The following is a 144179-nucleotide window of genomic DNA, read 5'->3' as shown; positions in this document are numbered from 1 at the left end:
TGTTCAGTCTGGTACAAATGTTATCTTAGTACAAAATGCCAACAAAAATAGCCCCCCCAAAATAGTTTCTGGTGTCATTCCAAGGGGTTCCAGTATCTGCCTTGGTCAACTTAGTTGACTTCTTCAAATCAGTCACCAAAGCCATGGACAAGGGAAGACAGTGCACATTGCCTACCTTGACCTAGCCAAAGCCTTTGACACTATTCCCCACTCAGGCATAATAAATAAACTCTTCCAGCTAGGCATCAACCCATATGTAACCAGATGGGTAGCTAACTGGCTCACTGATAGAACCCATTCAGTCAAAATAGGGGAAGCCACCTCTAGTAGTAGACCCATAATGAGCAGCGTACCCCAAGGATCGGTCTTGGGACCTCTACTGTTTGAGATATACTTTTTCTGAGGTGCAAGACGAAACCAGTGGCCTGTAGCTGACCAAGTTTGCAGATGACTGCAAGCTGGGTACTGTCTTAAATTCCCCTAGTGATGTGGACATCCTCCAAGAGGGCTTTACCCAAACTAACGACTGGTACCAAAAGCATGGCCTCAAACTGAATGCCAATAAATATATCATTATCCCCTTTGGGAAAAATGACATCTCCACTAATTATCACATTAATAACAATGTACTAAGCACACAATCAGTTGTGAGGGACCTGAGCACCAAGGTTGATAGCAAACTAACTTTTGACCACCACATTTCCTCCATTATATGGAAGGCTTTCTACACAGCCCACCTTATAAGTCAGGGTATTTCATCCAGGAACAAGGAGATCATAACATCCCTGTACTCCTCCCTTATCAGACCTATTATCGAGTACAATGCCCCCTTCAGCATGTACCTTTCCCAGCAGCTGGAGAGACCACAGAGGTTCTAGATCAGGAAAATCCAGGGTCTCAAACATCTATCCTATACAGATAGGCTAAAAGTCCTGTCCCTCTACTCAATCTCATAAGACTGCTCTGAGGTCACATTTGTCTGGCATACAAGGCCATCTCAGACTCAGCCTTGATGGAGTTCCTGCATATCCATAAGTCAAGCTCCATTCACGCAACCCACACGCAAGGCCTCAACCTGGTCTGTGACATTAATACAACTTGTTGGAGGGATAGATTTGTGTCCCAAAGACTACCCCATCTGTGGAATAGACTCCCTGTCCATGTCAACTAGGCCTTTTTAAGAGGAACCTGGACAACTGGATGGGAAACAGAAAATACACCCCTGGGATCCCACCTGTGTCCCTGCTGGACAGGGGAAACAGGTACTGACTTTGTGAGAACATGGGAAAAATTCTTGGCTAGCCTTATAAAGGCCTCCGGGCCAATAGCCTAGTATTGTCCTATGAACCTATGAACCTGTCTGCCTGGGATGACATGGCTGGCAGGCCCCGATGCAATACCAGAGATGGCCTCCAACTGTCATCACTAGGATTCATATCCTGGCCAAGGCTCTCACCTCTCCCCTTATTCCTTTTTTAGGAAATGTCCCAAAGGCAAATCTTCCAACATAAAAGATCTGTCAAAAAGCTTAATGCTATCAGCCTTAACCTGAAATGCACTTACTGGAGGCTCTCCTTGCACTGGAAGATGCTGATGTCTGTGTTATCATGGAAGCTTGGTTCAGGGCTGCAGAGTACATCCCTGCCTTACCAGGCTACACCTCATTCCACACATTCTGACCCCAAAATGAGATCAGGAAGACTAAGGGTGGTGGAGTCTCTATCTTCATTAAGGACAAGCACACCTCCATACTGGTTTGCCATTATGACGCACTGGAACTACTTCAGGTGCAACTGCCAACTGCAAGACACCCATCCAAGTTATAGCCCACTATAGATCTCACTCCATGACTCAGGACACCCACTCCTCTTACCTGGATTGACTTGACTCCATCAAGGTACCCCCTACACCCTGATCATTGGTGACTTTAACTACCCCACCATAGATGGGTCTATATTACCTAATCAAAACGTTATGTCATTGAATACTATAACATCGACACATAAACTGTGAACTGTCTAAATCTTGAAATACCTTTACAGTGAAAACTGCCATATCAAAGTGTCATAGTTGGCCAAATCTCACCATCTACAGCGTCTGAGGTCACTGCGTTTATTAGATATACGGTAGTGATATGGAAATGTAAGTACATACATCTGACATAATATTAAAATAAAGGCTGAAAGCTCATTCACAGAAACAAAGACATTACAAAATTTGTTCTTTTTTATTGGTGTTTGCAGGTAGTGTTGGGGAAAAAAGCTGAATACACTTTGCAGGACTTCATCTCTGCTGTAGCTATGTTATTAAAAATGTAGCGATATTCCTTTAAAATGTCTTATGCATCAAACACAACCGAGATGATTAGTTTGGGTTTCTGTCACTTTATGGGTTGATGTTATAGTATTTGATGATATAATGTTTTGAATAGGTAATATAGATCCCCATAGACTGGGTGAACTATTCCTGCAATAATGCACTCACTCAACAATTCCTTGACTTCATAATTTCTAATGCACTAGACCACCTCGTCTTATCCCCTACAAGGGGAGATAACATTCTGGACTTCACTCTCACCAACATGTGCGACTGTTGCACCATGTACTTCCCTGGTGAGATCATTTCATCGGACTGTCTCGTTCAAAGTTTCTCTCCCATCCAAACCCCCCCCCCCCCACCAGCCATAATCAAGCTAAAAGAACTTCTCAAAATCTGACTACAACCTCCTAAGGGAGAGTATCTGTAGCTTCACACCACAGCCCCCCTCAGAGGATGCAGACAACTATGCTGAACAGTATATCAATGCATTATACAAGCACCTGTACAACTGCATGGATTCAGCCATACCTAACAGAACTAAAACCTGCTCCTCAAGGAAACACAAACCTGTTTGGTGGACATCCTCTATCAACAGTCTATACAGCAAAAGAAAGAAACAGTTGTCCAAGGGTAAAAAGGAATAAATTCCAAATTGGAAAAACTCCTTCCTTAGCCTCATCAAGCAAATTAGATCACTAGTGAAAACCTCCAAAGCCAATTATGAATTGAAGCTATCCTCAGAAAAAAAAAAAGGAAATCACAAAGCCTTCTTCAGTTATGTCAGGAACCTCCATGGCAAAGCCCAGGTTTGTTCTGAATTAGTATTTAACAGAATGACTTACACTGATCCTGTTGACTTAGACAACCTGCTAGAAGGTAGGTTCAGCCCAAACTTCAGCACCTGTCCCCTTCCAAAGGCCCTTTCAACATCCCTGATACTTGTCTCTCATCTCATATCTCCATAGAACAAGTGTTAAAGGCTCTGTTCAAGGCAAAGAACACAGCTTCCATGGGACCTTATAGTATCCCAGGCTGTATTCTGCACCATCTCCAGCAAGAACTGGGTTCACTGTTGAGCACCCTATTCAACCATAGCCTAAGTACAGGCTTCATTCCAGCAGAGTGGAGAACTGCCATTGTCATCCCCTTGCACAAAGGTGGTGCCACTACTGACCCTGGAAACTATCGTCTGGTTATCTTGACAAGTCTGTAAAGCCATGGAGTGTATTATTATGGATCTCATAAACAAGGACATAGGCAAGCTCCAAGCACTTGAACCCACCCAGTTTGGATTCATCAAAGGCAGATTTTTCCTTGGTTGATTTTATTGAGACTGACACCAAGGCCCTGGATGAGGGAAAGTCAGAACATACAGCTTACCTTGACTTGGCCAAGGCCTTTGACACAATCCCCCACTTGGGCCTCATCAAAAAACTAACACAACTTGGAGTAAATCCCTATCTCATCAGGTGGGTAACCAACTGTCTCATTGACGGGACCTTCAAGATCAAAATAGGTGCCTTCACCTCTAATAGCAGACCTGTCATTAGTGGAGTTCCACAGGGATCTGCCCTGGGACCCCTACTGTTTGGCATCTACTTCTCAAAGGTCCAGGTAAAGACAAAAGGCCTGTGACTGACCAAGTTTGGAGATGACTGTAAATCGGGTGCTGTCATTGACTCCCTAAATGATGTTAACATACTGCAGGAGGGTCTCACAGCAACTAATGACTAGTGCCAAAGTCATGGCCTCAAGCTAAATGCAAAAAAGTGTATCATACCATTCAGCAAAAACTCAGCTCCTACTGATTGCCATATCAACAGCAACCCCCTAAACACACAACCTGTGGCGAGAGACGTGGATACTCAGGTTGATAACAATCTCATATTCACCCATCATGTAGCGGCAGTGGTCAGAAAAGCTTTTTACTTGGTTTACCTCATAAGTAAAGGGATTGCATCCAGAAAAAAGGAGGTATTACCTCTCTGTACTCCTCCCTCATTAGACCAATAATTGAGTATAACACCCCATTTGGTATGTACCTATCCAAACATCTGCACCAACTGGAAAGGCTGCAGAAATACCTCACAAAGAGAATCTATGGCCTTCAACACCTGTCCTATGTGGACAGGCTCAGTATTGTACAGATTGCTCAGAGGTGATCTATGTCTGACCTACAAGGCAATTTTGGACCCTGCCCCACTAGAAATGCTCCATATCTGTAAGTCTGACTCCTTGCACATTACCCGCTCGTAAGGCCTGAATCTAATATGCTACATCAACAAAACCTGCTAGAGAGACAGGTTTGTCTTCCAGAGGCTGCCCCATCTCTGGAATAGACTTCCCATACATGTCAAACAGAGTACCTCGCTGACCTTCTTCAGGCACAATCTTGATGAGTGGATGGGTAACCACAAATTTGTCCCAGGGGTTCCACCTGTGTCCCTCATTGATAGGGGTGACAGGTACTGACTGAGGTTTCTTTTTGAGGATAAACTCTTGGCTAGACTTGTAAAAGCCCCAGGGCCATTAGCCTAGTAACCTCCTATGACCCTATGATCCTATGAGTAAGTCACTTAATCCAATGAATCTTCTTTCAAAGCCTTGATCTTTGACCTCTAGGCTTACTCTTGACATTTTATTATCAGTCTTCTGGGAAAATTAAACAGTTGCATTATACCCATACCTCTCATTTGTCACTGATTTTGTAGAATGCCCCCTGAATTTACCTCATATGTCTGTCCTGACCATTCTAAAAGGTTTGCTTTTTCTAGTAAATTGCTGAGGGCTAGAGTCTCTGAATAAGGTTAGACATCAGAGCTTCATACTTTATTTTTCAGAGTATGCATGTTGATGCAAAACATATTGTTCTATTAACTTTTTATAGTGAATTAGAGTAGCATTTAAAAAAATATATGTGAGTTTCAGCCTTTGTCCACCCACACCCACCTATACCATTATTGTTGGCTTTGTTCTGAATTCTTGAGAAAATAAGTTGACTGTTAGCTTGCATTTCAGTCATGGAGGTACCTCCGATCACTTAAGAAATGTACTGGCAGTGATTTTGTGTGGAAAACAGTGACCAGGAAGTTTAGCACTTGGGAGCTGTACTTGTCCACAAGGAGGTGTGTCCACTTTATGGCCAATGAAGTATAGATAAGCCCTTTGTAGACATTTTTTTCATAAGCAATTGTTATTGTCACTGGACCATGTTCTCATTTGTTGAAGTGTTTAGACAGAGACTGCTCAGAAGAACACCTTGGGCTTTCTTCTTTGGACAGTAAGGTGAGGCAACCAAAGGTTGGCTTGTACAAAATGCTTATCTCATTCTTTTATTTTACTGGGGGCATTCACTTACAGTTTTTTCTTTCATTGTGCAGTTTTTATTGTGGCATTAAAACTGGTTCTGTCCACATTTTCATCTTTGTGTCTGTAGAACACGTGATTCACTGCCTTCTTTTACACACATATGTTCATCAGCTTTGTTAGTTTTCCTCTCTAAATAAATGTGTTCAAATTTCCTCTACAGCTCTTACTACCTAAATATTCTTTCATATAAAACATGATTGCATTTCTGATAAAACAAGTTGACACTATACACACTTCTGAGGTTATATTCTGGTCTTCTGTGATCATTTAGTTCAAATCTATAAATATTTTCATTAATTCATTCCTACTACATGAAGCACAATAATACCTGCTGTCCCCAACTAACACTTTTAATTACTGTCCTAGCTGATGCTGGTGGGTGCCTGGTGTTTTTCTCCTATGGTGTTACCCACTCCCTTTACTGATGCTGGTGCAGGTCTGTTATTACTCTTCTATAAATTTACCTTGTCCCATAGTAAATGACAATGCATGCTTGGTATTGTTCTCCAGAGGTTTTATATGTTCACTCAGCTGACAATAACACGTCAGGCATTGCACTGCAGTGATTTTAGCAATTTTCTTAGCTGATGCACATGCATTTCTGCATTGTTCTACAGTAGTTTTAACTGCCTCTTCAGCTGATACCTGTGCAGGCCTGATATTCCTTGCTGATGGTGGTGTAGGTCTGGTATTCCTATCCTTTGGAGTTAACTGCTGCCTTAGTTAATGCTGGAGCATGCATGGTATTTACCTCATGTAGTATGGTGGTGCTGCGGTAGCGTTGTTGCCTCACAGTAAGACGTTCTCCTGTTCGATTCTCAGCTAGAGCGTCTTCTGTGTGGAGACATGCGTGAATCGGCGTACCTTCATTGAAGGTTGTGCATCAGGGCTGGCAACTTGGCACGTAAAAATCTACTGCCAATCATTAGCGGACTGGAGTTCCACTGTGGCAACCCCTAACTGGGAAAAGCCAAAAGACACAAGTTTTAAATGATCCCTAAGCTGATGCTGATGCACACCTGGTATTTCTCTCCTGTACTTTTAACTGGTCCCTTAGATGATCCCAGTGCATGCCTGCTAGTCTTATCTTAAACTTTTAATTGATCCCTTAGCTGATCCCAGTGCATACCTAGTGTTCTTCTCTTGTAATTTAATTGCTCCCTTAGCTGATGTGAACTCATGTTGGTTATTTCTCTACTGTAGTTTCAACTGCTTCCTTAGCTAATACCAATATATTCCTATGACGCCACTCCATCAAATGTCTACTTTCAATGAGTCAATCCTCTGTCACTTTTTTCTCTTCTGTCTTTTAGTCATGCTTGTAAACACTTGGCAAAGGAATGGCCAGGTAACATAGTGCTATCATTGGTTCCATCCAGCCTGTAAAGAAAAACTAGAAGAGTTATAAAAATGTGATTGTAGACAGGACTGGTGTGATTCAAAACTTGGATTGGTTAAGTTTTTAATATTTTCTACAGACATCCTCAATCAATTAAAATGCAATGCTGCTCCTTTAGAAAAGGAATGCATGGTTTATTTCTTTAATTTGTGGCTTGGTGCCTCTACTGCCTTTCATAATATCATTATAAACTGCTGCACTGTGACAGGTGCTCCTTGATTGTAACGGAAAAAAAAATGACTTTAGTTTTTTTCTTTTTCCCTCCTCACATCATTCCCCATTAGTTTACATGAGGGCATACCCATTAATAACATGCCTCTTGGTCTGTTTTAGGCTCTACCAAATGCTGCAGACTCCATTCTTTATTCTAATATTTGTTCATGATGGTTCAGAAAGGTTTTCTTTCACTTATTACATGCAATAAATCTTACTCTAAAAGCTTCACAGAAGGCATTCATGACATGTGGATACATTTAACCCAACCAACTGATATATCAGAAGAAGAAAGCATGGCCAAAAAGCAAAATTGCATTGCATGCTAGGGACTGCTCTCCTTATACACCTATATAACATAAACAGCTCTGACATCATTCCAGTTCTGGGAAAAAAAGATTAAAATAACTCAATAGTTTTAGCAGTTGGGCATAATTGCTGGCCTATATGTAAGTTGTTAAATCACACTTCTTCGACTATGCCATTTCCCATAGAAATCTTTTAAAATGCATACCCTGACTAATATGATTTCATAGTTACCTTGGTAAATGTCTCCCTGCTGTCCTTAAATACTTGTGAGCTGATTGGTCAGCTAGCATCCATCTTCTCGTTCTCTGATTCTCTCTTCCCCTTCATGGAGCCTTTTTAAAAAAATATAATCCTTTATGCCATAATTTGTTGACATCAGCTTAGAAAAACATTATATGTCATTGCTTTTTCTCTATAATGAATGTTTTAGGTGGTTACAGAATATAGATTATCAACTGTCCTTATCGAAGAAGACAGAGTCTACCTCACCTTGTGACTTTTTGACTGTAACAAAATACTGTACCCTTGCTCTGTTTAATAACCTTAAATAATATGATACATAATCAAACATCAAATGAAACTATTAAGATTGGATGGGCACCCCAATTATTCACCACAGGTTTGATTGGCCTAGCCATCCAGGAGAAAGGAGGTACATCCTGTGGTTGGTTACTGGAAATCAGAAATGGTCACAGGACTCATATTGCTTTGAAACTCCTATAAAAGTACAATTATGTAGGTAATTTTCCATAATGATAGATGCTCATAAAGATCACTGTTGCAGTATTCTTAACATTCAGTCTTTTTCTGCAAAAGTCCCATCTATCCAGACAACCTTCTAAAGTTCAGGATCCTTCATCAGTGAGCCATATATCTGCCCTAGGCATGTCCCATCATGCTGGTATAAGAAGCATGTATTTCTATGCCATTTTCAGAACTTTCTTGACATGTTTGCAGACATCCATCAGAACTACGAACAGTTTCTCCATTCCATCACTTATTGTCTATGAAGTTTAAGCAGATGGCACCACTCTTAGGGATTATTTCTTCCTATAGTTTATCATTTGAAATTTTATGTCTTCTGTCAGGTTCAACAAAAGGAATATAACTTTTTTAGAAAGTCACGTTATCAAGACTATCACACTAGCTATTCATTTTGTCTTGGGGCAGAAGTCCTTTAAGGTTTATCAGGGTTTTGCTTCTAAAGCTCTTATTAGTCAGGTTAGGACTTGGTCAGTATCTGGAAAATGAGAAATTATCATTGCTGGTGAGTGTGGCTATATTGTCCAATTAACTACCAAGGGTATATCCTTCAGTTCTATCAATGTCATAATCCAACCATAGCTCTCACCCTTCTATTGTCTAAATGTGGAACACTACCTCTCATAATGTGGAACAAATGGGCAAAATGTGGAACAATTTGGAAAAATGTGGACCAAATAGGCAAAATGTGGAGCACTTACTAACAGCTTACTAACAGCTTCAACTAGGAAGCTCATAGAGTGGTTAAAATGTAATATGTCTACTTGCAGAATAGTTCTTTTAATGAATTACTATGATTTAGTTCTATTTACCATGGGCGTCAGTAAAACATGTGTGACAGAACTTTCAGTGAAGTATTTTGAGGAACATGAACTTTTTAAGACACCAAATGAGGAATGTTCCTCGTAAAGAGGTACACTTGGGAGGTATGATATCCAACCTCTGTTCTTCCCTCATCATGACAATCATAGAAAGCAGTACACCATTTTGTAATGTACTGCTCCAATCACATTGCCAACTCAAAAGACCACAACACTTTCTAACTAAAAACCTCAAAAAACAAAGGTCTATTAGCTACACAGAGAGAAACTAAAACCCCTCTTGCATTTCTCTGTTTTGTATTGAGCCATACATAGTGGTTTATACTTTGCCAGCAGGACTATGAATGATCCTGTCCTACTAGACTTCCTGTACTAGAGATATACTGGTAATGCTAAAAACACTTACTCCAAAGATGTTAGCCTTCATTTCAACATAACCACCTAGTGAGTCCTGACATTTCAAATGGCAACCAGAATATTTGCTTAAGTAGTGCTTAATACCGTGATAAGCTAATAAATGTCACTTCTCATTCCAAACCCTCCATTCTCTTTGTTGTTGCAAAATCCTATTTTCCTGACATATACAATGTTTGCCATACATATGTTTTGTATGGTTTAACCCTGTTGTTTCCAAAATTTTAGAAGAAGGACTGTTCAGGATAACTGCATTACAATAACTGCATATTTAATGTCTATGGTAATCCCAGACTTGAAAAGATCTAATAAGCAGGTATTTCTTGTGATAGAAAGTTCATATCTAATATAAGTTCAATCACACCATGAATCATTTATCACATCTCTTGTAGTTTACTGCATGACCAAAGCATACAGTCATAATCTACCCTCAATAGTTCTGATTCTGGGCAACAAATAGTAGCTAGAGCATGTATCTTGTTAATTACTTGAGAGTGACTTTCAGTCACACAGATTTCAAGTATGGTACATAAGTTGCCATTCAGCCAAAATAATGTTGAGCTACTTTATTCACTATCAGGTCAGTGAGTGAATTTATTCACTTTATGTGGGTAGTCACTGTGATAAACTTCAACCAAAAAAACCATGAGCCCTTACTTAAACCAGTACATTTTCTTTCTGTATACAAACGTGTTAATTTGACCATTTTCTTTTTTGACTAGATGTTAAAATCCTGTCTCAGCTAAGTGAGAGAACTGAAGATAATTGCTTCCCTTAAATCTAACAAGGATTTCACTTCAGCCAGTCCCAGTAATTTAGCAATAGCACTTAAGTCATATATTTTATATCTCAGTGATTTAAAAACAAAGAAGTTCCTGGAATGTAAGCAAACTTATCCCCCTGGTCTGCCACCTACTCCTCATGTAGCAGAGACATCCTATACATTCTTGACCACCCATGCCCAGGCCTAAGTATACCTCTTAAAATAACACTACAGCATCAAAACTTGTCAGATGCTTTTGGGAAGCATGTCTGGGCTTAAATGGTTCCCTGGGGCCATTAGCCTAGTAATCGCCTACAAATCTATGAACTTAAAATATGCGATGGCAATAAGTTCTTGTTCTGTATCAGCCATTGGAGCAAAGTCCAAGAGGTTACACAGACAATGACAAACTCAAATAAGATTCAGAATGGGGAATGATTTCAGCTATATCGTAACTGGTGTATGATATAGAAGATAGCTTCCATATTAATGGTATGCTGAGATAAAACAAATTACTCAATTTTTGATTAGGTGGGACCTGGAAGCATCATTATTAGCAAATCATAAATAAATAAATAAATAAATAAATAAATAAATAAAATACGATAGTACCTAAGAGGGAGACTACACAGGTAACACAGTAGCACTGATAAAAAAAATCTCAAAACCGGGAGCACAAACACCACTTCCTAAAACTGGATGACATGCCTTTCATGTTTATATACTAAGCAGGGTGAAATGTTCATTTTCAAAACATTGATCCTTTCCATTAATGATAGTGGAAGATTATGCTATCTGTCCTAGTATAAGATCATCTTAGGTCTATGGTGATTTAAAACTTCACTTTTCAAAAATGTTAGAATTTGGACTCAGACTCCTAAGTGTTTAAGGATAATCAGGTTCTAACAAATTTGTAGATGTGAAATACAGTTTATAGTTATCTGCATATGTAAAGGTATTACATACAGTTTTTCCACTATTTTACTTACAAATACTACTATAAGTATGAAAGTAAGCACGGTGTTATCTGTGTAAGGTAAATATTTTATACAGGCACCTCCTTTAGTTAAAGGTATGATTGCAGAACTATTCTTAAATCTCTTTACTAAAGGTACAGTTAGTTTTAAGCAGGTTGTAGTTATGATTGCTTGCATCCATCCCTACAAGGCTTTTGTTTATTGGCTAAACCCTTATCCAAACCCTAGTGGCTTTTTTAAGCAATGCCAGTCTCCTAAAGCTCCCACATAGCAAAAGCAAATGTGGGCAACATAAAGGTATCACTGTTCAATGCTTGAAGTATAAACAACAAAAAAAAAAAAACAACACTCCCTACAAGTATTCTTTACCCTGGAAAACATTGTTATATACACATCATGGAGATCTGATTGAAGACCAATGACAACATTCTATCAGTGAGGATTTCAATGCATACCACACATTCAGACCCACCACATTAAATGAAGGCACTAAAGGAGGAAGTGACTCCATGTTCTTAAAAAAAAATCAGCTTTAGACTCATTAGACAAGACAATGGCCTGGAACTCCTCCTTGTCTAACTTACTATCAACAAAAACCCTTTATCATACCATAGCTAAGTACTGGATCCCCTTTTTGTACCCCCATAGCCCATAGCTCCTACCTAAGTAGTATGGCATCCTTATACATTGTCAAGCACCATTCTCCTAAGTGACTTCAATTACCCCTCCTTTGAGAGATGTATATGTCCTCAAATATGTACACCCAGAAATTATCAAACTTCATTTATACAAACTTTCTGGACAAGACAGTCTGCACCCCGACCATGGGTGATAAAATCCTGGACGTTCCAATATGGGAGAGCTATAAATTCAAAATCCCCTTTGTGATGATGCCACTGCTTAAGTGGAATCCTTTACTGACAAATTCTATGCACACATAAATAGCTGCATAAGTGTAGCTATTTCCCTTTGAAGTAAATACTATGCCAAATTTAGCAATAAACTCCTATGGTGAAATGCAAATATAAATAAAATCTATTGTAAGAGAAAGAAAAAAAATAATTGCATGCAAAATATGTTTAACTCTCATGACTTCAAAAACAGTCTTGCTAAACTTAACAAGGAATTCTTGAGGGAAGTAAATACTGTGGGAAGAAATAGCCAGGGAATTGTTATGGCTAGGCTTGTATAGGCCTTAGGGCCGATAGTCTTGTACCAACCTATGAACCTATGAACCTGTGACCCTGCTCAAACCAACCAAAGCCAGATATGAGGTAAAAATATCCACCCATGTGAAGGATAACCACAAAGCTTTCTTTAACTATGGTAGAAACATCAGAAACAATGCCCAGCAACGTGCAGCACAAATAATAAATTATATCACATACTTAGACCCAGATGACATAGCCAATCTACTGCAGACAAACTTAACTCAAACCTTACCACATTCCTGTCCTTCTATATTGCCAGATCACATACCTATATCTACACACATCCAACTCAAATCTCCCAAGAACAAGTCATCATGGGACTGTCCAAGGCCAAGCACACTACTTCTATGGGACTAAATAACATATCAGGCTGCTTACTGGCCAGCCTGAAACAACACTTGCAAGACCCCCTACAGAGGCTATTTAATACCAACCTCTAAATAGACTTCTTGACAAATAAATAGAGGACAGCAAAAAGCATTCCATTGCACAAAGGTGGGGTGTCAATGGACCCAGCTAATTATAGACCCATAAGTCTGACCAGCCTTATCTGTAAGGCTATGGAAAGGATCATTGTGGAATTAATAGATAAGGACTTATGCAACCTAAAAACTCCCAAGCCAACTCAGATTCATCAAGGGCAAGTTCTGCCTATTTAACCTGATTGACTTTTTTGTGAAGATTAATGAAGCAATGGGTGAGGGCAAATCCATACATGCCATGTATCTATCTAGACTTCACAAAGGCATTTAATGTTATCCCACACTCAAGTGTTATGAACAAACTGTCCCAGCTAAATATAAACCCCTATGTAATTTATTGGATAGTTAATTGGGGTGGGTAACTCTACATCCTCCAAAAGACCTACCACTCACAATGTACTCTGGGGTTTATTCTTTGGCCCATTCCTCTTTGGCATTTACTTCTTGAACGTCAAAGTAAATGTTAAGAGTTTATAGTTGGCTAAGTTTGCAGACGACTGTAAGCTTGGCGCTATCATTAACTCACCAGAGGATTGTCAGATCCTCCAAGAAGGCTTTCCCAAACAAAAAACTGGTGTAAAAATTATGAGCCAAAAATAAATGTCAAGAAATGTATAATAGTATCCCTTGGTAAGCATGACATTGCAACTATCAAATTGACAACACCTATGTGAAAACTGATCCTATAGTCAGGAATTTGGAAACCTCTGAAGACAATGGACTGTCCACTGATTTCTATGTTTCCGCTATTATGAGGAAGTCCTTTTTCATTGCGCAGCTTATATTTAAAGGTACAGTGTCCAGGTCCAGGGATGTAATCATTCCACTGTACTTAGCTCTCATTAATCTGATCATTGAATATACTGCCCCTTTCAGTATGTACCTGTCTACACAGTTGTCACTACTTGAAATAATCACTACTTGAAATAACTGTAATGCTTTCTTACTAAAGAATTATGTGTTTAAATTATAAAAGCTATGCAGACCATCTCAAAGCCTTGTCCCTCTTCTCACTATCATACGAGATGGCATCTGCCATCCATATACAGCCTCAGTAGACCCTATCTTTTCTGACCTATTACACATTCACTAGTGTAGTGATAGCAGTAACATCCTCATAAGGGATCTCAATCTCATTTACAACATAAATAGTACATATCAGAGGGAAAGGTATGTATCATAGAGAATATTGCTTCTATAGAACAGAGCTCCATGCCACTTAAAGCAAAGTACTTCTCTAACTCTGTTCAAACATAATTTGGATGAATGGAAGACAAACTGCAAATGCATCCCTGGTTTAGCACCCATGATAGGGGTAACAAGTAAATGTCCCAGCATATCCTTATTCTGTTCAACTCTTACACAAAATGCAAGGACCAAAATCTACCATGGGAATGTATGGCTAGGCTTCTTAAGATCCATAAAGATCAATAGCCTCGTAATTACCAGGAATTCTAGTCATGACCGGGGTTACCAACATGTGGGGTCATACTTTCCCCCCAGCTTCCCAAACACACTTATCAGTTGAAAATTGAAGCTAGTGCCATCTCACATGAAGGAGATAAGTGACCTTAGTTCATGGCAAAAAGAAAAGAGTGCAATAAAGCCAGGACGGGGAGAACACAGAAATGTCTCCATCTCCAGTATTCCTCTAGTGCTGTGGAATATGTGAATCTTTCCAGGTACCCATTTTGGCAATTGAAAATAAACCTAACCTAGGGGAGCAAAGTTTCTCATTTAGACCCTAAATTATAGAACATCAACAATGTGTGGTCTACAGCAGTTAAATATAAACAAGTAGTGATATAAAATTACATAAACACATTATAATTTGAACAGTTGCAAAAACTGAACAGAAGAAAGTCCATGTGTGGCTTAAATAGAATGAAGTAAATTTGCCTGTCTGAGACGAATAACATCAGTATAAATTACATCTAATATCCTATAAGTATAAGAAACTCTCTTCATTAAGAAGATATAATTCAAAATGGTTCCAGTTCCTTTGTGAATTTCACATAAACAAAGCATTTAAGATAGCTGTCTACACCGTGTTGGAGGATGGAGGGGCATAATTTACAAAGAGAGCAGATTCAGAGGTCCATCACATCCACATTGAAGATTCTGGAATATATGTCTGTTGACCAGTAAGGATATTTAATCAGCATTAAGATTGTTTTATAAGGTGCAGTAGGTGGAGATATCTAAACTGTGAAAATGATTCAAGTTGAAAAGAAGGAAACACAGTCAATTGACCTAACCTGCCTTCAGACAGTTAATGAACAGTCAAAGGAAAATAACAACTGACAGTAGCAGTTATCCATTTCTAAGCATATTTGATGTAGCTCTAATGATGAAACAACAGTGAATTCACATTGTAGCTTTTAATGCTATAAAGTTCATTCTACCTGATACAGAGAGAACATTTGAGAAGGCCAACCCACTTAGGAAATTAGCAAGTCTTTCCCATAGATCTGCTAGTTCTCTCCTCTCCTGCACTTTTGCTAGCTTATTAGTTTAGCACTCTACCAGACTTCTTGTAACAATTATTATAGCACACAAAAATGCTACCAGCACTAAACAGTCTACAAGAAAACAGCTCCAGCACTTATTATTAATGCCCACCCCTCCAGGCATGTCTAAAGGCCAGTACCCTGTGCATTCTCCTATTAACCTGGTGAACGTGGGCATCCTGAGGCAATGTATCAACTGCCTCATGTAAAGTCTCAACCCTCTCCTCTTACCTCCCAACACTCAGACTTGTGAGAGATGCACTTATATATCCAAACTGGAAGCCATGCACTCTCCAGCCAAGACCGGAATAGCTGGTGAAGAGGAGAAGGTCAACACTTGCACCACACCACATGGAACACATTGCCCTCCAGAACATACACCAGCCTGTCTTCACATATAAACACAAACCACACACCAACCTTCGCTGAGGCTCTCATTAAAAATCTACCCAAACAGCAGAGACCTGCAAGGCAGAAATGCACTTTACCACCACAACACAACACCAATCACGAGACATATAACTCTCCTAAACAGTGTGCCACTCAACCAAAGCCCCTAAGGCAAAACAGCATGTCCAACACACTAGTCATAGGTGACTCGATAGTGAGGCATACTGATGTCCCACTCACTAGGTTGAATAAGGACAAAGTAACAGTCAGCTGCCTATCAGGCGCCAGGATCTGCCACATAAAGCATGCACTCAGGTCGCTCAACAACAGGTACAAATATGACTCTGTCATTGTACATGTGGGTGTGAATAACCTAAGATGTACCTCCCTGGACTGCATGAAAAGAAACATGGAAGAGCTCTCGGATTGTGTAGCCCAGGCAGGTATGACCCTAGCCTTGAGCAGCATCCTACCATCACCCAGAATGATACCACAGTACAAGCAGAAACTGATTGATTTCAACAATTGGCTAAGTTTCTGGTGTCATTCTAAGGGGGTATCTGTCTGCCTGGGATGACATGACAGACAGACCTCGATGCTTTGCTAGAGGTGGCCTGCATCTGTCACCCCTGGGCTTCTTGATACTGGCCAAAGCTCTTGTCACTCCTATAGTGCCTTTTTAGACATTGTTCCAAAGACCAAATTACCACTGTAACAGCTACAAACAATTGCAATCCGAGGGTCATGCTGTTCAATGCTAGAAGTCTAAATCTCAAAATGCACTCCCTCCAAGTACTCCTTAAAATGAAGAACATCGACATTTGTGCTGTAAGAGAGACCTGGTTCAAGGCAGCAGAAAGCACCCCTGCACTACCAGGCTATAACTCATTCCACACCTTTTGGCCCCATAACATGGACCGAAGCTCCAAAGGTGGTGGTGTTTCCATATTCATAAAGGATGCGCACACCTCCAGACTGGTAGCCCAACATAATGCATCTGAGATACTTCAGGTGCAGCTAACACTGGGTAAAACAGAGATTCAGGTCGTAGCCTCCTATAGGTCCCCAACCATGTCCCAAGACTCACATTCCATGTTTCTAAGCACCCTGGAGAATATTAGTGGCAAACCTAACACTCTCATACTAGGCGACTTCAACTACCCCTCCATTAACTGGGAAAACTACTCATGTACCAATACACTTGCCCAATGCTTTCTAACTGGTCATTACTAACATGGGCGACCATTGCTCTACACCAATAATCAACTCCTCCCTGGTTAGATCCAACCACAATCTAATCATCTTGGAAATCCACATCCCTCCCACCCCTCCCCTCCCCCCCACAAAGGTAACCACCATGAAAAACTTCTCCAAAGCTAACTTTGGGCTGCTAAAAACCGAGGTGACTAACTTCACAGCACCCATGCAAATGGAGAATAATTGCATGACCACCGAATCATACACCAATGCACTGTATGAACACGTACACAAATGCATGGATCTTGCCATACTCAATGGAATCAAGACACTCTCCTCAAAAAAAAAAGGAAGCCAATCTGGTGGCCCCCTGCCATAAACAAACTGTACAACAGAAGGAGGAAACTGATGCAGAATAAGGTGAAGTTCCAAGACTGGAAAAACTCCTGTATCAGCTTCAACAAAAGGTTGAGATCCCTCATCAAATCCTGTAAAGCTAGCTATGAAAACAGAATTGCAGCAGATAGTAAACAACCACAAGGACTTCTATAGTTATGTAAAGAATCTCCACAGCAATACCCAGATTTGCTCTGAGCTACTGCACAATGGTACCACCTATACCGAGCCAACAGATATTGCCAATATACTGGCTGACAAATTCACTGCCAGCTTTACCCCTCTTGCCCCCCCAAAGGATCAATCACAATTCCAGTAGATTGCCAGGCACCCAGTATTACTGCTGCACAGGTTAAAACAGCACTGTCCAAGGTCAAGAATACAGCTTCTATGGGACCTGACAATGTCCCCAGCTGTGTTCTACATGAATTACAGAGTGAACTGGCACCTCACCTTTGTGCCCTGTTCAATCACAGTCTCACCTCAGGCTTTGTCCCTGCCAAATGGCACACTGCTACTGTCATCCCTTTCCACAAGGGAGGAGCGACTACAGACCCCAGGAACTATCGCCCCATTAGCCTGACGCATCTGATATGTAAAGCTATGGAACACATCACCATGGACCTAATAAACAAGGATATAGGGACTCTCCAAACTCTGGATCCTGCACAGTTTGCTTTTGTGAAGGGTAGATCATGCCTGCTCAACTTGGTTGACTTTTATGAGTCAGTCACCAGAGCTGTGGATGAAGGCAAGGTGGTTCATACAGCCTACCTTGATCTGGACAAGGCCTTTGATACTATTCCCCACTCAGGAATCATAGAAAAACTCACTAAGCTAGGCATCAACCCCTATATCACTAGGTGGGTTGCAAACTGGCTCACAGATAGAACCCACAGTGTGAAAGTAGCTGACTCCAAGTCAGACTGTCATCCAATCATGAGTGGAGTCCCACAGGGTTTGGTCCTGGGTCCTGTCCTATTTGGTATCTACTTCTCTGAAGTCCAGGGCAACACAAAGGGACTCTGTCTGACAAAGTTCACAGACAATTGCAAGTTGGGAGCTGTTATTAACAAACCAAGTGATGATGATCTCCTACAGAAAGGGCTCAATGAGACCAATGACTAGTGTCAGAACCATGGCTTTAAGCTCAATGCCAAAAAATGTGTCATCATCCCCCTTGGGAAAAACCTGGTTCCCTTGAATTACCACATCAATGGTAGTCCAGTGAACACAGAAAGCATTATAAGAGATCTAGGAACACAGGTTGACAGCAACCTCTTTTTTGACCACCACATTGCCACTGTGGTCAGAAAGTCCTTCTATGTGGCATATCTCATTAGTAAGGGTTTTGCATCCAGGAAGAAAGAGGTCATTGTCTCCCTCTACTCTTCCCTCATTAGGCCAATCATCAAGTTTAATGCCTCATTTGGCATGCACCTCACTAGACACCTGCAACAACTGGAGAGGTCACAAAAGTACCTCACAAAGAGGATCCTAGGACTTAAACACTTGTTCTGTATGGACAGACACAAAAAAATCCAGCTATTCTCTGTCTCATATCGCCTACTTAGAGGCGATCTCTGCTTGACTTACAAAGCCATGTCTGACCCAGCTCTGTTAGAAATGCTACATTTAAAGAAATCCCAATCCCTCTGCACCACATGCTCCAGAGACCTCGGCCTCATTACCACATTCAACAGAACATGCTGGAGGGACAGGTTCATAACCCAGGGACGGCCCATGTTATGGAATAGACTTCCCATACATGCCAAGCAGAGCACCTCAATGGCTCTCTTCAAGAGAAATCTTGATGAGTGGATGGGAAATAGAAAATTCACCCCAGGGATCACTCAAGTGGCTCTACTCGACAGAGGCACTAGGAAATAAGGTCAGGTGGCACAATGCCAGGGTAATCCTATGGGCTAGGCTTGTAAAGGCTCCAGGGCCATTAGACTAGTACACACCTATGAACCTATGAAAGTCAGCTGACAAAACTAAAGCACTCGAAATACACAAGGATTTTCTAGTGTGAGTGCAACTGGCTTGAGCTAGTGCTACTATTCAGAAACAGCATTGCTGAATGTAAGTGTAATATAGTCCTCAAGTATTCAGAACCAGCTAATTGTTGTTAGGTGGAAATAGAAAAACTGGTGCATGGTCATTAACTGGTCAACATGGTGCAGTGGTTAGCATTGTCACCTTACAACGAGAGGTCCTCCAGTTTGATTCTCGGCTGGGTGCCTTCTGTGTGGAGTCTGCATGTCTTCCCTGTGGTTGTGTGGGTTTCCTCTGGGTGCTCCAGTTTCCTCCCACATTCCAAAGACATGCAGTATGTGGATTGGACAATCTAAATTGGCCATCGGTAAGAGTGTGTGTGTGTAAATGAGTGGTATGGATGAACTACCAGGGCAGGGCTAGCCACCCGGTGGTGTAAACCTTAGCTCTAGATGATTGTCACCATTGAAGTGACACCCTGACCCCATATGCAAAATGGGAAAAGGGGTTGAACATGGATGGATGGATGTCTGATGAAACTATATGAATAAAAATAACAAATGAAGGTATGTGACATGTTACAAACCCAAAAGCCACATATTACAATGTAAGATGCTGCCTTCCCCACAAATGTAGAACCACGTCCTTAAGGAGCATTCTCCAGACTCCACAAGTAAATGGAAAAAAGCTACATGGAAAAAGTGATAAACTAGGCTGATCAAACATAAAGCATTCCCCACAATTAAATGACTGAAAATGGCGATGCCATTAAAGAGTCATTTCTATAAACCTCCACTGGATGTCACTAAAAATTTTGTCTGCTAGATAAAATGGTGTGCATTTAAGGAAACAGCTAGTCTACATTGAGATATTATAGTGTTACTATCATTCAGTGTTACATTTATGACTTAAAAATGGTAATAACATGAGAGAGAGAGAGAGAGAGAGAGAGAGAGAGAGAAATACTGAATACTGTGTCAGCAAATGGAACAAATACTCTAATATGAAATGAATAGGTACAAGTTGGTAAAGTTTCTATTAGACCTCATCTTCATTAGTGAGGGAAAAGCATTCATCTTGGGTCTTGGAAAAGCAGTTTGTACTTTTATTGTCTTTAATTTAACATAAAGGGGAAAATAAATTATTGTGGAGCACTAGGAGAGGAGTTGATGCACTCTGATCTTATTGTGCAAAGCCTGGTGAGAGATTTAACATTTAAAGGTTGAGATGAAGTGAATGAGCTGTTCGGCTGGGTTATAATTTTATGGACCAAGGTTGTCTTTTGATTAAGTAAGTAAGAAGTTGTTGAGAGGGTCCAAAATGTGTGCAGGCATTATAAGATTCATAGATTTATAGATATTCCAAGGCTACTAAGTCTTACGATCATGCACGTCTTGCCAATCCCCTGCATCAGGTTACACTTCCTTTCTCCAGTATGGCCATACTGGTCATTCCTGGAGTAAATTTCTGGATACAAATTCATTAATCTAGTTCATGTTAAAAGGAAGATAGTGATGGTCCTTGGTTAACATGCAGAAGAAGTTTATACTCGAGGTCTGTGAGGTGGTGGGTTATAAACTGGTGCCTCGACTGTGTTCTGTTTATCTGTTGGTGAAGGTTTAAGTCTCTGATTCTCATATCTGCAGAGATATTGCAGATACTGGACATGCAGAGAAACAGGAGGTCCATGACAACTGAATCTGTAATGTTGCAGTAATGAGACAAAGAGCTCCTCTTTCTAAGGTCTGTAAGGTACTGAATAAATGGATATAGCTTTCAGCCTCTCTTGGTAGCTCAGGGAATTTATGCCTGTGATCTTTTTGCTTAGGAATCTTTGGGGTCTTATTATTTGATATGTTTAGTGAGACACATACCGAATGGGGTGTTGTACTCGATAACTGGTCTGATCAATGTTGAGTATTAGGGGGTGATTACCACTTTAGGCCTTGATGATATTCATATACTTGACTGGGCTATATAAGTGGATTTCCTAACAATCATTGTCACACAATGGTGAAAACAGAGGCAGCTATCAATCAAATACCTAGGTTGTTGACTAGATTTCTTTATTTGTTGGGTGTGTCATTTTACACAGTATAATGAGTGGAGGGGCTGCCTATCAAAAGGGCAGATACTACATTTAGTTTGGGACCATTTTTAGTACGACCAGAACTTACTAGAGTGACTTAATTCTGGAAGATTTAGGTGTCACAGGGTGACTTAATAAGAATCTCCAGTTTGCAGTCATCTATGAAATATGTTAGCTAGAGCTCTTTCCTGTCTGCCTGGAGACTGAGAATGAACTACTAAAAAGGAGAGATCCCAATAACAAATCTCAAGGGACACAGGTGATCACTTTCATACTTTCAAATGAGGAGCCTACAACTTGCAATGTGTGGGTTCTGTTTTTCAGACAGTTTGTTATCACTGCAACACATATGGGTTGATTTTTAAAGCATTTAGCTTTTGTTTGCTGTACTTGTTAGCATGTGGAATGGAGTTGAAAACCAAGTCCAGAGCAGGACATGCCACATGCACTGCAAGGCCACAATCTACAGTCTACGTAATCCTTATTAAGAATTTTACCAGATTATATAGACAGGATTGACACTTCATTATTTAAATACATAACAGTGACAGTGGCACAGAGACTAGCATTGTCTCACAACAAGAGGCTTTCCAGTTCAGTTTTTGGCTGGGGTGCCTTCTGTTCAGAGTCTGCATGTTCTCCCTGTGTTTGGGAGAATTTCCTCTAGGTTCTCTGGATTTCTCTCACATTCCAAAGACATGCTGCAGATGGAGTGGGCATACTAAATTGGATGGAGGTGAGAGTATGTGTGTGTGTGTGTGTGTGTGTGTGTGTGTGTGTGTGTGTGTGTGTGTGTGTGTGTGTGTGTGTGTGTGTGTGTGTGTGTGTTATGGCTGAACAACCACAGCAAGGCCACCTGGCAATGTGAACATTGGCTCTATATGATCGCCACTGTTGTTGCACCATAACCCCATGAGCAAAAATGGGAAAGAAAATGTTATGGATGGATGGATGGATGGATGGATGGATGGATGGATGGACAGATAGATGGATGGATCCATAGGTGGATGAATGGATGGATGGAATGATGGATAGATGGATTCATGGATTTGTCTGCTCTTCACAAAGCCAAATGGTCAAGGGTCAGGTCTAACTAGATTATTATGATTTACTGTCACAATGACTATCACGGTTTATGAGGTCAGTTATAAGATAAACCTTGAAAGGCTGACTGGTCTGCAATTATCCAGGTCAGTTGTAAGACCATCCTTCTGGAGAGGTATCTCCATGGCAGTATGTTACTCATCAGAGATGAAAACAGTAACTAAACTTAAGTAGAACAATTTGAGGAGTATGTCTGCAAGGGTTATGTCTCTCAAACATTGAACACTAAAAATCATAGCACTGGCACTTACCTATAGCAGTGGGATGGAAAGAGGAGCACTTTGCTATTCTTCATATTTTTTCATGTACTAGAACTCATATAATTAATGCTTCTGATTTTTTGTAGTCATAATTCAATTTTTGAATAATGTATGTATGTATTTATGACATGCTTAGTGTGTTGTAGCAAGCTGTTTATTACAGTTTTAAAGCTTTTTTTAGTCTTCAACTAGCTCTGAGAAGACTTTTAAGCTCTGGCAATGACTCTTATCAAGGCTTTTTTTAGTTTATTTTTGCTTCTTGACTGTTAATTGAAGCGGGTGTCAGATGATCTAGGTATGGTTCTGTCAGACCTATTGGGGATACTTTAAATGTCTTCCTCTGTCATTCAGCAAAACAGGTCTGATAGATTACCTGCTTGAATTTCCTTATGCAATGTCAACCTCACCACTTGTGTCATTCCTATGGTGGATTTTAAACTTGTATCTTTTATCTTTCCCATTATATGAGATGTGGAAAGCTTCTTTGAAACCTACATCTTATAAGAGAACCCTTGGTTAATTACAGAAACATGGAATTACATGCCTGATTTTTAAAGAAATAACCATTAAATGTCCATAAACTCCAAATATCCACACAAATTGAACGCCACCACGTAAATACTTTGTTCTTCACATGTTTATTAAAATAATAAAAACACTAAAAACACTAAGTGGTTTTATTATTTTAATAAACGTGTGAAGAACAAAGTATTTAAGTGTTGGCTTTGTTGTTCCAGTTCAATTTGTGCTGATTTTTAAAGAAGTTGGCTAAGGCTGTTCCTTTGTCCCTTGTACCTTTTTAAGCCATAGTAAACTAAGTTTATAATCCCCTTCCATTAGTAGAAAATGTTGGCATAGATGTTGCCAATGGGCACATCAGTGACATTGCTGGTAGAACTAACCCAAAGTTAGGAATTGGTGACAATGTCATGGCATAGAGGGGTAAAACCATGACTATGGCTCAGGGAATCTGATATATGAGTTGTGGCTCAGTTCTGAGGTGCTGGAAAGAGGAAGATGGATGTGCCCATCCTGAAAATGGCATGCACTTACATGCACCTCTCTTTCTGAGCCTGGGTATACACAAGATGGCATCTCTTCATGGAGGCAGGGCATTGGCTGAGTCACTGCAGAAGATGGACAGTATGCCTGCATGATCATTGCTTGCACATCTCATGCCTATCTATAGGCATGGCTGGTGCACAGATGGGGGGGGGGGGATTTAGGGCATAATAAAAATCCCAATCAACAATCTGAGTATCTGCCTGAGGATACCTTTATCTCCATATTGAACCCAAACCTGCTCAGGCAAAGTTCAGAGGAGACTTGTTCAACTCAATAGAGACAGTAAATGGAGAACTGTGCAGTCAATAAAGTGGCTGTAATGGCTGAGCATATCTGTGTGTATCTCTGTCTGTCTCTCTTTCTATATATACATATATATATATATATATATATATATATATATATATATATATATATATATATATATATATATATTTGTGTGCGTGTTTCTCTGTGCATGTCGAGTCTCACATAATATATAGTAATATATAGTAATATTATACATTATTTGCCTAGCAGTTAGACACTTGTTGACTATATACACCTCAAATGTTTTAGAATAGTCCTTTGAATTAAGAAATACATAAATAATATCACAATAATATATTTGAGTTGTTCCTGTTAGACGCATACAGAGCAAAACATTACAACTCTCCCATTATACAACTTACTACTACTTAATAATAACTAATAGTAATAATAATAATGTAAAATAAAATATGTCTCTAGGTGATTCAGTCATGTTGAACAATGTCACCAAAATGGGCATGGATATTTATGGTGATAAGCAGATTGAGGACCCAGATTACTCTGACCTATGCCAGGGACCCTTGCTAACTGTGGGAGGGGTCTATGTGCCTATATTGGCCAGTGTGTGCCCACCATAAAGCCCAGCAACCCTGAGTCAATAAGCTACTGTGCAGCTGGTGTCTAGTTCCCCAGCCTGGGTTACCTGGGACAGTTCTGTTGAGCAAACGAAAAGCAAAGCTACTTCTTAGGCAAAAAACCTGAACAGCTGTTTGGTCCTGGACTTATTTCTTCAGTAGTTCTGTTGAGCGAAAGCTGAATGTAAAACCAATCAACCTGCCAAACATGAACTGAGAATTGCTATGCTTAATGCATGTTCATTGACAGGACACAGCTTGGAAGTGGATGACATAATGATACGGAGGAGGATGGACATCTTATGTATTCAAGAGATGAGATGGAAGTACAGTGCAGCAAAGCCACTTGGCTTGGGATCCAGACTCTACTACTCAGGAGCGGGATAGGCTAGAAATGGTGTAGAAATTGTGGTGAGAGAGAGAGGCTTCAGAAGGCAGGGGGATATCATTAGAATTAATGACAGAATCATGGCAATCAGACTCCAGTGTAATGATAGGGCAGTGTTCATAATCTCAGCCTATGCCCCACAGCAGGGCTGTGATAGTAAGCAAAAGAGCGCATTCAGACAGCAGTTGCAGGAAACCACCATAATCTGTTCTATTTGACCTTTTCTGCTATTGGAGCTACTTTGGCTTCTGTTCTTATGTCCTCATTTCTTTGTCTATCCCACAATGTGCATCCTGCCACCCACTTCAGGCACTTCATCTCCATCACTTCTATTTTCCTCGGCTGCTCTGCCTTTACTGCCCAGGTTTCCATACCATACAGTAGTACTGGTCACACCACTGTTTTGTACACCTTACTTTTCATATTCTTTGGCATTCTTCTGTCATATATTACACCTGACACTTTGTGCCAGTTGGCTGCACCCCCCCCTCTGATTCTAGCTTTGACATCCACATTCAGGCTTCCCTTCTCCTCAACCACCCATACAAGATATTTGAAGCTGTTAACATGTTTGATTATTTTCCCTTCTATCTCAATTCTTAGCTTCTTCTGAACTCCACTATTTGATGCCATTACAACAGTCTCATCTGTACTCAGTTTCATCCCATATGCCTTCAGTTTTGCATTCCATTCCCCTATCCTTTTCTGAAGTTCTTGCTCAGAGTCTGCCTGTAATGCCACATCATCTGCACACAACAACTTTGTTGGTCTGTCCCCTCCAACCTGTTTACTAATTTAGTCCATCGCCAGTATGAATAGCAGTGGGCTCAGAGCTGAACCATGGTGCACATCCACCTCCACTGGGAACCACTTTGTGAGACATAACATTGATTGTACTTGAGTCATTGGGTCTTTGTACATAGCTTGCCATAACTCTACCAATGTTTCTGGGATTTCAAACCACTGTTGGACTGCCCAAATCAGCTACCATGTGGCCTTGTCATATGCTTTCTCCAAGTCTAAGAATGCCCAGTTGGATGCTTTCCTATTCATTAGCTTCTTCTCAACTATCTGTCTCTCTACAAACATCAGGTCAATTGTGCTGCATCCTGATCTTTATCAAAACTGTTCATCTCTCATCTTAATTTCTTCTACTCTAAGCCTCTTCCTTACCTTCATGTCATCTACTTCCAAGCTGCATCTTGTCAATGAATCTACACTGAGTGCATCAAATCTTAGTTCATGTTTGGCAGGTTGATTTTTTACATCTAGCTTTCACTCAACAGAACTATCCCAGATAACCCAAGCTTGGCAAATGGACACCAGCTAGCCAGTAGCTTATTGACCCAGGGCTTCTGGGCTTTATGGTGGGCACACACACTGGCCAATAGGAGCACATAATGTCCTCCCACCATTAGCATGGGTCCCTGACATAGGTGGAAGTAGGACGGCTCTGCAACCCACTTATCCCTGGCAAAATACCCATGCCCATTTGCCCTTTAATCAGTATGACTGAATCAGCTAGTCATATTTTACACCGAGTGGCTAGCCCTGCCATAGCAGCAGTCTATGATCTGTGTTCTCCTATCATTCTGCGATCCATTTTCTCCTATCATGAGGATACTGTGCACCACAGTAGAAACCCAAAGCAGTTGGTTTATACAAGTCTTCCCCCATAGGGCACCATGTAGAATCTGGGCTGTTACACACAGCTTTATTCTTTGGTGAATTTGAGATGGAAACACTTGTCATGTTTTTCAGAGATGGGAGGAACCCCACAGGGAGAACATGCAAACTTCAAACAGGCATTGGTCAGAGGTCAGGATCGAGCCTTGTTCCTTGTGCTTGAGAGAGAAATACCTCAATCGATATGCCAACTACTCCCCTTTACCAAATAATGAGCCAAAATAATAGACCAACGTCTTTGTTTAATGTTCTTTTGTAGCTGCAGACTTCCACTTACCAGGTTACACATCTAATGTCAGTACCTAGTCTCATGCCTAGCAACTACTACCTCACTATTTATGTCCATAACATAGCCACCTTGCTCATTGCTCCTTCATCAACTTTGAAATTCATGGCCTTGTTTTTTTTTAGTACTGGAGTAGACACTTGCAGGATCTTAACTCCTTTCTATGAATTGCTTCACTTGTCTCTGAAAACAGTTTCCTGCCAAGAATACGTCTCTTCCTTTTGATGGTAACCCACCCTGGGACCACCAATATTACTGTCACATATTCCTACCTATCAGTCTAGAACCTCCCCTTCATCTGTTCCTCTATCTTATACTTCCTAATTTGAAGGGCATCACCTAGACAACAAGTGGCGTGAGATGTCAAATCCTTAACAGATCCAATGATCTGCTGTTTACTGGCCAGCACTGTCAGCTTTTATTACCTAGCAGCAGACATGATCTTAACAATGTGCAGGACATGCTTAACAATTGTTAGGTGCCTTTCTAAGCATTGTTAAGACTGGGTCTCATGCTAGAGTAGCACTGAACAAGGACATTATTTAACTGATAGTGGAGTGTAATCATGGGAGTTCATGCACTACAAGCTTTTTATTCTTTTTCATTTTATCTCACAGTAATCACATTTTATCCATGGAAAATAATTCACTGAAAATGTTTAGCAGCAAACAAAATGCCAAATGTAGTCTGCAGACTGTCAGAAAAAAAGAAAAAAAAAATCATTCTATTTTCAGGAATCAGTGAATGTTCACAGTCACCCTACCTGACAACCTTGCTGCATCTCCCAGGGACTTAGAGATAGTTAAAAAAGTGAGATGGTTAAAAATTTGCCTCAGTTGTTTGCTTTCATCAGTATAATTAAAAAAAAACATTCTTTCTTTGTATTATTACTGTTCATAAAGCTATTTTTACAATTTAATGAAGTAATGTAAATAGTTTGCTGTTTTTGGGGGGTGTTACTAAACAATATGATGAGGAATGGGTGTATCTAAGTAATAGTTTAGCTATAAGCAATGTATTTATTCACTCCACAGTTAGCCTTTAGTCAGAACAGCTGGAGCCATTTAAAATCTCGACAAGAAAATAGTTGCATTTTTGCTTCAGTTTTCTTTCCTAACTCCATTGTCTGATCACACCTGTTTTAATCCCAGCTGGCATGAAAGTTTTTATATGTCTGCAGATGAAGCTATGCAAGTGAGAACAGTTGAAATCATTCACTGATTGGAAATACCAAGACATTGTCCCTGAGGCTGTAATGAAATAACATTTTTTGTATCAAGATAAAAGTTATTTAAAGTAATCATTATCTAGGGAACCAGCAGCTGTGTAAATGTCAAAGATACTGTGGGACAAAATTCTGAGTTAGACCACTTTTCTTCTCTTTGGTCACTAAAAATATTTTCAAACTGGTTTCAGATGAGCTATGAAGCAGCCTTGTCATCTGAAGGAGGGTGGGTCTGAAGAAAAAAATCTGCATTTCATTTCATAATGTTGAATCCTTATTTGACTTTATATTTACCACTGTTAAACATCTGCCAGATATTGTGGAGGAATGCTGTTCTGTCAGTCTGTTTTCTTCACTTCCAAGCCTACAGTTTATCATTTTGAAATCATGTCTGTTACTTTTAATTATGACATAATTTTTAGCTAATCCAGATGGTTTATGTCTAAGCACCCTTCGTATTAACCACATTGGTAAGTGAAACTATAGAAACCATGATTGTATTCTATCAGGATTTGAAGTGGTGAGTATTGTGTATGTTAGGGGTACTAGGTGCTTAACCTGAGAGGTCAATCATCTCTAATACATAGCTGATCACTAGTTTATATCTTCAGTGTGCATAATGCAAGTTAAGAAGCAAATGCAAATATGCATGTCACTGGCAGGCCTAAGTGATGTTATTAGTGGGATCACTGTGGGTTACGGTTACTAAGACCAGTAGACCAACTTTATGTATCACATGAAAGTCCACAGTGCAGAGCAACAACACTCTTGCGCAACACTCATGTTCCTCCACAAACACATATGAGTGTGTGTTTGTGTGTGTGTGTGTGTGTGTGTGTGTGTGTGTGTGTGTGTGTGTGTGTGTGTGTGTGTATTTGTGTGTATTTGTGTGTATGTGTGTGTGTACATCTGTGTGTGTCTGTGTGTGTGTATACGTGTGTACATGTGTGCGTGTGTACATTTATGTGTGTCTGTGTGTGTGTACGTGTGTGCTCACAAGTGTTAGTGTGTGTGTGTGTGTGTGTATGTGTGTGTGTGTGTGTGTGTGTGTGTGTGTGTGTGTGTGTGTGTGTGTGTGTGTGTGCACATTTGCAACTTCCTTACATTACACAAACACTAATATTAACAGTAGAGTCTAACATCTAGTCTCCATTGGAGTAGTAGGTCCAATCTGCCTTTTTACCAGTTCCTCAAATCAGTGTAAGCTACCCAAGTTGACTATGAAGACCCCTAAGTGAGGACCTGAAAGTCCAGTCTTATTCTTGACAAAGCAAGTTTGTTGTTTCACCTTTACTTTGTGATTACCATGTTCCTTTTTTCCATGACCTAGTAGAATACTATATCTATCATGGTTCACCTGATAGAGTTCATGTCTACATGCCTCTGTTGAAGTGTTGGGTAGATGAAAGTTCTCTCATCTGCTTAAAAAGGCCAGCAAACAGCTTTTAGCCATTGTAGCAGGATTTAAATCATGAAACTGATGACCAGTTCAATAAAACCAAAGCGCCAGAACTGGATGTACCAGCTAATGGATTGCTTTAACTCATGTCAGCAAACCAGAGAAAGTTCACCAAACCACCTCAAAGGTTTAATAAACCCCAATGATCTGGAAAGATAAAAGGAGAAAGCCATGACAAATGACTTTATGACACAATGAATATGCATATTCTTCGCAGCATAAACAAAATGCCTGCTTACTACTGCCAACTTGCTTTACTAATGAATACTCTGAATGATACATCACAAGCAATGTTTCTGCAAAGGTATGCACATTCCCTGAAGCATCATGTGTGGTGCTTTAACCACACAACCTTTACTTACATGTTCTAGCTACACGATCGCACAAATACTAGGAGCATAGGAAGTCCATGAACTATGTTACTTACTAACAACAATGTTCACACAGTTCATCTTGCCATAAGAGAACTCTAACACTTTGCTATAGAAGAGGCTTATTTAATGAAGAAACTGAATACCCTTTAATTTTATCATAAATATCCATTGAATATGGTTTTGGATGCAGAGTATAGTCCTTTGTATCATACTGTATCATATTGTATAAGAAAATGAGCTACAGCCTGTTTTACTCTCAGCTTAGAGTCCTTTTTCTTATAACACTAAAGGAAATCTTTGAAACATATTTCTTTTTATACATCTTGAAATAGTTATGCTATACTCCTGATTATTGACACTGTATAACATTGTATTGCTACTTAATGCCTTGTAATAATCCTGTAACATTGCTGTTTAATGCTAATTTATAATGAAAATTGTATAATATGTTGGAGCTTTTCTCTCTGGGCCTCCACTGAAAAAGGGCTCTTCAGCTCAGTCGGACAATCCCGGTCAACAAATGTAAAATAAATAAAATAAACAAATAAATGTTATGTACAAATCTGATATATATATATATATATATATATATATATATATATATAGATATATACACACATATATATATATATATATATATATATATATATATATATATACACACATATATATATAAATATATATATATATATATATATATATATATATATATATATATATATATATATATATATAAGTGCCTGTACCTCAGCCATTGTCCCTTACCAAATACCCTCTATGTTCCTGTTTAACCCAAGCAGTCCTTATGATGTTTCTATATGTATCCTGTTATCTCGACTCTTCACAGTCTTTGTTGCCCTTCACTGAACTGTTTCTGCCATATCGATATCCTTCAGATGGTGAGCTCTCTAGAACTGTACAAAATTTACCGGAGTGGGTCATACTGGATGGCTCTGTAAAGATCTAATACCTTCCTGTTTTCTGCTAGACGCATCTCTTCTCCTGCATCTGCATATTCCACTAGCTTATGCTGCTGTTTTCATACATTGCTTGCTTCCCTTCACACTACATAATATAAACAGTCCCAAGTCTCTTCTTCATGTCTTGTTGCTGTTTCTTCTCTAGTTCTCTGTTGCATTCTTGGATTTTTCATTCCCAGATACATTACTTTGAATGTGTTTTTTTGCATTCAGTTTAAACTGATGTGGGCCAGATTCATGAACACCTACACAAAGTGTTCACTAACACCATAATAATTAATGAACAATGATGTAGGCTTTGGGCAAAGCCTACATGATGTTTACATGTTAGAGCAATGAGCAGCAGCTCTAATAGCATATACATGCTACTTATCATGCTTGCATGAACACAAGCATGTTTTCATGGCCAGCAACAGTGTTGGTGGCCACAAAAATGTGCCGAGCAACACAAGCACACACAGTAAACAAACAGGCTTGTCTATGGATAGACCTGTTAAGTGTGCTCCTGTAGACAGCAGAAAGCGTTACTTAGGGCAAATAATGCAAGCTGAGTGCAATGTGTACAGAAATGAGACATATGAATACACTAATAACCAAGAGGGGAGTGTGAATGGCAAGGGCAACTAGAACAGATGGGTCATCAGGCAGGGAAAGTGCACTGAGGACAATGTGCACAGAAATCAAAGAGCTGTATATAGGAATATGAAAGAGGGGGGAGAGTAAGTGTTCAAATTGTAGTAAAATAACAACTGTGCAATATGTATGTCATAATAATTAATTATGGCCATACTTCCTGAGTAAATATAGTTAAATAAAAGCAGACATTATATCATATGATGTGACAGTTATACAAACAAACATTGTAACAGAGGGGATTACATAAGATATGAATGTCATTAACAAGCTGAGTTTAAAAAGACAGCTAACAAGGGCAGTACATACATTATGGGATATTTGCATAGATTATATTTCGTCAATATAACATTCTGAAAAATACAAATGGATCAGAAGCCACAGTGTTCTTTTGCAAGCATCTAACCCATCTCATCAATATTACCACTGATCTGTGTATTAACTGTATATGCCACAGAAATAGGCCTATCATTTCTATGAGTAGGATCACCCTTGAAGTGACTTATTAAATATTCTAATGGTTATGCATCCCATAGGTAGGTGTGAGGGGTGTTACAAATGTGGGACCAGAGTGCAACATAAGTGATACCTTTGTGTAATGCACTCCTGCCTGACGCAGTTATTGTACAGACAAATAAAAACAGATGCAAACACCACACTATGATACAATGTATTCCCCAGAGTTCTGTATTGCTGGCATCTGGCACAGGAGGTAGCAATGGGTATTGTCACAAACAACTGAAATTAATTTGTGAACTAATAAAGGATCCCTGTTAATGAATGTCATATCAGCATATCATACTGATGACAATTAATTATGTTCATCTGCACGCAAATGTGATCACTCCTATATCAATGTTCCTTGGTCAAGGAAGGTTTCTTTATATGTTCATGCACATAGCACCCAAGAACGGGAGCACACTCATATACACCACAGTACTCGATGCATACACCAAAGTAACACTCTCACCTTGACACTGGCAGAACAAATATCTACTGCCATGAAATTCAAAGCCACATTCACATGTGTTCATGCAACATATCAAGGGATAAGACTGATATGTAACGTTTTTTTTTCGCGACATCAGTACATTTACACAAAATGATTCCCTATTCTAAAATAGAACCTCAAGCTGTACAACTCCTCCAACTAGTAATATGGCTATTAATCACATTCACCACAGTGGAACTGTTATCAAAGCTATTGAACCCCACCTGAGAAGTCATTAAATCAACTGTACTTTATTTCTTCTTAATGTTAATCTGCTAAAATAGATGGGGTAGGTCTCTGTCACTCTATATATATATATATATATATATATATATATATATATATATATATATATGGATTCACTACTGAATCCCGAAAGTAAACAATCCCGAAGCCCAAAATACCAAGACTATAATCCCTAAACCCCACATTAATGAAATGTTAAAAGTGCAAAATTCAAAATCGCAGCAGTACTACATACATACAGCACACACACAAACATATACACAGCCTCTCCCCATAACCAAACAAACCACCCTACACTAAAGATAAGCAGGGGGGCTTTGCCTCCCTGCACCCCCCTCATGTGGGGGGCACAACCCCCCCTACTTTAATATTCTAACTCCAAGATTGCACAAACATACACACAAGGCAAACTCACACCCACACATTACAGCCCCTCACACACAGACACACACACACACAACAGTCACAACACACACTTACACACACTAAAGCCCCTCACAAACACACTTACACACACATACTTACCTGAACCACAACACCAGAAGTGCTAACTCAACTAACTTAACATCAGGATTTTGAATTTCGCGCTTCTGGTCTTTCGGTAATGTGGGCTTTCGGCTACATGGTCTCAAGCTTTTGAAATTTGAGATTTCAAAAGTTCGAGAATTAGTAGTGTTCCCATATATATATATATATATATATATATATATATATATATATTCACTTTGAATCATCGAATGTTCAGAACATCGACGTTCTGATCATCGAGACCAGAACATCGATGTTCAGAACATAGAAGGTTTAAAGTGGAAGGGCCAGGTAAGTGAGATTGTAGAGTGTTGGGTGTTTATGCATGGCATCAATGTGCCCTACATGTTGTGTGTGTGTCTGTGCCATCTGAGCGTTGGCATTGCAGCTAGGGTACGGGAAATCTCCCATTTAGCGCTACCGCATATAGCGGTAAATGGGAGATTTCCCTTACCCCACTGTAGTGTGATCTCGGAGTTGGAATATTAAAGTAGGGGTGGTGTGGGGGGTGCAGGGGCGTGAAGCCCCCCTGCATAACATAGTGTATGTGACTTTTTTGTTGTTTTTATGGTTCATTTTGAACCTTTGATGTTCTGAACATCGATGTTCTGGTCTTGATGATCAGAATGTCGATGTTCTGAGCATTCGATGATTCAAATTGAATCCATATATGTGTGTGTGTGTGTGTGTGTGTGTGTGTGTGCGTGTGTGCGTGTGTGTGTGTGTGTGTGTGTGTGTGTGTGTGTGTGTGTGTGTGTGTGTGTGTGTGTGTGTGTACCATACAATTGGGGGGGGGGTCTTCCCTGCAGAACAGTTAAGGACACAAATGCTTACAGTCAGTGAGTGCTGGTTTGAAATGAAACACTTCTCTAAGCATTGAGAAAATCAGCACTGCAGTGGGATCAATGAATGTGCCATGGTATAAATGCATTGTCAGTTGTCATATGTGTGATTATGTGAAAGCATTACATCACATGTATGAATCAAGGATTATGTGTCCCTGTAATTACTTACAAATAATCTTGATGTGTGTCAGACAACACTGCCCACTGCTAGGTATACCCAAACATGTTGTTACTGTGATGGCAGAACAGCAGTTATGTGCAATGTAGATACACATGCATTGGTTAGGCAGTAACATACATTACATCACCCTTCAGGCCTAAGGAGGAGTCTCACTTCAACTGGTATGGAAGGACTCTCTGTTCAAATGATACCATCAGTCATCAATATATCCTTTCAAAAGGATATTTAGAATAAACTGTTGTAAGGTGAAACAACATTTACACATGAACATAGCACAGATGAGTGACAACACTGCTAACAATGTGTATATGACTGTAGGCAGTAACATCAGGATTTGAACTGTATACCTAACATCACAAACTAGATGGTTTGCTGTAACACAAGTGCAGCTCTAGATTTTTTTTACAGTTGTGAGACTGCACATTTCAATGGATGATATCACCATTGTGTATCACCTTGATGCTTCTGCTAAAAAGTGATTCCACAGCATGAGCGCATTGCATAGATATACTTCATATTTATTTTCACCCTGTTCTGCACAGTAAGAAGAAGAAACACACACTCCACTCACAGAAGACAGTCATTCATGTATTTGAACTCCATACCTATCTACTGACACAGTCACCACTAAAGTGTGTGGCACACACCACAGATGTCTGACTGCATATGAGTCACACTGCACCTTTGTGCAAAGGAAATGTGTGTGCAAAAATGACTTCTACAACCATGTTAGATTCTAAATTTTGCCAAATCTAAGAGGTATAAGAAATTCATGCATCCCTTTACATTCACACAGGCAGGATAGTCTCACTGCTATATTTGAGCTCCCTTTATATCTACTGATGCAACGTACATGCAAGTGTATTATAGGCACTTGCCAAAAGAGAGGTCTAGCTTTAGTGGTGGGAGAGTGCATTATTGAAATGCTGACCTCATCAGTGTGCTGAAGAAGGTATATGCTTGTGGGCAGAGTGAAAAGGGAATGTGGGATTGATTTGACCATGGAAATGTTTCTCACCATTGGGAGTGAAATGAGTACAGCTGTTGAATTAATCCTCCAGTGATGCCATGGACCCACCAACACACACACACATTTGACCTATGGGAAATTAGAACCCCCTACTTATCTAGTTACACAATCTAGAGGACACAGTACTTAATGCATGTGCCTCTTCAGATGTCTGACATCTATACTATGAGAGAGCACTTTATAGGGGAAGACATCAGCGTTGTATTCACAGAAGATGATGTTGGCATAAAGGTCTGACATTGATGAGGACTCACCCTGCAATCTAATGCTTTTTCAGTGAGGCCAGAAATACATAAGGTCATATTTACATGAGCCACACATGCACAATTTGACTGCTGTGAGATTTGAACCCCCTACCTATCTAGTTACACAATGTACAGAGGACAGTACTTAACAGAAGTGCCACCAAAGAAGTCTGCCTTCAACATTTTGACAGTGCAGTGTAGATAGGATTAGTTTCTCATTCTGTATCAAAGAAGATATTGTGATGTTAAGGTTTTTTGCAATACCATATTTGCTAATATGAAGGATTAAGTGCAATCTTATGATCAATACATACTACTGACTTAGGTCAGCTAAGTAGTCATTAATGTATATTGCAGAACTGAAAATGACATGTACCTGTGTTGTGGACATGAGACATGCACACAGACTTGTGAAACACAGGATGGATAATGAATCATTCATGGATCTTCAGCGTATGATGATGATGGTATGTAAACCTTAATGAATGGTCCTGATATTAACAATGGTATGTGCTCATGCATGGGCAATGTGGACTGCCATTATCAAACAATGTTTAATGTTCCATTGCAGTAGGGCTAATTAATGTAGTATGTGTGCCGAGGCTCTTTGTGGTTGTACATCTTTGCAAATGTAAGTGCTGCATTGCAGACCTAACTGTTCAGGAGGTGGTCAATCAACAGTACTGTTCACTCGAGTACATAAAGCAATAGCCATATAATGAAGTAATACAGTCCAGTAGCAATACTTATTTTTGTTCAAAATCTCTTCCTAAAGCACAACTTTGAGAAACGTATTTGCACGGACATTGGTAAAGTGTTAGCACGTGCATGATTATACTTTGAGGTGTTGGACTTGGAATGTGAAGTAGCAGTGTTCACTGGTGTCCAGTGAAGTTCCCTGCCAACCTTTGCACAAATAAGGAGCAGGGAGAAAATGCTGTGATTGTCATTAAATGAGGAACAGATTTGTTTTATGTAAACATTTTGCATATATACATTTTGCATGTTGGAGTCTAACTTTTACAGGTTATGGCCAAAGCTTAATTAAAAATGAATTGTTGTGCTTGCCTTCCTTGTTTGTGCAAAATTAGGTGGCAAGCAAACAGGGTTTAATGCTGAAGGAAAAAAGGGAAAACTTTAATTTTATTGTCCTTCTGCAGTACAGACAGGCTTATCAGTGTGAGGCAGCTGTCAGCACTCTGGACAGTTCTGCGTGGAGAAAATAATAACACCTGCCACCTTACTTTCTCTGTGGCACAAGGTGTTAGCCCATCCAGTGAACTAAATGAAAAAGCAGAGTTTGAGTACAGTCTATATATCATTTTCCAAAAGGTGTCAGAATGTGATTATCATAATTAATTTTGATCCTGACTCTAAGACTACATAGGAATGAGAATCCTAAATATGTTGATTGCCGAAACTGTGCCAGTATGCTCAATAAATGCATGAGGTAGACAGCAGTGTTCATTACATATAACAATTGCAGCCTCTGTTACACTTACATGGTATCCAGCAGAGTGATACATATGGATGCATATAAAAGTACCACAGTTTATTACCCAAACTCTGCTTTACTATAGCGCAGTGGACATATTGTTATTTGAGCTAAGGTAACCGTGGCAATGCAGTCTAAGGCCAAAACTCACAACATTTTGCAACAACACTTGAAATGCCATTTAGATTCACATAATACACTTGCTTGTTGTCAACCTCACACAAATGCTGAGGACTACAAATTTTAAAACAGAAGAGGATTAAACAGATACAGAGGCAACACATTTACAGGAAAGAAACTTAGAATAACAGGCAGTGTTTCACCTAATAAACCAAAAGGTTCCGAACCTGCAGGTGTAAAACTCCAAAGGTTTATTAGGAAATGTAAAAGTAAAGCGCTTTTCATCTCCCTTAGTAGGAAGACGTCTTCAGACAAAGGAAAAAATCATCAAACACAATTTAAAACCCAAAAAAAGGGGTGTGTGTTACAAAATTACAAACAGCTGCCTTAATTGAACCCACTGACATACCTTCACATTTAAAGTTGTATTACATTAAAAGTATAAATAAATGTCCACTTAGTGTAGACAGGGTGTCAAACATAAAAAAGTTTTCAAAAAAGAAACATGAACTTGATAAAAGTAACCAAAAATGTCTTAGTGAAGATTCATGAACCTAATCAAGTGTAAATACTGTTTGTTTCCCTTAAAATACATTTTAGCAAACAACTTTTCATAGGGTAAAACAAAACTCATACAGAATCTTGTGATTAAAAAGAAAAGAAAATGAAGTAATGCTTGCAACTAAGTATATACAAACATAATATCCATTCCTTAACAGAAAAGGTAGTAAGGAGTACACATCTCTAATGCATAATGAAGAATCAATAATACATGAATAAATAAACAGTGCAACTGAACTAGGAGTCTGCAAAAAGCGGAATTTCAAAGGCGTTTCTAATAAAAGAAATGCTATTTCTAATGTTAAATAACTGAATATGTTTATTTCTGTGTTAAAAATCTAACACAGAAATTGCTTGTCATTTCAACGCCAACAGAATGCAACAACAGTATATGAAAAAGAATGTTTAGACCCACGGTATTTTGAAGTACTAGGTTTACCTATTGTCAATGTCATTGAACACCAACAGCTGTGGATTTACTTAGGTGTGTGTTTCTTTCTTTCTTTTGTCTTCTGCTAATCTATTTATTACCTTTTTCGCACACAGTACAAACTCATTTGCAGAGCAATGTGTCGTATTCATGGGCACGATTGTGAACTGATTTTTCATTTGTTTGGCTATCCGCCTTTTTCGCATGCTCAGTACCTGCATGGTTCTTGAATGAAGTACCGTCTTGTGAATCCAGCGGTTTGTTTGTTTTGATTTAGAAGTGTCTTCCATGCAATGCCTTGCCATATTTTTTCTGAAACAGTTGCATTTTGACTTGTTTTGGCTGCTACAACTGTGCATACTAAAGCTTAGAAAGTGTTCTCATCGCAGCTTGGTGCTTTACCCATTGCTCAAGGAACATTTAAAAAAAAAATAATTTTTCATATACTGTTGTTGCATTCTGTTGGCGTTGAAATGACAAGCAATTTCTGTGTTAGATTTTTAACACAGAAATAAACATATTCGGTTATTTAACATTAGAAATAGCATTTCTTTTATTAGAAACACCTTTGAAATTCCGCTTTTTGCAGACTCCTAGTTGAGTTGCACTGTTTATTTATTCATGTATTATTGATTCTTCATTATGCATTAGAGATGTGTACTCCTTACTACCTTTTCTGTTAAGGAATGGATATTATGTTTGTATATACTTAGTTGCAAGCATTACTTCATTTTCTTTTCTTTTTAATCACAAGATTCTGTATGAGTTTTGTTTTACCCTATGAAAAGTTGTTTGCTAAAATGTATTTTAAGGGAAACAAACAGTATTTACACTTGATTAGGTTCATGAATCTTCACTAAGACATTTTTGGTTACTTTTATCAAGTTCATGTTTCTTTTTTGAAAACTTTTTTATGTTTGACACCCTGTCTACACTAAGTGGACATTTATTTATGCTTTTAATGTAATACAACTTTAAATGTGAAGGTATGTCAGTGGGTTCAATTAAGGCAGCTGTTTGTAATTTTGTAACACCCCCCCCCTTTTTTTGGGTTTTAAATTGTGTTTGATGATTTTTTCCTTTGTCTGAAGAAGTCTTCCTACTAAGGGAGACGAAAAACGCTTTACTTTTACATTTCCTAATAAACCTTTGGAGTTTTACACCTGCTGGTTCGGAACCTTTTGGTTTGTTTTTTGACAGTTTGTTTTTCTTCAGTTTTGGAAGTGTTTCACCTAATGCTGGATTCATGCTTTTGTTAAGATGAAAAATTAAGTATAAAGACTTAATTACTATCAACATCCCACTATGGAAATCTTACTTCATGCATGTCAAAATCATGGGGTTGAAAGGACAGTGATCATCTCTTCACCCAATAGAAGATGCAGGTATTGATCTTCAGCCAAGAACCGCAAACAATTCCACTTATGCCAGTAAAAGAAACACCAGCACTGGTCTAGATTAACTAAGCGCTTACAGTCATTTAATATATCCTTGGACTTCTTCAGAGATAAAAATACATAATCAGACCTAACATTTAAAAATGGAGTCCTGACATCACATAACCCACTTGACCCACTCAAACAATCTTGTGAACAGCTTGTAAATTTAAAGAATATTGTATCTAAAAACGCACTTAATAAAGCAAGTAATGTAGCCATGCAGTGAAACTCTATGAAGCAATAAATGCGTCAAAATTATATCATTCAATGCTCTATGCATTGTTTTGTTAGAAAAAGACCATTGAACAACACAAAATCATTTCACAATTTTTGTGCTAACAGAAATAATTTTATATTAATAGAATTGTGAATCCCAGGAGGTTTATCTGCCCTTAGTCTTATTTGCCAACTGGACTCACAGCATTCTAGTAGGACATTATAGTTCCCATCAAATTCGGCCATGCTCACTGAATCCAGTACAAAGAACCATATTTTCTGAAATTCGGACAAGTGAGAGAATGCTTAGCCAGAGCAGTGCAGCTGTCCTTTTTCTTAATGCCTAAACTGTGTTCATAGACTTTCCTAGCACTTCCTCACAGTTTTTGCTACATAAAATCCAGAGCAGGAATCACAGGTGGCCGGGTAGACCCCTCCCAATCACAGGTGGTCAGGTAGACACTACCTGTGAACTACAGTTGTACCTGTCTCTAGCCAACAAATGAAGATCCAGTGCCTTAACGTATGTATTTGAACTGTTTGACATGAAGTGGCACTGCTTGCATTTTCCGCACTTGTAGGTGCCAAGAGAGTTGTGTGTGCTTGATGATCTTCTTTGCTGACCTTCTAACAAGGATTTTACATTCTGACTCCTTTTATAAGTGGAAGAGGGACCTGACCCAGAATTTGATAAATCCTCCTTACCCAAAATGATCTTTGAGTTTTCTTTTAACACATCTTGGATGAGATACATCTCACTGGTGATATGTACTGGGAAAGCTCTACTGTATCTAGTCAGTGAATTGTTTAGTGTTAGTAGACACTGTTTCCTTTTCAGAATCAATTTCAGACTGAAGTCTTCCCAAAATTGTCCGAGCTTTATTCAGCCTTAGTGAATACACTTCTGCAATGTTATTTAGCCAATCAAAACTGTAACCTTTTTGGATAAACAGTGTTTTAAAAAATGACAAAAATGACCTCTTCTTCAAAGATCATGTACTCACTGGTGAGCCTGCTAAGTCTTATATGTTGTCGTTTTACAACCCCCTTCTTCATGTGGTAGGGATGTAAACTACTTTTATGCTGATATTGGTTTACAAAAGTGTCTTTTGTAAAGATTTTCCTTGCAAACTCAGTGGTGCCTCCTTCTGATGGTAATGTGATACACAAGTAGTTGTTGGTCTTTCCATAGCTGCTCAATGTAAATTTCACAAATTAAGTACTGGAATTCATGAAGTCATATAGTTTGTTCAATTCTCTCTCAGTGCCTGCCCACACAAATAAAAGGTAAACAATGAGTATTCTACGAAAGGCTACATTCCGAAACAAAATGTGGGATTTCAGGTACACTTGCTCCAACCAAGCCATGACCAGGTTTGTAAATACTGGGGCCACTCTTGAACCCATGGCTACTCCTGAGATTTGTTTAAAGTATTTGCCCTGGAACACAAATAAGTTGTTTTCAAGTAAAACCTCTAGTAATGTGCAAATGGCGTGGATCATATGTATATGTAGACTGACCACTGCGGATTGGCCAGTCATCCCTCCATAGGCTGCAGCACTAGCACCCAGCATGTCAGAGTCCCAACCTGTCAGCTGTGCCACCACAACCCCTGCCCTACCTGCTCCATCTGCATCAGGTGGCCCTGCCCCAGTAGCTGGTGCACTAGTACCCTGCGGGAATAGTAGCAGTGAAGGTGGTGATTCTGTCACCTGGCAAGGGCTAACAGGGTTGGTGTAGGGTATCATAGAAAGGGGCCGTGGTACTCGAATCTGCTATGTAGAAAAGGTATTTCACCATAGTGCCAAGATAATGCCGCATTGAGCACTGACACAGGAGACAGTGAAGTCAGTTCTGAGGGTGAGGACTAGATTCTCACTGTTCTCAGGCTTCACATGGGTGCACCTCTGATGTCCCCTATCTATCTCCAATCATCTTGTCCCCCAACCTTTTGTGTCCATTACCATCCCTGCCACTCTTGATGTCCTGTGTGTCTGCGCCTGCTTCCTGACCTACCCTACCTACATGATCCTCACATTCCTAAATCCCTTCCCCAACATTTCTTTGAAAGTAAAAGGAAAAGTGGGCACCTGTCACACTACAAAAAAGAAAAAAACACTAACCCATACATAGCTATTCTCCTCACCTATGTGTCTTTTTGACACACCTGATTTGGTACAATTGGCTGTACATCATTATTATGTTGTTGTCACCTACCCTTGGTGTGGTGACAGTCCACATTCAGCACCTTCTGACTACATTTTATATTTATGTTATAAAGAAGTAGCTAGCTATGTTTTTCTCCTACTATCTTCCTGCAAATTCCTCTATTCTTTCCCCTGTGTCCTCCCTTCTGCTTGCCCCCACCTCACCCCAGTTCGCCACTTTCCTGAAATCACACACAACACACATTTCCAGAAATGGCCCATAAGAAAGCCTTCATTTTTTTGTCCTCAGCACTTGGGTGGATTTTGGCATCACACACCAATGCTGAGTAACTGAATAGCTGTTCATGTCCTATAGGAAAACCTAGTCAGTTGTTGCCATCACCTGCAGTACTCTGGTTATTCTAACACCAAGGTACTTAAACATGGTGCACTATCAGAATACAGAGTAAATGCAGAATAAAAGCAATAGTTTGCAACAGTTAGTCTAACAGTTCTTTGATTATTGGATGTACGAAAGTGTAACTTCCTCAAGGAACCATTGACATAAATATCTTGTCTGAAGATTGCATTTTGGCCATAGCATCAAGGGTTGAATTTCAGATGCATGTCACATTATCTTTTACTTTGATGTTAGAGTTCTATAATATATTTCATGACATACATCTTAATTTTCACACATTTACAACCCTGTAATGAACAGCTTTTGAATACTGTTGCAAAAAATGCATTTGCAAACAGATTCATTCACATAAGGAAGAATTAGTAAACCATCTTATTCTATTCATGTCATAATCACGTTTTGCCTCTCCTGCATCTTCTTGATCCTCAGAGCCATCAGTTAATGATACACAGCATGGCAGATAATATAATGAGGACACACCATAAAGATGTGCATTAAGCAAACAATAATGCCTAACAGGGTGTGTGTTAATGTGTAATTAACACCATCCCAGGAGTGTTATGAAGCCCAAATCCACAGGAGGAGGACCTCTACATCCTGAAAGGGCATTAATTACTCATCAACACACACCCTGGAGGGCATTATTGCCCTTAGAAAATGGGCAGTTTGTAAAATTGTTGTGTTTTACTTGCTTATTTTTTTAAAGTACTATATAATTTTTTTATATATTTTTAATGTAAAATAGTTCCCACACCTAATGTTTCAAACTTGCTGTAGTATAAGTTAATGGTGTTGGGAGGAAGCATTTTACATCATACATATATAAAAAATAATATAGTGCTAAAAATAATAACCAAGTAAAACACAACAATTTTACATAGAGACCATTATCTCTGTCATACACACATACACAGTCTCTTCTGCTTTCACACACATACATATACACACACAGAGTTTCCTCTGCTTTCATACACGCATTCACTTCACACAAGATCATTCTCATTCTCAATCTCTCACACACACAGGCTCCTCTGTTTTCGTGCAAGCATTCACTCACATAAGACCACTCTCACTCTCTGTCAATCTCTGTCACACATACACAGTCTCCTCTGCTTTCACTCACTCACACAAGATCGCTCTCACACTCTCTCTCTTTCTCTCGATCTCCTTCACACACACAGTCTGCTCTACTTTCATACAAACATTCAGTCACAGAAGATCACTTTCACTTTCTCTCTCACTCTGTCGATCTCTCTCTCTGTCCCACACACACACACACACACACACACACACACACACACACACACACACACACACACACACACACACTCTTTTTTTTTTTGTTTTACATTTTATGCCCACTAAACAGCAGAACCACTGCTTAGTGAGCATAAAACAATGGTGGCCGTTAGTTTCTTTTGCAGTCTGAGCTCCACAGCAGCTTGATAAGTAGTTGACTCATTTATTAGCGGTCATTACTTGTACATTAATACCCTGCTGGAGAACGTTTGTTCTCCAGTCATGGTGTTGGTGTACATTTTGCCCATTCTCTAATGACCCATAACACCACACTTTGATATGTCTCTGTCCATCTGTCTCTAACTTCACCCCTTCTCTCTCACCCCTTTCTACTGTTGGCTGTTTATTAGGCTGATGGATGTACATTTCATCCTATGGCATTTTCATACTGTCATTTCTTTGCTGAAGAAAAAACAACCAAAGTGGCATAGAATAAATAAATAAAACCACAAAACAACAAACAATTCCTCTCTATGCTGAATGGCATTTTTGTAAGCAGAAATATATGACAACAGAACATTTTTTAAACCATCTAAAATACCCCCCCTGCAATAAAATATAAGAAAAAAATACAGAGAGAAGAAGTGTGTGGGCGAGGCAAAATAGAGTGAGAATTAGATCCATGGCATGCCACATGACTGTATAATTTCACTACATACACATTTCTGCTTATTCACTCTATACACCTTTGACGCATCCAGGTATGGTGAGAAGGTCTTATTGATCATATGCACTGCTGTGATGTAATAAATACAAATATTTATTTCAGTATTGCCATATTGCATATAATTACAATAGTTATTAGGCTTACAGTAAGACCTGATGCATATGTGCCCCGTGCCTCTCTGAGGTGATTTAACCTCTCTTGGTGCACCTCCCTGTTCACTAAAATGACTTCAGTGGCTGCACAATAGAGAAGAAGAGACATGAAAGGATAATGAATACCAGTCTTGACTGTTTACTGCAGTCTGTGTAACGGAATGCTGATGGGTCAGTATACTTACACAACTGCGGGGTGTCAACAGTGCTAAACACTAAACTGTGCAGTTTCAGATCACTGAAGTGGTGTCAACAACTCTCTCCAGTGCGTGGGATGCCAGTTGCACAGGAGACAGCCTTGGCTAATCTGTTCCAAGCCTCAGTCTTATACTGAGACCCAGTATAGTCCCCTTACAGCAGCCCATAGCTGTAGCATTTCAACAGCATTGCAACACAAATCCTGGACTCCTCAACACCCAACCTCTGTGCTCTAAATTTAGCACCAGCATCTCCCTCACCAACCATGTCTACAGAAGTCAAGCAATAACTCTGTGTCAGATGCACACCCATGCCAACTGCATTTGCACAAAGGAAAGCACAGAGATCCATTGTCAAACAAAGTTTAGGGGATTTTATCAAACAGCAAAGAAGGTGAGAAATATGGCACTGAGAGTTACTGAGTGTGATGCTCAACCTATTCAAACTTTTTCCAGTGTTCAACACTGACAGACTTAATGGCGTGGCTTGTAAGCCTTAGTCTTTGTAAGGTAAAACAGGGTGACTTCGGAAATACTTTTTTGGGATTTGCACATTGTAAAACATTAGTTGGACAAGGTGGGAATCAAACCTATGGAATAAATAATGCACACTTTTTAAGCCAATTTATTATTTCACAGTGCTACAGGAGAACTTCCTTTCAACCATGGTCATTACAAATATACCACATTCAGTACAAATAGTTATATACTTCAGATAGGCCTGTATGTGTGTGACTTTAACAAGTCCTGGGAACTGCCTTCTCGTGAAAAAAGCAGTATTACATTTTGTAACTATATGACACATGGATAGAGTTTCTTTAGCTGAGTAATGCAGGTTGGAGTTTGATACATACATAACTCACAACACCCACTACCCTAAACACAGAATTAGGCTGTGTGAGGAGTCAAGATGACTTTAAAGTATTGCACCCATCATAGATATGCAAGTGCATTTTTAATTAATTAACATTATTGTCATGTCAATAATTACAGACACAATTAAATGGATTTCATAAGAAGTCATTAAATAGATATGCTGTGGTGCTGCGGTAGCATTGTCCCCTCGCAGTAAGATGCTGTCTGGTTCGATTCTCAGCTAGAGCATCTTTTGTGTGGGGACTTGCGTGAATGGGTGTACCTTCGTTGAAAGTTCTGTATCAGGGCTGGTAACTTGGCATGTAAAAATCAACTACCAATCATTAGCGGACCGGAGTTCTGCTGTGGCGACCCCTAACCGGGAAAAGCCAAAAGACACAAACAAACCTAGAAATGTGTGGGTATCAACGTGTTGTGAGAAGTAACATTCTCACAACCTTTATAAAAAAAAGTATTATCTGGATTTGAATGCTGGATCATCTGTGATCCATCTCTAAAGTCATTGCACTTTCATTTTGTACCACAGAGACAATTACACAGCAGTTGGATGTTCTCTACGCAGTAGTGTCCAGAGTGCTGAAGACTGCGCATCAACACCAAGTCTGTTTGCACTACTGAAGGCTGCACAAGTAATTTTTTCACTTTTTTTCCTTAGGCAGGTAAGCTTAATTGTGGGGAACTCAGCAGCAAGCAAGTGCAGAAGGCAATAAGCAGAACAAAAACAACATATAAAGTTGTGATGAAATTAAGTCAGAAATCTGGAGTAATTTCCACATTCCCTTCACACAGGATGTATTTCAACTCCAGAGTAACTCTGTTATGGGTCCAAAGTCACTGCATTTACAACTTGTGCCACAGACAGTGGTATACATCATGTGCACACAGGACATCGAAGGCAAATCATGCACATTGGCTACTTGGATGGATCGTAAAATTACTTTTGGGTCGGAACAAGTGACACTAACATCACCTTCGGACGAAACAGAAGGTAATAATGACACTACTAATAATATTGTAGAAAATCTAAAATTACTTGACAATTTGCTATTAAAATACAAAAAAACACAGCTTGAAATTGAATATTTTAAAGAGTGTCTGAAAAATAAAGTGATACCTAAGGGGCTACGTAGAGTCCAGTATCCAACTGGGCTCATAAAAAATTCACCATTTCATTTGGATTTAATTCAGCTTTTTGATAAGCAAGGATTTGAACTCCTTGAGCTTATGCTCAAACATTATTCACTAATGGCTGAGAATATAGCTAAATTTATTAATGAGGTGGATGCTAAAGTCCTGCATGATAGACAATTTGATCGCTACAAGTATGAATACAGTAGGACTTTTACCAGTATTAACCAACATTTGGTTAAGCTGAGTGCAAATAAAACAAATAAATTGCAACGTGACTGTAATTCATACAAGCAAGGGGCTACTTACCCACCTCCACCAGCAGCACAGATGTGGCAATTAGGTTACTCCTTTAGTGAGTTGACTACGAATGATTTACAATGGCCAGGTGACTATGTTGCACCTACACCTTTAGATTCAGTGAACAACCAGGTTGTCCAGTCAGGACAACTAGTAGACACGTATGACAACTATACTCCTGTCAACTCAACTAATTCTGGTTTACCAGATATAGATGGAGTACGTAGAAGTGAAAGATTGAAAAATGCCACACGGGTGAATTATTACCATAACAACAAGCCTCAGTATTATAAACAACAATATAATCGTTCCAATAACAACAATAACAATCACGATAGTCATCAGCAGGATTTTCAGAGGTTCAACACCTTAGGGGCCAGACCGAAGCAACAACAGAGAGGAATGAGACCAACAAGGTGATTGATGACCAGGTCATGAACGACACACTGGGGTCTGGCAATAGTGATGGGTCACCACTGTCAACTCAACATCAAGAGTTGACCTCAGCATTGACCTTAGATTCCTCCCTTTTCATTGACACAATTTCAGCTATCGGTCAAAGTGTAGAACTACTTAACGAATCAAAGCCTTCCTATCCTGCCATTATTTTCAACAAAGACAATGACTTTAGAGTGTATAATTTTTCTGATAGTTTCATTTCCTCTAACATTGTCGATGTTTTAGCAAAAGGACAGACGTATGTTCCTTGGAATAATATGGACATTGCTAAATCCATCTTAGAGTTGAAATTGTTTACTAGGAAATTGAATTTGGGTTTATTCTTTATGAATGCCCCTGACAACAGAGTCCACAATATTTTTCATATCCCCAGTACTTTTAATCCTCCCCTTCATCCGTTGGTGAAAGTATTTGAACAGGCCAATGAGCTAGATCTTTGGAATTTGTTTAAGAACAAAAAACCTAGCAGGAATCAAGAACACATGGACGAGGAAGATTCCATTAAATACATTCAATCACAAAACATCAGGGTCTGTAAACCGGATAAAGGTGGGGGATTGGTGATTTTTGACAAAGCTGACTATGTGGCCCGTATGTCATCCCTACTAGACACCAATACATATTTAGTAAGTTCAAGAACAGAAGTAAATAAGGCATACAGTCTGATAAAATCTTGCTTGTATGAACTATTTATTGAAGGGCGAATTGATCAAGAAATTTTTAACTACATCAGTTGTTTATTTCCCAAATATCCAACACTTTTTGGGATCCCTAAAATCCACAAGAATGTGGAAAATCCCCCACTGAGACCACTCATTGATGGGCGTGGGTCACCCACCTATGCATGTGCAAGACTGGTTGACTCCATGTTGAAGAAATATGTTCTTTTGGAGCCACAGATTTGCAAAGATTCGTGGTCCTTTTTATCGAAAATTAATGAAATCGTGTTCGATAGTGAGTATAACTTTTTGACTATCGACGTTAAGGACCTGTATACATGCATTCCTCATGACATCAGTACTGAGTGGGTGGCCCAAGTCATGATGAGACACAATGCACCAAGAAGTGACATTTCCTTGGTCATGGAACTGTTGGACCTAATCTTGTCCAATAACTTCTTTATCTTTGATGACACCTTTTTTCTCCAGAAAGTGGGTTTAGTAATGGGATCACCTTGCAGAGCGAGTGTTGCAAACTTGGTTACGGCCCAATGGGAGTTCAACCAGGTGATTTCAGCTAGCTTAACACCTGCTCCGATTGCTTATTATACCCGCTGTTTGGACAACATTTTCATCCTGTTTAAAGGTGATGCAGAAAGTGCATCTGAATTGGTTGAGAGCTTCAATGTGTCAACAGGTTTTTTACAATTCACATATACATTTCAGACTGAATCTATTTCATATTTAGATATTCAGTTAAATAAGAACAGGTCAGATTGCTCTTTCACAGCGCACATTTACAGAAAAGCTAGTTACTCTAATACATTTCTCCATTTCACTAGCTGCCACCCTTTCCACCAAAAAAGATCTGTGGTCAAAGGGCAACTAGTGAGAGCATCACATATTTCTAGCTTGGACTCAGATTTCCATAGCGAATGTCAGTTTTTGAAACAGATGTTCCAGCATCGTGGATATCCAGAGTCACTTGTAGACACACTAATAGAGGAAGTCACTTACAAAAGAAGTATTGATTGGTTCAAACCTATTTTATGTGCTGCTCACATATCATTGAGCAACAATCTTGGAGTGGACAGGCAAATTACCTCTAATACAGAGGATGTGACTGACCAAGAAAAGGACTTTAAATTTAGTTTTGTGACTACATTTAACAGTCAAAGTAGTACTATAGTAAAATTGATCAATAAGAACTGAGGTTTTTTTTAGAACTAACCAAACTGTCCTTGACTGTTTGGGGTATAGGCCACATGTGGTTTTCAAAAAAGGAAGGAATTTAAAGAATGTACTGGAGAGACATGTTCCAGTAACATCCAGACTACCAGGAATGTTTAAATGTGAAAACTGTAATTTCTGTAAATACATTGATTGTAATAACCTTTTTACAATCAATGGTAATACTTACAGACTGAAGTCTAGATTTAATTGTAACAGTAAATTTCTAGTGTACTTGGCTAAATGTATTGACTGTTTTGCATTTTACGTGGGCAAAACAGAACATAGGCTTAGAGATAGGATATATGAACATCAATATGCTATCTCACACAATAAGTTAGAGAATGCCCTAGCAAAACATGTCCACATTAACCCATCCCACAAATTTAAGTTTACTGTCATTAGTAACTTTATTCCTGACAACCGGGGGGGGTCCTGCTTCCTTCAAACTAGAAGAAATGGAACTACTGTGGCAGATTAGATTAAACTCATTCTATCACCCTGGTCTCAATGAAGCATGTTCAATTTCTAGCTTACTTAAGCTGAAAAGTCTTCTTAGATAATACAGAAGAAATCCAATATTTTATGTATTATTATGTGGGTTTTAAACAATTGTTGATATTTTAGTGTTACACAACATTTTTAACATAAGTAATGTTTTACATATTAGATTTTAAATTTAAATAGAGTTTTTTATGTACTGTTTGTTTGAAAGGTATAATCCATTACAATTTTCCCGCACTTTTTGAGTTCAAATTGCTTGCAGCTGTTGTAGTAACTCACTTCTGAAGAAGTTTGTTCCTTTGAACAAACGAAAAGCGCTTAAAGTACCTGATTTTATTTTCGTGTTTGACCTTGTGGATTTATCCTATTAAACCTTCGTAGTCAGTCTGTGGAAGCCTTTAGTCTATTTATTTGTTATTTTCAGTTTGTTTGTGTCTTTTGTTTCAGGCACATAATTCACTCATTACAAATACCATGCAGCGGTAAGATGGAGTGTCTAACCTAATGAAGAATACAGAAATTAAAATGTTTCACTTTTTACTTTACCTGTTAGCCCTGTTTCCTCTCTGCTACGCAGTGTGCAAATTACAAAGACTATACATATATATATATATATATATATATATATATATATATATATATATACATATATATATATATATATAGAGAGAGAGAGAGGTATTCCAAATACATGAAAACTGGAAATGATAACCAGGGCCCAAGGCATATAAATAAAGTTTATTAAAAGATTATCAATTTCAGGACTTGCCCTTCTTCAGATCTTTAAAACCAATTAAAAACTCTGGGTTTTAAACTCATTCAAATCAAGTAGTGCCAATTAACGTAGCAGCTTCCGCCCTTTAAGGGCTGGCAATTAACATATCAGCCTCCACCCTTTCAGGGCTGGCTTCAATGAAACATTATAATTAAGTCCTGGCTCTTTCTCTGCTTGCATTGTTATTATCCAATGGAGTCCAGCTAGTTCAGTTTTATTTACCAAATCCCATCCCCTTGGTCTTTCATTCACTATTTGTAGCACCATAAATAAAAAAAAAAATGTGGCCTGGGTTGGATATCACTGCCACAAAACGCTGCCAGTCCAGAGTGTCCTTTACCAAAATGTGTATAAATGATGAACATAATAAAAGAAAAAATATTGTCAGTAGCAGCAAATATCAGGGAATAATAATGAAAATGCAGGATTGTGAGGTCTCCTAACTATGTGTATTACAACTTGATCATATGCTCAGGAAATATGCATTGTCTCTTACAAATATCACACTAATTGGATTTGAACCCTCAATTCAGTGTGATAGCAACACACACTCAAATGTTTATTACCCTCTTTGCCACTAATACAGGCTGAGAGCACTAATCAGAAAATGCGTATACCATGAAGATCTGACTTAGATGACCATCAAATTACAGGTCCGGCAGTAGAAAGATCAAAAAATGTTCTTTTCTCATTTTCTTGAAGAATTCTATATGAATGTGATATTGGCAAATAATTTAGGTTAAGAATAGCCCACACCATGTTAATGTAAGGTTGCCAACACTGCCAGCTATTTCTTCTCTTTATTTTCTGAGCATATTCCCTTCTGTCATCTTAACTAACAGAAATGCAATGTCATGAGCATTTATTTGCATCTTTGTTTCAATGTGTAATATAGCTGTTCAGCATTTCAGAAAGATGTTTAAGCAGAAGATGGAAAGTGTGCTGTTATTAAAGAATATCAATGTTTTTAAGGTTGATTTCATAGCTCTCAAGGTGCTTCCACTTTTATGTCTACTCTGCATGATGCAAACAGTCCATACTGAAGAGTCTCTTCGGTATTGTTTGTTGTAGTCCGAGTAATCATTAACACTGGCAAGCCATTAGCAGCTAGCTACTTACATGATACTTACCTCCCCTACACCAAGTGATTTTTTTTTTTGGTATTCAAGAATGCTAATAATTTAACACCTCATTTGCATCTTCACAGTGCTCGGAGGGCAGAATCTACACCATATAAAGGTAGTGGTGTAGCTACAGAAGTGAAAGTAGGGGAGATTGATTTGATAGAGAGAGGCCATTAGTGGTAGTTACTTGGAGGAGATTTTTTCTACAAATTACTGCATTTTTTCATAAAGTATGTTTGTCCTTTTCATCAATGGCTTATATTTTCATGCTTGGAATGTATTTCGTTATGCAATAGAAAACTTTTTATCTGCACGTATTTTTTTTTCATTGACTGTTTCTATACTACATATATATCAGCACTTCTTGTGATTTCCAAGTTTGTTAATGAATGGTATGGCTACATCACACTGTTGTGTTAATATTTGCTCTTCGAATTTCATCAGTTACTGCAGACACGTGTATTGTCTTTATTATGGATTTCAAAGTGTTGTGCATGTGTAGCTAACAGAGGAATTAGGCTTCTCAGATGCCCCATGGCAACCTCCATGACAGTAGAGAGGACATTCTATGGGCATTTATACTTTGGATTTTTGACTAGTTATTGATAACTCTGCCATAAAGTAGTCAGTTACACAACTGTCGTCCTCATTACAAAAATGTTAACAGAATGGATGTAATGGTACTATATTACAATTTTCCTTTTTGGGGGGATGGGAATGATGAGGGCTTACTTAGCTTCTGTGTAGTCCAAAATGAGCATTGTATTTTTAATTGTTTTGTTTTGAGGATGGCTGTGCAGATTTTATTTGAGAAGAATGATTTCTCTATGTGCTATAAATGTCACACAGGATTATGGCATCCAGACTATCTGTTCCATGCAAAAAAAAAACATTCAGTGCTGCAGAGAACGAGTTCATTATTGAAACTTTATGCAGCAGTATATCCTTCCTACTTGACAGAGGTAGAGTAATGCCAGAAACTATCAGGTGTGGCACTGTGCCACTGATATGATCACAGTGGCATGCAGGAGTGTAGCTGAGGTAGCATGAGAGCGAATGGCTACTGGGAGTGGTCTTGCTAACAAAGCACCACTCACTGAAACTGAGCAGTTCCTGTCTACTGTCAGAGATCCTGACAGCTCAGCAGAGAGTTCACACAGACTCCTTGATGTTGGTGCTGATGTGGATAATAGCCCAAGTGTGTCCCAAGAATAAATTCCAGTTATGCCATACATAAGGCAAATACTGACATTCTAGACATACTAACAAAAAGGAAAATTCTGAATGGGGGCAAAATAGCAATAACCACAAAGTGCAGGAGGTAGAAATAGACAGCTATTTCTACCTGCTGTACTTTATTTGTGGATTTTGTGTTACTGCTTGTACATCTGTAAACTGTGTGATGTTTGCTTTATAACAGTCCAACAGATATTGTGTTGGGGAGGATGGGGAGTCTGATTGATTCTGAGATATTTCTTAAGGGGATGACAGGCAGAACATTATTGTCTTGTTCTTGTGCCGTTTGCATTGTGATGCTTATTAGCCTTCTTTCTACTGCCTCCCTCTTTTTCCAGGGACATCAGAATTACCAAATGAAAGACCACCTACACATGGTAAGCATAAACTTTCTTTAATTATTAATAACCATTACTTAGCTGCATGTATGAGTAAAGAGTAAGTATTGTATTCCTTTATCATCTGAAATAATTTAACATGAGTGTTTAGTACACATTTTGGATCATTTACATTCACTATTCTCTCCTTCGTGTGTTTGTTGCTTTTTATCACAGGTGATCCTGACAATGGCAGTGTAGAAGTCATACCACCTGGTATCAGAATATTGGTAGCCTCTGATGATGATGATGATATAGAAGCACAGTCAGGGGATGTAGAAATTCATTCTGACACTGGTCTCATTTTCGACACAGTTAGCATGTCTATGCATACCCATTTCACTGATCCCTCAGAGATAAGACAGACTGAGGGTGACACAGTTGATCTAGGTAGTGTCATTACTCTGGTTGCAAAGCTGGATGAGTCTGCCCATAGACATTGTCAGGCTGTGTCACCACACAGGAGGGTTACTAGAGGTGCTCAGAGCAGGCCTACTGTCAATCCTTATCTTGATGCTGATGTGTCATTACATGCTACCAAATGACTGTATAGGGCCATCATGGAGGCACAGGCACACTGCACCAGGTCCTCAGAAGAGATAGTGTAAGTCCTAAATGTGGCACATTTTAATTTGCGTGACTACCTCAACCATGTGGGTGACTCATTGGATAGGATAAGTGACACACTGGATAAGGCAGTGCCTGTGATGGAATGTCTGCTGGGGGAGTGTCAGCAGCCATATTTCCATAGAGCTGCAACATCCTTTGGTGCTAGCTGATGTGGCCATGACAGATCCCAGTCCCATAGTGGCACTACTGCCTCTACTCCATCAGTGATTGAGATGTCCACACCTAGATGTGGTAGGCCATTGGGTCAATGTCCTGGATGTAGTCATGAAGAGAGCTCATCCAGTAGTCATGACTCACATTCAGGTAGCACCCCGACTTCAAACTGGAGATGTGGAAATGGTAGTGCAACTCCTGGCTGAAGCAGTTTGCATGGTCGGGAGCAATGACACTGAACTAACAACTCTAAGATGCACAGTTCACACCTGTCCAAAATGCGAGGGTGTCATGCTAGCACACAGCTTGAGTGTGTTCATGCAGATGCACACACATTTCACAAAAACACACCATACTGACACACATACAATGTAAGCAAAACTTAATGCTGATTGGGATACATCTCCTGTTAGTAGTCCTGAGATATTTCATTCTTTAGAGAATATTCTGTATTTCTTACTCACACACACTCACTACTTTGCTGTCAGCATTGGCCTACAGCCCCTCCCCCATGCAAATGATGATGACTGTGCCATGCCCTTTGTTCATTTGTTTTTGACTTAGGATTTTATACATGTCTGATGCACAGAGTGGATAGCTAAGTGAATCTTTCTCACTAGGCTGATTATATGCATATGTATTACATAAGATTATTTTGGATGTTTTCATACATGCTCATTTTGGAAGTTTTTTTTAGTTAGTATTGCAAGTCATGCATTCAAATCATTGGCATTGCATTCCTGTTTATTGTTCTACTTGTGAAACTGTTGAAATAATTGTTTTGTTGACTGTTTTGTGTACAGTGGACAAGTGACCAACTTGATGCCAGTTACTGTGTGCAATGTATACCTGTGTATTGCATATATTATTCCTATAAGCCATAATGCCATTGGTGGACACATCACACAGGTTCTGACTGAGTACATTTATGACTAAAATTATGCAGGTGTGTCAGTTACATTTAACTTCTTACTCAATTGTTCATATACTACAGGTTTTACACTTACCGTGACATTACTGCAAGTACGAGTCACATGTCTTGGAGCTGTCTCTATCTGATGCTATGTGTACACAGCGATTACTTGAAGATGTAAAGTTTGTGGACATTGGCTGGCATCAATTTTAATATTTCTTATGTGCTTAACTTATGTGTCTTCCTTCTCTCACAAGTGTGTGTTCTATCATTTGCCTCTTAACTGGTGAGTGTGTGTGCTATCCTTTGCCTCTTAGGTGGTGAGTGTGTGCATTATCTCTTGCCTCTTAGCCAGGGTGAGGGCATATTATGCACACCTACGTCTGCTGGCTCATTCTGCAGCTGGAGGTTCTCCCTCAGAATCCTCATCTGTATGTGCTGGAGGTGCTGGACCTGCCTGTGGTCAAGGAATGTGTGGTCCTGCCCCTTGTTGTTCCTGTTGCAGCTGCTTCCTCAAGATGATACTGTGTAACATGGCTCAGACTGTGATAATGTTTGTGCAGGTGCCTGGGTTGTACTGCAGAGCATCCACTGATCTGTCTAGACAGCGGAAACATGAATTTAGCATGCTAAACACATGTTCTATGATGTTTTTAGCTTGAGCATGGGTATGGTTGTATCCCTCTTCTGTGGGTGTGTGGACATTTATGATGGGTGTCATGAGCCATGGCTCCAGTGCATAACCTGCATCACTCAGTATATGACCTTGTGGAAGATTACCCTGTAATAAATCATGTGTAAAGCTGAGAGATGTGCCATATGTATGAGCTACGGTAACTGCCTGGGTTGCCTGCACAGTCATTGAGAGTGAAAATGATCCTGTGGGCATTACAGTTACCCTGACAGTTGACTGAGTGGGACCCCTTCCTATTGATATATATCCTTCCCTGTTCATAGATTACTACTAGGCTAACAGCCCTTGTGAGCTATTTTAAGCCTAGCTAATTATCCCACATGAGAATCAAACACTGCACATTGTGTCTGTAAGGGAAAAACCTTAACCATTATGCCAACCTTCCAAACTCTTCACTAAGTGGGGCTTTTAATTTTATGTGAGTGCAGTCTATGGCCTCCAAAACTTCAGGGAAGTGTGCTACAGTATAAAATTCCTGCATTGTTCTTGCACTCTCCTCTGGTATGCATGGAAAATAGATGTACTCCCTTGTATGTTGCATTAAGACATTGGTGCAATATTCTGGAGGGTGAGGCCTACAACACCGCTAGTATATCTCCTATGAGTCTCTGGAATGTACCAGTAGCTAATATCCTTAATTCTACACATACTTTTGTTTCCACTTGTTTAGATTCTCTTCTATTTGCCCTGGGTCTGAGGTGGGGGTTGCAGAATTTGCAGAGTTCCTCCAGTATTTTTCTATCAAGCCTATATTGCCTAATATTTCAATATCATGCAGTCCATGATATGTTAAATGGGGTCTGAACATCCTTCTTCCCCTTGGCTGAGGTCTATCTACAGCAGCAGCAGCATAGATTTGAGCCTTTTTCACATATACATGCAAGAGAGCAGAAGCAGCCCTTATCATTGCTTTTTCAAGCGTGATAGTGGTTGTATTTCAATAGGTTTTGAGGTTCATGGCAAAGAGGTACACCAAGTGTAAATGATTACTTTATAGCTTTCTGAATGGCTCCACCATCTTGGTTTAGTTAATTGGCATGTAATTCGACTAGTTATATTTTCATTAGCATACTGTACTGTTTATGTTTGTTTTGCAGCTCTACAAGACATGTTGAGCTGTTTAATGAATAAAAATAGCTTCCTATCATGTGCGTGTTGCGACAGGCATACAGTAGCAGCATGGAGATTAGCCATTCATGAATCTGGACCTAAGTGTATACTAAGTGTACATGACCTGTATTCAAGAACGCCTATACCACATTTTTGTGCTGTCTAGTCACTCAGGAAGATTAGACGAAGTGTAGATGTAGTCAACACATTGTGGTGACCTTTATGAGTCCCCCTCAATATTTAAGGTTGCAAGAAAGTCAGTAGGAAAACTAAAATTAGGAGGAAGAAGGTGGAAGTTATGCTTGTGTGGTCTATTCATTCAGGATTGTGTACACTTAGTGTAGGTATTAATGAATCTGGCCCTATATCTTTGACCATTTCTCAAATCTTAAATCTCGTTTCACCCTTTCTACACCTTCTTTTGCATTAGTCTTGTTCTATAACCTTGTGACTTCAACACTGAAACTGACTCTTCCAGAACTTCTGCAATAACTCTTGCAAAGGCAATGAAAAGCAGCAGACCTGGAGCTAACCCCTATGACATTCATATTTGATACCCTCCTTTCATCTGCATGAACACCATTTGATGACTCCTATTTATTACCTTACCATTGTCTTTATCCTGTTACCATGCAGCAAGTGGTGGGAAGTTGGCATAATGATCAAGGTATTTACCTTACAAATACAAAATGCAGGGTTTGACTCTCACACGGGGTAATTGGTTAAGCTTAAAATGATCCACAAGGACAGTTAACCTAATACTAATTATGAACCTATGAGCACACTGCATGGCAAATACCTTTAATTTGTTCACTAACCTTTTGTGAGGTACTGTGAGGCATATCATGATTAAGTGTAAGTAGGTTACAAAAGTGGTTCCTTTCTGGTCTAATATCCCAAGGATGCAGTCAAGAACCTCTACTATATATATATTTATATATACTACAAGGGTCTCAAGTGATGTGTGCAATTAGCCTATTTGTTATCAAACAACTTGGGTATCTTGGTATTTTGTTTTCTCAGAAGTTTTCAGAGAACCGATTTTAACAACAGTGAATACATATGCCATTATTTTATCATACATTTAAGCATTTAAATTCTATTAGTTTTATAGATTTGCTCATTTCAAAAAGGACTTCTAGTTTAGGTCTCTCTTGAAGTCACTAAGATGCAATGCTTCTCTGTAATGTCTGTGGAAGGCTTGTCAAGTTTATACATAATGAATAGATATTTTCTGTAAAGCATGCAGCTTCTGCAGCTTTATAGAACATATATTAGCAATAAACAATTAGCAGTAATCAACAGTACCTGTTGTATCTAAACAATTTACAGGTTTATTTATTTACTTATTTATTTATTTACCGAGAAAGGCCGACTGGGCCAGAAGCCCATTTTCAGTGGAGGCCCAGGGAGAAAAGCTCCATAGAAATACAAGCAATATACAATAATTAGTACAATAGTATACATACAGTAAGATGCAGACTACATATCTTCTAGTTATTCTGTACAAAGTAGTATTCAACAGTTTTCTGGTAGATACATATGCCATATATTTACAGGTCAGAGACTTGCCAGATAGATGTGTTACTATATGCTGATTAGTAGCATACTGTCTCACATTCAGTTTCAGGTTAGGGTCATTTTTGTGTTCACTTGATCATCTACATTGTCAGTACATTGATTTACCAGTGAGTAACATTGCCCTCCAAAAATAAGTACATTTCTCTAATACCAGTTGTTATCCATTGCTCTTCTGGACTTACTGATGGGCAGCAGATCCCTTTCCAGCATTCTACCAGTAGTCTGTGATGTGGGTGTGGAAAGTGACAAACTTTAGTACGAGCTTGCAGAGCTACAAGATCATTTTGAAGGGTGACCCTAGTCATCAATGTAGTTCTATTTATGGCCTTTAAGCTTGCTTGTATCTTGCCAGCAATAAAATACACAATACCTGCATTTGATCTGCACAAAATTGTTGGTACTTTGCTATCTTTACTTTAAGTTTTGCTTTGTAGAAGTCAAACCTTGTGAAACAGATTCAGAATCCAAAGTTGTAGGGTGCACATTTAAATAAGGACTGCATCTTGAATGGTCACTAACTGTCCATAATTTAAGGGATTACAGATGGAGGCATTGCAGGCTCAGCACATGCACTTGCAGTGCAGATCAATGTCTTCCATTCAGTCAGTTATCAAGCTGCTACTGAATACTGGATGGACTCGAACAATCCTTGAAGAAGGACAACTTCCTAGTTTCCCTGTGAAGCTATTTATTACAAAATAAACTAAGGGGATTTGTGATTTGCAGCAATTTATCCTAGGCTCACAAGGTTTAGGTCTTCAGTTGGAAGATAATAGATAGTCTCCCATTTTCCATGCAGGCAGACTGCAATGTTTGGTGGTAGAAAATAAATGTTGGTCAAGAATTCACTTTTGGTTCTGTAATTTCTTGGTGGACAATGTCTGATTTTTCTTTCTACAGCTATTAAGTAATATATATGAAGGTTAATTTCCATTCATACACAGACAAAATTCTGAACCAATCAAGCTTGTTACAGATGATCAGAAATTAAAAACAAAAAATATATATATATATATATATATATATATATATATATATATATATATATATATATATATATTTCTGTTTTTTTTTTACCACACAGATAATTGTAACTGCATTTAATAGCCAATGACATAGCTACAGCAAAGTAATGTTGTTTCAAGTGACAGCTTCTGGCACTGGACTGAAGTAGTTTTTTTTCTTTCTATCAAGCATTCCCAGATGCAGATTATCACAGAGGTCTCTTCTAACTAAACATCCTCAGAAAAAGACTGCCATTTTCCACTTAATATAAACTGAAGATTTCTGAGAAACAATTATTTCTGTCCTCGAGGCAGTCTGGCAACTCTCACTGTAATGGAATGATTATTTATGTCTGATCTTTGTTATTGCACTAATGCATAATATGGAGTTTACCAGGTGACCTGGTCAACAGCTAAGTTGGTTAATTTGATTAAAACTCTACCTTAGTAATTTACTCATTTTCAGACAATATAATGTTTAGCATTTTTGGCAAGTCCTCATTCCCTCTCTGTGCTATGGTCCACCAGTGCCTTTAGTTAGGACTATTTTTTGTTTCTGTCTTGTTTTTATATGTAAGGTCCTTTTCTGCCAAACATTATCAGCTTAGAGCCCTTCCTTTCAGACTTCTCAACTGTCCCTCTTATGGAGAAACCTACCTATTTTTCAGGGCTGATTTACCCCTGCACATGATGTATCTATTGTAGGTATTTCCAAGCTTGATTTGCTGTCACACAATTTTCTGAATCCCTAATTGTAAGAAATAAACAGATTATAAAGAATTAGTTCAGATAAAATCACTTAAGCTAGCATATTTAGGAGACTTTCTCTCTGACACCCACCCTGTGGAAGGAATAAAGATGCCTTGTTGAAGTTTCCAGTAGTTTATTCAGTTAATTAAGTAGCTGGATGAGTGTTCTTGTTCTAATGCATTACATTTAACAGGTCAGTTATTTAAAGGCAATTACAGACAAAGGCGGGAGGGTCCATAGGAGATGGTTGGAAAAAATCTGTGAGAAGGAAAAACAAGGAGCCAATCCCAAAGCTTAGAGGTTAGTCCCTTATTTGAATATTCCTGAAAGATCCATGAGGGTTTACTAGCTTTGCAGCCTATTTTTATTTTTAACTTCTAACAAATAAAACATGACGACCTGCTGTGGTGGTGCTGCGGCAGCGTTGTCGCCTCACAGTAAGACGCTGTCTGGTTCGATTCTCAGCTAGAGCATCTTCTGCGTGGAGACATGCGTGAATGGGCGTACCTTCGTTGAAGGCTGTGCGTCAGGCCTGGCAAGCCGGTATGTAAAAATCAACTGCCAGTCATTAGCGGACCGGAGTTCCGCTGCGGCGACCCCTAACCGGGAAAAGCTGAAAGACACAAAAAAACAAATAAAACATGACAACACGCTATGAGCTACAACTATAGAACTATATTTAAGGAAACACTTTCTCCTGAGCTTCATCAGGTCCATCTTATATAGTGGTTTACACTTTGATCATTGAAAATGTTTGCTTTTATGAGGCTATCACCAAACTTTATTAGTCTGTTTTGTAACACATGTAAAATGCGAGTCTGTGTCTTCAGTAGTGGGCGCATATGCCTTGGAACCAAGTATGAAAGCTTTATTACAGAACTTTTTTTGGTCTATCACATATAATATGAGAGGCTGTATCCAGTTTTTACAGGGTTAATTATCTCCTGACATATAATATGAAAGGATAATATTGTCTTGTATAACAAAAAAGGGTTTACAGTGCCTGCTTATAAGAGGCTCATATACATCATTAATGTAACCATTCCCCTTTCTTCTTCCTCTTGATATAGGCAGACCTTTTTATATGCAGGGGAGTCATTCACTTAAAGCTACACTAAGGATTCCCATTTTTGAATAATACATGCAGCCTCAGAAATAGCCTCCTGTGAAAAGCAAGTCACAGTGCTCATTTTTACAGAGCTCATGGATGTGAACAAGTAGGAAGAAAAAAGGTAAAAAAGTAAAAAGTAAATTAAGTTTGAGATCTCACAACTTTTTGTGAAGGCTTTCTGTGGACATCGAATAAAAATACAAGTGGTGAACTGCAGAGTATACAAACACTGTGGTATTTACTGTCAAGCTCCTTCCTGAGTTTAGGAGTTACTGAGGACTCTTCTGTTCGGATACTTCCTCTTGGAACCAGTACAGAAATGTCATTATTTTCTGACTTTAATACACAATGACATGCCAATGATTTGCCAGAAAACCAGCATTTTATGAGGAAAAGGTCAAAAATATGAGACAAAAATGGGACATTCTGCAAAATTTGGGACAGTTGAGAGGTCTAAACTGAAATATATGTAATATTGAGTCACATCAGTCTTGAGGTCATCCTAGTGAAATGGCAGAAATCCACAAATTTGATAAGGAACACATCTGGACATCCTGGGAATATCTGGCAGTTGAGAGGTGTGGATGTGAAGTATATGGTCCAAACACAGTACAGGACAGTGCATCTTCAGTGCAGTGTATTGTGATATTCCATTCCTGGCATTCTGCGCTGAAGCTGAGTTAATGATCTGTAACAGGACATGGGACTGCCATGTAAAATGAACACTCAGGGGAAGTGTGTGTATTGAATAGGGGCACACAGATGAATTGTAGGAATAAGCTCAGGAAAGAGGACAGGTGAAACAACCTAATGTACAGCAGATGAGGGTATGTCAATGGAAGATGGTTGTAGCACCAACACCAGTCACATATCTGTATGGTAGAATAGGGACTGTACAGGGAAAATGTGTCACAAGGTGACATAACAACTGTGTGAGATAAGCATCCTTACATAAATAATACAGAGGACATCTATCAGAGATCTAACATACACTTGGGGTAGGGTGCATATTGTGAGGGTGTGCAAACTGATTTGCCTGAATATGAGTGCAATCTCAGCAGAGATCACCAGTAACCGGGGCACAGGTAAAGGCTCATGGAAAACATTAAAAGAACCAACCACAGTCATGGACAATATCAGATTAATACTACCAATAATCCCATGCTGCTGACATAACACATGTGATTTAGAGTGATAAGAGATGAGTCTACACAAACACACTTAAACAACTATTATGATATCTATGAGGGTAACCACAGACACTCTCCTGGCAGTGTAACATCTGCTGGAGGTGTTAGGAAGGACACTGCTATACCTGTATACAACATTATGAGCAATACAGGCTAGTTGTCTTTTGTGCATGGCAGATATATATCTATATATCTATCTGTATCTATATATCTATCTATAGATATATATATATATATATATATATATATATATATATATATATATATATATATATATATATATATATATATATATATATATATATATATATATACCAATTCACACTGTCACGAATGATATACATACCGTTAATGTTTTCAAACCCATATGTATGTAGTGTGTGCCTCAGCACAACTGGTAGCACACATGCATATGATGTTCTGCACCATCATACAGTCATGTATATTCCATTAAAGACTTACCTAGGTATGGCCAATAAGCTGTGTGACAGCTCACTGTGACAAAGGTGGCACACTTCGGTTACACATCACTGAAAGATGTGTAGGGAGATACACAAAGAAGGGTGCATTGTACTCTGTTATTGGTGTGATGAAGCCTGGGAACTATGAAGATATTATGCCCTCCGATGTGGATGTCCTTCACATACCCAGCACTTGTGTTACATTCAAAGGAGAAGTCAGCACTGTGACCACATGCTGGTAGATGCTCCACTTACCATCTACTCCAGGACACAGGTCACATATTATACTTGGGTTGTGTGTTTGTTTTCCTGACTTAGCAAATCCCCCTTGTTTACTTGTCATTGTAGGTGTTGTCATGGCTGTGTCAGCAATTTTTTGATATGTGTTGATACTGTCTGTATTATACTAATATCACAACTGGCGTCAATGATTGCTCACTATCTGTAGGCCTTCAGGCAGCTGTTTGGACACAGGATGTGTATGTCATCTGTGATGTCCATCACTTAAATAATGGACAGGAAATGGCCTAGCAGACAGCCTTGATATATGGCCCTTTCACTGGACCTGAGATACAGATCACTTCACATATTTCAACATTGTGAGATGCCGCATATGTGATACACTGGTCTACCTTCTTGGTGATATAGCTGTTTATGGCCACATATGACAGTGTTAATTGAATACCTCAGTGTGGATTTGTGTCCAATGCCTTGACTTGGTCAAGTTCCACAAGAAGATACTGTTGTTATCATGCATGCCCTTGATGACCTTTTTGAGGACATCTATCAGATGTAACAGACATGATGTAGCATTAACAACTGTTTGTCGCAGATAGCTGAAATATTACTAGTGTCCATTTAGAAGAGATATGTGATGACATGTTGGTCTACCTCACAGTTAAGGTGAGTCAGGATATCTCTATACATGCATGCATCAGATTCTGTCCCCCATCTCAGATGGATGCATGTTGATGTACACCCTTATACGGGAACATTACCCATCTGGAGGGTGTGTTGAAGTCCGTATTCAACTGTATCAGGAAGATGTATGTCCTGAGCCACACCACAGGTGATCTCTGATGTTGTTACAACACAGTGATAGGCCTGCATGAAGGTAAGATAGTGCATACTGCCTATTGTGATTTGGCCTATGGTTTTGACACAATCTCCCACACAGGTATCATTGAGAAACCCTCCCAGCTGGAGATTAAGTCTTACATCACTAGATGGGTAACCAACTGGCTCACCAACAGAACACATACTGTGAACATTGGTGAAGCAACCTGTACCAGTAGAGCTGTCATCATTGGAAAACCCAAGGGATCTGTGCTTGGCCCTTCACTGTTTGGAATCTATTTCTCAACAGTTCAGGCTAAAGTATATGTCCTTTAGCTTACCAAGTCTGCTGATTCTTGCATATTGGCTGCAATCATTGAGTCCTCCAATGAAGATAACATTGTACAGGAGAAGGTAACACAGACAAATGATTGGTGACAAAGATGCATGATCTGCAAATAAATACAAAAATGTGTCTTTTTTATGTTGTCCATCCAATTCTGCTATGCTGAAACCCAGTGATGCAAGTACTGGGAACACATGCAGATAGCAATCTGAACTTCAACCACCAAGTGTCCACACTGGTATTGAAAGCCTATTTTGTGCACATCATAATTTACACCATCATATTCAGATCTTAGAATTGTATGACAGCACTGTACTCAAACCTCTTCAGAACACTAATAGAGTATAATGCTCTTTTTTGCATGTACCTTGTCAGACACATGCAGCAGCTATAGAGAGCCCAGGGCTTTCTCATCAAGAAAACACAGGGCCTACAAACCATGCCATGATGTATGTGGGTAGACTAAAAGCCATATCACTGTAATGTGTCTTGCATAGGATAAGGTGACATCTGCCTGGCCTCCAGGCCAGTCTCTGACCCTGCCCTGGTGGGAGTACTGCATATCCACAAATCTGATATAGCTGATGACATCAGCAGTGTCTGTTGAGGAGAATATGCTAATACCACCGACCTCCATGCTGGTGTAAAATGCTCTCTGTAATGTCAAGCAAATGCACACACACACACACACACACACACACACACACACACACACACACACACACACACACACATTGACTGCAGTGAGAACAGAATCCTTATCTATCGATGTACACAGACTACAGAACACAGTACTTTACACAAGCACCATGGCACAAGTCTGATTTTTATAAGAGGGCCATGTAGAAGACAAGAGGTTGGGAGGCCTGCATAGGTTCATAGGAGGCTACTAGCTTAATGGTTCTATTGTGTTTACAAACCTAGCTGTGTAAAAATGCAGTACCCTTATTGAGCATAGTTAGATGGTCATTGATAGCAGAGTAATTTTGTGAGCAGCACCAACTGGCCTTGTCCATCAGGAACATAGGTGTCTCCCTAGAGGTGACTTTACAATCACCCAACCAGTTGTCAATGTTACACTATAATAGGAGCACTGCTTCACACACACACTGGAAGCCTATTACAGAGGAGTGTCAATCACTGGGGGATATATCTGTGTCCCCAGCATGTTCTATGTCACTAGGCTAGGCTTGGTTAGAGAACACTGTAAAAAATTATTCTTGTCCCATTTGATTTGAAACTGTCAAGCATTTCCAGTAGGGTAGGGTCTGAGACTGCACTGTAGGTCAGGCATAGGTCACCTCTAAGCGGCCTGCATGATACTGAGTACAGTGACAGGTCTTTCAGTCTTTCATTGTATGTCATGTTTGGAGGCCCTAGATTCTCAGAGTTGCAAATATTTGTGTTTTCTCTGATTGCTACATGTGTCTGGTGAGGTACAGGCAGAAGGGAGCATTGTACTCAATTAGTAGTCAGATACGAGTAGAGTACAGCAGAGCTATAACCTCCCTGGTCTTGGATGTGATGTACATATGTATGAGGTGTGCAATGCAGAATGTGTGCCTTACCACTATGGACACATAGTATTCAAAGTGTAGATTGTTATTAACATGTATTCCCCAAGAATCACAACAGTGTTTGAGCTTAGAGGGGTGCTATGTATACCATAATTAGCAGGGGTTCTTCATTGCCAAAGAGCACAATGAGGCATTGTATACTCTAATGTTCAGTCCATGAGATTGGCACCAATCATTTGTCTGTGTCAGCCCCTTCTGTAATATGTTACCATTATTGGAGGACTATATATGAGTGAATCCAGTTAATAGTCAACTGCAAACTTGGTAAACCACAGGCTATCTATTGTTGCCTGCACTTTAAGGAAGGTGTTTCCAAACAGTTGAGGGCCCAGCTCTGATCCTTGTGGTATTCCACTAGTATGTGAGCTAGTGGTGGAGGTGCAGTCCCCAACTTTGAGAGTGTGTGTTCTGTTGGTGAGCCAGTTGGCTATCCAGCTAATACTATATGGCTTAATTCCCAGATGGTAGATCTTCACTATGAGACATGAATGGGTGATATTGTCAAAAGATTGGGATAACTCAACAATAGGTGGTATGTCCTATTATCCCCTCATCCAGGTCTTTGGGGTCAATATCAAAGAAGTCCACAAGGTTCAATAAGCAAGAACTACACTTGACAAAAACAGAATGGGTTGGGTCAAGTGTGTTGAAGTTCACCTATGTCCCCATGGATAAATCCAGGCTGATTCCTTCCCTAGCCTTGTAGATAAGGCTTTTTAGGCTTATGGGTCAATAGTTGTAGTTCTGCATATGACCAGATTGATGTGCATTGCATATCACACAACATCTGATATTACTTTCTGCAGTGTAGGTGATATATGTGTGGAAAAAGTACTGAGATACCAGGGTTGCAGTGCTTGGGGGAGTGGCAACACATGGCTGTATTGTAAATATGTGACATATTGTTAGATAGGCCCTTCTTTTTGTAATGTTTCCACATGTAATTTCATGTCATAGACAGGAAATGGACAGCAAACAGCAGTAATACATAATAATATTTACTTTTCCATAGCACAGCGAGCAACTGGTTTGTGCAACAGTTGGCAAAGTATATAGACATGCGAAATTAACGTTTCCACATAGTTAAGCAGTGCACAAAAGTGAGCCCCAGTGCTAAAGTCTGACAGGTAGTATTGAGTCTATGAAACACACCAGTACATGTGAATACATTGCTACATTCCTTTTTGGGCCTAGATGGTACTGGGTTCGAATCCAGGTCTATCTAAAACTTTTAAATACTTTTATTTAAACATTGATAAAGCAATGACATGAATTTTTATAGTACATGTGTTGCTGTGTGTTGGCATAGTGCAGTGGGGTTAAGTGGCATTGCATGGAGGTAACTGCAGCATTTTACCACCGCTCATCATTGCTGCACATTGGGATATGATGCACACCTCCAAGCAAACATGCAGCCCAAAAAGTGAAGGGATCCATTGATTTTGCAGTAGCTTGTGTGTGTTGTGTGTAATTCTATGTTTTGATCAGATTAAAGTGGTGAAAATGGAGTAGACAGAAAAGTGGTGAAATTGGGAGCAAGCAGGGGGAAAGAACAAAGAGAAAGCAGGACAGGAATGTGCAGGAAGGAGGTAGGAAAGAACTATAGCTATCAGTGTAAACTAAAAATATGTGCAGAATATTAACTGAATTTGGACTGTCACCTCCAGAGAGAGGGTTGAATACAATGCAATCATGTTGTATAGCCAATTGGACTGAATCAAGTGTGTCAACAAGACAGGTGTGTGAAATGGAGAGCTATGTATGGGACTTCTTTTTTGTGGGACAGGTGCCCATTTATTTTTATTTGAGAGAGAGCAAAATGTTGGGGAAGGGACGTAGGTATGTCTGGGTCAGGTAAGTTGGATAGGTGAGAAAGCAACTGCAAATACTGACAAGACAAACAAGACAAGAGACAGGGATGGTGATGGACACAAAAGTTTGGGGGACACTGTGATTGGGGTGAGGGTGGGGACAACCTAGGCCAATGGCCATCAAGCTTGGAGACAGTGTGAATCAACTCCTCACCCACTGGGCTGTCATCACTGTCACCTTATTCTGCAGGTGTCTGTAATGCTTGATGTCTCCTCCTCCTCCTTTGGAAGATTAGGAAGATCAGCCTCTCCATCCAGCATAGGTGTGCATCAATGGTGCAGAGAACCACCTTATGCATCATCCCTGGCAACTTGATGCAGGTGATGAAACCACTACCTCTGTCACTGCTTCTGGAGGGTACCACAGGACCAGCCTCTGGGACAGGACTACCCAAGGGTGCAGGTAGTGCAGGAGCAGAAGAGCAAGTGCTACCAGGTAGGCACCTAGACATGCTGAACATTGGCACTGTAGCAGGTGGAGTGGGGACAGGCTGATCAAATGGGGCTGGCCCAACTCACTAAGATGTGGAGCATTTAGTGATGTGGTACACATGGATGACATGGAGACATTTTGATACATAAAAATAAAAAAAATAAAATAAAAAATAAAATAAATATTTTAACCATAAAATAAAATAAAATAAAAAATGTATAAAATAAAAAATAAAATAAGAAATATTTTTAAAAATATAATAAAAATAAAGAAAATAAAAAAGTGAGAAAAGGGCTGGGATGAGAGAAAAAAAATATAAGATTAGTACCATCATATGTGACATACAATACATTAGTAAAATTATACAACTCTATTATCTTAAGTTTTACATTTAACTCTACCTTCTAACAGATATAAAGTATACTACAGATTGCTGCAAGTAATCCTTGAATTGTGCAAATATTGCACATATGCATACTCCAGTTATACAGACTACAGTTTACAGCAGGGCATTTGTGCCACTGGTGTAGAGGTTTTAATTTCATGTAAGTATTATTGGAAAAATAACAATATTTATAGTTGTGAATTGTGGTATTTGAACTCACAACCTCTGAATAAAGTCTAATATTGGTCTCTTACAATTGGTTTGTGCTACAGACTAGTGCCTGCATACTTGCTTTTACAGATGAGATATGCATGCTCAGTTTTATACAACTCTAAAAATACCAAAAAAGGCTAGCTTTAACTTTTAATGCTACAATAGCACTTCACTTCTGCAGCATGCATACCACTTGCTTGCCTCAGTCTCTTCAGTCTAGCCCCATGGACCCAGACATTGAACTCCCAATCACTGGCAGCTGGGGAAAAGCAGAACAGAATAGAAGACCATTATGAATACCAGTCTTGCCTATATTCAGCTTTCTAAGTCTTACAAGTACTCTCAGATGGTTGTTCTAATACACGTGTGGGATGTCCTCAATCCTAAATTCCTCAATCCAACGGTGGAGACTATCCCTCTTCCTCCTCTGCAGGTCATTAAAATGATGCCTACATTGCTCACCAGTGTTCACGATACCAATGGCCCTGGATACATCCTGGGCTAAACTATTACACACCTCAGACTTGTACTGGGAGCCAGCATAGTCCCCCTGCAGAAGCCTTTGGCTGTGGTGCTTTACTAGGTGCCCAATAAATATCCTGGACTCCTGGACACCCCACCTCCATGTCCTAAACATGGCACATACATAATAATGCCAGCCATGTCTACCAGCAGATCTAGAGCAATGGAGACTGATGCTTTCCTGCCAATTCCAGTTATCACATTTACTGGAGTTCACATACCTGAGCAACACATTTGTGAGATGATGCAAGGAGAGCAGCAGTGTCAAACCATGAGGAATGAACTAATTGCAACTGAAAGATTAATCTGATAACACAATAATAGTGTCTCATCCCTCATTTATATAATTAATATTATCTCCATTATCTAAAGTATTATAACAGAGAATGAATATAATAGGAAGTGGGACAACAGTAAAAATGTATGAAATGTCTGTATTAGAACCCAGGACCATGTGTATGGCAGTCCTACACTTACAACTGTTGGCACAGGAAAGTTGAAATAACAGTTGTTCATGTTTCATTTCATTGCTATCACTTGCAATGTCTCAACAATAAAAAAAATGTTGCACACCTGTACTAGAACCCAGGACCATCTGTACTCCAGCCCTACACTGACACCTGCTGCCATAGGACTAGTTATGTGACATTCCATAATTTAATAATCATTGTTAAAGGAGAACCGTGCCCCAAAACTGAAAAAAAAAACGTTTTTCAGCTAGTTTTGAACATTTCTGCATTGCTAATGCCTTTATATCAAAATAACAGTTAATATTAATTTTTAATTTGTAATACCCCAAAATGATCTGAAGGAGGCTGCCATAGATAGCATTATTTTATTTTACAGTCAATGTCTTCACCTTCCCGATGTCATGTTAAAGGGACAGAAAGAAATCTTTATGACTAGTGGATCATTTACTGTACTTTTCTCATTCATCAGTTTACAACATTGCTGTGACTGCTTACTTTCCATTGTCAGCATTAATCCACATTTTTAATTACTGCGCTATATTTGACTTTCATTAGTGGCCATCTCTGTTGCAGCATTTTAAGTTACGTTTGAATGACAGGCTTGAAAATGTAGCTGAGTTAATTGATCTTTTCAAAGTAACAACTGTAGCTCAGATTTCAACTGTGAGAAATCTGAATCCTGTGACTTATATGTGTTACTTGGGCTGTGATGGTTTGTATTGTATTCATAGTTTTAATATTGTAGTTAGAATTAAAGTCTTTGAGGTTAATCTTCTTTCCCCAACTCCAGAAGAAACATGCACTTTTTACAGATATTACAGTGTAGAAAAAATGCAAAATTAAATTGTGACAGGAAGTAAGTAGAGTTAGATGAACATATTTGCCTTCTTTCTTTGTGGTACTGAGTTTTATTACAGGGAAAGACATTTGCATCTAAAAACTAAGCCTGAAGGCCCTGCCTTTGTTCAGACTCCAGGCTGCACCATTTATCTGAGGTGTGATGCTGGCAATCTGTAACTGATAAAGCACACTAAAATGTCATTGCTTTCTTAATGGCTCTGTTGTTGGGACAAGTGACCTAACTTAATTGTTCTGGCACTCTTAGAGTAGCTGTTGTGATGTAACAGATGAGACAAATGCAGGAAAGAAAGTCAAATATAATTATTAAATTATGTTTTTCTGTATGTGAAGTGTTTAGTGTTGGATTACAGGGAAGGAAAACAGTTTTTGGAAAGAAAAGCATGACTTTTGATTGCGGTTCTCCTTTAAGGTCTCTCTGTCAGCTACTACACAATGCTGCCTAGTGGATTTGCACAGTGCCCAATGGAATTAATTGAATGTATCTAGTTTCTATTTTTTGCTGTCTGGGTCCTGTCTGCTTCCTAGGTGGTAGACTTGTCCAGTTTGCACACTGCTGCTCTTCATGCAAATGAGATAAGCATAGCCATACCTGCCATTCATTTCCTCCATCCCCGTGATTGCCCTACATGCCACATCATGCAAACAGTGGCCAAAAAAAAAAAAAAAAAAAAAAACAAGTCAGAAAAGGAAAAAAAATACAACTAGTTGAAATGAGGGAAACACAGTCTATGACATACACACTAGAAAATGGTGGTTCACATGAGATATGTCTACATAGCTCTGAATTTGAATGAACCTTCAGAACACAGGATGGGTGCCTTATCCCTTTTTGCCACACAAAAAGCTTTGCAGCAAGGAACTGACATAATTCTGCACACAATCATCTACAACATCATTTACATTAATATGAAACTATACCAATGTTATTAGTACATTTATTATTTTTAGAGGCAGCGTCCTTAGTGATCACATAACCTGTTATGATTATTGCTTGCAAAAATACAGCTCTGTCTTACCTGTCAGAGTTGTTGGTCATTCTTCAGTTATCTGACCAGTAATCTGAGACATGCACTCTGTAAGCCATTCTATATCATTGGCCTTAAAATCTGTGAGGATAGTAACTGGAAATAATAACATATGCAGTTACCAACAAAGGAGGGGCAGGTTGGATGTTAAGGAACACAACTTGTGAATTGTGTAATGCTTACTTACATTTCTAACCTTACATCTAACACTTTATAGATCTAACCTGGCGCATCCACTGGACATAAGGCAACCTGCATTGCTGTTGTGTTTTCTGTCTCCCAACCAATAATCATTCACAGTTACAATCCATTAAAAAATACTGAACACTGAGGGAGTGCCTGCATTATGTTTACATCTCATACATGGATCCAAGTATTCGAGATTCAGCAATTCGAATCAGTTCACACTTCATTTGTATCTTTTCCATGTAAAAAGCCCTGAATCTACACCATTATAAAAAGGCAACCATGTAGGTAGACAAACTGATGGTGAGGAGATTTGTTTATGTGGAGAAGACTGAACATACACTATTTCTTCAGGATATATCTGCACAGAGGATTATTGAATTTCAGAAGGTATGCTTGCATTTTTGTCAGCTACATAATGCATATGCTGGAATGTAATTAAGAAAAATCTGAAGCAAAGACTGTTACACTTTTATCTGTATGCATTACGTAGAAGTGTACTAATGGACACAGCCATTAGGTCTATGCCTACCCATTACAGTGAGCCCACAGATACTAGATGGGCGAAGGACAAGGCAATCATTCAGGGAAGTGTGGTTGCTGCGGCTTCATTCCCTCTTGACTTTGGCCATAGCCAAAGTGTGGGCAAGGTGCTATGCAGAAGGGCTGTTAGCAGTACTAAGAGGATGCCTCCTGCCCCTCCTCCACCTGATCCAGGTGTCTCTTCCCATGCCACTCAATATATGTTTAGGCCTATCATGGAGGCACAGGCATGTTCCCATAGATGCTCCAGACAAATGCGCAGGGTTGTAGATGTGGCAGAGGCTGACATGCATGACTACCTCCACTGTGTTGCTGATTTAATGGGTCGGGTGATTGACACATTGGAACATGGGGTGTCTGTGATGGAATGAGGGGTGTCTGTCAGCCACAACATCTGATGTTAGCCAATGTGGCCATGCTCGATCATGCTCCCATAGTTGCAGTACTTCTTCTGCTCCATCAGTGGGTGAGCTGTTCACACCCAGATATAGCAGGCCATGGGGTTGTGGTCCTGGGCATCCCCATGAAGGGATTTCATCTAGCAGACATCAGGCACATTCATGTAACAGCAGTGCATATGACTGTGGGCATGGATGTGCCAGTGCAGCTCCTGGCAGAGCCAGTTCTCAGGGTCAGGGATGCCAGAGATGAATTGCCAACTCTACCATGTATGGCTCAAACCTGACTGACATACCAAGACATAGAGCTAGCACAGAGCTTAGCTGTGTGCATGCAGACACTCACACACCAATTTCATCTGGGGGACCCCTACAGACACACACACAACATTTACTTGATTCGAGTCTATATCAGCTTATCAAAAGCTGATAACATCGAATGCTAGTTGATCAACCACAAAAGGGTGAGCAACCAAAATAGCAAACACATGGAACAGTTCTCCAAAAAAAAAAACAAAAAAAAAAAATATATATATATATATATATATATATATATATATATATATATATATATATATATATATAAAACACAACATAAAGTGGAGGACTTTGCTCCTCACACTGCACTACTTAAATATTCAAACTCTGATATCACACCACAGAGGAGGAAAAAGAAGACTCCCAACAACAGCCCAGTGATTTTTTTCCCCTGGGGAAAAAAATCAGTGTTCCGTGACTTCGCTATTTTGGTTGTTCGACCTTTTGTGGTTGATCAACTAGCATTCGATGTTATCAGCTTTCGATAAGCTGATATAGACCCACTTGATTCAGCCATGCAGCTTAAACTCATTTTGTCTCACTGGCCATTTGTTGGCTTATCCAAATATCTGCCTGCTTCTCTTTCTTAGTCACACACACTCACTGACCTTTTGTGTCAGCCTCGGCTTCCTGCCCCCCCCCCCACAAAACACCCTGTACAAGTGTAACTGTGCTATATTCTTGTTTTCTATCTTTTGGATTCAGGGATACATAAGCTTTGTGTCTGATGCTCGTGGTGCATAGCTGACTTAGTGCTTAGTATATCTGTATTTGTGGTGTTGAACTGGTTATTTCACCTTTGACTTATATTGGCCTTGGAAAGTTAGACAGTTGATAGCATCAACATTTCCCAACTTTATTGTGAATGATCTTGTGAGGGTTGTGAAGTCAGAAACTGCAATGTATATCATTACTTTCTAAGTTCTCTCTTTAATGATTTTCCAGCACAAACGTATGGTGCTAAATTGAGGGCATGCAGTGATCATCAGTACTTTTGAGAGGTATGACTGTGTAAATCTTTTAGCTACTTAATAATGGACACATATAAGTCAAATAAGTGTCTGCTGTCACATGTTAAGGTAATTTGTGTAGAAATCTCCCACCTTTTACTTTCTTATAGTACCAAGCAATGAAATATAGAGATATGCCACTCATTAATATTATTACACAATACACTCCAGTATTATTACACAATACACTCCAGTATCAGGACTTACCTTGTAAATGCAGCAGTTACCACAGTTTTGGTTCAGGGCTGACTCTGTCTGATGCATGCACTACACAGTCAATACATGGGGGGGTTTAAAGGTTATGAGAGTTGTCTGGCATCAATGTTACTGTATGTATGTGTGTAGGAGGAAGGTTTTAGGCCCTTAGGTGGAGGGTGAGTGCGCTATGGTTTGTCTATTAGCCAATGCAAGGGCAGATTGTGCATGCCTATAGCTGTCTACACCCACAGCAGCTTGTGGTTCCCCCTGTGTCTTCTCATCTGCCTGTGGTGTGGTGACCTTGGTATTGGTGTTGGAATGTGTACTCCTTCCTCTTGCCGATCCTGTTGAAGCTGTTTTGTCAGGAAGATGTTGTGTAGCATGGCACATACTGTGAATATTTTAGTACATGCCTGTGGATTGTATTGCAGGACTCCCTCAGATGTATAAAGACACTGGAATTGTGACTTCAGCAGCCCAAACACATGCTCTATAATATTTCTGGTTTCAGCGTGTGCCTTATTATGGCATTCTTCAGTGGGTGTGCGTGCTTCTCTGATGGATGTCATCAGCCATGGTTCCAGTGCATAACCTGCACCCCCAGTAAATTACATGGTGGGATATCCCCCCAGTGAATATCTGATACAGTGTGCCAGATATGTGAATTGTGGTAACTGCCAGGGTTGCCAGCATACATGTTCAAGATGATTCCCATGGCATTACACATGACTTGGCAGTGTATATCATGGTAGCTCTTTCTGTTAATGTAAAGCCTACCCTGTTCCCCTGGTAGTGTCTTAATTTCTATATGTGTGCAATCTATGGCACCCAGTACTTCAGGGTAGTGTGTTACCCAGAAGAATTCCTGCAGAGTTCTGGCCTTCTCCTCAGGAGTACGAGGAAAATATATGTGGTCACTGGCATGTTGGAGCATACCACTCAGAAACTGATGGAGGATCCTAGATGCTGATGGCTTTGTCACTCCCAGCATGTTCTCTGTTGGTCTCTGAAAGGTACCTGTAGTTAGGATTCTGAGTGCTACACATACTGGGATGGGTTCCCCTCAGTAGGTCCTGGATCTGAGTTGAGGACAACAGAGGTTGCAGAGTTCCTGTGGCGTGTCCGTATCCACCCTGTGGCACTCTACAATTTCCACATCATGTAGGTTGTGAAAAGTTAAATAGGGCCTGAAAACTCTTCTCCTTCTAGGCCTAGGTCTATTGGCAGGAGCAGCAGCATAGGCTTTCGCCTGTTGCACATACAAATGAATTAAAGCAGCAGCAGCTCCTAACATTGTTTCTGTGTAGATTATTTTCCATGACTGTATTTCAATAGGTTTTGGAATTCACAGAGAAAAACAGCACTGAGTCTATACGGTTGCTTTATAGCTTGTTGAAACACTCCACTGTGTTGGGTTGGTTGATTAGCATACAATTCAGCTGCTTATGCTATAAATAGCATGCCGCAGTACATACCTTGTTTGTGCTGTGGTGCATGCCTATACACAGCACTTACTGAATCTAAAATGTTGCACTACCATGATGCGCACACACAGTGGAAATGGACTATGTTGCATTTATTGAATTTGACTGTCTGTCTTTTTTTTTTTCAGTTTGTTGGCACTCGGCATTTCAAGTGCCAGCATTTCAATAGGGAACCCTGTTTGCTGGAAATCAGTGATAATTTAAGTTACTAAATAATGACATAATTTTGTGTTTCATACTTCATATCCTTCAGAAAATGGATTCTAACACAAATCCTGTTATTCTAGGAATTTTCTAACTGTGTAAGAACATTATTTAATATCTGTCCCTATTTCTGGGCCTTTGTCCTGCTACTGTTTTAGGATTAGTCTAGATTTCTTGCTCTAAGAGGTTGAGAGGTATATTTGTTGCTACTGTAAGAATATATCTGTTAATATATCTGGCTAAGGCATGCAAGGTTAATGAAAGGTAAGGACCAGACAGAACTAATTTTTAATTGAATTGTTATTCAAAAGAGTTGAAACCATCTTTGTCACATGAAATACATCCTATATTACTTGTACTGCATTACTTACCAAGAATGTTACATATTTATTTTATTAGCAGTAAGATGCACCTCTAATTGCTTTCTATAAATTTACATGAAATACATCCTATATTACTTGTACTGCATTACCTACCAAGAATGTTACATATTTCTTTTATTAGCAGTAAGATGCATCTCTAACTGCTTTCTATAAATTTATATATAGAACTTAAAAGATAATATTAGCTCTCTTTTGGAACTAAAACCCAGGACCTCCAATATAATTATGAATTATAAACAGACAACTTCTTCAGGTGTCCAAGTTCCACAGAGAAATCAGAATACCCATCAAGGATAGCTCTCTTTGTTTTTGACTCTGACTCCTATATTATAGCAATAACCCACGCCTGGGTGTGGGTAATGCTGGATTTATCCATGGTTGGCGTGGTTTGGTCAAGAGGGTGAAGCTGGGTTATTGCTATCATACAATGACATTATTTAAGAAAAAAAATAATTAATTTTCTTAAATAATGGCATTGTATAATGCCTCCTTGCTGCCCTTCCGCAGCTGTCTGGTATTCTGTGGCAGTTCTGATGTACTGCGCATGCATATGCCTACGCAGTACATCAGAGCTGTTGGCAAAAGCAATGGAGAAAGCAAGATCTCCGTTGCTTTTTACAAACTGTTTCGCTATGTTAAATGGGTTTAACATAGCGAGACAGCTTTAAAAAAAGGAATGGAGCCGTTGCTTTTTTTAAAGCTATCTCGCTATGTTAAACCCATTTAACATAGCGAAACAGTTTGTAAAGAATTGTTTCGCTATGTTAAATGGATTTAACATATAGACAGCTTTAAAAAAGGAACGGAGCCGTTTTTTTTGTTATCTCGCTATGTTAAACCCATTTAACATAGTGAACAGTTTGTAAAAGCAACGGAGAAAGCAAGATCTCCGTTTTTTTTAAATTGTCTCGCTATGTTAAACTCATTTAACATAGCGAGACAACTAAAAAGCAACAGAGAATGTCCGTTGCTTTTTCTTGCTATGTTAAACTCATTTAACATAGCGAGACAGTGTGAGGCAATGGAGATCTTGCGTTCTTCATTGCTGTAAAAGAGTTATAGTAATGGAAAACCTTTTCCATTACTATTGACCAATCAGCGTGCACATTTTTTTAATATTAATGGGGGGTCGTTGTATAATTTGTGTTTCTGCATGTCTTTTGACCCACTTATAACAGACAAATTGTTCTGAATTTTCTATTTTCTACAAGCACTTTTCCAGATAAACTTAGTTCTGTCTTTTATTCAATTTATCTGCTCTGTGGCTTGAAATAGACAGCCTCTGCATTGTCTTACACTTCTTACACATTGAAATAGCAGTCAACTTAAATATTCTGACTGGTTCTGCAAACATGCATTTCTCTTGTACATTCTTTGTGCACTGCATTACCGATGTATGGCACACTTCTCTGTTCATCAATCTTTGCACATTGTGATTGTAAACTGTACTTTTATCAGCATTTTCACCCAATATATTAGATTGCTTTAACTGAAACTCTAGAGGTATGACTTATAATTAACTTGCATAATACAACACACAGTCAACCAGATTTGGCCTGCTAACTTTAGGTTGTGCCTTGAATATGAATATGACATGCATGCAAATTTACTAAACTTGGAGTTAAAGAGACAACATTCTAAATACAGATACAAATGTTACACTGTTCCAGTTTTAGTATAATTATATCAGCAGAGACACTTAGTCGTACTTTCTTGATCCAGACTTTTTGTAAACTGTTATAGCACTCATTCTAAATGCTTTTGTGAAGGCTTTGCCATAAATCTCTTTTACACACTCATTTGCTCAGTATCCGTAACTGCATTTCTATCACATTCATAAGCATTTCTGTCTTTGATCCAGCATTTACCTCCATCAAATTAATATTCAGTGTCTGACACTTCTTATGTGTAAAACACATTCTTTTAATGTCCCACACAATCAAACATCCTCAACATGATTTTTGTTTTACATTATCTTTTCATGCGTGTTACCGCAGCATTTAAAATGTCTTTGTTCCTTTATTGCTTTATCGTTACCTGGCACCACTGTGTTTGCCATGATGCCGCACCTCATGGTTTACTTTTAGCTTTTATTATTTTTGCAGGTTGTAGGCTTCACTTACTTATTTTTTTCATTGATTTGGTGGAAGGTTGGCATAATGGTTAAAGTCTCAACCTAACAGACACATAGTACAGAGTATGATTCTCACCTTGGCAAGAAATTGTCTTCAAATGGCCCACAAGGACATCTAGCTTAGTACTTAACTATGAACTCCTGATTTCAACCCAGTTGTTCTTGCACAGTCCCAAGACATCAGGTACATATTTTGCTGTCACTTAGAAATTGTCAGAATATTATTCAATTAGAATACAACAATGTTTTTAGAATGTAGTAAATAAGAACGCTCAGGAGCAAACCAGCACAAAGCAAAGTCTCCAACATATAAGTATCCACATAAAATGCAGTCTCCAACAGTAAAAGTTGTATGATATAAGGTAAACCAAATGAATACTTTCCAAATAGAGTAAAAATCCTTTATTCCAGACACATGTGAAGGTGAGCGCTTTCGCCAAAAGGCTTTATCAAACCATTAACAAACAAGTTGCAAAATCAACTACTATCTGTTTTATAGCCAGCTGGTAATTAGATAATTAATAAAAATTATGTCATCACTCATCTTAAAGTCATACTGTAAATAAAATAACACTGATGTGTTCTAAAAAATACATTATAAACTCACATATTGAAACTTTATATACATACAAATATATCACAATTGATGCCTGGTTGAGAGAGTTTACCTATTATACCTGAATGGGGAAAAGTATCGAAGGCCTTGGCCAGGTCAAGGTTGGTGGTGTGCACCATATTCACCACATCTATGACATTGGTGACTGTCTCAAATAAGTCAACCAAATTTAACAGGCATGACCTCCCCTTGACAAAACTAAACTGTATCAGATCAAGTGTCTGGAGGTTGCTAATGTCCTTGTTAACAAGGTCCATGATAATCCTCTCCATGGCCTTGCAGATCAGGCTAGTTAGGTTGATGAGTCTGTAATTTCCTGGCTCAGTGGATGCTCCACCTTTGTGTAAAGGGATGACAGTAGCTGTCCTCCACTCTGCTGGAATGAAGCAGGTATTCAGAATTTGGTTGAATAGGGTGCCTAATGGTGCTGCAAGTTTCTGCCTGAGTTCATGTAGGATGCAGCCTGAGATGTTATCGCGTCTCATGGAGGCTGTATTGTTTGCCTTTGAGAGGGCAGTGATGACTTGCTCCCTTGAGATAAGGGGAGGTGGGTCAGGTACTAGGTATGTCCTGTTTTACTGATGGGGGGGGCAGAGGAGTGAAGTTTTCACTGAACCTGTCTACCTGCAGGTTGGCTATATCTACAGGGTTTGTGTATGAGGTATCTAACCAGTTTGGGGGATTTCACTAGTGCTCTTATTTGCTTGTTCAGGCTAAGGAGATATTGCTTCCAATTAGACACCTGCTCTTATTTGCTTGTTCAGGCTAAGGAGATCTTGCTTCCAAATAGACACCTGCTCCTTTTTGGTCCTGGACAGCAAATTTTTCCTTTTATTATAGGTTTATTTATTGTAGATGTCCACCAGACAGGTTTACTGTTTCTTGAGGAGGACGTCCTGTTTGGTATTCCTGATTCCATGCAGCTATATAAATGCTCATATAGTATTTTGGTGTAAGTTTGGAGATACATGCCAGTTTCTGTGGAGGGGAGGGGGCTGTAAAGCTGTTTATACCTTCTCTCAGGAGGCTGTAATCAGCTTTGGAGAAATTTTTTGTTTGTCCCTAGCTGGGGGTGGGGGGTTGGAGGAGATGGTGACTTCGAAAGTGACTGCTTTGTGGTTGGATCTTACCAGGGATGATGACACTGTAGGGATGCTGCAGTGGTTACTCATGTTGATTAATACCAAGTCCAAGATATTTTCACCTCTTGTGGGGGTGTCAACTAACTGGTCCAAGGCATTTGCATTGACGAAATCAAGGATCTCTGGGCATTTGTGTTTTGGCATGAGCATTTCTTCCAGTTATGTTTGGATAGTTAAAGTCTCCCAGGATCAGGGTAAATGGGTGAATCTAGATAGATTCAAAGAGGTCCAGATAGGTGGAGTGGTCATCTTGAGTCAGAGTTGGAGGCCTGTAGCTAGCTATGATTTGAATAGGGGTCTTGTCAGTTGTTAATTGCACCTGGTGTATTTCCTGTGCATCATACTGTTTGAGCAGCCTAGAGGTGTGTATGTCTTTTATATATATATATATATATATATATATATATATATATATATATATATATATATATATATATATATATATATATATATTGCAACTCCACCTCCTTTTGTTTTGCAGCCCATGGCTTGGGGTCTGAATGAATGATAGGATAAGTAACCTGGTATGGCTGGGGTTCTCTCCGCAGCTTTGAACCAGGTTTCTGTGACTGCACAAATGTCAACTTCTTCCAGAGTTAAGAATGCTTGCAATGAGAGCAGTTTCATGTTTAGACTCCTAGCTTTTAGCAGCATGACCTTTAATTTACATTTTGATGAAATTTGCATATTGGTAGTTTTGACCTCATGGCATTGCCTACAAAAGGCACTATGGGGAGGCAAGAGCCTTTGCCAGGAGCCTGAAGCCCAAGGGAGACAAATGCAGGCCATCTCTGGCAAAGCATAGTGGCTTGTCAATCATGTCATCCCAGGCTGTCAGGTACTGGATCCCCTTTGAATGACACCAGAAATTAAGCCAGTTGTTAAAGTCAATCATTTTCTGTTAGTATTGAGGCATCATTCTGGGTAACGGTAGAATCCTGCTTAAGGGTAGGGACATACCTGCCATGGACGCATACTCAATGAGCTCGATCATGTCTCTCTTCATATAGCCCAGAGAGGTATGTCTCAAGTCATTCACTCCAACACGGACTATGACAGAGTCATAACAGTACCTGTTGAGAGACTTGAGTGTATTGGTGATATGGCGGATTCTGGCACCTGAAGAACAACTAACCGTGACTTTCTCCTTATCCAGCCGGGTGAGGAGCACATCTCTGTATCTCACAATGGAGTCTCCTATGACTAATATGCTGTGTTTATGTTTAGGCCTTAGTGGCTGTGCGATACAGGTGTGTGGAATATGTGTGGTGTGGTGGGCAGTGGGGTTTGTGTGCGTTTCTGCCTCTGAGGTCTCTTTTGTTTGGGTATGCTTTTGTTGAGGGCTTCCGCATATATAGGAGTGTGTTGTGTAGGTGTGGATGGTGTTTGAGGTGTGGTGTTCATGTTGCCAACCTTCTCAGTACCAGATGTACTGGTTTGTGAGGGAGAGAGCGATGACACTAGGTGCTCGATGTATTTGCATCTCTCACAAATTGTGTTCCTAGGTGCTAGTTGTAGAGGGTTGTCTGTGTACATGAGGCAGTTGCTACACTGCCTCAGGATGCCCATATTGACCAGACTGGCAGGAGAAAATGTAAGAAATTGTCCATCCATATTTGTCAGAAACTGAAAGAGCTAAGAGGTTAAATGGAGGAAGGTCTACGAGTAGTACTACTAGGTGATAACACAAGTGCTACTAAGGGAAAAATTGTAGCTGGAATACCTCAAAAAGGGTTAAAAACCATGCAGCTGAAGGTCTGGATGCCACAGACCTGTATCTAGACTATGCTACTCAATTTTAAGGTTAAGAACTCAGTAAGAAAAAACTCACAATGAAGCACAGATTATAGTCAAAAGAACCAAACTCACAGTATGAAAAAATACAGTTAAATAGCAACAAAATGCAGTAAAATGCAGTTTAACAATAATGAATTAGAGTATATAGCAATGAAATATAGTTCATCAGTAGATTGCTTTGAAACAGTAGCTCACAAATCATGGCAGTAACATACAGCACAAATAAAGCAGCGATTCAGTAGAATACTGTCATCAATTTAGTGGGGCTACCAACAAGCAGAAATAAAAACTGCAAACTAAATGCAGTTGAGCTCTTAAGCACAAGCAGCAAAATTAAGTTGAAAGAGGTACAGTTTTTTTATTTATTTATTTTTTTAGTAGAAAGTGAAGAGACTGAAGATAATGAGATAATTCATGGTTCAGAAGCTAAAGGGGTGGGCCTTTACTAATTTCTCACCATAAACAGTAGAATGAGCTGATGTAATGTGACTGGGCGGAGTGTCCAGTATCGACTTTATACAAGGGGTGGGCAACTTAAAGCCACCAAGACTTAAGACCACTACAACAGCTAGGCAGGTAGGTGGGACAAAAAAACAGTTACAGGGATATACAATAAAACAGAAGTGCAGAAACAGTTGAAAATAAGCACTTATCTTTTTCCAGTATCACAGCAGAGCACTGCAGCTTTAAACAACTTGAGCAAATAAGTACAACTGGTTTAAAACACTGGCTACAAAAGGCAGAGAAACAGAAACCAGCCCAATTATCCAACCAAAAATAACAGTATTGCAGGAATGCCTTTAGCTAGATCAAACTAGACTGATTCTTTCTGCCACAAAGAAAACAGTTAGGCCTCTCCAGACAAAATATTTCACTACAAGCACTAAAGGTCACAAACAGTAACAGAAATTCAGCTCTCAGAGATAAAAAAGGAGACTAAAAACATTTTCACAGATTACACAGATATACAGTAAAACAGAAGTGCAGAAATAGTAGAAAATAAGCACTTATCTTTTTCTAGTATCACAGCAGAGCACTGCAGCTTTGAACAGCTTGAGCAAATAAGTACAACTGGTTTAAAACACTGCCTATTAAAGGCAGAGAAAGTAAAACCAGCCCAAGTATCCAATACAAAATAGTCTTGCAGGAATGCCTTTAGCTAGTTAAAACTAGACTGATTCTTTCTGCCACAAAGAAAACAGCTAGGCCTCTTCAGACAAAAAAAAATACTACAAGCACTAAAGGTCACAAACAGTAACAGATATTCAGCTCTAACAAACAAAAAAGGAAACTAAAAACAGTTGTACAGATTACACAGATATACAGTAAAACAGAAGTGCAGAAACAGTTGAAAACAAGCACTTATCTTGTTCCTGTATCACAGCAGAGCACTGAAGCTTTGAACAGCTTGAATAAATAAGTACAGATGGTTTAAAACACTGGCTATTAAAGGCAGAGAAACAGAAACCAGCCCAATTATCCAATCAAAAATAACAGTGTTGCAGGAATGCCTTTAACTAGATCAAACTAGACTGATTATTTATGCCATAAAGAAATCAGCCAGGCCTATCCAGACAAAAGACTTCACTAAAAGCTTTAAAGGTCACAAACAGTGACAGATATTTAGCTCTAACAAACAAAAAAGGAGACTAAAAACAGTTACACAGATTACACAGATATGCAGTAAAATAGAAGTGCAGAAACAGTTGAAAACAAACACTTATCTTTCTCCAATATCACAGCAGAGCACTGCAGCTTTGAACAGCTTGAGCAAATAAGTACAAAAGGTTTAGAACACTGGCTATTAAAGGCAGTGCAACAGAAACCAGCTCAATTATCCAATCAAAAATTATAGTATTGCAGGAATGCCTTTAGCTAGATGAAACTAGACTTATTCTTTCTGCCATAAAGAAAGCAGCTAGGCCTCTCTGGACAAAATATTTCACTACAAGCCCTAAAGGTCACAAACAGTAACAGATATTCAGCTCTAACAAACAAAAAAGGAGACTAAAAACAGTTACTACAGATTATACAGATATACAGTAAAATAGAAGTGCAGAAACAGTTGAAAACAAACACTTACCTTTCTCCAATGTCACAGCAGAGCACTGCAGCTTTGAACAGCTTGAGCAAATAAGTACAAATGGTTTAGAACACTGGCTGTTAAAGACAGAGAAATGGAAACCAGCTCAATTGTCCAGTCAAAAATTGTGCAACAGGAATGCCTTTAGCTAGATCAGACTAGACTGATTCTTTCTACCACAAAGAAAACAGCTAGGCCTTTCCAGACAAAAGACTTCACTACAAGCTCTAAAGGTCACAAAGAGTAGCAGATATTTAGCTCTAACTGGCAAAAAAGGAGACAAAAAAACAGTTGCACAGATTACACAGATATACAGTAAAATAGAAGTGCAGAAACAGTTGAAAATAAGCATTTATCTTTTCCCAATATCACAGCAGAGCACTGCAGGTTTCAGCAGCTTGAGCAAATGATTATGAATTCACTGAGGACTGATGATCTTATGCTGAGTTGCTAACTGCCTCATGCTTTCTGTTTCGATTGACTATTATTATTTAACTGTTAGCATTGCAGTTTAGTTGCAGTGTGAGTCAACATTTGGCAATGATAAAACACTTGTTGAAGTGTTAATTTTACACAGACCTTTATGGCGGCATTGTTGCAGGATGAGACTAAAACCGCTGTTATCACCAGCATAATGTGCTTTCTCCACCTTTGTCCCACATGTTGACACAGATTTGGAAAAGTAATGGTCTCTGTGCAGACCTTTCTGGTTGCTCAGTAGAGACCATGGAAGGGAATGGAATGAAGTAGTTATATCAGGCTAGCCAAATGAGCTTAGACTTAAAACAGTTTTCATAAACATTGTATGAAACTGCACTGGGCTGGCACATAGTAAAATCCACACGAGAGAGTCCTATGCAATTCATATACCTACTCAAAAGCCATAGAGTAGTGAAAACCACAAATGTTTACTTGGAAGACTCTAGGTACACAGCAGATACACAAATGACAAATCCCACAAATCTTTAAAATTCACTAATGCATGAACTGTGGAGTGTAATGTACAGGGAAATTGAGAAGAGATGAGAATCCAACTGTGGACTACCCCCAGAATCTGCATCAGCAAAATAAGCACCGTGACTAAGTTACTAATGTGAGTTGTAGATCACTGCTGCACAATAATATCAGAGCATGTCATATATGTACAATGTTGTGCAGTTTAGTACTATTATAGTACTATTTAAAAAGTTGTTCTTACTTCATTGTGTCATCATGCGTATAACCTATTTGACAACCACGAGTTACTCCTTGAGGACATCACATTGTCACAGAAATGAGAAGTTGCAACAGTTTATCGCTGAATTTTAATACATTTAAATTACCACTATAGCTACACCTATGACCAGAGTGAAAGACATCTCTGTGAATCACACTTGGCTATGACCAAAGAACATTAGGGAATATAGTGTCACTATTGTAAATGTGCTATAAGGGCGGCCACAGTGGTGCAGCGGTTAGCATTGCCACCTCACAGCAAGAGGTTCTCCAGTTCAATCCTCAGCTGGGTGCCTTCTGAGCGGGGTCTGCATGTCCTCCCTGTGGTCACATGGGTTTCCTCCGGGTGCTCTGGTTTCCTCCCACATTCCAAAGACATGCTGTAGGTGGATTGGGCACTGTAAATTGGTCCTAGGTGTGAGTGCGTGCATGTGTGTGCCTTCTGTGGAAGGTTGGGCGCCGGGCTGGCAACTCAACACCGTAAAACTCCACTGCCAATCATGAGCAGACAGATGATCCGCTGTGGTGACCCCTAACCGGGAAAAGCCAAAAGAAGAAGAAGAAGAATTGTAAATGTGCTATAACATCTGTCTATAGCTGTTTCAGTTTTAGCACACAATATAGGCCCATGCCTTCTAGAATATGCATATATTGTCCAATTCACACAATTCTGTTATATCTGAGTGCATAGACTCTAGGAGATGACATGTATAGACATTTTTCTAATCATGAGTCAAAATGTAAAAAAAAATGTTCTGTTATCCTTGTCACTGGCTTTCCAGCACTGTAACACAGATGTAATGATGAACTTCCATTGCTTGTTGCCACAACCACTACAGAAAGTATGTTTCATGAATGTGTGCACTATACACACAAAACTTATTATTTCCTGACAAATTCAACAGCTGAGGTACATATATATTCTTGAAATACATATATATCATTGAAATACCAAGCAGGTAGCTGGAAATTGAAGGAAAGGATAAGCCAGCACCTGTAAGAAGTTAGAAGGAAAGTGGACACAAATGCATTATATAACATATAAGTGACAATGCTAAATATGATTTTAAATGTCAAGCCTTAAAACTGTAATATACAATAAGAGATATAAAAACATTAAAACATTGGTGGGAATGTAAGAAGTAAGCTAGCAGGTAATTCTGAATGTAATCGTATGCAGGTTAAAAGTGTTCTAAAATTAAGTGATGGGTTCTCTTTTGATGTTGAAAATATATGATGGTTATTTGTGATGAAATCTGATCTCCGTGCTTTTATTATTTACTTTGAATGAAGTGTGATAGTCATACTACTTGGTGTTTAGGATTTTGCAGATATTGGTTCAAATCCTTTCAAGTAAATGTATATGCTTTATGAATTATAGCATTACAGACTAATACCAAACCTCCAACCACTTACCACATTCTTTGAAATAGAACTCTACGATCAAATCCTAGAATTCACACCAGAAGCAAGGGGGTCCAAATGGAGAGATGATAAGTAATAGAGAGTATTATTGCTGAAATTGAATTCATCCTCAAGTGTTGGTGAGTACCTTTGTGAGGTAGACCCTGTTTTTATTTATTATTTATTTATTTATTGACATTTGTTAACTGGGTTGGTCCAACTGGGCTAGTAGCCCCTTTTCAGTGGAGACCAGAGGAGAAAATCTCCAGAGTACAAACAAATTACATTTCAAACTTCACACTCAAATAATTTACAATATGTATAAAAAGATTCACACTCCACTATAGTAAAACATTTGCATCAATATTACATAATCAAATTTTTAAAAGTTCAAACATCATATGGTCGACACCATATGATCAAAATTTTAAAAGTTAGAAAATGTAATAAAAAAAAATAAACCACAGAAAAAACCTACCTGAACAGTTTAAGCAGGTAAGACTGCACCCCACATCCCCTGCTCTTTAAATATACCAACTTCGAGATTGCACTACAGTGCAGAAAAGGGAAATCTTCCCATTCCGCACTGTATGGAGATCTCCGTTGAAACGTTCGAACTTTTAAAAGTTCGATCATATGGTGTCAACCATATGACGTTCAAACGTTTAAGAGTTCGACAACATGATATAGACCCAAAAAGTGGGAGTACAAATCAAAAAGAATAAGTAAGAAGTGCGCACATAGCAAATAAACTAGTAACATTTGTACAAAGAGATATAAAAATATACATCAAACGTTAAGTCTTCGTTTTTTGTGAGGTTGAGTTTACCAGGTAAACACCTACTAGCTTATTAGGTGAGAATAGGGCGAGAGTATTATAAGTAGACAACTGGTGGGAATATGATATAAGAGTGTGGTGGGGTTAGGTTGGGTCATAGCAGGGGCAAGTCTTGAAGATTAGTAGGTGAAGTTTGAGTTTTTTTTAAAGTGCAGTTGGTGGGTAATGGAGCAAATGTGTATAGGAAGTTTGTTGCAAGCTTGGGCTACAGAGCATTTTATATTGAAATTTTCCCACATTTTTCTTTGGTTGATAGATATCCAGGAGTGGCTGGTTTGATGTGCGGAGGGTCTGATATGGGGAATAGGAGGATACTAGGGAGAACAGAGCTGTGCAGGAAGTTGGTTTATATAGTATAGAGTGTATTATTTGAAATTGTGACAGAAGGAGTTGTTGGGGGAGTTTAAGCCATTGGAGAGTGTTTAGTGCCAGGCAGGTGTGAGTTGTAAGGAGAGTTCATGATGAATCTAGCTATCTTGTGGTATGTTTGTTGATGTTTGAACAAGGTTGAGGCCTGAATGTTAGTTAGAACTGGGGCAGCATATAGAAGGGAGGGGAGGAGGAGTGCCTGTGCCAGGGTGAGTCTGGCATTGGAGGTTAGGAACTTTTGGTTGTGATATAGCAAGTCTAGTTTCTGGTGAGTTTTTTTTATACACTGGAGTATGTGTAGGTTAAATTTAAGTTAATCATCAATGATGACACCTAGTAGCTTTGTGTGGAGTTTAGGTTTTATGATGGTGTTATTGGAGGATGTAATGGCAAAAGTGGATTTATGATGAGAGAAAGAGCGGGGGAGAAAGAGCACAAGTTTGGTCTTTTTAGGGTTCAGGATGAGTAGATTATTGGACAGCCACTTTTCAGTGTATCAAAAGGTGTCTTGGGTTAGGGTAAGGAGTTCGGTGATATTGCTGGAGGTGGAGATGATATTCGAGTCATCTGCATATTGGATGAGGGTGGCTTGTTGACAGAATGTGTATAGTTTATTAGTGAAAATGTTAAACTGGAGGGGACCCAAGTTAGAACTTTGTGGAACACTGGATGGGACTGGAATATAAAGAAAGCAGGATGAGAGCCATCTGACAGATTGCTGCCTACAAAAGAGATAGCTAGGGAACCATGCTAGGAAGGTATGGATAGGTCAAGAATGAGACAGGATATGAGTTGGTTGTTATCACAAGCCTCAGCGATAGTATCAGTAAATGATAGGAGGGCAGTAGTTGTGCTATGGTTAGGCTGGAAACCATGCTGAGTGGAAGTGAGAAGGTTATGTTGGAGGAGATAACTGAGAAGCTGTGAGTGAATGCATTTTTCAAGTATTTTAGAGAGAAGGGATAGGATGGCGATGGGTCAGTTGAATTTCCTCCTTTATGCAGGGGGAGGGTGAAGAAGAATTTCCAAATGAAAGGAACTCTAGCTTCTTGAATTGATCTATTGATGAGAATGGACAGAGGATAGGCTATAGATTCAGCAGCTAGTTTGAGGAAGGTAGAAGGGAGATTATCTGTGGAGATGAGTAGGATTTAAGCTTCAGAAGAAGTATTTTGACATAGGAGGTGGAAACAGGTTGAAAGGAGAAAAGGTTTTTGTTGAGTGGGTTTGGAGGGATAGGGGGACTAGTAGGGTTAGAGTTGGAGGGTGTGAGTTTTTGGATTGTGTCAATGAAGTGTTTATTGAGGAGGGTGGCAGTCTCTAGAGTAGATTTATTAGGGAGTGGGGAGGGGGTTGGAAGGGCAGCCTGGTAAAATAATTTTGTTTAGAATAGACCAGAACGTATATGGGTTGGATTTGCTATTGAGTTGGGCAGAGTTATAGTAGGCTTTTTTATCCTTATTGATTTGTTTCTTGACAAGATTCCATAGTTCTCTGTGATTATGTAGCAGGGGTAGTTCTTTTGTTTTAACCCAGGCTTTCAAGCATGATCTCTCTTGTGCATAAGGGATTTAGTATCCCGGGAAAGCCAGGGACCATAATTTGGTTTGATTCTAATTCTTTTGGAGGGGGGTGAGGGAGTTGAGGGTGTTCAGGATAATGCTATTAAATTTACACACTGCATCATCATAAGGGATCTGCCTAAGGATTGACCAGTCAATATTAGACAACATGGAGTTGAATTGAGTGATATTAAAGTTAGTAAGTTTACGACAGTCTCTGTAAAGGTGTTATTTGGGTGTTTGGGTAGAATGTCTCAGAATAGAGTTGGGGAGATGAACACTTAAGGAGTCTGGTAGGGTAGTTGGGCTATGGTAGAGATTGGGGGAGTTAGTGAGAATCCAGTCAATAGTAGAGCTGGATGATGAGGTTTTATGGAGGTGGGTGGGGGATGCTATCAATTGGTGGAATCCATGTAGGTTTATACTAAATTGTGGAGAATCAGTTGTAAGTTTGGACCATTCTATATTAAAATCTCTGAGGATGAGGGTTTCATAGTGTATGTTCTGGGAAAACGATATGATATTTTCTAGGGTGGTGATATTATTTCCAGGGGGAATATAGATGGAAGCGATAGCAAATTTCTTGTGTGGGTTAAGGTGGCAATTTAGGATGATTTGTTCATCAGGGTAGAAGTCAGGGATAGGGATGGTGACAGGTGAGAGATTTAGACCATCTCAGTAAAGGATGGCTACACCATCACTTTTTTTTTGGATTCTGTAAGAGCGGTAAATATTATAGCCAGGGTGGAGAATTTCGCTGTTTGTGATGTGTGGTTTGAGACAGGTTTTGGATAAGGATAGACTGTGAGGGGAGGTATAGGCTATCCAGGTGTGAAGTTCAGAGATATTGGTAGCCAAAACACTCTGCTTGCGCTGTGCTGACGAGGTCATAACAAGGCCAAAATATGCATATCCACAGGTAGTGGGGATTGACTTTATTGGCCTGAAATTGTCCATTAAAATGATGAAACAAGTCATGGGCATTCAGAATCGCCAAATGGCTGAAACACCTGATACTCATAAGGGTCATTTGTATATATCCCATGTGCCTCTGATACAAGAGGTTTGGGATGTCACTCAGTGGAAGTTCTAGCTTTGCTGGAGTTTTCATTTTGTTTTTACTGATTGGTTTTTCAGTGACCTTCTTATTTATTGTTTTAGTTTGTTGTTTGGGATATTTTTGCAGTGACCCTAATGATAATGGACATCAGTTGGGTATAACAACCTTATGCTTAATCAAACACTCTGCTTGTGCTGCGCTGACGAGATCATAATAAGGCCGAAATATGCATATCCACAGCTAGTGGGGATTGGCTTTATTGGCCTGAAATTGTCCATTAAAATGATGAAACAAGTCATGGGCATTCAGAATCGCCAATTATCTGAAAGACCTGATGTTCATATGGGTCATTTGCATATATTCCATGTACCTCTGATACAAGAGGTTTGGGAGGTCACTCAGTGGAAGTTCTAGCTTTGCTGGAGTTTTCATTTTTACTGATTGGTTTTTCAGTGAACTTCTCATTTATTGTTTTAGTTTGTTGTTTTGAATATTTTTGCAGTGACCCTAATGATAAAGGACATCAGCTGGGTATAACAGCCCTGTGTTTCTTATGCTTTGTCAAACACTCTGCTTGTGCTGTGCTGATGAGGTCATAACAAGGCCGAAATATGCATATCCACAGCTAGTGGGGATTGGCTTTATTGGCCTGAAGTTGTCCATTAAAATGACGAAGCAAGTCATGGGCATTCAGAATCACCAGTTAGCTGAAACACCTGATGTTCATAAGGGTAATTTACATATATCCCATGTGCCTCTGATACAAGAGGTTTGGGAGGTCACTCAGTGGAAGTTCTAGCTTTGCTGGAGTTTTCAGTTTGTTTTTACTGATTAGTTTTTCAGTGACCTTCTCATTTACTGTTTTAGATTGTTACTATTGTGCAAAAAGACCAGAATTTCCAGATACAAGATATACAAAACAATTAAGAGAGAAATTAGAGGAAAGAAAAATACTTCCACAGGAAAAACTTTCAGAAGCTTCAAATGAAAATTTGTGTTCATTAATACAACAGATTTGTGAAAAACAGTATATATTAGATCAAGATCTGTTTGGAAAAAGAAGCATCTGAGGAAGTGTGAAAATATAAACAACAAAACCTAGAGATATTTGAAAAATATAAAAAAGAAATATGGACATGTGAAAGAAAGGAAGATTTGATATGGTGCAATATTTATGCAAAGGAGAAAGCCAAATTAATCAATATAAAGAAGGCAACCCCAAAGATATTCAAAGAGAAATGCAGGCAAAGGTGTCCAGATATGGAAAATTTCACAATAAAAAATATCACAAAGAGGGAACGTAGAAAAGAAAATTAGTAAAGGAGAAGTTAAAAAAAATAGAAGTTGAAGGTATGGAGTACCTGTGAAGCGAAGGATTTGGTGCAGAAGGTTTAACACAGGTTACATCACAGTATGATGGAATGAGTCCCCAAAGTAAGGAGAAGCAAAAAGATGAGAAGGCATCTGAAGAAGAAATATAGACATGGGAAAGAAAAAGAGATTTAATATGGTGTAATATTTATGCAAAGGAGAAAGCAAAACTAACCAATACAAAAAGAGCAGCACCAAAGATATTTGAAGAGAAATATAGGCAAAATAATCCGGATATGGAAAACTTTACAATACAAAAAATAAGAAGACAAAGAGAAAAAGTAGAAAAGGAGATTAGTAATGGAGATGTTAAAGAAATAGAAATTGAGGTTATGGAGTACCTGTGAAGTAAAGGATTCAGTGTAGAAAATTTAATTCAGAAAGTACCACAACAGGATGGAGCAATGGATATCCAAAGTAAGGGGAAACCAGTGGAACAGGAAACAACTGGTCAGGTTCCACATCAAGATATTTTGGAGCCTTCCAGAGGAAACAAGTATAAACTTTCACTTGAAGCTAGACAGCAAGTGAAAGAACAGGAAACTGTGGAAACTCTGATGCAGTCAATGTTGAGGAGTGATAGTCCACCGAGTTCCATATGACAGAGAAACAGCTGACACAGAATGATATTAAAGAGAATGTGCCACAGGAAGATGATATAGAACTTTCTACAGAATGCCTGCAGGAAATGGAAACAAGGGATGTGCCCTCAATTTGGAAGAAAATGAGCTAAGAGAAGAGTTGCTTGATTTAATAGACATAGATATATATATTAAGATCAATGAAAGAAATAGACTGCAGAAGGTCAATAAAACCCAAAAAGTCAGAAGTTTGATAAAACAAATGAGCACAGTAATTAGGACTGCCCATAGAGATCCATGCAATATAACAGAAGTAAACAGGCTATATTATTGTGCAGCTAAATTAATAACTGATAAAGGTCTACCACAAGAACAAAGGGTAGTACTGGAAAGGAAGGGGAGAAATTGAATACCATCATGGGAGAATCGACTAGAGAAAACTATAAAACAATTAAGACAGGAAGTGTCACTGTTAGAAGAATATAGAAGAGGGACTAGATCAAAAAATACTAAGAAAGATAGATGTGATAAAAGCAATACATAGTATTAGAACAGACCAGGATCTATCATGCACTATCACAAACAACAAACTAAAAGTCTCAGCACAGCCGGAAAAACTTAGAAGATAACACAGATAAATATAAAGGAAAAGTACAAAATAAGCAATTTATTAATGACCCAAAAAGGTTTTATAGAGAATTGGAAAACAAGGTAAAAGGAATTGAAAGACTGCCAAAAAAGAAGAAATAGATACATTTTGGAGAAGTATCTATGAAGATCCTGTGGAACATAACAAAGATGCTAAATGGCTAGAAGAAGTAAAAGAAAGAATAAGAAGTTTAAAAGTACAGGATATGAAATGGGATGAATTAACAGCCAGAGAGATTGAAATAAAGTTAAGAGAAACCTCTAATTAGAAAACCCCAGGCCCTTTTGGGTAAAAGTATTAACATCTTTGTATGAGGATTTAGCCATAAGTAAGAACTATTTATATGTGCACCATGAACAAACACCAACCTGGCTAAAAACAGAAAAACAATGCTCCTACTTAAGAGTGAACCTGCAAGCTATCCTAAAAATTATAGACCAATAACTTGCCTTCCGGTGATGTATAATGAACTATGCACAGAAACTGGTGCTAACTGAGTTTATAATCATGTAGAAGAAAACTCAATTATGGCAGTAGAACAAAAGGGCAATAAATGAAAGTCATATGGAACAAAGGATCATTTGTTGTTAAATAAAGTCATAGTGGAGAACTGTAAAAAGGGGAAAAATCTAAGTCTGGCATGGGTTGACTACAAAAAAGCATTTGATAGTATTCCACATTCATGGATTAAAGAGTGCTTAAAATGTATAAGATACACCCTACACTGATCGACTACATTACAGTGATCATGAAACAGTGGTAGACCACTGTGCAATTAAGCCATGATAAAGGACAAATTATTATCCCAGGGATAAAAATTCAAAGAGGGATATTCCATGGTGACTATCTGTCACTGCTGCTATTCTGCTTTGCCCTTAACCCATTAAGCTGTTTACTTAACAGCTTAGGCCATGGCTATAATTTGGCTCCTAGAAAACAACAAAGTGTAAAGACTTCTCATCTTCACTTTGTCGATGATTTAAAACTGTATAGCTCATCAGATGAGGAACTGAAAGCACAACTGCAGGTTGTCAAAGCTTTTTCAGATGATCAAAAAATACATAGTCAGGTGCAGGATACAGCACGGTATAAAAAAATAGGGTCTATATTATATCCTCGAACGCTTAAAAAAGTGAACGCTGATTGATCGAACTTATTTTCGCGAAACTGCAAAATATCGAAGCAGCAGAAACTCAAATTTTTTCCTAGGGAAAGAATTCAGTTGTCCGTTTCTGCTGCTTTGGCATTTTCAGTGTTATGGTGGAAAGTTACCGGTCAGATTCAGGTAAGTGTGCGATTGTGTGGCTGTGAGTGTTAGGGTGATTTAGGTGAGTTAGGGTTAGGGCTTGGGTTAGGTGTGTGTGCGATTGACTGGACATAAGGGTTAGGGCGGATTTAAGTGAGTTAGGGTTAGGGAGTGAGTGAAATGAGTGTGCGATAGTGATGGACCTTAGGGTTAGGGTTTGGGTTAAGGTAAGTGGGTAGTTAGTGGTGTGTGCATAGTTTAGTGTAGGGTTAGGTATCAGATTTTAGGTGTATGTGTGTGGATTTCTGTTTGTTTGGTGTGCTTGTGTTGTGTGTATGTGTTTTGGATCAGCGATTTTTTTCCCTGGGAAAAAAAATCGCTGATCTGACAGTTCGAGATTGTAAGCTTTCGCTTAAATTGATCAATCAGCGTTCGCTTTTTTAAGTGTTCAATTATATAATATAGACCCAAAATATAAGAGCAACTAAAAACAAATAAGGTACTGAGCCTGCAAGGCTAGAAAGCAAAGTATAATTTATTAAACAAAACAAAGGTACAGGTAAGCACTTTCGCGATCTGCTAATCGCTTCATCAGACAAACTTGTTAAAAGACAACCAACATTTATAAACTGCATCAAACAAACCTTGCTTGAAACCAATTAAGCAGTTCTTAAAAAGATATTAGTTCATCATTTATAAAACTGATGCAAAAAAGTCTAAAATGCCTAAAAAATATGTATTAGATAAATAACATATAAAAGTGTGTGATGACACTTGTTAAAATTCCTGTTTATGTGTGTATAAACAACATCCACATTTAGTGTTTCAAAAGGCATGACTTCAAAAATGGCTTTGGTGTAAAAGCCCCACTTAAGCCTGGTGGTTTTTCAGCATTAAAAAGCAAAATCCATTCCTTTTCTGCCCCTTCAGTCTGATTAACCAAATCTCCACCTCTTATGCTAACATCTAGAACTTGTAAGACCATAAACCTGAAATTATGTTCAGAACCATAAAGCATAACATGCTGTGCTAGAGCATTTGTATCTTTCTTATTGTTAATGTCTCAATAATGCTCAAGTATTCTGTCTTTTAGACATCTGTTCATTTTACCTATGTAGAAAGCATGACACACATGGCAGAAAGCAAAGTAAACTATACTCATCGATCTACAACCAGCATAAAAGTCCAATTCTATTGTGAACTCTAGAATAGGATGGACATAAACCTGTGCAGAATGAATATACTTACAAGCAGAACATCTCCTGCATGAGAACGTGCCCAGTCTACTGGATTCAACCCCGGCCATATACTGTTGGGTGTTGTAACAAAGATATTTCCTAAGAGATTTGTTATTTCTAAATGAGAAACATGGTGCTTCACCAATAACTCCTTTTAGCCCATCTATGGTATGCAATATGCCCCAGTCCTGTTTAATAATATCACAGTACCTGTTAATGTCACTGGAATATTGCAAAGAAACCCTGAAAGTATCAGTGTTCAGTGTAGAAGTATTAGTACTTGTGCTAACCACCCCGTCAGTGAAATAAGGCTTACATCTACCTGCCATCTCATTCCAAGCATCAGATATACAAAAATCAGTTTTGTCTTCTTTATAACTCTTACTAACAGTCCTTCTTAAGGGATTCTAAAGCCAGTTGTAAGTTTAAATCATTGTTGTGCAACCTCATCAAACAATAAACCTGGCCTATAAGTACATTTCATGTAACATGGCTGGGGGGCATGCTGTTCTTATATAAATAGCTGTTTTTTTCTACACTCATGGATAGGCTTCTCAAATCCACTTTGTTAAGTTTGACATCTAAAAATTCAAGCTCATGAAAGAGCAATTATAGGTAAACCTAAGAAAACCAGTGGTAGTGTGCACATAAGCAATAAAGGCCTTCAATTCATCCAAGCTACCATGACATAACAAAAACAAATCATCCACAAAACGAATGTACCAAAGAATGTGTTCATAAAAAGCATTATTATGTAGGATGTTTGTAATCTCCCATTGTACTAAAGCCAGGTTGGCGTAGCTATTTGCACAAGCAGTGCCCATAGCCATATCTACCTTCTGCAGAAAAAACTCTTTTTCAAAAACACAAACATTATTCTCCAGTACTATGTTGAAAGATGAACAGATGAGTTTCACCTTAACATCCGAAAAACACTTTTTCCTCATTTAAGAAAGCTCTAATACTTTTGATACCCCAATCATTAGGAATAACTGCAAACATAGATTCAATGTCAAGCGTAACAAACATATATTCATCTACAATGCTAGCACACCTAGCATATAGTCTTTCTAGGAAAGATTTAGTGTCTTTGAGTATGGTGTCATACTTTTCTAGCAGGGGGTGTAAAGTTTTCTCTACAAAAATGGATAACGGCTCCTTACACCACCCCTTCCCAGAAACTACGGGTCGCATGAGTGGACAAGCTAAGTCGTTGTGAATCTTTGAGAGGCCATATATAGTTGGAACTAATGGATGGTCAACATTGAAATATTTAAAAAGTTCTTCATTGATTAGACCTGTCATCAATAAATCAAAAACTAAAAATGAAACTTTCTCTATCACTCCATTCACAGTGTTACTAGAAATACATGTATATGTGGTCACATCATAAAGTAGTTTCATCATCTATTCTACATACAAGTCTTTGTCTAATACTACTATACTGTCACTTTTATCAGCGTGTCTAACTTCCACTGAATGCTTCTCTTTTAACTCATTCAGTGCAGCAATGTCAACTCGTGTCATATTACAGAAGTTAGGTTTAGTGCCTTTCTGAATTAATTCACGGAACTGTGTCTCACATAAATCAATAAAAACTGTACAGTAGGGTGTGGTACTGGAATAAAGGAACTTGGTTTCTTAAATAGATTTGTTTCAGGTATGGAGCTACCCTCAAACATCGTCTTTAATGTTAAAGACCTACCCAAAAGTCTAAGGTCTTTAAGCATTTCTGTCAGGTCTGCTCATCTAGCTGGGATAAATAATAATCCCTTAGTGAGTAAAGACAACTGAGCTGCAGTTAATTCAACTGAAGAAATATTAAACACAAACCTGTGTTCAGAACCGACGTTTCTTCATGGTTTGCTGTATGGTTTGCAGCCATGTTACATGAAATGTACTTAAAGGCCAGGTTTATCATTTGATGAGGTTGCACAACAATGATTTTAAACTTACACCTGGCTTTAGAATCCCTTAAGAGGGACTTTCTTAGTAGGGGTTATAAAGAAGCCGAAACTGATTTTTGTATATCTGATGCTTGGAATGAGAGGGCAGGTAGATGTAAGCCTTATTTCACTGAGTGGGTGGTTAGAACAAGTACTAACACTTCTCCACTGAACACTGATACTATCAGGGTTTCTTTGCAATATTCCAGTGACATTAACAGGTACTGTGATATTAAATGGAACCGGGGCATATTGCATACCATAGATGGTCTAAAAGGAGTTATTGGTGAAGCATCATGTTTCTCACTTAGAAATAACAAATCTCTAAGAAAACATCTTTGTTACAGTACTCAACAGTATATGGCTGGGGTTGAATCCAGTAGACTGGGCATGTTCTCATGCAGGAGATGTTCTGCTTGCAAGTATATTCATTCTGCACAGGTTTATGTCCATCCTATTCTAGAGTTCAAAATAGAATTGGATTTTTATGCTGATTGCAGATCAATGAATATAGTTAATTTTCTTTCTGCCTTGTGTGTCATGCTTAGGGGAGATGAACAGATGTCTAAAAGACAGAATACTTGAGCATTATAGAGACATTAACAATAAGAAAGATACCAATGCTCTAGCACAACGTTATGCATTATGGTTCTGAACATAATTCCAGGTTTATGGCTTTACAATTTCTAGATATTAGCATGAGATGTGGAGATTTTGTTAATCGGAGTGAAGGGGCAGAACAGGAATGGGTTTTGCATTTAATGCTGAAAAAACGCCAGGCTTAAATGGGGCTTTCACACTAAAGCCTTTTTTGAAGTCAGCCCTTTGAAACAGTAAATGTGGATGTTGTTTATACACACATAAACAAGAATTTTAACAAGCGTCATCACACACTTTTATGCATATTTTATAAATTTTTTATATGTTATTTATCTAATACATATTTTTAGGCATTTTTTGACTTTTTTTGCATCGGTTTTATATATGATGAACTAATGTCTTTTTAAGAACTGCTTAATTGGTTTCAAGCGTGGTTTGGTTAATGCAGTGTATAAATGTTGGTTGTCTTTTAACAAGTTTGCATGATGAAGTGATTAGCAGATGGTGGAAGCACTTACCTGTACCTTTGTTTTGTTTATAAATTATACTTTGCTTTCTAGCCTTGCAGGCTCGGTACCTCATTTGTTTTTAGTTGCACTTTTTCAGATGATATAAGAATGTCATTTGGTCTTGATAAATGTGCAAAAGCAACCTTTAAAGCAGGAAAACTGCAGTACCAGGAAAACATCAGTTTGATACAAGAATGTGATATAAAAGAACTTGAGCAAGAGGGAGTGTATAAATATTTGGGAATTGATGAAGGATCAATAATAAAACATGAATAAATGTGAATAAAACTTAGTAAGGAATACTTTAGAAGACTTAAATTAATCCTGAAAATAGCGTTGACATCTAGGAAGAAAATCCAAGCTATAAACCAATTTGCTGTTCTTGTCCTAACTTACAGTTTTGGAGCGATTGACTGGCCCCAAAATTGTTGGACAGATTAGATAGGAAAACAAGAAGGATGCTTCACGCTCACCAAATGATTTATAAAAATCAGTGTATACCAAGTTTACATTTTCCCCATTCTGAAGAAGGAATGGGCCTCTTTGAAATTAATTACATGTATAGATCTGCAATCATGGGACTCCACACATATCTGTTGACCTCACAAGACCAAAACATAGTGAAAGTTTTGAAACATGAGGAGAATAAATCTAAGATGACTTCTCTGCTTAATCTAGCAGAAGCATATCGGCGTCAAGTAAGAATGGAAATCAAACCAAAATTAGATAAAAATTAGGCAGCAACTGAATGCGCCAAAAAAAACAAAATAAAGAATATAAGGTGAAGGACCAGATGAGAAGGCAAGAAATGTGGAAAATGCATAAATATAGTTACAACTGCAAGTATAGAAAACTTGTGGAAGAACCTCATGTTAATCAGGAACAAACTCAAGAATGGTTAAGGAGAGGTGAATTCAAACCAAGAAATGAAAGGTTAATATTGGTGGCCTAAGATAGTGGGCTACGTACATGCTGGTTTACAAAGTCCATTGGACATGTGGGAGAAACAGACAAATGTAGGTTTTGTAAAACTGAATTGGAAACAGTCACACACCTCGTTGCTGGTTGTGACATATTAATGGCAGAAGGACTGTACACTGAAAGGCATAATAATGTGGCAAGACTGTTGCACTGTGGATTGTGCAAACATTATGGTATTGAAGTGGCTGAAAAACGCTGGAAACATGAGCCACAAAGCATCATAGAAATGATGAAGTTTATATCACATGGGATCACCCATTACCAGCAGTTCAAAAGATAGATTCTAGAAAACCAGATATAGTGATCCATGAAAAGAAGACAAAAGTAGCATTGACCACTGAAATTCCAACACCCAGTTACTACAGTGTGCTGCATACAGAGACACACAAAGTCATAAAATATTAGAATCTGTAGGCAGAAATGAAAACAATGGGGAAGACAGATACCCAGACAGTTCCAATAGTAGTAGGAGCAATGGGCCTTATAAAAAAGAATCTACAATTGAATTTAGATATGTTGTCTTTTATATTGTATAATGTTATGAAAAAAGTTAGTAGTTGGTTGGGTTAGTAATATAAATGTGAACAAGGATTTTTAGAACTAAAACTGACTTTTGACAACTCCCATTTTAAGTAATTCTTTAATTGAATAATGACCTGTGAAATTGGTCAGCTGGGTTGTTCAAAGGCTTATATAAAGTGTCTTGTTATATCTGTGTATTTGTCTGAAGAAGTGCATATACTATTGTGCATGAAAGCGCTTACAAGTAAAAAAGGATATATTTTTTTCTTACCTCGACTGGCGTGATTTGTGACCTCCGTTTTTTACATTTTTTTACGAATTTAGATATGTTACCAGTTCACGTAACCCCATATGAATTGTAGAAGGAGTCATTACTGGGCACATTGCGAGTGCTGCGAAGAGCACTTTTGGCTGACATCAAAGACTGAAACAATACAAATTTCATGAACTTTAATCATACTTTGTCTTAGGAATGGGATCCAGTCCCATCATGGTATTAGAAACCCAAAAGATTTGGAGAAATTAAAAAAGAAGCAATATTATTCCAGTATACCAACATGTTAAGCCCCATTTCACATCTTTCTTATTGTGACACTGTATTTCCTTGAATGCTTGCAAACATGTTTTACAGATTCTTCTGTTTTGTTTTAGATAGTCGTTATTTTCAGAAGTTCTGCAACAAAACTCAATAGACAAGGAAAATGTCATGCCAAAACTTTGATCAAGATTATGGGTTAAAACATCACAATCAACAAGACTGTCCAAAAAGAAGTCAGGAAGACAGAGTTCAAATGAAATATGTTAAAAGCAAAGAGTCTGAGAACTATTTTCTCAGTTATTCTGTTGCCACCCTACATCAGTGTGTGTGTGTGTGTGTCTGTGTGTGTATGTGTGTGGACTTGTGAGAGAGACATTTGTGTGGCTTCATTTCGTAAGTACAGAAAGTACAGGTGTAAAATTTCTTACCATAATGGAAGCTGCCCTTCTCTTCATTGTTGCAGTATTTTTTACAATAGGGATCCCCTGCCAAGAGTGTCCTAATGACCAACCAGTACACCATAGCCTTTTGGTTGCTTTAAGATATGCTGTACTTCATATGCATGCTCCCTGCATACAGCATTGGACATAAGGTGATGTCCATAAGTACCATCTTCAGAACTGAGAGCCCCAGTAGGAACACCAGTCCATGGAAAAAAAAGAGGTAACCAGTACATCCAGAAGAGAAGAGAACCAGCAAGAGAAGGGAGGAAGTGAATACTGTAACATTGAAAAGAGAGATGTCTATGGTTATGGTAAGATCTTACACAACTGTACTATCTCCTTCCATTTCACTGCTGCAGTATTCATTACAATAGGGAGCGTGCCAATGCTCAGGAAGAAGAGAGGGAAGAGGAGGAAGAGCCAGCAGAGCTCTCTAGGAAGCCATGAAGGGGTGGCCCTAGCACAACTTGCTCTGGCTCTGGAAATTCCATCCAACTTGTAGTGCTTGGTAAATGTATGCACACAAGTCCAGGTCACTGCCTCAAGAACAGAGTTAGTATGCAAACCTGTGTAAAAAGCACCAGAAGAAGCCACAGCCCTAGTAGAATGAAACTTATCAGAAGAAGAAAGTCTCTTGACATGAAAGACGTAACAAAAATAAATTGCATTAGAAATCCAAGAAGAAATAGTTTGCTTGGAAACAGCCAAACCTAAGAAACTGGGATGAAAAGAAACAAAGAGATGATCAGATTTATGAAGACTTAGTCTTATCCAAATAAAATCTGAGTTGTCTATGTGCATCCAAAGTATGTAGCACCTTCTCACTAGCAGATTGCTGAGAAGGGAAAAAAGTGGCAAATTAATAGAAGGGTTAAGAGACAACTCATTCACGAGTGTGGGCATAAAAGAAGGATTACATGTCATTGCTGAAAGCTGTGTCTAACAGAGCTCTTTTCAAACTATCTGGAAATATACAGAGCTAAGTATATTTTTTTGGTTCTTCAGAATTGTGTACTGTAAATTGTTGCTGGACTAAATTTATTCAGAATTTTGCACTGTTATTTTTGATTCACTATATAATTTTTCAGATCTCTGCTGAAAGTATTTTGTCTCACTGCCCCTATTTTCTGCTGTGTCTTAAGTTGGTATAACTGTTTTTTACAGCTCATGTCATCTGACTATCTGATCGATTACTTGCATAATAACAGACCCTGTTAGTTAACAACCTGCATATCATTGCTGGATCCTGTGTCTAACAAAGCTCTTTTCAAACTATCTGGAAATATACAGAGCTAAGTATATTTTTTTGGTTCTTCAGAATTGTGTACTGTAAATTGTTGCTGGACTAATTTTATTCAGAGTTGTGCACTGTAATTTCTGATTCACTGTATAGTTTTTCAGATCTCTGCTGAAAGTGTTTTGTCCCACCCACCCTCCCTATTTCTGGTTTGTTGTTTAAAGAAAAAATGAGGTCATTGTCCCACTATACTCATCCATCGTTAGACCCATTATAGAATACATTGCCCCATTTGGTATGTAACTCTCAAGACATCTGCAACAACTGGAAAGGCCACAGAAATACCTCACATAAAAGAATCACAGGCCTAAGGCAAGATGCCCTATGCTGACCGTCTTAAAAAACTCCAGCTATACTCTGTCGTATATCGTCTACTCCGAGGCAATCTTTGCTTAACATACAAGACCATGTCAAACCCAGAGCTGTTGGACATGCTACCCTTAAAGAAATCTCAATTCCTCAGAGCGACATGCTCCAGGGATCTAAACCTTGTCATCACAATAAACAAAACATGCTGGAGGGATAGGTTCCTGACACAGAGACTCCCCAGACTCTGGAATAGACTGCCCATATTTGTCAAGTAGAGCATCTTTTTGGCCCTCTTCAAAAGGAACCTTGATGATTGGATAGGAGAAAGGAAATTCACCCCAGGGATTACGTCAGTCGCCCTACTAGACAAGGGTCCAGGGAAGTAAATAGTGTGGGAAGAAATAGCCAGAGAATTGTTAGGGCTTGGCTTGTATAGGATATAGGATTGTATAGTATATTTTATAGCCTAGTACCAACCTATGAACCTATGAAATCTGGTGGCTTTTGCAGTTGCCCGCCCCACTGTAGATTTGATTTGGGACACTCCCCCCATTCCCATCTCTTTACCACATTCTACCTAATACACTCCTTCTGCACTTGTTTTTAGTCATTTTTAATTTAATTGCATTTTTTTAAACTGTGTTTGGTCTAGTATTGCTACATACTCAGGTGTGCTAGCTTGCCCTGCATTTGAAATGTTTTTACTGCTGTTTTAGCTACTTTTCTGTAAAAAAAAAAAAAAAACTGTAAGCCTGTTTCCTACCTTTCCTGTAACTAGTGTAGTCCAGATACAGATTTGCTGTATCCAGGACTGTGTGTAAGCTTCTGAGCCCCCCCCCCAAGCCTTTCTGTGTTGGAGGAAAGCCTTCTAGATTGTCAGTGGGAGTGGTAAGCACTGGGTAACCTGTCTACCACATAATCAGTGGTTCTAGGGTTGCCACCATTTCAAATGGCCAAAGTGGGACATTTTCAGAACACACATCAGATTTTACAGGCCGACACATACCCACGGTCAGTACAAAGGATAGAACGTAACTTTTTTGCCTAAATAAAAGCTTATTCTTGTAGCAGTTTAGCTGCTTATTCTGTTTCTTGTAACATTTAGGTATTTTAGATAGCGAAATAACTATTTTATGCAACTATTACATAAAATATGGGACATAATTATGTCCTATAATCTCAGGACATTTGCCATTTTTAATATTTTTTGTCAGGACACAAATGCCCAAAGAGGGACTGTCCCTCGCAAAGTGGAACAGGTGGTAACCCTAAGTGGTTCTGGCCCAGAAATTGTAGTTATTGGCCGTCTGGGCAATCTTTTCCATCTCAGTCAACTTTCTGATTTGAAAGCCCGCATTTGCACTTGTTTCTTTCCTGTAACTAGTCTAGTGCAGATACGGATTCTTAGTGTTAGCACTTGAATTTTCTTATTCATGTATCCATCGCCCTATTAGCCTGACGAGCCTGGTCTGCAAGGCCATGGAACGTATCATCATGGAAATCATAAACAAAAGACATTGGTAACCTCCAAACTCTGGATCCCACCCAGTTCGGGTTTGTGAAAAGCAGATCATGCCTGCTGAACTTGATCGACTTCTTTGAGGCAGTCACCAAAGCCATAGATGAGGGTAAGGTGGTTCACACAGCCTATCTTGACCTCGCCAAGGCTTTCAACACCATCTCCCCAGGTATAAATCCCTATGTCACAAGATGGGTTGCCAACTGGCTTACTGACAGAACCCACACTGTAAAAGTTGCACACTCCAAATCTGACCTCAAACCAGTGACAAGTGGAGTACCACAATGTTCAGTCCTGGGTCCTCGCCTGTTTGGTATCTACTTCTCTGAAGTACAGGCTAACACAGAAGGCCTCTGGCTAACGAATTTCACAGATGACTGCAAACTAGGAACCATAGTCGAGTCCTCAAATGATGTGGAAATCTTACAGAAGGGCCTCACTGAGACAGATGCCTGGTGTCAGAGCCATGGCCTCAAGCTCAATGCCAAAAAGTGCATTGTCATCCCCTTTGGTAAAAACTCTGTACCCATGAACTACTACATAGACAGCAGTCTACTTAACACTGAATGTGTGATAAGAGACCTTGGGACCCAGGTGGACAGTAGTATGTCCTTTGATAGTCACATCACCACAGTAGTCAGGAAGTCCTTCTATGTGGCACACCTCATCATAAAAAGATTCTTATCCAGGAAAAAAGAGGTCATTGTTCCCCTCTATTCGACACTCATTAGACCCATTATAGAGTACTGCGCCCCTTTTGGAATGTACCTCACAAGACATCTGCAGCAGCTGGAAAGGCCACAGAAGTACCTCACAAAGAGGATTACTGGCCTCAAACAGATGCCCTACACTGACCATCTCAAAAGACTCCAGCTTTACTCTGTAGCATATCGCCTACTCCGAGGAGATCTCTGCCTAACATATAAAGCTATGTCAAACCCAGAGCTGTTGGACATGCTACACCTAAAGAAATTCCAATCCCTCTAAGCTACATGATCTAGGGACCTAAACCTTGTCACCACAATAAACAGGACATGCTGGATGGATAGATTCCTGTCCCAGACATTTCTCATACTCTGAAACAGGCTACCCATCTATGTCAAGCAAAGTTCTTCAATAGCACTCTTCAAGAAAAATCTTGATGAGTGGATGGGAAATAGGAAATACACCCTGGGGATTGCTTCTGTGTCTCTGCTCGACAGTGGCACAGGAAAATAATTTTCTTGGGTGGCATAAGCCAGGGAAACTTGTTGGCTAGGCTTACATAGGCCCTTGAGTCAATAGCCTAGTACCTACCTATGAACCTATGAACCTACTATGAAGGGGCACCCTATCCTTATGGAACACAAAAAAGGAGGACAAGCTATATAAGGGCTTGAAGCTCAGACACCCATCTGGCAGTAGTAAGGACTAACAAAAGTACAATCTTCCAAGAACAATGCTGTAAGGAAGCTGAAGCTGCAGGTTCAAAAGGAGCCTGGGTCAATTTTTCTAAAAAAAATTAAAATTCCTGGGAGAAGGGACAGGCTTCCTGGGATGCCTAATATGAAAGACACCTTTAAGAAACTGTTTAGTTTCATATCGAAAAGCTAAAGGAGGTGATAAAGGCAGATAAGCAGAACTAGCTGATAAGTGGGCCTTAACAGAAGAATTGGCCAACTCAGCACTGAGGAGTTCACATAAATAAGATAAAACCAAAGGAACATCCATGGAAAGTGGATCCAGGTTATGGAAAGACACCAAACAGAAATCCTCTTCCATTTGGATAAATATAATTTCCTAGTTCTGGGCTTCCTGGCCTTCTGCAGGACCCTAAGCATGTCCTCAGAAAAAAAAGGTGTCTGTATGGAATCAAAATCTTATCACCCACATTGTCAGTTGAAGAGTAAACAGGTGAGGATGGAGAAGAGATCCCTTGTCTTGTGTGAGTAGCTCCACCTTGTGAGGTAACTTGTGATGATTTCCCTTGGCTAAATGCAGAAGAAGAGAGAACCAATGCTGTCTGGCCAAAAGGGAGTCATCAGCGATATTTTGGGAGCATCCTGTTATAATTTAAACAGGACTTTTGAAATGAGGGGAGGGAAGGCATAAGGAAACATTCCCTTCCAGGAAAAAGAGAGAGTGCCAACCTTCCAGACCAGAGGACCTGGGACTCTGGCACAAAAAAAGAGGAAGTCGTTTGTTCAGAGGAAAGGCAAAAAGATCTACTTGAGGAATACCCCACTGGTGGACAATGTCCAGCAACACATCTCTGTGAAGCATCCACTCATGGGACTGTGTTATGGACCTGCTCAGAGAGTCTGCCACAATGTTCTGACCTGAAGGAATGTAAACTTCCTGAAGTGTCACATGATACTGGATAGCTAGTTCTCTCACTAGAAATGTCATCCGGCATAGGAGATAAAACCTCATCTTCCCTTGCCTGTTGCTATGCCACATCAATGTGGTATTGTTTGTAAATACCGTGAGAGGCCCTGGGGAGAACAGATGATGAAATGCTTGAAGACCCAGCAGAAGAGCTCTCATCTCTTTGACATTAATGTGGTCTTTTCTTTGCTGAGGTGACCAAAGACCCTGCACTTTCAGGGAGTCTATAGGATGCCGCATCCCACATCTGAAACATCTGTAAACAGCTCCTGAGAGAGAAGAGGGGGTTGAAAAGAGAGACCTGGATTGAGAGTCAACTGCTAAATCCACCACTGAAATTCCAGCTTGAGGCATGGAAGAAGATGAACTAAGAAGTCCAGAGGATGAGAATGCTGAAGCCAAACTAACTTTAGAAACCACTGAAGTTTTCTTATGTGGAGTTTGCCAAAAGGGAGCATAGGAATGGTGGAGGACATAAAACCTAGAGCTCTCAGAAACTTCCTTGCTGTGATTAATGCCAGTTAAAGAAGGGACTGAAAGAAAGAAATGAGAGTCAAGGCCTCGGGAGGAGGCAGGGATGCCAGCAATGGAATAGTCTGGATCTTGCACCCCAGAAATACATTATCCTGGGAAGGAGTCAGAAAGGACTTTTGGAAATTTATAGTGGACCCCAGGATTTGCAGAAGGGAAAGGGCAAAGTGAAGATGCTGCAATAGATTCTCTGGAGAGGATGCCTGAAGCAGGGGATCGTCTAAGTAGGGAAAGAATTGTATCCCCCTTAGCCTGCAGAAAGCAATCACAGGAGCGGGGCATTTTATGAATACCCTTGGGGCAGTAGAAAGGCCAAAGGACAAAGCCGAGAACTGAAAATGCCAGAAATAAACAGAAAATAATAAAAACTTCCTAAAAAGGAGATGAATAGGAATGTGAAGATAAGCATCTTTGAGGTCCAGAGGCACTAGAAAAGCCTGTGGAAGCAGCAGAGGGAACAAAGTCAGAAATGGACAACATCCAAAAGGAAAAGAGCCTTCAGAAAGGTGTTTAAATGAGAGAGGTCCAGAATGAATCTCCAAGTGTCTTCTTTCTTGGGAACCAAAAACATTCTAGATTAAAACCCCTTCCTCCTTTGAGAACCAGGAACTTACTGAATAGTTTTCTGGAAAGAAAGCCAAATATTCCTGAGGGGGCTATGGAATACTCATGAAAGGGGGAAGAGATTTCCAGATCATGTAATATCCTAGGCAGATAATGGACACAACACAGGAATCATGAGTAATCTTTGACCAAACTGGAAGGGATAGGGAAATATGAAGATAAAGAGGAATGTGGCTGAGAAGAACAGGATAGTCAGACAGCACCTGTCTTGTCACAAAAAGAAGATTTCTGTATCACAGAAGTCTGGGTAGCTTTAGCAGGAAGAGCCGTTATACCTCTGTTTTTACCCTTGGGAGGAGGGCGAGACTGCCTATGAACAAAGACCAGTTTATTAGGGCAATTTCTTTGAAATGTAGCTATAGGAGAAACAAAAACATGTTTAAGTTCCTGTAAAGCCTTATCCTGAAGAGACTTAAACAAATCAGCAGCAGCTGCAGCAATGTGTTTGTTATTCAGAGGAGCATCCATCAACTTAGTCTTAATATCACCAGGCAAAGGTTGAAGCTTAATCCAGGAATATCTCCTCATCACAGAACCAAAAGTATCAGCTCTAGAAGAAGCATCTGCTGCATCATAACTGCACTTACCAGAATGGCGGGCCACCTGAGAAGAGGTCCCTGAAAAGGAGAGAGCAGAAGTCTTCCCCTCAGAATTAGGAAAGTCAGAAATTACCTGACAGGCCTAAGAAAGAAGAGCCAAAATATATCTGGACATATAGGTCTGATAATTGACAGCCCTAAAAGCCAAGGTAGAAGAGGTATAAACCTTCTTGCCTAGCCTTTCCATAGTCCTGCTATCTTGATCAGAGAGAAATTTTGTAGAAGGCAGTAACTGAGATGGCTTGTCAGATGCCACAGACATAACAGAGGCGTCAGCTGAAGGACATCTATATAGGAATTTGAAATCCTCAGACACCCTATAAAATCTATCAGTTTTGGGGGGCAGGGGGCTAGGAGTCTGGAGCCTGAAATGCAGTAGAAAAGGCATCCAACAAGGCAGACAAAACAGGAGGGACAGCAGAAGGTCTGGGAGAGTCCATTTGTACAAGTTCGTAATACCTCTTCTGCAACTCAGGAAGATGGGCACAATCCCATTTAAAAAATTCCATCATCCTAACAATTGCTTCCCTGAAGGAAATCTCCTCAAAGGGAGTGTCAGGGCTAGTGGACTCCTCCTCCTCCTCAGAACCAAAGTCTAAAGCATAAGGAATCTGTGATGAATAAGCAATGGATTTCTCATCTGAATCCACCTCTTCCTCACAGGAATCCTGTTCTCTCAGCCTTTTAAGAGGAGTAGAGGACCAAGGTGGAGCAGGAACAGAAACTACTTGAGGAGGTTTCAAATCCATAAGGGCATTAAACAAACCTTGAGTAAAATCCTGCCATTCAGTCTGAGGTCCTTACGAGTGGGAGAAACATGCTTTGCTTTGCTTTTTCTGTCTTTTTCAAAGGGACGTCTGCCCTATAAAACTTAGATGGCACAAATGCCAGATGATACTCCACAATCATAGTTGGAACTTCCTTTCTAGCAAATGCTGAGAAGCACCCCTAGGCCCTTCGGTAATAATTAGCTGCAGTTCCCCCTAAACATCTGCAATGGGCATTTGCAAGGCCTCCAGGGATGTGCGTGAGGTCAGATCCATGCCGGCCTCTGAGTGGTTGCAACAGAGGAATCTAACTTTGGAGATGGCGATCCAACAGGCTTTCAATAGCCTTGGGAGTGACAAATGGTGGAGGCGGTATAGCAGAAGAATTGGACGTAGACTTCTTGGCCTTCTTTTTCATGGACAGCTAACTGTCAGAGTGGGATGTTCCCACCATTATATCTTTCACTGTCAGAGTGGGAAGCTCCCACCATTATATCTTTCACTAAAAGCTCAAGACATTGGTTGTCTAAATACAGGTCCAAATAGGAAAGCTGATTACGGGGGTCTTTGGCGTGAAAGCCTGACAAATGGAGCAGAACATATGGTCATGAGAAGCACCGAGACAAAAATAAGCACTGCTCATGATGAGCTTTATGGGGAATCTATCACCACACTGGTGTTAACCCTTTCTGGATGACATGAAACTCACAAGCAACAGACGATAGGAAAAAGGATAAGAATAAAACCCCAATGGGGCACTTATCTGAAAACAGCTCGGTGAACCAGCAACAAAGTGGGCGTTCATACTGACGATCAAAAAATGGCATACTACTGGCAGCATAGAAGCTCTGTGGATAGTACATCTGGACATTGCCTTTATGCCCTATGCTATACACTGGGAGCAGACATGTGACATATGGCATACCTTAAAGCAACCTAAAGGCTTAGGTATTCTGGCCGGATGTTAGGGAACCCGTCGCAGGAGATCCTTATTGTAAAGTATACTGCAACAGTGAAATGGAAGGACACCAGTGGTTTCTTTCTTTAGAACTCTCAATTTGCCTTAACTTCAAACACCGCATGTAACGCAGATTGTATAACCTTTTTTCTGGGTTATTTATATGCACATACACAAACTAGGCAACATCCCTTTTTGTCAAAGCAAAATACATGAGTTCACTTGCATTGTTATCCTCTTTCCCCAATGCATTTCTAGGTCCTTTTACAAAATCATTTGAATACATATTTTGGCGGTTTCACTTACTTTGTAAAACAAATGGTAGGGGATGGGTGGAACTATTCATTTAGTATTCTGACTTTATTCCCTTGGAATAATAATAATATTAAAAAAAATTGTAACAAAGGTAATCTGAAATGGTAAGTAAGTACACAGTCATGCTACAGATTATACTTTAATGCAGTCAAAGCAGTTTGATTGTGCCATATTGTATTTATGTATTTACTAATTTATTATCTGGACAAGGCCTATGAAGCGTTTACATTATTTTATTATTTTCGTTAATATCCTGCTAACTGAAAGCATTTATGCTTTTTATAACAAAAGCAAGTCAGTCACTTTGCAAAAGCAACAAAAAAGTCAGGAGAAGAGAACGATTTTTTCTGCCATTTCAAATGTCTCAACAAAAGAACTTTACATTACATTAGTTGTCGATGCACAGCTGTCTAAAACACAGATATAAATGACATATGCAGGTGTTAGTTTTCCTGGAATAATAATTTTAAAAAAATTAATGCACAAGGACAGAAGGAAAACAGAGTGCAAAGTACCTGGTATTAAAGTCATTGCTGATATAAGTAACTGTATTTATAGGTTCATAGGTTCATAGGTTTATACTAGGCTATCTGCCCTAAGGCATTTATAAGCCTAGCCCAAATTATTTATATGAAAAAATACTGTGCCCATTAGTTTGTTGTGCCTCTGTCCAGCAGTGACCCAGAGATGATTCTAAACCTACGATCTCCCATCCACAGGTCTAGATTTCTCTTGAACAGAGTCAGCGAGGTGCTCTGCCTCACATGGACCGGGATTTTATTCCACAGCATAGGAGTCTCTGAGTGATAAATCTATCCCTCCAGCACGTCCTATTTATATCCGTGCTAAGGTTTAAGTCGCTTGCTCTAGTAGTTTTGGTGGATTTGGATTTTTGAGGTGGAGCATGTCCATTAATTCCGGGTTGGACATGGCCTTGTATGTCAGGCACATGTCACCTCTGAGCAGGCGGTATGCGACTGAATAGAGCTGGAGTTTCTTCAATCTGGCAGCATATGACAGATTTTGGAGTCCCTTTATCCTTTTGGTGAGGAACTTTTGGGGTCTCTCCAATTGCTGCAGATGTCGGGTGAGATACATCCCGAATGGGGCATTGTACTCGATCATTGGTCTGATAAGTGAAGAGTACAGGGAACAATGACCTCACTAGATCTGGATGTGAATCCTTCATGATCAGGTGGGCAATGTAGAAGGTCTTTCTAACCACTTTAGCAATGTGAGTGTCAAAAGAAAGGCCACTGTCAACCTGGGTCCCCAGGTCCCTGATAACCTCTTCTGTGCTTAGTGGATTGCCACCTATATGGTAGCTTGGGGTTACCTTGTTTTTCGGTATGACTATACATTTTTGGCGTTTAACTTCAGGCCATGGCTCTGGCACCAGCTATCTGTTTCCGTGAGTCCCTTCTGAAGGATATCAGTGTCGATGCACTTTCCACTATGGCCCAGTTTGCAGTCATCTGCAAACTTTGTCAGCCAAAGTCCTCCCATGTTGGCCTGTACTTCTGAGAAGTAGATGCCAAACAATAGGGCCAAGGACCGAGCCCTGTGGGACACCACTTGTGACCGGCTTGAGTCTGACACAGCGCCAGCAGCTCTAACCCTGTGGGTTCTGTCCTTAAGCCAGTTTGCAACCCATCTTGTGACATATGGGTTTACATTTATGCTGGTAAGTTTTTCTACAATACCGAGTGGGGTATTGTGTCTTTGCAAGGTCAAGGTAGGCTGTATGGACTGCCTTTCCCTCATCAATGGCCTTGGTGACTATTTACCAAGTTCAAAAGGCATGATCTTCCCTTGACAAAGCCAAACTGGGTCGGGTCCAATGTCTGCAAGTCCCCTATATCTTTGTTTATGAGCTCCATTATGATCCTCTCCATAGCTTTGCAGACTAGACTTGTTAAGCTTATAGGTCCGTAGAGGCGCCACCTTTGTGGAGTGGGACCACATAAGAAACATAATCTTAACAGATTTAAAAAAAAAGAGCACAGCCAAACACACTCACATGAAAGAAAAGTAAAATGAAATGAGCAGTAGAGAAAACTTTTAATAAGGGAATGTTATAAATGAATGTTTTTTTCCTGTTTGGGAAGGAAAGACAAGAAGGAAGTGAAGCCATGTGTATCCAGCAGAGGGCAGTGTGATCACAGTAAAATGTGTTGAGCATGCTCACATTCATTGCTTGGGAATTCAGCAAGAAAGAAAGATTGCTGAAGCCTGAAGGAGTGACACTTTGCAGCATACACATGTGATTTATATATGGCAGTTATTTAAATTCACGTGGCCTGGAATAAAGCTTGCTTCATTTGAGCAGAAATTGTCTGTATGTTTATAAAACGGCAGCAGCTGCCTGCAGCACAACCACAAGGCAGGCGAGTATTTATCAAAAGTGCCGTCAAGAAATGTAGCCAAAACTCAAGCAATATGAGCTGTGCTGTGAATTAACTATGTTCAGTCATCCAGAATGCCTGGGTTTCATGATTACATCCTCCATTTTCATAGTGCATTTGTTTTCGGAAAAAAAATGTTTTATTGGGATATTACAAGTAAATCTCCTAAGCATTAGGGTGCTCTTGAAAATATGTATTTGTGTGTCCAGAAGATTTTAGTTATTATTTCCATGTTTTTGAGAATTATTAAGTGGAGATGAAGGCTATATATATATATATATATATATATATATATATATATATGTTCTTAGCAGCGAATGACATGTTATGGATTTACTTCAGTCATCGTTATGCCGTCTAAGCTTTATTCTCATCCCTCAATATAAGCAAATAAAGTACAGAAGCTTGTAGTTTTAAGTTTCCAGAACTTTTATTATGCTTCCAATGTTACTGAAACCCACAAGAGTGAGAATATATTTGGCATAAAATTCTGGAATCTTCCCTCATAGCAGAAGCACTCATTTGTAGAATTTTACAGTTACACTAGTACATTACATAGCTCAAGGTCGCTGACCTCATTTATTGATACGTAGCCAACACTTTCAGTTTAGTTTACTGTTGCACTAGTATATTACCTAATGCAAGGTCACGGAACCTCTTTGTTGACGGTTCTTTAGTTTTCTATACAGCCAACACTTCCAGTTTTTACTTCTCTTACTCACTGCTGCATGCACCATCTGTATGGTCCCACTTAAAATCATTTCTTTCTGTTCTGGTGAGGCAAACTGCAAGCCTCATAAACAGAATAGTAGAGAAAGAACTTGTAAATCACATAATAGGAGTCTCACGCAGACAAGGCAGGATTTTCATATATGGTAAGTGATACATGTGAAGATATAGCTGGCTTAAAAGAATATACTTCATTCAGATTACTGAGGTGGCCACACAACCATCTGACTGGCTGTGCTGAATGAAAAAGCAAAATGGAGTCAGCTGGAATTTTCTTTTTCTCAAACTTGGCTTCAAATTCCTCTGGAGAACATAGTCCACAAAATACCCTGACAGTCTGCTGTATATTAATGAGGCTTGTATATGCTGATTTTTATCTCTTTATCACTTTACTCACTTGATTTTCAGCCTGACCTATCAGCAGCTTCAAATAAGAGACTGTGTGGTTAGGTTTCTGTATTATTTAATAGTGGCTTAACCTCATTCCTAACTACTGGCTGTTCAAAAAACTTTCAGCAAAAACTGCAAAGTCAGCAGACTTTATTTCAGACTTTGCATCTCTGACAAGGCTGTTCTAAGCACAGTGTAATTCCAAATTCAAATTCAGCTTCCAAATACTTTAACTAAAACCAGTAGCAAGGAAAAATTCATTGGATTCAGAAACATGCCTTCTGGGATCACACAGAGGTATTGCTGAGATGCCAAGGTGTGCAATGAGACCTGAAGTTAATTTATGAATTAACTAGCAGAAATCTTGCATCTTGAGCTGCAACTAATTAAGAAACCCAACAGAAGAAAGGGCAGGCTTGGCAGTGAGTGAGTGGTCCCTACAGTTATGGCTAAGAATGTCACAAAGTCCAGTGGCAAATAAGAAGCAAACATATGCCTAAGGGATTGCATGTGATCTTCATTGTGTCCCTATGAGAATGTCTGGAAGGCATAGTAAGCGGCTAGCAGCAATGTTTATATATGGTTTTATTGTTTTCTACTGGGGTAAAATGGGTCTATAGGAAAGTAGGAAGAAAAGAGCAAGCAGAGGAACAAACACACGGGGCCAGATCATGGTGAAATGGGGCCCTAAGCAGGATAGTAGACTGCCCCCACCAAGAGCAGACCCTCCTGCAACAAATCCTTACCTGCCCCCCCCCCCCCCCCCCCCATTGCAGCCTCCTCCCATCCATTCCACTGTTCCATTACTTGGCTATTTCTCCCTAGTTACCATAAACACTGTTTAAACCTGTCAATGTGCATACTGTTTTCTTATTTACTTCTACAATGATTACAGATATTGAAACAAAATAGCACAGACACTGATATCCATTTGTTAAACAAACAATACAGTCAGAATGAAAACAAACTTAGCATGAGCAGTAAACTTCTCTTCCCTTGAAACTCACATTCATTGAAAAGGTATTAAAACTGACATTCAAATAAAATGCATCTGGCCAGTGGAGAATGTCGCTCGTCTTGTGTATATTCAATAAGATGATCAGGCTGGGTGTTCATTTAAGTAGATTACTACAGACAAACATATCAGGATGGCAAACAGTAACATTAAACTTAAATGAACTAACTAACTGACTATTACACACACGCATGCTTTCACTCTGGCTGTTTACTCAAAATGGCACTGTTGCTTGCACACTGACTGGAATGGCTTTTAAAGATACAACACACACACTGATCTACAGAGAATTAAGTTTTCCTTTGGGCTATTTTCAAACCATAGGTTCCTTGCACACATTTTAGGGGCCATGCATACATGTATGTTCTTTTATTCACCTTCCTGACTGTATAAAATATATTCCTTATATAATACAGCACCACTTGTTAGTGTGTTTTAAATTTGTAGTTTTGAACATTTTTCCAGTAAGCAATGAAACAAAATGTATGACCCAATAATGACAAAACTGCCAATTTCAGAACATTTTAATCATAAAAGGCCACTCAAACCTCTATCATTACAATCCATCAGTATCCTTCAATAAGCACAATCTCTGCAGAAGTAAAAGTCATCTGAATAATTCCACATTAAAGGGATCTGTAACTAATGAAGAGATTACTACTGGCAGACGACTTTACATGTCAGTGTTTCATCTACAAATTCAGTACCTGCTGCCCTTGAAGAATTAATAGCCTATGTTACACTGTTGTTGTTGTTGTGTCTTTCGGATTTTCCCAGTTAGGGATCGCCACAGCAGAACTCCGGTCTGCTAATGATTGGCAGTTGATTTTTACATACTGAGTTGCCGACCCTAATGCACAACCTTCAACGAAGGTACACCCATTCACTCAAGTCTCCACAGTAGACGCTCTAGCTGAGAATCGAACGGGACAACGTCTTGCTGTGAGGCGACAACGCTACCGCAGCACCACCACCGTGAATAGCCTATGTTACATTAAAACAAGAAAATTGGTAGGCTGGTAATATCGCAATAGGGAATGCCTGACAAGCTGCCAACAAGTTCATAGTTATTAGGCATCTCATACAAAGGAGGACACACTTATGAGTGTAGAACCTCAGTCCCCCCTTAAAATGTACCAAATAATCTGCAATCAAAGAGCACTGCAATATCATGTGTCCATATATATGGTGTGGGAGTAGAATCCAGTCTTCTGCACCAAAGACAATTATGCTACTAATACTGCTTTCAAATTCTGCAGCTCAAACAGTGACTGCCATTTGCTAAACAAAACTGTTAGTTTCACATTGAATGCAGACTTAGCATGAGCAAACAGTAAACCTCTCTTCACTTGAAACTCACAATTTCATGGAAATGAACTGAAATGGATAATCCCTTAAAAATGCACTGAAACTCATAATTCCCTGAAAAGGAATTGAAACTCAAACTCACAATTCCGTCCGCAGTCTGGTAGTTGGTGTAGTGATTCAGACACTTATCTCCACTGAAGCTCACAATTCCTTCAGCAATCTGGTAGTTGCTGTAGAGAGGATTCAAGCTCTTGTCTCCACAAAAACTCACAATTCCGTCAACAGTATGGTAGTTGGTGTCGAAGATTCAGGCTCTTGTCTCCACTGAAGCACACAATTCCTTTAGCAGTATGGTAGTTGGTGTAGATGATTCAAGCTGTGCCTCCTGTAACCAAGTTACAGGGTCAATCAAGCCTGATCAAGTTAATAGACTAAACTACCCCCCACCCCACCTCCAACTAGGACATTACATACCATACCTCCATACCTCTCAACCTCTTATGACAAGAAATCTGGACAAAGTCTAAAATAATGGGTGGGTGACAAAGGCCCCAAAATAGGAAAAGGTTATAAATACTGTTCTTATAGGCTTAGGAAGTTGCTAGAATAACAGCATTTGTTTTAGCATGCATTATCTGAAGAAAACGGAGGTTGAAACACAAATTCATGACATTATTTAGTTATTTCAATCCTCTGTGATTTGCCAGAAAACCATGCATTTTATGAGGAATAGGCCAAAAGTATGAGGCAAAATCTGTACATTTGAGATGTATCACATCACCTCTTAACATCTTAGAGCAAGAAATCTGGACAAAGCTTAAATAATGGGGATACAATGTCTCAAAAAATAACAACAGATTTTAAATATTGCTCTTCTTAACTTAGAAAGTTGCTAGAATAACAAGACTTGTGTTAGCATGTATTTTCTGAAAGATGTGATGTCTGAAACTCATATATATGTCCTTATTTAATTACTTCAGTCCTCTGTGATTTGCCATAAAACCACACATTTTATGAAAAACAGACCAAAATTATGAGGCTAAACCTGATCAGTTCAGAGGTATGTTAAACACACACACACACACACACACACACACACACACACACACACACACACACACACACAAACACCTGCCTTGTCTTTGCTCTCTCTCTCTCACACACACACACACACACACACACACACACACACACACACACACACACACACACATACACAAACACCTACCTTGTCATTGCTCTCACACACACATACACACACACACACACACACACACACACACACACACACACACACACACACACACACACACACACACACACACACCTACCTTCTCTCTGCTCTCTCTCACAGACACCTACCTTTTCTCTGTTCTCACACACACACACACACACACACACACACACACACACACACACACACACACACACACACACACACACACACACACACACACACACACACACACACACACACACACATACCTTGTCTTTGATCTCACACACACACACACACACACACACACACACACACACACACACACACACACACACACACACACACACACACACACCTTCTGTCTCATACAGCAATACACACACTATCTCTCATACAAACAGAATGGCTAGTATAAATTACAGGCACACATACACATACATGCCCGTACACACACTTTCTCTCTCATACAGAAACATTGGAACTGTTGTTTAAATTACACACACACACACACACACACACACACACACACACACACACACACACACACACACACACACACACACACACACACGCACGCCTTCTATATAAATGGAACAGCTTGTTTACATTCTGTGCATGAGAGCACAATTGGTTTACATGCATGTTGGCATGCGTGTGAGCAATGCATGCATGATCCTCCTTCAAGGGGAAGACGCAGCCACTGTGGTGTTAAGAAGTTTTTTGTTTTTTTTTTATGTTGAAGTCTCCTGGCCAGAGTGGGTCCCCGTAGCCATGGGACTCTAGGCAACGTCCTATGTCAACTAGTTTTGGATCCGACTCTGCATACACAGGGGCATAGGAAAAGATGAGGGGTACTGGGGAGGGTCAGGAAATGTATGCATTTTTAGGGACAGGTGCCAATATTCTTGCTTTTTTTTTCTTTCCTTCTTTTTTTCTAAGACATGTTGACAGGAGGGATGTAGAGGGAAGGCAAGGAACAGAGATAATGAAGAGGGAGCACAGCAAAATAAAAGACCATAAGGGAGCTGCAGACACAAAGCGTGTGGGTTTGACAATGGAATTACTGACATACAAACATAAGACAATTGGTGAAAGAGAACTGGACCACAAACAGGAGAGGAAGGTGACACTCACAAGGAAGGGGAACACCAGCATGAGGTAATAGGGTGGGTATCCTGATGCTGATACCACTCTTTCTGTAGTAGAACCTGGAATAGCTCAGTCACCATCCTGAGTGCTCTCCATACTGGACACAGATTGAGGTAATGATGATGGCTGTGACTCTTGAAGCTGCACAAAAAATTGTATACAGGTGGCCAATGCAGGTATAAATTCACAATCCACTAACTAACCCAGCACCAGGAGACAAATTGTGACCTCTTGCTAGTGCCACCAAAGGGAACAATAGCACTACACTCCAGTAAACTACTGCTAGAGGCCACTAGGCATGTACCCAGGTCTTCCTGCACCCAATGAGGAGGCAGGCATGGAGGAAGATTGAGAACAGGTGGGAGATGGCCGGAGCTGATGTCAGAGTGGGGACTTGTGTCACCAAAACTATAGTCATGGCAGATGCTACAGAAAATGTTAATGAAAGTTGAATAGAAATAAAACAACAAACATCAAATAAAATATAACAAAGAAGGATATCAACAAGAAATGGAAAGGGAGAGACGAGGAAAAAAAAAGACATTAGTAACATGAATGTTTCAGATGACCACTTAGACTTTTACCTGCAGTTGTACTATATAGATGCTAGATATGGGACTTGCCCAACTCCAATATTTCTGCCAAGATACAAAATCCCAAATGTCCCTAATGAGGGATGTGTGCACATGTGTGCAGTGTCATTGCTGTTATAGTTAGGGCTGGGTTTGCTGGGGTGGAGGCTACAGTGGTAAAATGATACCATAAAGAGCATGGTCAAGAACATGCTGTGTGAACTTGCACAACAGTAACACCAGTGTAACTCAAGATCCCTACTAGGTACTGTGCTATGCCATGGACAGAAAAGTGGCCATGTACAACAGATCCAGATATCAGCAGGTGCTTTGCAAAGACCATGAGGTAATTCAGTACACACCATGGCACTCAACATGACTGCAGCACTAAAGCTATAAGAATGCCAGTCAGAGGTGCCACATAGAGGGACATAAGGCGGAGGGGTGCAAGGGAAATATGCCAAGGCTCACCCCATGGAACCCACTCAGCACACCCCCAACACAGACTCACAATCTCAACAGCACCACGCTTCTGACATACCCCAGCACCTTTCAAGAAGGCTTAATTTGTGAATACTGACTTAGCTGCTTTGAGTGTAGTACTGTGGGTTGTGTTTGTTGGGGGGGAGGGGTATGTAGAACAGTCCAAAGGCATGCAAAGAGTGGCCAAGTATTCAACATTCTTCCAAGGTGGCACTGCTTCCTTGTTGTGTTCATACGGTGATATCATTGTATGGACACAACAAGGAAACAGTGTATAGACATACATTAACATACACTGTTATCAGAGTCACCCCCCCCCCACCATGAACTGAAGATATGAGGGAAGTATCTGCAGTTGTATTGCACAGTTGGAGATTGTGAACTTACAGTAAGCATGAGTCATTTGTCTTGCTGGTTATGGATCCAGTGGTTTCTTTATTGACCACATCTGACGTGCCTTAATGAGGAATAACCACAGGAGATGAATAGCATATGGCTTGAATAGCAGATTGAGTCATTCCCTTCCATTATCTGAGCCAGAATATTCTATGTCTGACCTAGAGTACCTTTCTTTTGTGTATGGAAGGGGTGGGCTACACCCGTAGCCATATAGGGAGATGTCTGTGTACAGCATGAGATGAATGCCTTCACATCTAGTGAGTGCTCAGTTATAGGCCTGTGTCTGACAGCAAGATGTATGCACATACTCTCCTTTGTCCTATTATGGGTGATTGGTCACTGATGGAAGCATTATGCTGCCTTTCCTATTCACATACAGATGGCCTGAGCTGCCCTACATACACCAATGTGTGCACTCAGTTTCCTTATTAGGATACTTTGACACCACTCCCATGTGTCAGTAGCACACCAAGAGAAACAAAACACATAACATCTCCACACAGCTTCCAGATGCACATGTTAGTAGTCCCATATACCTGTTACAGTGGATCATGGGTTTTGCCAAAACTGGGCACTTGCATGTGCAGTTGTGTAAGGGCATATTGTACGTGTGACCTTCTAACATCTCACATGTACATATTTTCAGTTGCTGGTTGTTGTGCCCAAACGTGGGAACACTGCAAAAGTAAATTCTCATTTGCAGACAAATACAGGATGATTGCTGCTAGATGCTCCATCATGACATATCTGATCAACCTTCTGTACACGTGTCTGGCTGGACGTTGTAGAAGACATCAGTACTGATGGTAGACAAAACTGGAACAATAATCAAGTCTAAAGGAGGGCCACTGACATGATTGCTGCAGTACACAATAAGCTAGCCTACCTCTCACAGCAGGGAAGGGCCACAGGAGGGGACACAAGAGTTCTGATATCCCTGGTTTAATTGTAGATCTAGGTGCTGAGTTGCACATGACACTATGGATATCTGTTATCTATGCCCCATGTGGGTATGTCTGAACATGACCTTGCACAATACAAGGTGATAGAATATACAAGCATGACTTCTTTGTCTTACAGGAACATCAGGACTACAGGTCCATAGGTCTACACAATGTATGTAAACATTTGTTTTCTGTGGCTGTCTGTGACATAGCAGTATTTTCCCCTGGGGTGCAGGAGTTGGTGAAGGATTCTTTCACAGTTTGTATAACTGTTTTTGTGTTTTTACAGGTGCTGTGTTATCAGGGTCACCATCCATGGCTATAGGCCTGAGTGATGTGATGGAGCTGTCTGGATCTTATGATGATGCAGCAAAGTCCTGGCACCACTGGGGGTTAAGGTGCCAGTGTTTTTTTCAGGCATTGAGATGACCACATCCCCACTCTGTTCCATAATCCCAGACCTGGTGTCTGTGTAACTATTCCCACAGACCCAGAATGTCACCCATGATAAGAGTGATATCAACACATCCACCCATCAGCATAATCACCATTTGTTGTTACCAGATTCAGGGTTCAGTATGCTGGTGGTCTAACACACCATGGATACCACTTCCTCTCCAAGATGAGTATCTACATGGCCTAAACTCAGTGGCCATAATACAGTGACAGACAGAGACCTATACAGCCATACCTCAGCTAGTCATAATAGTGTCCAGTCTATGTGAAGCTCTGAAGGAATACATGAGCCAGATGCACAGCATTATAGAGGTGTGGTGTAGGAAGTTTGTATGCAGAAGGTGCTCCTGCACATCCACACCTCATGGTCACTGCACTTCCCACGGCCAGTCCACCTTTGCCTCTTGTGGGGAGGCTCCATTGTGGGAGTGGAAGGCAGGTTCTAGGACATATAGTACTACCACCTTCACACCACCATCCAGTGCTGAGGTCGCTACAAGGTGATGAAGACATATAGATGGATAGGGTGTTTGTGTGTAGACTACCTGTAGCACAACTTGCTGTTCATACTCACAGAGCACTCTGTACCCGCTCCATGCTGTGAATCATGCCTGTGACCATTCAAGAAGATGGCATCCCCATAGACAGGAACATGCACAGTTAGCACATCTGTCTCCAGAAGGAGCCCTAAATCTGTCCACCAGACCCCAGTGCACTACTGCATCTTTTTATGGAGCTGTGCCCCTACACACATGTGCAAATGCATGTGTGTGCTCACACACAGAGCATTAATTCTCACCCCCACTCCTCCACACACTGCCTTCTGTTAACATTATTCACCGTGGCCCTCCCAGTATGATAATAGCTGTGTCCTTCTCTCAGTACTGTGTTACTGGGTAGCCTATGTCTGAAGCCCAGTGTGCCCAGCCTATGCATGATATGCCACAGCCTAGGTGTAAGTTTGCATGCATAATTCTTAGTTTTATATGTACTGCTTATTCTGGCATGTATTTATGCATCACATGCTGCCTTTTACCCAACACCACAAAATACTGTGCCTCCCTCCATCTGACATACTCATTCTTAGCAGCTGACTTCTCCATAGACTCCTCATTGGTCACCTCCTCCACTGCTTACCATGGGACTTCCTCCGCCAGAAAGTATCTGCCCTGCTGTAGCTGTTAGAGTATCAACTTGTTGTGTAACACACTGCATGAAAGTTCTGGAGACGGTGATTGATAAACAAATATAGTGAGTAGTAGAAAGTAAATGGGAGATGAGCAGATTTAGATCAGGATGCAGCACAACTGTCCCAATGTTTGCTGTCAGATATATAGTTGAAAAAATGCTGGAGATGAGGAAAGAGTCCAACCAGGCATTCCTAGACTTGGAGAAAGCATACAACAACATCCCAAGAAAGTTAATTTTGGCAGTAGTTTGAAGTCCCAGAAACACTGCTAGATTTAGTCCAGGCTATGTATAAGGACCCAATGACTCAAGTACAAACAGTGCTTGGGCTAAAAGAGGGGTTCTCAGTGGGAGTGTATGTGCATCAGAGTTCAGGTCTGAGCCCACTGCTATTTATACTGGTTATGGACTACTACCAAACAGGTTGGAGGCAACAGATCAACAAAGTTGCTGTATGCAGATGACATGGCATTACCGGTAGACTTTGAGCAAGAACTTCAGCAAAGAATAAGGGAATGGACTACAAACCTGAAGGTACATGGGATAAAAGTGAATACAGATAAGACAGTTGTAATGACAACAAGTGGAGGAAAACAGAATAAGCTGAGAACTGAGATAGAAGGGAAAATAGTGGAACAGGTTAACAGTTTCAAGTACTTGGAAGGGTTAGTTGAGGAGAACTGAAGTCTGAATGAGGAGGTCAAAGCTAGAATTAGAGAGGTAGCAGCCAGCTGGCGCAGTGTATCAAGTGTAGTGTATGACAGCAGAATGTCAAAGAAGGTGAAAAGTAAGGTGTACAAAACAATAGTGTGATCAGTACTACTAGATATACAGAAACCTGGGTAGTAAAGACAGAGCAGTTGAGGAAGCTAGAGGTAATGGAGAAGTGCCTGAGATGGATGATTGGATGCATACTGTGGGATGGATGAAAAAATGAGGACATCAGAGCAGACGCTAAAGCATCTCCAATTTCAGGGAATACCAAAAAGGACAGATTACAGTGGCTCAGGCAAATGTGTGGAAAAGCAGAAGACAATCTGTTGAAAGAAGATTTGGGACAGACATGAAGAACGCATGAGGAAGCAAAGATATACAGCTATGAGATGGATGGACTGTGTGTAAGAGAAGACCTGCAACAGTCAGGCATGACTATTGAAGAAGGTAGGAGAGTGGTATTGAATCAGTGGAGATGGTGACAGTTAACATGACACCCCAACCCATGTAGAAAATGGGAAAAGGGGGTTGATGATGATTGTTGTGTAACACTGCATACTTTATAAAGATTTTACTGCATGTTCTAGAGTCATATTTCAGTGCACCTCCAGAGAACATTCAAAGAGTGGAGGTATTCAACAACAACTCCTGTCTGTGACAGAACATTATTGTAGACATCCTCTGCCATGGTCTGTGAGTTTCTAATTGTGCAATTAACTATGGCTCTAGGATATATCCAGCACCAACAGTAACATGGTCTTATAGAAAACCACTTTGCGCAAATCCCTAGTATAAGTCATGCATGTGCCACATGTGGGAATCATGGGCACTGCCTGGATGGCCTGCTGACATCATGGGCACTGCCTAGATGGCCTGCTGACACATTGTGTATTAGCCATTGTGCATTACAAACCAACTAGCGATTGATGAAGTGGAACCCCTTACTATTGATATGCCTCTGTTCTTACTCCCCAGGTGGGACCTTTATAGCATTCTATAGCACCTAGTTCCTCAAGGAAAATGGCTATGTCATTAAAAAAGCCTGCACAGTTTTGCCTCTTTCCTCTGTGGTACATGGAAATCACATATGTTCACTGCATGCTGTTGCATGGCATTCAGGAACTGGTGGAGTATCCTTGAGGCAGATGCCTTGGATGCACTCATTGTGTTCCTCCAGTGGTCACTGAAAGGTACATACTGCTAGTATTCTTGAAGCCATAAATACTTGGTGCCTACAGGGATATGTAAGCCTCACAACTCATGGGTTTGTGAATAAGGGTGACACATCTCAACCAACTCCTGCATGGTGTCTCTATCCACACAGTAGTGGCTCACTATTTCTTTGTCATGGAGGTCATGGTATGTTAGACATGGATGCATGATTCAGCACTGCAGAGTGACGATGAAAAATACTATGATTACTAATAGTGATAATGGCCTCTTGCATATCCATATTGACTAATGCAGTGGCTACCCTATACATGTTTTTGCAGACTGTCTCCTGTGAAAACAACTCTGGCAGATGCTTCCTATTTCTCCAAGTGAAATATACATGTCTGAATCCTTCCAGCATATTGTTTATCCTGATTTGCATCTGCCATTGCCTCCATTTTAATATTGTTGCTCATTTCCATGTCTTTGCACTACCTTTCACATATTATGCAGGCCATAGTATTTATTGGCTTTCCACCACTGAACACTGTGGGTGCTGAAGCACCCTCATCCAGTGCATGGCTGCTCTCCATATAAACCTGGATACAGTGGCATGAAAATTGTTTCAGAATCCTAGGCAGTGACATTTTTCTTATTTATTTTATTATTAACTCTGAATGTGATATTGACATAGTAGTAAAATGTTGCAGGGTATACTGCTAGTAAGAGCAACATTCAACAATATTAGCCAAACACTAGAAACAAGTGCCAGTGAGCACTTTGATAGTTTGCAACAGGACTTCAAAATTGCTTTGTTGCTAACCAAATAGACAAGAACTGGCTTTAAAGATAGGTGAAACAGGTAGGACTCCTAAGATATCATTATATTATGCAATAAGCAAAACAGTTCTAAAATGTTGCGACATATCTCATAGTGATTGTCAGATTGAAAGAAGCCTAAACCTGTCTAATCTTTTCTTTCTGCCATGTCACTTTGGCATCATTCATAAGGCATACCAAACTTTGCTGTAAGAAAGTATATATTAATCTTGATCTGACTGGCTGGCAAAAAGTGAAACTGTACATGTTAACATTAGATCGGGATAGTTAGTAAGCAAAGCTGTTGACCTGCACTGAAGAGTAATACAGCAGAGGTATTGCTTATGTCAGTGGAATCCTACTTTTCGATCATCAAAAGAAGGCTTCAGAATTGCATGCTGTTTTTGATGACCAAAAAGGTGTACTTTGTTACATTACTCAGATTTTATTTTAAGTGAAGGTCAATACATGTAAGGACAAAAATGACTATTGCTGGGTTATATCTCATGGATTGAAACTATACCTTGCATCAGAATTTCATCACATCCAGCTGGGCATGGCCACTGAAAACATTATGTGAGAAAGTTGAACAAGTCATAGTATGTTAATTAAAAAAATCAAGCCTTAATTTATGGTTTTGAGTATATTGATGAAATATGTGGGTTACAGTTTGTTTGACAAATCTGCTATGTTACTACCTAGGTCTGTCAATCTGTACTTACTCCTGTAATAATTGCATTGCAACTAACATGGAACCTACTCTGCCACAGCAGATATATATCCTCTTGGTTACTCACTTTTTAAATTTCTCCTAGTCTATTGGGTTACTAATACCATGACAGGAATGGACATCATTCCTAAGTCAAAGTGTGATTAAATTTAATGAAATTAGTATTGTTTCAGTCTTTGATGCTAGCCAAAATTGATCTTTGCAGTACCCACACTGTGCCCATAAATGACTCCTTTTACAATTCATACAGTTACTCATATTGGTAGCATATCTGAATAAGGGCTGTAAATTCTTTTTTTATGAGACCCATTACTCCTACTGCTATTGAAACTATCTGTGTATCCTTCTTCCACATTGCTCTTATTCCTGTCTGTAAATTCTGGTATTTTATGACTTTGTGTCTCTCTGTACGTAATGTAACCACTGGGTGTAGCAATTTCAATGAAAAATGCTACGTTTGCCTTATTTTCATAGACTACTGTATCTGGTTTTCTTGTATCTATTTTTTGAACTGTTGATAATGGGTGATCCCATGTGATATAAACTTCATCATTCTCTGTAATACTTTGTGGCTCATGTTTCCAATGCTTCTCGGCTACTTTAGTATTTTAGTGCTTATATAATCCCCAATGCAACAGCCTTGCCACATTATTATGCCTTTCAGTACACAGATCCGTTGTGATTAGTGTATCACACCAAGCAACAAGTTGTGTAACTGTTTCCAGTTATCTTTTAAACAGAACCTGCATTTGTCTGTTTCTCCCACATGCTCAATGGACTTTGCAAACCAACATGTACATTGTCCACTATATTAACCTTTCATCTTTTGGTATAAATTCACCTTTCCTCAACCATTCCTGCATTCGATCCTGATCAACATGAGGTTGTTCCAGATGTTTACTGTACTTGCAACTATATTTATGACTTTTCCATTTCTTGCCTTCTCATCTCATCCTTTTCCTTATATTCTTTATTTTTTTTTTGGCACATTTGTTTGCTGCTTGATATTTATATATTTCTGGTTTGGTTTCCATTCCCGCTTAACATGGATATGTTTCTGCTGAACTTAGCAGGTAGGGCATCTTAGACATGTCCTCTTCATGTTCCAGAATTTCACTATATTTGGATCTGATGAGGTCAGCAGATATGTATGCGGTCCTATGATTGCAGATCTATACATGTGATCAGTTTTGAGGAGGCCCATACCTCTTTCAGAATGAGGAATATATAAGCTTGGTATGCACTGATTTTTATATATTATTTTATAGGTGGAAACATTTTTCTTGTTTTCCTGTCCAGCTGATCCAGTACCTTTTGTGGCCAATCAAAAACCCTAAAACTGTAAGTTAGAACAGGAAAAGCAAGTAGGTTTATAGCTTGGATTTTGCTCCTAGATGTCAGGGCTGTTTTCAATATTAATTTTAGTCTTCTAAAATATTCCTTCCTGATTTTTGTTTGCATTTGTTCATGTTTTATTGTCAATCCTTCATCAGTACCCATTACCCAAACATTTATAACCCCCCCTCCTGCTCAAGTTACTTTGTACCACATTCCTTTCTCAGACTGATGCTTTCCTTGTGCTGCTGCTTTCCTACTTTAAAGGTTGCTTTTGCATATTTATCAAGCCCAAATATCATGTTTTGACCTTTTCCAGTTGTGCTTTCAGCTCCTCATCTGATGAACTATACAGTTTTAAAATATCCAAAAAAAGAAGATGAGAAGTCTTCACACTGTTGTTTTATTGGAGCCAAATTTTAGCCATGACCTAATCTGTTAAGTATAAGGATGACCCTAGAACCAGAGCTATAGGGGTTATATTCACCTGGTCCATAAAAAAAGATAAGAAGTCTTTACACTTTGTTGTAATTTGGAAGCCAAATTGTAACCATGACCTAATCTGTTAAGTAAATAGCTTAATGGGTTAAGCACTAGGCAAAAGATCAATGGTGACAAAGAGTCACACTGGAATATCCTCCTTTGAATTTATCCCTGGGATAATAGTTTCTACTTTATCATCGCTTAGCTGCAAATTGAATTGACTGATATGGGGTATACCTTATACATCTCTAAGCACTCCTTTATCCATTATCGTGGGATGCTGTCAAATGCTTTTTGTAATCTATCCATGCTATACTTAGATTTTTCCCCTTTTTACAATTCTCCATTATGACTTTATTTAACAACAAATGATCATTTGTTCCCTGTGACATTCTTTTTTTACCTTTATGTTCTATTGCCATGATTGAGTTTTCTTCTTAATGACTATAAACTCTGTTGGCATCAATGTCAGTGTATAGTTTATGCATTGTTGGAAAGCAACAGCTTGCAGGTTCACTCTTAAGGAGGAGTATAATTTTTCCTGTTGTTAACCAGGTTGGTGTCTGTTCTGGCTGCATATACAAGTAGTTTTTAATCAGGGCTAAATCTTCATGTAAAGCTATTAATACTTCTAGCCAGAAATTTGGTACTGCATCTGATCATGAGGTTTTCCAGTGAGGAGCTTTTCTTAAATTTTTTCAAGTTCTCTGGCCTTTACTTCATCCCATTTCAAATCCTTTACTTCTTCCTATTTCATATTCTGTACATTTGAACTTCTTGCTGTTTCTTCTATCCATTCAACAACATTTGCTATGTTTCACAGGATCTTCACAGATATTTCTCCAAAATGTGTCTGTTTCTTCTTTTTTGGTGGTGTTTCTATTCCTTTTGGTTTTCTTCCCAGTTCGTATAAAACTTTTTTTGGGTCATCGATGAATTGCTTATTTTGTACTTTTCCTTTATATTTATCTGCATACCTTCTAAGTTTTTCTGCCAGTGCTGATATCTTTATTTTTTTATTTACAATAGTGTACAATAGATCCTGGTCTATCCTAATACCGTGCATTGCTTTTATCACATCTATCTTTCTAAGTACTTTTGTTGATTTATTCCCACTTCTATTTTCTTCTAACACTGACACTTCTTAAGTTGTTTACATTTTATTTTCTATTCAATACATCCATGATGGCATTTGGTTTCTTCCCTTCCTTTCCCTTATTGCCCTGTATTTTTGTGGGCAATCTGTTATTACTTTAGCTGCACAAAAATATGTCCTGTTTACTTATGTCACATGAAATTCTGTTAATAGTCTTGATTACTGTATTCATTTGTTTTATCAGACTTCTAAGATTTTTGGTCATATTTATTTTCTGTAATCTATTTTTTTCATTGATCTTAATATGTCTAGCCATCTCTATTAAATTAGGCAACTCTTCCCTTAGATCATATTCTTCTAAACTGAAGGTGCATTCTTTGTTCTTCGTTTTCTGCAGTCATTCTAAAAAAAGTTCCAGAACATCTTCCTATGACATATTTTCTTTAGCTGCATCTTGCATCAGTCATTGCTCTTTCATATGGGAACTTACTGGTCTATAACGCCACAATATTGACTCCATCAGAATTGTTACCATTTATTGCTCCTTCCCTTGCTGTGCAACTACAACAGAACTTTTGTGCTGATTCCATACTGAAGTTTCCAGAGTATCTTCATGAGACAACTAATCAGATGTTTCCTTTTCCAAGTGTTTTAACTTAATTTGGGGACTCACTGTTCTATCATGCTGTGACATTATCAGTTGGATTTTCTATACTAAATATTTTGCTTTGCAGGTGATCTATAGCTTCAGTTTCTATATATTTAACCTCTCCATTACTAATCTTATTTTCTACTTGCCCCTTTGTTTTCTCTTTTTTTGTATTGTAAAATTTTTTATATCCAGATGCCTTTGTCTGTATTTTTTTTCAAATATCTTTGGAGCTGCTGTTTTGTATTGATTAATTTGGCTTTCTCCTTTGCACAGATATTACACCATCTCAGATCTGTCATTCTTTCCCATGTCCATGTGTCTTTTTATACATTTCAAAAATCTTTTACATTTTTCCACTTCCTCAGTTGCTTCTTTTTTTCAAAAGTCAGAAGGTTTCTTGGTTTATATAATGTTTTTCAAGAATATTTTATATTAATGAGCACAAATTTGCATTTGAAGCTTTTGATAGTTTTATAGTATAAGTATTTTTATTTCCACTAATTTCTCTCTTAATCTTTTTGAATATCTTTTATCAGGAAATTTTGAGCTTCTTGCAAAATAATAACTATACATAATTTCTTTCTTATCCTTAATAGTCCACTCTATCATCTTTATGGCTCTTTTTTGGCCTATCAGTTTTTGTGTTTTTTGTAGAGTACTGCTTCCTTGTACACCGACCGGGGTGGCCATCTTCCCCCTAAGCCTGGCCTAACCCTACTGTAGGAATGTTTCTGTGTCTTGAGGATTCTACACTGTCATTTTTCTAGTTCTGGCACCAGTGCACCTACCAGGATTGGGCACTTTTTATCCTGGGTCTTGTGCACCCAACTATCTTTTTTAGTTTTTAATCTACTTCTGTCCAAACACAGTTTGTATATCAATGTTGTCTTGATGAGATTTTGTAAAAACAGGGTCCACCTCATGAGGTTACTCACCAAGACTTGAGGATAAAGTTAGTTCCAGCAATACTAGTCTTCTTTGCTTGCTGGTTTTATCATGTCTTCATCTGGAGCTATGGTTACTATAAGTAACTTCCCATGCCACAAACTTAAAATAACAACCATAGTGTGGTCCCCATTACACCAGGCACTAGTGCTACAATTTAACAGACCACTCTAGAAAGACACATCTCCATTTCCCTTCAGAAGTAATGGTTATCAGATTAAAGTATGAGTCATGGGGCAAAGCCAGAAGTAATGGTTATCAGATTAATGTACGAGTCATGGGGCAAAGTCAGAAGTAATGGTTATCAGATTAATGTATGAGTCATGGGGCAAAGCCAGAAGTAATGGTTATCAGATTAATGTATGAGTCATGGGGCAAAGCCAAAAGTAACGGTTATCAGATTAATGTATGAGTCATGGGGCAAAGCCAGAAGTAATGGTTATCAGATTAATGTATGAGTCATGGGGCAAAGCTCACGCAATTAGCTGCTTTAAATCATTGGTGTCTTAGCAGTACAACTGGAAACCTGGAAACAGCTGTTATTATTTGATACCTACACTATGTGAAAGGTTTGTTTTTATTTATTTTTTTCTTTAACTTTTAATAACATTTCCAAAGCTGGTGAACAAAAGAGTTCAGGAGGGATTTTTCTTATATATACATGAAACACCATTCTTTAACTCTGTAGGAAAGTTGTCAGTGCATATATTTGGTTGTATGAATGGTTTCATATTGGATCAAGGAAAACTAGAAAGCACTTTAGGAATATGGAGGATGCTAGGAGGTCTGTGAAATGTGTGAAGAGACAAAGACATTTAAAAGTAGGAATATGGCAGTCTTGGTAAGAGACAGAATTATGTTGGGTGCAAGGTAGAAATTAAATGTAAACATACTTCAGAATGAGAGATTTTTGGAACTGGAGGGAGAGGGAATCCAACAGGATGTAGAAACTCAGTAAAAGATAGCTGCAGAAGGAAAGCAGAACAAAGTATAAGAAAATTAAGTGGCAGTAAGAGGGGGAAAGTGGTGAGAAATAGAAAGATAGTAGAGAAAAAGGTAGATGTGGAGAATAAACAGAAATGCATCTTAAAAGCTAAGTTAACTATCACATGATAGAGGCTAATGAATTATTTGATATTTCCACTGATTTATGTAACCAAAATACTGTACAGATGAAGAGGACTGCAAAGTTTTTGTTGCCATTTCATTACATGAACATGTGAATTCAGTATTTTTATATGGTTTGCCTCTATAATAATGGTTAAATAGGTGGCTCTGTTAGTACAATGGATTCCAGTTAATGGCATGTGTTTATATATTTTTGCATCGAGTCTGTTTTTCTTTTGTAGTGGCCAGTGGGTCTTCCATTTCATATCTAGTTTTACTTTGCTGCTGACCATGTACAACTCTGTGTTTGATTTTCTATTTGTGTCATGCACCATGGTACCTGGGTTTTATCTGAAAAGGATCTATGACTAATTCACTTGCCTAGTTATTGAAACAAATAAAGAAATAGTAATAAATAAATATATATATGGATTCTTATTTTACTGACAGGGTGCCTAGCTTTTCAGATTGTTTCTTGAGCAGGAATTAAGTATTAAGTGTTGATTCAACTTTACTTTACAAGCTTTCAAGATAGTTAGGTTTACCCTATCAAAATAAATATATAGATTTTTGTATGATCCTCCCATATGCAGCATAATGGCAAAACTTGAGATTGATAAATGAAATAAAAACAATATCGTTGTGAGAAATGCAAAATATTTTCTCTATGTATAGTTAACAAGTTATTTTGGCAAGCAGAGTTTATGGACTTTTCTCAATCATTTTGGTCTTTGGGCAGCAATACATTTCTTCAAATGCACAGATATGATAAACTTAGAATCAACACAAAAACCGCACTGGAGCAAAGAAAGCTGTAGTCACAAAAGGAATGTAAACTGTTTATGACACTCGGACACTTTATTCACTTATAAGATCCAATAAGTTAAAGTGCTTTTCGTCCACCTAAATAGGTAGACTTCCTCAGAACTTCACACAATGTACTGCTTCAGTAAGCTTAAAAACACTAAAGCAAGAGCTAACAGCTGACCTCAATCAACAACAAATCATGCTGCTTCAAGTTTAAATTTAAGAAAACAGTACTCCCTCATAAGGAATTAAAGAAATAAAAACAATGTACTGGACCTATATAAAATGCAACAGTATGGGTTAAAGAGCACGGTTAAAGAGTATGGGTTAAAGAGCACTGTTACATTTTATATAGGTCCAGTACGTTGTTTTTATTTCTTTAATTCCTTATGAGTGAGTACTGTTTTCTTAAATTTAAACTTGAAGCAGCATGATTTGTTGTTGATTGATGTCAGCTGTTAGCTCTTGCTTTAGTGTTTTTAAGCTTACTGAAGCAGTACATTGTGTGAAGTTCTGAGGAAGTCTACCTATTTAGGTGGACGAAAAGCGCTTTAACTTATTGGATTTTATAAGTGAATAAAGTGTCCGAGTGTCATAAACAGTTTACATTCCTTTTGTGACTACAGCTTTCTTTGCTCCAGTGCGGTTTTTGTGTTGATTCTAAGTTTATCGTATCTGTGCATTTGAGGTTTATGGCGTCTACAGCATTGGAGCGTGAAGGCAGTTTTTCGCTGGAATCTACCCCACTAATACTGAGAGGCTGTGATAGTGCTGATAAGGCAGCACCAGCTAAAATTGTTAACATTGCGGGACACGACTCACTGTTTGACTCTTTACTTCAACGTATGGACTTACTATGTGCACGACTGGATCGAATTGATTCCCAGCAGCAAGAAATGAGGAACTTACTTGCTGTTCCCCTGGTTACTTCTTTTGAAGGTAACAATACAACTGTACTGGACCATTTTTCTGACAACGTACTTGGAGGGAATGCTTTGGTTGAGCCCTCTAACCAAGTTAACTCTGCCTTAGTACCGAACGAAGTGTTGAATGTTGTCGATGACAATTTACCTGTGTTAGGGGATAATACAAGGACTATTTCCCCTTTGTTTGTACCGACAACTCGTGTTGGTATGGCAGATGCTGTGAACATTAGAGCTATTGAGAAATCTTTTATTAACACAATGAATGTGAACAGCAACGGACTTGCTGATATTAAATGTTGGCTTGCAGAAGATTTTTCCTTTGCACGCCAGACAGGTAACTTTGTTAGCAAGGATACTAACATTCAAGGTAATAACAACGATGCAAACATACCTCCAGACATTGTGTCGAAGCTACAAAAATTTGACAAATTACTTGTTAAGATGAAAAAACTCCAATTGGAGATTAACTATTTTAATGAATGTTTGGCTTGTAAGGTCATTCCTAAGGGACTTAGATACCATCAATTTCCTACTGGGTTGGTCCCTAATTCAGAGTTCCACAATGACCTTTTATCACTATTTGAACGTAATGGTGTTGATTTGTTGAAACTGATGGTGAAACATTACACATCTTGGGTAAATGAGTTAAGTAAGGATATTATTGCCCTTGATTCCACTATTAAGCTGGACATTGAATTTGAAAGATACAAATTTGAGTATGAACGCAGTTTTAATAGTGTGAATCAATATTTGGGTAAGCTAAAACAGAACAAAATTAAAAAACTGGAGCGTGATTGCACTGCATATGAGAGCGGGACTGCTTACCCACTTCCACCTATTTCCCAAATTTGGCAACACGTTCCTCAAAGTAATGAGAACCAAGTTTACAATATGAACAATGATAGGGCCCCAAGTTATAATAATAATTTGAACTTGGGGCTACACGATCCATCTATATCAGCCATTTCTGATTCTTTAAACGAAGATGAACCTACAGTGAGGAGAAGTGAAGGTTTGCAAAACCGTAACAAAGGTAACAACCAAAATGGGCAAACTAAACAACCTCCACAATACCATTAGGTTTTTCACGAGGGTGTACGACAGGGAGCTATACCCAAACAAAGGAACTATGTGTATCACAACAGAATGAGAGCAGAGAAACCCAAGTGAACCACGTACTGTTATGCTCTCACGACTGTGACTTAGAATGTATGGTTTCTATACAGAATGTGGGGGACAACATTGTACCAGTTACAGATGGACATAATACTCCTGTAGAGGAAGGTGCTTACATGGACTATGTTGAGTCTGATGTTATGTTACCATCGGTTGTTGATATGACTATTAACACTGATAGTTTGGTTGATGATAATGATGTTCACCAAGATTCAGCTGATTTTATTAGTCCTGTTATATCGGTTAACAGCACTGGTGACTTTACGGTTTACAATTTTTCTTCAGTGACTGTCCCGAATGAACTAATTGAACTACTGTCTAAAGGATATACATATGTTCCTAAAAACAACTTGGACTTGGTTACTACGACTTTGGACATTAAGCTTTACACTCAAAAGTTGAATTTTAATTTGATGCTTGGAGGGTATGAGGGAAACAATGGTATTCTAAACCCTTTTCGTATTCCCAGTGTATTTAATCCTCCCTTGCACCCATTAATCCAACTTTTTGAAACTATGTGCGAGTTAGATTTGAGACATAATGCAAAATATTGTACAAATGTTAAAAACTTTAATGACACTAACAAGGAGAATGATCTCTTAGAGTTTGTCAGACTTTACAATTTACGTATTTGTAAGCCTGACAAGGGGGGAGGAGCTGTAATATTTGATCAAGATGACTACTTTAATAGGATGACTGACTTAGTTAACAACGAGGCATATGAGGAGAGTTCTAGATCTGAGATTAATAGGGCTTACTCCTCGATTAAAAACAGTATTGAAGATATGTACATTGAAGGTAGACTACATGAAGACCAGTATAACTATATGTTAATTTTGCATCCTAGATATCCTAGGTTATTTGGTATACCTAAAATCCACAAGAACATCAACCACCCCCCTATGCACCCCCTCGTAGATAGTCGAGGTTCACCAACTTACACTTGTGCTAAATTTGTCGATTCAATATTGAAGAAATATCTAAAAGACGAAGAGCACATATGTAAAGATTCATGGTCTTTTTTAGCTAAAATTGACACACTTGAATATGACGCCAACTGTAACTTTTTGACAGTTGACGTCAAAGATTTATATACTTGCATTCCTCATGACATAGCTACTGAGTGGGTGGCTACTACCTTAAAAAAGAAAAATGCTTCCATGGGGGAAACTTCCTTGGTAATAGAATTACTTGAAATTATCTTACACAACAATTATTTTATGTTGGGTGATAATTTCTTTTTACAGAAAGTTGGGGTGGCGATGGGTTCCCCATGTGGTGCCAGTATAGCTAACATCGTGATGGCACAGTGGGAGAGAGAACATGTGTTTAACAACAGTTTCTTGAATGGAAAAATCTGTTTTTATACCAGATACCTAGATGATATATTTATTATGATAAAAGGTGATGAAAATTTGGGCCAAAGTATTATTGAGATATTCAATACTTCGACACCATTTTTAAAATTCACATCTACATTCAGCACAAGTGCTGTGGCTTATTTGGATATCTGGTTAGAGAAGAACGATGACCTAAAAGCCTATGTAGCTACCATTCACAGGAAAACCACATATTCCAATTCACTCTTACATTTCTCTAGTTGTCATCCTAACTTTCAGAAGAGATCAGTTGTTAAGGGACAACTTGTAAGAGCTGCCCGTATTGTAAGCCTGGACACTGATTTTGAAGTTGAATGTGACAATTTAAAATCTATGTTCACCCTTAGGGGATATCCACCTTCATTATTGGAAGCTCTTATTAAAGAAGTTACAGTTAAAAGACAGAGAGGAGAGTACAGGCCTATTTTGAGCGTTCATAGTGAAACATTGAGTACAGTGGAGGGAACTAACACTGGCTTTCCCTTTAATTTAACTAATGTTTCCATGAATAGTGACATTAAAGTTGAAAAAGAAAGTTATCCTAGATTGATTTTAACTTTTAATATCAACAGTTACATGATGGTGGATATTATTAAAAAGAATTGGGATATTTTAAAACCAATTCTCTATTATACAATAAGGTGGGGGTTCACCCTGAAATTACCTTTAGACGTGGTAAGAATTTGAAGAATTTACTTGAATTACCCCCTGTCAGTTTAGTTAGAACACCAGGTATGTTTAAGTGCCAAAGTTGTAATAGATGTAACTGTATACTTGAAACAAATAAATTTAAAATTAATGGGAAACTTTATGGGTTAAAACTTAGAACTAATTGTAATTCGCGTATGGTAGTGTATCTTGCGCTTTGTCAACAATGTCCCGGTTTCTACATTGGGAAAACCGAACGTAGACTCCGGGACCGTATTTATGAACATCTTTATGCAATTAAAAAAGATAAACAAGAAAATGCATTGACAAAACATATTTCAACATGGAAGGACCATCAGTTTAAATTTTTAATAATTGACCAAGTTGTAGATAAACACCAGGGAGCTCCTTTACACTTATTATTAGAAGAGAAAGAATTGAAATGGCAGATCAAATTGAATTCTTATTCATATCCAGGACTGAATGATCTGTGTTCAATTAATTGTTTGTTAAAGCTGAAAAGTCTAAGAAGGTAAAATGAACACCGTGGGTTGAAATGTTTTTAAATACTTTAGAAACATACATTGTGTTTTTTAATTTATACTTTTTCTAAATATATTTTCATACTGTAAGGCTCTTATTTGCAATTGGGGAGTATGGGTAAAAGAGCACTGTTACATTTTATATAGGTCCAGTACGTTGTTTTTATTTCTTTAATTCCTTATGAGGGAGTACTGTTTTCTTAAATTTAAACTTGAAGCAGCATGATTTGTTGTTGATTGATGTCAGCTGTTAGCTCTTGCTTTAGTGTTTTTAAGCTTACTGAAGCAGTACATTGTGTGAAGTTCTGAGGAAGTCTACCTATTTAGGTGGACGAAAAGCGCTTTAATTTATTGGATTTTATAAGTGAATAAAGTGTCCAAGTGTCGTAAACAGTTTACATTCCTTTTGTGACTACAGCTTTCTTTGCTCCAGTGCGGTTTTTGTGTTGATTCTAAGCAATACATTTCTTGCAGCAGATTGTAAGTGTAGTTAAAATACTACTTGTGCAAGTTTCACTTTTTTTAATAAAACTGTGGAAAACCAATATATATATATATATATATATATATATATATATATATATATATATATATATATATATATATATATATATCTATTTATATATATATATATATGTATATGTATGGTCTACTTTGGAAGCTCGAAGTTTCAAAACTTCGAACTTTATATGGTTGAGACCATAAGATCAATGTTTTGAAACTTTGAATGGTTTAAATGGAGATCGCTGTACAGAGTGAAATGGGAGATTTACCATTCTCTTCACTGTAGTGCTATCTCGGAGTTGGCATATTAAATTAACAGGGGGTGAGGGGGGGTGCAGGGGGCTTGCCCCCCTGCATAAAAGTAAAATTAAAATTTTAAGAGGAAACAAAAAAATAAGAAAACACAACCAATGACAATCGCAGAGTATTCATCTTTAATGTAGAACACTAGCACATGACTTAGCGCTTTCCCCTAGTATATTACAGGCATCATCAGAGTCATAGTAATAAAATCACTTCTGACTTAAATACTCACTTGTTAATATGTCAACCAATCAAAAATACATTTCTCTTAAAGCTCCCCAACCCTTATCTACTTTATTAAAACCTTTTAATTACTCAACACATTGTAAAATCTTTACAAAGTAATATATAATAAATACTATTGTCAGTAATACAAGAGACAAGCATGTTTCACAAAAAAATAAAATGTGACGTTTTATAAACATCTCATACAAAAATGTCACCCTATTTATGTAAATGTAGTAGGTCCAACTGTGCACAACTGTCTTATAAGAATAGACCTCAATTAATTTACAGATATAAGAATGCACTGCACAAATATTGTGCTTTTAACTTTTAACTCATAGTTCCTTAAAAACACATTATATCAAATTTTCCCTCCGTTTTAAAGTAACTGAAATAGAAGCATGGTCATTCATACCAGGTTTCTGTGTTGCATTTAACCTTAGCTGCCATTGCTTCCACCTTATGTTTATCATTTCCACCTCTTCCACTGAAGTTAACCCTATCAATTATGAAAAATATAAATCTTTTTAAATTTGCACAGTTAATACTGTGCATATATAGGGCACTTCAAAAATGTTTGTTTTTAATGTCCCTGGTATATTCCACTATTCTGTCCCACAATCCTTGTGTAGTTTTACCTACATAATATACTGGGGAAAGCTGTAGAAGTATACAACCATCTTAGTGTTACAATTGCAACACCCTGGACATTTTAAGGTCTGACTGTATCCACTTACCGATACAAACGTTCCATCATTAATAAATCTACAGTACTACAGGCCCCACATTTATACATTAAGGACCTGTATCTTTCATGGACTCTTTTATTCCTCTCAAGAATATTTTTCAAGTTACTACCCTTACTATATGCACCTTTTATGTTTCATCCCTAACTTATTTTTTAAATCATCACCAAAATTTATGTCCCATAATTTATTAAGGGAAGATACAAGAAACAGTGTATCCTGATTGTATTGGATTACCATTGCATCGTTGCCAAACACCATTCGATCAATATCTGTCTTGGCATTGTCTGCAGTTTTCAAAATCGGAATAAATGTTGTATCCCTCCTCTTATAGATTTCATTTCTTATTTACAGTAGAAATTTCTGGAAATATTCCACATCTTTAGACATACCTATCAGGGTCGCCATTTCTTCATGGAATGTACTGCCATTACTGGTGAATCTAGACAATCTCACCATTTGGCCTTTCACTGCACTTTTTTTTGGTGTGGTGGGAGGCAGCTGTCATAATGGAGCAGCATATTCGAATATGTCTCTTTTCTATAAATTCTGCTTGACAGTTTGCCAGTCATTTCATCCTTGGTCAAATGGATGTCTAGAAATTCCATCTCATTCCTATGGATTTGTAAGTAAATGAAAAGAACGGGGTTATGGTGCTCAAATAGTCAATGAACTCTGGTATTTCCCCCTTATTACCTACCCACAAAATAAGTATGTCATCCAAAAACCTAACATACATTAATATCTGGGACATGAATGTTGAGGAGTAAACATGACATTTTTCTCATTCTAACAGTACCAGATTTGCAAACACTGGGACGTATTTGGCCCCATTGCTATGCCCGCAATCTGGCAAAGAAATTCTCCCTCAAAGATTAAAAAGTTGTTCACCAACACCAACTCCATAAGTTCAACCAAAACATTGACCTTGTCATTATCAATAGTTTAAATCCTTTTCATGAGGGAATCACAGAAAGCAGGTTCTCTACATCCACAGTCAAGAAGATGTAATCTCCCCTTCCACTGATCCCCTTCAATAGTTCTTAACAATGCCATGAATCTCTTAAAATATGTGATTTGTTTTCCAAGGCCATTCTAGAGAATTTGTCGACATAGGCTGCTATTAGTTCAGATTTAGACCATCTTGCTGCCTCTATTGGTCTAAAAGGTGGGTTGTAAAGATTTTTGTGAATTTTTGGTATTACAAATATAACAGGAATGGTGGGTGTCTCATTAGTCAAATATTTAAATTCAACAGTATCAATGGTGTCCTCAAATAAATCATCCAATAAGAAATGATCAGTTCTAGCATAGGAGCTATTAACCTTATTTTTTTAAACCCTTTCATAAGTGGAGGATCGTTCAATATATCCTGCATCTTAAAAACATAATCAATTTGTGTCATTATTACTGCTCCCCACCTTTATCAGGTTTCATGATCCTATAATTCCTATCAGTGGACAATTCTATTAATATATTTATTTCTTCCTGTGTTAAATTATTAACTTTCTCCCATTTAACATTCACTATTCTTCTAAATTCAATCTCGCACATACATTCAAAAGATGCAATAGCTGGGTTAAATGGGGGAAATGAATGTGCTTCTTCATTGCAAACAACATCCCCTGTTGGAAACATCTTCATGGTCAGCAAAATACATACATAAATTAAGCTGTCTGGTGTACAATTTTAAACTGAGGACATTTGATATATCAGATTTAAAACAAGGGACAAATGAAAATCCTTTTTTCAGTAAATCAAGGTGTGTACTAGTAGCTTCCAAATCACTCAAATTATAAATGTAAAAGCCATCACTTTCATATATATTCAAAATCAAATTTGTATCATCATCAATCCTAGCTAAATCTCTCATATAGTCATTGTTTAATATTGATGAGCCCTCCTTCTTCTCTCATTCTGTGCTCACCCATTGTTGTAATAGTTGCTCTGCTACCCTCTCTTGGCCTGCCTGTCCTAATTCCTCAAATGCTCCGACCTCCTCAACTGGGGACCTTTGTCCAAAAAATAGTCATCATCATCCCTTCTATCATCAAGTTCAGGCTCAGCATTTACATTTTCATTGTCCACACACTCATTTACATTAACAAAGTTCTGTTGCTGTCTATAATTTGAACTAAAAGGATATGCTTTATTTCTGGTATAATCCTGTGCATCTTGTTGCAGCTTACGCTTTTTTTTTTTTTTTTTATTGAAGTTTCGAACTTTCAGAACTTTGATGCTATAGTCTTCACCGTATGAAGTTCAAAGTTTTGAAAGTTCAGCTTCCAAAGTATATCTGTATACTATCCATCTATCTATCTATCTATCTATCTATCTATCTATCTATCTATCTATCTACCTATATGCTTTATTAAATGATTTCATCTTTTATCTTTCCCAAATCTATGCCCCACTCTCTATTTCTGTATGTACTTTTACATATTTCTCTTCATAGCAGTTTAATCATTGTGTGGAAGTTCTTAATACCATTTAATTCCCTATTAACCTATACGTTTATACAAATATTACCAACATTTTCATGATTGGAAAGCCCTGTTACGTATGTACTACTACTATGTGTTCTAATCTCATCTGAATAGAAAATAAGTTTGCCTCAGTCTTTAGACAACCTATCTTGTCTATATACTTTCATTCTTTGCCTTTAGCTGTGCATGGTATGCATTACATTTATTTATTTATTTTTTGTTTTATTCTTTTTGCCCTTATATAACAAGTAAAATCTCCCACATTCATAATGTCTCACCAACATTTTCTAGTAAAACATTATCATATATTTCACATTTTGTTCATTGTTATATTCAAAATATTCTCTTAAGCATACATTTCCCATTCCTCGGACATTAACTCATGTTCAAAAAGAAGTTGTGAATCAAATTTCATAATTTTGTGCATTTCCATTTTGTCCCCCATCTTCATCCTCTGTAAGGTGGAGCCAGAACTGACATCTTTTCAAACATTCTGTGCATTTTATTTTATAGTGCTTCATTGCCTGACACCTTTCATTCTATTGATTGCAATGTCTCTTATCAAAGTCATTACATGAAAACCTTTTCCACATAAATAGCCATTTTTTTGGCTTTCTAACATATTTTTACAGTCCTTTTTTCGTTCACTTTTAATACACATGGTACATGCTGCATTTTTTGCCCATATCTCTTTTAAGTTCTCCCTTACTTCATACATTTCTTTCATCCATTAGCTTCAGTACTTAAACATAGTCCCTTAAATTGTCCTTAATCTCTGAACTGAAAACATCATCCATTCTGTACTGCTCAGTTACTGTCTTTTTGTTTCGCACATTCATAAACTCAATAAGCATACTTATTCCTTGGATATGTTTCTTTTCTTTTTCTATATCAATGTAACAAATGTAGGTAGCACTTGAAATATATCAATATATATCATAAATATTTAATTCCCTAAATGTGTCAGCGAATTGCTTTCTGCACCTTAAACTCCAAGGGTTCTATGAATTACTCCCAAATCCCATACTTTTCAATAGGAGTGTCCCTTGTAATCTGTCTGCATACCATAGGCCTTCATTTTGTTTGCTAATGCTACTCCATTTGTTTTTCTCAGTCAGGAAGAGCAGCTTTGTATGATTGATCTCTTTTTTGGCTTCTTAGCAGATCTTGTACTCTGCTTACCACCAAACAGAGGCAGATTCTCATAAAACGGGAAGCCCTCCTTGTTGCATTATTGGACAATGATTGTCCGTGTTTGTTTTTGTTAATCACTTGCTTACACTTCTTCATTAAAGCTCCTCTTATGATCTGCTGGATCTTCTTCATCCACATTACATATCAGTGTGGTGTCCTCCAAGCTACCTTTATCTAATGCACTAACAACTACCTCAGACAGTTCTACAGCGTGATCAGGCTCAAAGACTTATGCCTGAGCCATTACAGCTGTCATATTAGTACTCTTCTCCTCCGTCTTTCTAGCCTGATGTCACATTTAAGGCTTCCACCTTTCAATAGTGCTGGGGTATTTTATAAAACATTAACAGAACTTCACAAAGTGCATGTTAATGTAGCACCAACAACAGAAACATATGTCATAAATCAAAACAGATGTCATTCTCAGACATTCATCAATTTAAGCTTTTATATGCATTAATGTTTGGACTTATTAAATACTTCTTTTATCATTTCACTTATTATAGAGAACATTCCAGCACCTCCCCTTCTATGTGAACCAAATATCCATGATCCAATTATATCCAACTTCACAGCAATTTAATAACTAAAAGATTTATAATGCCTATAAGTGATATTACCTCTTTATCGATATATTAAAAAATGATTCCTAAAGTGTCCACTAACTTTCTTTAAAGCATTTTAATTCTTTTACATGGAAAAAGCATATTGAATAATTTCTTCTATCTGATCTCTCTTCTTTACTTTATTTTCCTTTTCACTGGGATTTTTCCTTTCTGAAAGCCTTCACAAAAAATCCCCTATGTGTATGTCCTGTCTACACCTCATCTTCCTACCAAGATTATTGTCTTTGTTCTCACCCAGACTTGTTCATCTAGGAGCCATGCAACATTTTCCAAAA

Source organism: Protopterus annectens, chromosome 4.part0 (assembly GCF_019279795.1).
Source record: "Protopterus annectens isolate FY-2018-M chromosome 4.part0, PAN1.0, whole genome shotgun sequence".
In the NCBI taxonomy this organism is placed as follows: domain Eukaryota; kingdom Metazoa; phylum Chordata; order Ceratodontiformes; family Protopteridae; genus Protopterus; species Protopterus annectens.
The sequence above is the reverse complement of the archived record's forward strand: the minus strand, read 5'-3'. Positions refer to the sequence as shown.